Source organism: Dasypus novemcinctus, chromosome 17 (assembly GCF_030445035.2).
Source record: "Dasypus novemcinctus isolate mDasNov1 chromosome 17, mDasNov1.1.hap2, whole genome shotgun sequence".
In the NCBI taxonomy this organism is placed as follows: domain Eukaryota; kingdom Metazoa; phylum Chordata; class Mammalia; order Cingulata; family Dasypodidae; genus Dasypus; species Dasypus novemcinctus.
This window is the reverse complement of record NC_080689.1, coordinates 81406735-81550913: the sequence shown is the minus strand read 5'-3', so window position 1 is coordinate 81550913 and position 144179 is coordinate 81406735. Positions and strand designations below refer to the sequence as shown.

Sequence of the window (144179 nt, the reverse complement as noted above, 5' to 3'; positions counted from 1 at the left end):
CTTTGCTATCTGTTTCTCTTTTTGTCTTCTCTCCTTGTCTTTCTCCTCTAGGATTCACCATGATTCGATCCTGGGGACCTCTGATGTGGAGGGACGTTCTCTGTCAATTGTGCCACCTCAGTTCCTGGTCTCTGCTGCGCTTCACCTCGACTCTCCCGGGACTTCATCTCTTTTTGCGTCGTCATCTTGCGGCATGACTCTTTTGTGTGGGACTGGCTCACCACGCGGGCACTCGGCTTGCTGTGGGGGCACTCGGCTCACCACGGGGGCACAGGCTCACCATGGGGGCACTGGCTCACCACACAGGCACTTGGCTTGCTGCGGGGGCACTCGGTTCACCACAGGGGAACTGGCTCACCACGCGGGCACTCGCGCGGGCACTGGCTCACCACGCGGGCACTTGGCTTGCTGTGGGGGCACTCGGCTCAACACAGGGGCACTGGCTCACCACACAGGCACTCGGCTTGCTGCGGGGGCACTCGGCTCAACACGGGGGCACTGGCTCACCACACAGGCACTTGGCTTGCTGCGGGGGCACTCGGCTCAACACGGGGGCACTGGCTCACCACGCGGGCACTCCTGCGAGCACTTGGCTTGCCACAGGGGCACTTGGCTTGCCATGTGGGCACTCGGCTCACTGCACAGGCACTCGGCTTGCCATGCTGGCACTCACACGGGTCCTCGGCTCACCGCGCGGGCACTCAGCTCGCCATGCAGTCACTCGGCTTGCCATGCGGACACTTGGCTCACACACAGGTACTCGGCTCGCCATGCAGGCACACTTTCTCTTCTTCTTCACCAGGAGGCCCCAGGGATCGAACCCGGGTCCTCCCATATGGTCGGCAGAGACCTTATGGCTTGAGCCATGTCCATTTCCCAGCTTACCAAATATTCATCAAGCTCATGCTATGTACACAGGGCTGGAAGCCAGAGCCATTTTAAACGTTCAGGCCGTGGGGCATATTTACTTTTAGGATGTGTGTGTTTGTTGCAAGATGTTTGTCCATAAAATCCTCCTGCACTAAAGTTATGCACAGTTTTGCAAAAGGTATTTGTTTTCCTTTGATGCCTAACTCCCATGACCTGGGCAAAGCTAAAGAGGAATAAGATTGGGCCCACAAAGGTGATTCCGCTGGATTTCAAACTAGCTGTTGCACTTCTCCAAGACTCTTGGGGTCACAGGCTGACCAATGTGTCCTGGCTTCCGGAGACTTCCGCAGTTTCAGCACTGGAAATCCCACATTGTGTGAAACCCCTCCGTCCTCGGCAAATTGGAATGGTTGGTCAACCTACCTGGGGTAGTCTTCCCTTCCTCCCAAAGGGGATTTCATAAAGGGAAATGGGAGTGTACTTTAGCATGACCTTCTCCAGGCCACCAAACCTGTTTTGTCATGGAGCCTGCCAACCAGAATGCCACATCTAGCGATCACAGGGAACAAAACTGCCCCTTGAATCCTTGGACAGTTTTCAATAAGCCACTCTGAGTCGGCAAAGCCTGGAAAAGTACAGTAACGGGATCGAGAGTCCCTCGGGGGGACTTTAGGTCGAGTCATGAGGGGAAGGCCACTCGCAGGAAAAGGCCGTTGAGCTGAGCCCTGAGTGAGAAGATGGAGTCGGCTACGCAACATTCTGGGAGAGCTTTAAAGACCGAGGGGATGTAAGGGCCAAAGCTCAGAGAGTGTTGGTGGAACCCAAAGATGCTCAGTGTGGTTGGAGCAAGTATTGAAGGGGAAGAAGTGTAGGGGATGAGTTGGCAGAGTAAGTCAGAACCGGCCCACGTGAGGCCTTGTGGATGCTGGTAAAGCGCTCAGATGTTGTTACCAGTGAAGACACGCCATTAAGCGACCCTTAAGAGGGAGAGTGACATGATCAGATCGTGTTATTAAAAGACCCCTCTGACCCCCGCAGGGGACTGGACTGACAGGGAGCTGGGGTGGAAGCAGAGAGGCCACGCGGCAGTCTTCCACAGCCTGAGGAGCATGTCCCCTCAGGCTCACCTGAGGGCCGGGCGTGTGGACCACCAGGCACAGGGCCTCCGCCAGAGTCTCACTTGGGTTCCCCAGCTCTCCCTTATTTACAGCTGAGAGGCACCCAGCCTCTCCATTCGAGGCCCCACAAAGAGCCTGTGGTGGGGACCGAGGGACAATTCTCCCCAAGACAGACACCTGCAGCTTAGAACGCTACTGTCCGTGTTACCCTGAGAGAGGGCAGGGTAAGAGGAGAGGAGAGAGGGAGAAGATGTTCTAGTCGGCTAGGCTCCCGGAATCAATACACCAGAAACGGGCTGGCTTTTACCACGGGGATTGATTCGTTTATAAGCTTACGGTTCTGAGGCTAAGACAAATGTTCAAAGTAAGCCACCAGGAAGGCAACACTTTCTCCCCAGAACCTGGCTGCCAGCAATCCTGGACTCCTCTATCATTTGGTGTAGCAATTTGATATTATTGACGAATTCCAAAAATATTGTTTGTAAACTGGTCTTTTCCCCTGGGCATATTAGAGTGTATTGGATTCAGAGGTTTTACTTTTACTTGACTAAATAATGATTAAGGCTTTGATTGGGCCACATCAGTAGGACGCCCCCTTGGTGGGTGGGGACTCACAGAGGAAACACACGGAGGAGGGGGTTGGAGTTTTGAGCTGGAGCTCAAGAAGTGAACACACAGGAGAAGAACACAAAGGAGTAGAGATGGCTCCATAGACAAGGCGGAAGCCCTGGGGAGAGAGGAGGGCCATTCACCTGATAATCTACCTGACAGTCTACAGCTGGCCTTGTGGAGAGAGCACAGCAGCTGAGCCTGGAGAGAAATGGAGCCCCGGAAAGAGAGGAACCCAGGAAGCCTGAGCTCTTGGCAGCTGTCGGCAGCCATCTTGCCCCAACATGTGGCAACAGACTTTGGTGAGGGAAGTAACTCAGGCTTTATGGCCTGATAACTGTAAGCTTCTACCCCAAATAAATACCCTTTGTAAAAACCACCAGGTTGCTGGTATTTTGCATCAGTGCCCCTTTGGCTGACTAATGCATATGGCGGCATCCGCTGGTCTTTCCCTGCTCTTCCAGGCTTTGTTGCTATCAGCTTCTTGCTTCCATGGCTTCCTCTATTGCTTCTGTGGCTTTCCCCCTCTCTCTCTCTGTGTATTCATCCTATTTATAAAGGACTCCAGTAAGAGGGTTAAGACCCATCCTGGGCCATGCCATAACTGAAGTAGCAATTAAAAGGTCCTACTTACAGTAAATTCACACCCAAAGAAATGGATTAGCTTTGAGAACGTGATTTTCTGGGGTCCATACAGCTTCAAATCATCACAGGAGATGTGGTGGGAAAAGGAGAGAAATGGGAAAGGAATGAATACTTTTTAATGTTCTTAATCCTGAAATGCCCACTGAACACTCACTGTCCAATCCTACCAGCTTTTCCACTTCTGTCCAGTCTGATGCTGGAGCTGAACATCAAACCATTGGACATTCCTTATAGAATCTCAGGATGCAACTGCTGAAGTCCTTGAAATAAATGGAAGAGTGAATACAGGACCTGACAGTGTCCGCCAGCCACACGGACACATCTCCAACGTGCCAGGCCATTGGGGAAGTTGGAGTCTAGAAAGGAGCAGAGCCTGTGCTCAGGCATTCCCAGATGCAGGGCAGTGGTGTGAATTCTGATGGCAAAGGCAAGAGAGTTTTAGCAGGTGCCCCAAACGATCATGCCACCTGCCTTCCAGGGTACCCCATTTTACTTACAGACTGGGGGTAGGATTGGACAGTGATTCAGGAATGCCGCTTGGAGAAACAGAGAAGAATTGGCCCAACTGGTCCACACTCATTTACACATTGTCAATCTTCAGCAGCGCCCGCCCTCCTCAAGCATAGAGGCGTGTGAATTTCACGGCTCTGCCTTCTGCTATGAAGAGCACTCAGTTAAGACGGCTGGAAGCAGCCACCCAGTAAATGCTTGATGTAATCTAGGGGGCTGAACAAAGGTGACCATCTGGCCTCAGAAGGCTGTCTCCTGGGTGATTTTCCTGGCAATGCTGGGAGAAAAGGAGTCAGTGGGGTAGACAAGGAGGAGCTGGGCCCCAGTGGGTCCATGCGTGCCTGTAAATCAATCATGGAAATGCCACAGGAGTGTGCCAGGTTTCCCAGGTAAACGAGGCCCGGGGGCCCACGGCCAGCAGCTCGGGGGCCAGTCTGTTTGATCTGGCGGAGACCAGGGTGGGAAAGACACAGGCAGCCCATGACAGGGACTCCCAGCTCCTGAGAACGACCGCAGCTGAGGAGGGAGGGTGGCCGCCGTCCAGCCACGCCGAGGAGAACCTAGTCAGGTCAGCACTGATCACGGAATGTCCAGCCCGCTCTGTTCTCTCCCAGCCTGGGTGGGGTGGTCATTCCGTGTGTAATGCTGAGGCTCAGAGGGAACCAGTTCCGATGGCTATCCAGAAAAAGGTTTTCTTGTCTACTTTTTGTCTACTCTGAGGTAAAATCTGTATAAGAAATGGAGGATAAATGCTTAAATCTTGCTTTTTAGAAGCCTCTGTCACTTTTGACATAGACTTCCTACATGATACATGTCAACGTGGCACTTTTCACATTGTATTTTCTGTTTGCTTAGAATTTTTTATTGTCTTATTTTTTTTTTAAGATACTTAGATCACAAAAACTGTTACATAAAAAAAATATAAGAGGTTCCCATATGTCCCACACACACCCACCCACTCCTCCCACATCAACAACCTTTTTCATCAGTGTGGCACATTCATTGCATTTGGTGAATACATTTTGGAGCACTGCTGCACCACATGGATTATAGTTTACACTGTAGTTTATACTCTCCACCAGTCCATTCAGTGGGTTATGGGAGGATATATAATCTGTCCCTGCAATATCATTTAGGACAACTCCAAGTCCCGAAAATGCCCCCACATCACATCTCTTCTTCCTTCTCCCCACCCTTGGCAACTACTGAAGCCACTGTCTCCACATCAGTGATACAGGCTACAGAGACACACAGATTCTACAGTCATGGCAGATGGCTCTGGGGTTCAGTGCCTTGTCAATGGGCCCTACTTTGGAATTTGTGCTACTGAGTATGATGGAGTTGGACTCAGATGTGACCTTTCTACACAAGCCTCTTCTGTCACTTTTACTGATCGTGTGGTTGGTGCTGGGGTTGGTGTATACTCAGAGCCTTGAATCTCTGGACTGGCCATGTGACAGCTGGTCCCTGAGCCTCAGCAGAGATGCGACTCCTATTCTCTGGTTCGTTGGGCTTACCCAGGTCGGTTAACAGGGAGACGAAGGTCAACCACCACCCCAGGGAACCGAGAGTGCCTACAACTGCAAGCAGGAGAACTGCATCCATCAGCCATCTGGGATCTAAGTCCCCTCTTGATTTAGACATGGAGTGGACATCACCAATCCAGGATCCTCAGGATTGGGGAATAAAATATGGATTACAGTGCACTTACTGATATTCTACTATAGAACTATTGTGACTCTGGCAATGGAAGAAATTGTATCATTGATGTGCAGACAGTGGTCACATAGTATTTTGATCATCTGAGATCAGGGATGGTGTCACTCAACCCCAGAACCTGCCACTTTACATGGAAAATAATATATAATTGATACTCAATGATTGACGAATGAAGGAATGAATGAATGACTATTTTGGGATTTCCTCTCAGGCCCGAGGCTTTCCTTTTTTTACCTTTATGCTGTTACACAGTGAATTCCAGGTCGGCTTTCCTCTGTGATTCCAACACAGAGCCAGGTTGGAGTCTTCTTAAGAAAAAACTCAGAACCTCCAAACTGGAGATTAGACCAAGAATGTGAGGCGGGGCAGGTGGCACTTTGTGAGATGCCCCTTTGTTCAGAGTCATCTTCCCTTTAAGTCTTTTTCCTCTTTAGTCTGCTTGCCCAGCTGTGAACAAACTCTTCATAGTATACTCTGTATCACAACTGAACAAGGTTGGAAAATGCAAACCAATTTTTTAAAATACATTTTTTATTTTTTTAAAAGATACTTAGATTGCATAAAATGTTACATAAAAATCAATAAGGGATTCCCATATGCCCCACTCCCCACACCTTCCACTTTCCCCTGCATTAACAAGTTCTTTTGGGAAACGGACTTTGGCCCAGTGGTTAGGGTGTCCGTCTACCACATGGGAGGTCCACGGTTCAAGCCCCGGGCCTCCTTGACCCGTGTGGAGCTGGCTCATGCGCAGTGCTGATGCGCGCAAGGAGTGCCCTGCCACGCAGGGGTGTCCCCCGCGTAGGGGAGACCCACGCGCAAGGAGTGCACCCATAAGGAGAGCCGCCCAGCGCGAAGGAGGGAGCAGCCTGCCGAGGAATGGTGCTGCCCACACTTCCCGTGCCGCTGACGACAACAGAAGCGGACAAAGAAACAAGACGCAGCAAATAGACACAGAGAACAGACAACCAGGGGAGGGGAGGGGAATTAAATAAATAAAAATAAATCTTAAAAAAAAAACAAACAAACAAGTTCTTTCATTAGTGTGTTACATTCATTACAATTGATGATCACATTTTGGAGCAATGCCACTAAACGTGGATTATAGATTATCGTTTATATTCATCCCGCACAATTTTATAAGTTATGATAAAATATATAATGACCTATATCCACCATTGCAATGTCATACAGGACAATTTCAGGTCCTGAAAATGCCCCCACGTTACACCTGTTCTTCCCTCTCCCTCCCCTTAGAACCTCTGGTGGCCACTGCCTTCATATCAATGATAAAACTTCTTCCATTGCTCGAATAATAATAAGTCTATAGTAGAATGATGAGTCTAATTCTGTCCATTGTTCATTCCCCAATCTTGAGGATTTGGGGATGGTGATGCCCACTCTGCCTCTATTGAGAGGGGGCTGAAATTCCGTGGGCAGAGAGATGGAGCTATCCTGCTTGCAGTCGCAGGCACTCTCTGTTCCCTGGGATGGGCATTGTCCAACCTGTTTTGGCCTCAGCCTTGCCTGTGCACCAGATGCCACCCACTCAGCTTTGCTGGTTTGCTGTCTCTCACTGTGACACCTGGCATTGTGAGTGGAATTGTGTCCTCCAAAAAGGTAGGTTGAAGTCCTCACGTCTGGTACCTGTGAATGTACCTTATTTGGAAATAGAACCTTTGCAGATGTGATCAAGTTGAGATGAGGCCATATGGATTAGGATGGGCCCTAAACCCAAAAGGGACTGGTGGCATTATAAGGAGAGAGAGATTTGGAGACACTCATGGAGGGGAGAGAGAGGCAGAGATTGGGGTGTTACAGCTCTAAGCCTGGGACACCAGGATTGCCAACAGTCACCAGAGGCTAGGAAGAGGCAAGGAAGGCTCTTTGCCTGAGCCCTCACAGAGAGTGTGGCCCTGCCGAGGTGTTTTCATACTTCCAGCCTCCAGAAGTGTGAGAAATCAATTCCTCTTGTTTCAAGGCACCCAGTTTGTGGTAACTGGTTACAGCAGACATAGGAAACTAATATGTCTGGTATATTGGTCAAAATTCAGTTGCAAAGAACAGAATCTACCCTAGCCAGTTGTGGTACTTTGGAACTGTGTGTATCCCAGAAAGTCATGTTCTTAAAGCTTTAAGAACATTTTATAGGTGGAACATTTTGATTAAGTTACTTCAGTAAGTTATGACCCAGGGTAGATCTTAATCCTCTTACTGGAGCCCTTTATAAGAGAGTGAGAGTCAGACAAAGAGAGAGAGAAAGGCAGAAGCAGGATGCTAAAGCAATGCCAGCCAGAGAGAAGGGGGAGCCCAGCAGACACCACCATGTGCCTTGCTGTAGCAGCTTGATATTATCGATGAATTCCAAAAAGAAATACTGGATTATGTCTGTAAACTGATCTCCTCCTCTGGGCATATTAGATTATATTGGATTCATAGGTTTACTTGATTAAGAAATTATGTAAACCTCTCGCGCCAGTAGGGCGTTGAGTCCCCATTCTTTGGTGGGTGGGGACTCACAGGTAAAAGGCATGGCAAAGGACAGAGTGGAGGGTTCTTAATGTTGGAGCTTTAATTTTGGAGTTTGATGCTGAAGCCTTAAGCTGGAGCCCCAGGAGGAGAGGAACACTGAGCCCAGGGAGAAGCAAGCCCTCAACCCAGAGAAGAAGCCTGAACCCTCACAGACGTCAGCAGCCATCTCGCTCCTATATATGAAAATAGACTTTGGTGAGGGAAGTAACTTATGCTTTATGGCCTGGTAACTTTAAGATCCTACCCCAAATAAATACCCATTCTAAAAACCAAGAAATTTCTGGTATTTTGCATCAGCACCCCTTTGGCTGACTAACACACTTGCCATGTGACAGAGGAGTCCAGGATCACCAGCAGCCAGTCTTGGGGGAGAAAGCATCAGCTGATGATGCCTTGATTTGGACATTTTTCTCACCTTCAGAACTGTCAGCATGCAAACCAATACATTTCCATTGTAAAAGCCAACCCATATCTGCTATATTGCATTTCAGCAGCGTAGAAGACTAAAACACCAGCTTGTGCAGAAATGATTTAACTCAGAGTGTATAAAAGCTCACATCATTGTTGGAAGTCTTAAAGACATAGAGTCTCGAAGATTGAGCATTCCAGAATCACTATTAAATCTGCACTAAGGAAATGGTCCATCAGTGGCTCTGCAACATGGGAGTTTGCCATCCCAATTGCATGCTCTAGAATTTTGCTACAATCCACAGAGCAAGATGTTTGTTTATCCTGCCACCTTCCCACTTGAAGTCAGTCCTGAATTCAGATGTTACTTGAATGCTTATGACTGGTGAAACAGTTATCAGATTCAGAACCCTAGAAGCAAAGGGAAGTGTAGTTTTTCAGTTTCTCATCTCTGCAGTACAGGAAGGCACACTGGAAAGAGGCTGGAACATATGTGGAAGGAGCCAAACTACATGTCTGCTGCATATGGGAATTTGTGCCACACTTCATTCAGATTTTACCTCCATTTAAAGTCTTTTTTTTTTTTTTTTTACATTTCTCAATTAAATGTACTGGGCACATAAATTTTCTTTTTGACTCATACAATACGTTACACAATATATTTGGTTCATAGCAAGTGCAATCATACTGTATTTGTCCTTTTGTGTCTGGCTTACTTTGCTCAACATAATATCTTCCAGGTTCATTCATGTTGTCATATGCTTCATGACTTCATTTCTTCTTACAGTTGTATAATATTCCATCATATGACTAGATCACAGTTTGTTATCCATTCATTGGCTGATGGACACCTGGGTTGTTTCCAGCTTTTGGCAATTGTGAGTAACACCACTATGAGCATCAGTTACAGGTGTCTGGTCACGTTATTGCTCTCAGTCCTTCTGGGTATATAACCAGCATGGATTGCCAGGTCACATGGCAAATACATATTCAGCTTCTGTAGGAACCGCCGAACAGTCTTCCACAGTTGCTGTACCATTCTACACTCCCATCTACAGTGAGTAAGTATTCCTATCTCTCCACATCCTCTCCAACACTTGGGGTTCTCTGTCTTTTTAATAGTGGCCATTCTGATGGTGTGAAATGATATCTCATGATAATTTTGATTTGCATTTCCCTAATCATTAGTGATGTTGAGCATTTCTTCATATGTTGTTTTTGTTTAGGTTTGGTTTTTGGTCATTTGTATTTCTTCTTTGGACAAATGTCTATTCAAGTCTATTTCCCATTTTTTAATTGGGTCGTTTGTCTTTTTGTTTTTGAGTTGTAACATCTCTTTATGTATCCTGGATATTAAACCCTTCCAAAGTCTTGGGAGGTGCAAAAGTGTTTAATTTTGAGGAGGGCCCATTTATCTATTTTTTTCTTTTGTTGTGCATGCTTTGGGTGTAAGGTCCAAGAAAGTACCACGTACCACAAGATCTTTAAGGTTTTCTTCTATTTTTTTTTTAAAGATTTATTTATTTATTTAATTTCCCCCCTCCCCCGGTTGTCTGTTCTCTGTGTCTATTTGCTGCGTCTTGTTTCTTTGTCCGCTTCTGCTGTCGTCAGCGGCACGGGAAGTGTGGGCAGCGCCATTCCTGGGCAGGCTGCACTTTCTTTCGCGCTGGGCGGCTCTCCTTATGGGGCGCACTCCTTGCGCGTGGGGCTCCCCTACGTGGGGACACCCCTGTGTGGCACAGCACTCCTTGTGTGCATCAGCACTGCGCATGGGCCAGCTCCACACGGTCAAGGAGGCCCGGGGTTTGAACCGCGGACCTCCCATGTGGTAGACGGATGCCCTAACCACTGGGCCAAGTCCGTTTCCCAAAGTTTTCTTCTAGTAGTTTTCTTCTAGTTATTTTCTTCTAGTAGTTTTATGGTCCTGACTTTTATATTCAGGTCTTTGATCCATTTTGAGTTGATTCTTGTATAGGAGTGAGATAGGGGTCCTCTCTCATTCTTTTGGTTATAGATATCCAGTTGTCCCAGCACCTTTTGTTGAAGAGACTGTTTTGTCCTATTAATGTGAACTTGATAGGTTGTCAAAAACAAGATGACCATATAGGTGAGGATTATTTCTGGATTCTCAGTTCCAATCCACTGAATGATGTGTCTATCTTTATGCCAGTACCATGCTGCTTTGAACACTGTAGCTTTGTAATATATATCAAGTTCAGGCAGTGAAATTCCTCCCACATCACTCTTTTTTTTAATAATAGTTTTGGCTATTCAGGTGCACCTTTCCTTCCAATAACTTTGGTAATTACCTTTTCTATTTCTATCAAGAAGGCTGTTGGAATTTTGATTGGTATTGCACTGAATCTATAAATTACTTTGGATAAGATCGACATCTTCATGATATTTATTCTTCCAATCCATGAACTCGGAATGTCTTTCCATTTGTTTAGGTCTTTTAAAAATTCTTTTTTGCATCATTTTTGTGGCTTTCTGCCTATAGGTCCTGTACTTCTTTGGTTAAATTAATTCCTAGGTATTTGAGTCTGTGTGTGGCTATTATAAATGGAATTTTCTCCCTTATTCCATTTGAGGTCTTTTATCCTACCCAGATTCTCTAGGACCTTGCTATTCAAGTGTGATCTGTGGACTAACAGCCTCAGAACTACCTGGGAGTTCATTAGAAATACAGACCTACTTAATTAGAAGCTGCCATTTAACAAAATCCCCAGGTGATTTATATGCACTGGTTCTCAAACTTGGCTTCATACTGGAATCATGGGCAGAGATTTAAGCACTACCGGTGCCTACTTCCAAACTCCAGAGATTCTGCTATAATTGGTCTGGGGTCTGGTCTGGCCACCAGGGCTTTTTATAGCTAATATGCAGCAAAATTAGAGAACTGCTTGCATAGGAAGCTAGTTCCCAGAAAGCCTTGCTTTGCTTGGTTTGTACTAAGCGTTCACACTGCTCTCAGCTCACTGGGATTGGATGTCAGCACTCTCTCCCTTAGCCTGCTAAGGTCTCAGGCACTCACAGGCTTATGTTAGCTAGTGCAAGGACTTGCTATTTAGCTGGACAGGCTGTGAACATCAGAAGGAAAAGTGCTGGAAATTAAAACTTCCCAATTATCATGAGAAATAAATTCCAGCACAAGTGAGTTACAGATTGGACTGTGTTCTTTTCTTAAAATCTCCTGCTTGGATATTTAACATAATACTTAGCACATTACATATGCCCATTAAATGTCCACAGAAGTGAATTTGATATTGAGAATATACTATGTCTCATATTCAGTACAAATGCTTTCAGACTGGTCATGCTCATGAGAATACATGCTGCACAATTAAGACCTTTTGGATCAGAAAAAATTTCTGTTATGATGACACTCCTGGGCTCCGTGTCATGGGCCCTTGTGAAGGTTGGGTCCATTGCATTCTAAGGCCTATTTCATAACAAATATTTAAAAACATAATGACTTTCAAGAAACGTTTTTTGAATTGAGTATGTGGAGTTATATATTATAGGACATGGGTTTTTTTGTTTTTTTTTTTTTTGAGGGGCCAGGGGCCAGGGATTGAATCCAGGACCTCATATGTGGGAAGCTCAACCACTGAGCTGTTTTGGCCTACTGGCTCTTTTCATTTGTTTTGCTTATTGATTGTTTTTATTTTTTCAGGAGGCCCTGGGAACCGAACCTGGGACCTCCCGTGTGGGAAGCAGGCGCTCAACTGTTTGAGCCACATCTGCTCCCAGGACTTGGATATTAATAAAGTATCTTACTTAGGTAGATGTTCAAAAATATTTGCTGCCTTGGAGTACAATTGGGTCCACATCCAAAACCAGCCAGGTGCCACCTACAAAGCCTGGGAGGAGCAACCATGCAGGAACAGTTGTTCATTTCCCAACGTGTATGTGCACGTGCCCTCCTCCTCTCTGCCACTTGATCACCATGGGTGATGGTGCCATTTTTTATCAAGTGATTTAAGATTTAAGTGACCCCCACTCCTCTAATCCCTTCCATATACATTGTTAGTGGCCAGAATTAGAATAGAAAAGTTATCATTTCACAGTGGCCTAAGATGCCTGAGCTAGTTTATGGTGTAAAATGAACAAATTGTTTCAACATCAGTTTGAGTGGCGTATTTGGTTACAAGAGCCTGGCTTCCAAAAGGGATCTAGTGTTGCAACTCTGAAGAGGAAAGACTAGGAAAAAAAGGAGAGAGTAGGATTTCAGAATTAGAAGAGGAGAAAGAAGTGAAGTTTGGAGAATATTTAGTAGGTGAAAAAAAACAAAAGTCTTAAGGAACCTGAGTTTGAGAGCCTAAGTAGGTCTAACCAAATCACACAGGGTTAGAAATACCCTCGGCATCCATCCAGACCCCTGGAGCGTGGCGCGGGTTCCCTGCTCTTGTACCAGCCACCCTTTCCTAAAGTCCATGGACATCTCCAAATCCACTGTGCTCAGCAGTCGGTCTCTCGAACCTCAAGCTATTGGACTGCGTGGTTGCCTCTCTGCAGCAACTCACCTTCCACTGCTGCAGTGACACTCTGTTCTGCTTTTAATAACTCAGCTTAAAGCTTCTAGTCCTTGGAGGATAAAGAAACGCTTTGGAGAAGGCATTAATATAAAATTTCATGCAAATGAGGCTATTTTGCTGTGTGTATGGGGAGAGTCACCCAGAAGCCTGGCCAAGTGGACCCAGCTCCCCAGCATGGAGCTGGTGACACCCCATCCCCAGGACCAGCTCCCCTTCATCTCCCACACCGGGAGATGCTCTGAGAGGGGAGAAGTGCAGCCTGGAAGGGAAAGCCATGACCCAGGGGCTCTGCAGCTCGCCTGGGAGCAGTTGCTCTGCGATGAGTTTCCCTGATGGCCAGAGAGGAGAAAAGCTGGGAGACTTGAACGAGGGCAGGCGGGGAGTGAGCAGTGAGGAGTGGGGGGCAGGGGCCGCCTGTGGAGTGGGACCACGAGGGCTGGGGTGTAGGTCTGAGCGTGGCAAAAAACTGTTCCTCTGCCCCTTTACTTCCCCAAGGGAGAGAAAAGGGAACTCCCGACATGCAAGCTGGCCGAGCTGGAGGGTTTCAGGTCCGTGCCTAGGAGCAGCCCAGGAATTTTCACAGGGACAGTGCATAAGAAGACTAAGCTTTCTGTTAGAAGTGCTGAGATTTGAGTGTTGCAATATTACTGTAAATGGAAGTATATATTGAGCTTGCGTGCTAGTGGGGCATGCACATGCTAGTTATATTTGCCTAATGTTAAATTGATTGGACAGTAGGCTGGTGCAGATAAAGAAGCTACTTATAAATTCATTTTCAAGGTGCCTACATTCTTGAAGAGGCGTGTGGCAGTTTGAGATTACGTAAGAATTCCAAAAAGGACAGATTATGTTTGTTAACTGGTCTCTTCCTCTGGGCGTGATACCCTTTGATTGTATTAGATTCAGCTGAGACATCTTTGATTAAATTATGTTAAGATTAGGGCTTTGATTTGACCATGTCAGTAGGGTGTAACTCAAAGTCTCCACCCCCTTGGTGGGCCACATAAACGACACTCACTCAAGAAGACGCAAGGAAGAAGATACACAGAGGAAGGGGGCTCCATAGACACAGAAGAGGAGAAAATTTTGACCCTGTGGCCTGCAAAAACAGATGATCCATTCACCTGATAGTCTGAGCTGAAGAGAACAGAATAGTTAAGCCCTCTGCCAGCCTACAGCTGAGATGGGAAGTTGCTGGGCCCACAGAACCTTAAGAGGAAGAAGGAGGAGAGACCAGGCAGAGCCCACCCGCCATCTTGCTTCAACACGTGGAAACTGACTTTGGTGAGAAACCAACTTTGAGTTGGACTCTTTGGGCTTTGTAACTGTAAGCTTTTACCCCAAATAAATACCCTTTATAAAAGCCAATAGATTTCTGGTACTTTGCATCAGCACCCCATTGGCTGACTAATATGAGTGGTAATTATTGTGTTGTGAGATTGGCTCAAAAAATTGAGTCAAGTTCTCAGCAATATAATCGCCATTTTTCTCTCTCTCCTGTAAGTTTCTCAGGACTTCTCAGAGAATTTGAAAACAAATGAGCTTTATGTTCTTTAAGAGATGGCAGGGCCAGAGTAGGCTGGGTTTCTTACATTTATTTGCCTAGGGACCCCTTTCCAAGAAGCATTTTTCAGAACTCATGTTTCATGAAACACATGAAATAGTTGTGACCTTCCTCTGAAGATGCTTTTCCTAGGGCTCCCCAGCTCCAAACCTTTCTGTTCTTTTCCCTTGCCAAACAAACACCTTTGTCTGACATGAGACGCTCTTTGCAACTGCCCCCCTCTTCTACAGGTGCATCTTTCCCCCAGTCCCTGCTCATGATGGGCTTCTGTAGACCAAATTCACCATCCCTGGAGCCCAGGGAGCCCATGTCCACACAAAGAAGGCTTGACTGGCTTTGTGATGACAGTTGAGGGTCCTGTCCAAGGGCCTGTTCTGGCACCTGTACTCAGAGAGTCTCTGGATTTAAAAAAGAATTGAGCTACCAGATTCTGCAGTACCCTTCCAGTTCTGAGAAACTTAATCTGACATAAGATCCCATCACAGGACCTGGTTTATAGCCAAAGGACTGTTTCTAAAGCTAAAGCTTCTGTCTTTATGGTTTTGGTTATTTGCATGGTTTGGCAAAGGCCCAGTGATGGATTCTTCCTTTAGCCATACACACACAAAAAAAGCCCCTGGTATCTCTGCAAGCTAAGAAACATACCCAAATGCCCGTGCCGAGAGGGCCAGTGTGGTCAGGCTGGCTCAGTTAAGTAGCTGCTGGTACTACCATGTGCTCTTTCATTCGCAACTCTTATGCTGTTACAACTCAGAAATTTCTCTCTCTCCCATCCTCCAAGAACTCTTAGTTGGGGCTTACCTCTGCCAGGGCCCTTTCTCTGTTACTGGAACGCTCTGGGTTCTAGGCTTCTAGGTTCTTGGCTATGTTGTATGAAAGAATGCAATGACATGCCATAGGGTAGGCAAGGGAGTAAAAGTTTAAGAAACAAAAAAGAGATAAGTACACAACATTGGACAGGGCTGTGGGTGTGCTCCATGGTTAGATGTGCACGTGGGGCCCCAGGTGAGGCCTTTTTAAAACCCTTCCCCCCTTTTCCTAATGTTGGGGGGGCAGCTCTTTGCTGTTGTTATTGGCTTTCCCACCTGTCAGCTCCCAGGGCCAGTGGGGAGGCCTGTTGTTTGGAGGTATCTGGGGCTTCCTCTGGACCCTGGAAAGAGTTTTGGTGGGACCTGCTGGCCAGGGTCTCGGCGGGGTCTTTGTGGCTTTGCTCTTTAGTAGCAGCCTCTGCTCAAGGGCTTTCTGTGGGGAGTCTCAGGGCCATGCTGTCTGCCAGGTCCCAGCCACCTTCCCCCTTTCACTGTACTAACCTACCTCAACTCCTCCCTTGAGAGCTTACAGGCTTATGGTGAAGGGCGATGTCACTCCTCTGTAGCTGCGTCCTGCTGGTAGGGGGCAGAAGTTCCCTGCCTGAGGACACGGGAAACTCTCTGGCAGTCCCATTGAGGTTGACAGAAGATGGTTCCAGCACCATCATTGGAACTAATTTCTTGTTCTGGAAGGCATTGATTCTGGAAGAAATCAACTTAATTAGAATTTTGAAGATCCGTGGTCCTACTAAAAGGATAAAGAAGGTGGGAAGGGGGCTCATGGCATACTGGACCTTGAGGTGAAAGGCCAGGAGCCTCGAGAGGCCGCGTCTTCCCAAAGTGGAGGGAAGCAGCATTCTGCCTTGAGCTCTTTTATGCTGTTGGTTAACTCCAGAGAGAGACTGTGGTAGACCTGCTGGATTTGGGTATAAACTGCCACCCCAGTTCCCACAGCAGTGGTTATGAAGAGGTATGAAGAGAGGCACTGCCCTGGGCATAAACTCACAAAGACAGGATAGGCAACAAGACCAGCATGTGGCAAACAAAGTAAAGGCAGTGCTTAAGAGAGCCATTCCTTTACCTCAGAGGAAACTTCAATAACCTTCTAGAAAATGTATTAAGTTTACCAGGTCTTTTAACATGTTCAAAATCCCTCTGCATATGATCTAGAAGAGATGTTATTATGTTCATCAGGTATATAGGTACAGCACCTAATACTAATCAATGCACAAGTTCCTCTTTGAGCTGCAGTTCTAGATCTAAGCTCCAGGCTTGCAATACCATGCATGTTATCTCTTCAGGAGAGCAGGCCATAATGCCACTTGTGTTAGTTCACATTCTACTCACATTACCCTGGCAATTACTGCTCTACACGGAATGCCACATGCCAGAACAACCAGCATGTGTGAAAGATCCTAGAGGCAGGCACCAGAGTTTCACCAGCCGGGTGCACAGCGTCCTTCGGCACTTGAAGCAGAGCCAGCCTGGAGGCGGTGTCAAGTCCGGCCATACTGAGTCACTGCCAGCTTCTACAGGAGTCCTTCCCCAGGGGCAGGAAGCACCAGGGGGTGTTTGTATTGCCTCTACCAGCTTTCTTTGAAATAAGGCTGAGGTTTTAGGTTCTGCCTGAGCAATTTCCCTGAGCTTATAATCGAGGGGCTTGGGAACGCACGTCCTTGCCCCTTTGAGGATCCAGGACCGGGGTCTCTGCCCCTCAGCTCTGTCTGACCCCGCCTTCCCTTTCACACAGGTAACCCTAGTTGAGGCAGGTTATATATAAGGAAAAGGGATGATGACCCAGCAGGCCACACAGCCCTGAGACGCCCCGCAGAAAGCCCCTGAGGGGAGGCAGCTTCTAAAGAGCAAAGCCACAAAGACCCCGCCGAGACCCTGGCCACCAGGTCCCACCAAAACTCTTTCCAGGGTCCAGGCGAAGCCCCAGATACCTCCAAACAACAGGCCTCCCCACTGGCCCTGGGTGCTGACAGGTGGGGCAGCCAGTAACAACAGCAAACAGCTGCCCCCCAACATTAGGAAAGGGGAGGGGAAAGGTTTTCAAAGGCCCAACCTGGGGCCCCACGCGTGCGACTCACCCTGTAGCCACCCGTGGTCCATGTTTCAGGCTGTGTACTGTTCTCCTTTCCTTGTTTTTTAATGAACTCTTTACTCCCTTGCCTACCCTATGGCGTGTCCTTACATTTTTTTTGTGGGACATAACCAAGAACCTAGAAGCCCAGACACCAGAGCGTTCTGTTAACACCTCTGTTCCTTCTTGCTGGGCTGCTTGAGACTGAAGAGGGGCACATTCAGTGTGATAACTTGTTTGGCTTTGAACTTGAAAAGCAACCGTGCCCTCGGCGGCCACCGTTGCAGACTAGACTTCCCCCACTCGCATGCCTTGCTTGGCTTCTCCACAGCCAGGTCTGACAAGCCCAAAATGGCCAAAATAAAAAAATTCCATAAATTTAAATTGAACAAGACAGAAACACAAGAAAAAATTCCACCATCTTCTGAAGAAACCATTGAACCGGAGAAGCAAGCAGGCTAATCAGAAAGAGGCCTGCGTGGCCGATATGCACTGTACGGTCTGCAAACTCCTTACTTCACTTCTTTTAGCTGTGAACTTTATAAGGTGCAAGGAGGGCGGATCAAGTTTAAATGACTGCGCCCACTTCGTACATCAGAGTCCAGAACTACCGACCAGGACGGCCGTGCCGTCCCTCCCATCTGCTTGTCTGGCCAGCAGGGAAGGGAAGAACCCACAAGGTGATGAAGAAAAGGAGGTTTTTTTTCGGTTGTTCAAATGATTTTAATTATTGGAATGCATAATTTTTAAATTATGCCAAAAAAGAAAGAAAAAAATTTTAAAAAGGGTAAGCAAAACAAAACCAAAAAAAAGTTATAAAACCTGAAGAAGAAAAAAGCAATCCTGACGAATGTGGGAAACCAAAGCTGTGTAGAGAAACTGCCTTTCTCTCTTCCCTCTTTTCAGAGCTGAGATCAGGATTTTCCCAGAAGCGTCAGTGTCTTTGCCCCGTTTAGCAGAGAGGAAGGTGGCCGCGGGGAGGGGGCCTGGGTGGGGTGGAGGCGGCGGGGGAGACCCTCCCCTCACAGCTTCTCCCTGACCTCACTTCTCCAGCTGCTGCCAGCTCTCCCAGGTAAGGTGGAAAGGCTCGTCCCGGAGCCCCACCCCCTGGAGTCAGGCCAGTGCCACACCTGCCCTGCGGGTTTCAGGAAAACAGCTACGGGTCGGGTGATTGTCACCCTACCGAGAACGCGCCATCAGAGCTCATGATAAGCACACGCTTCCTGCTTTGAAATTTAGGAGCTGCAAGGAAGCTGCGTTCAAAGTGAAAGGACGCTTTCAGAAACCAGGTTTTCGGAAGCCACAGCCTGCTTGGAAAAGGGCCGTGTGGAGACCCTTCAGCGCAGACCGCCCAGAGCCAGGAAGGAAGCCTGCGCGCGCGGCAGGCTCCTGGCCGTGCGGCCGCCGCGGCCCGGGAGAGGCAGGCTGGGGCTGGGGGAGGACAGCGCCCGAGGGGCCGTGCTGCTCTTTCCTCATCTCCTCCGCTTCTCCGACGCTCAGACTCAGCGCCAAGAGAAGGGGGAGGCCCCGCTGCCTCAGTCCCGGAACAGGCCGGGCAAACCCCGCAGTCCGTTCCTTCGCTCGTTCACCGGCCATTTAACCAGCATTCCCTGCGCCTGCCACCCCGGGCCGTGCGCGCGCCGCGCAGGCGCCGGGGGCTGTTGCTCTCGCAGCCCGTCATCTCCCTGCAAGGGAAAGGGCGCCGTCCCCGGCCGCGCGTGGCCCCTGACCCTCTGGGCTTTGGGAATATTGACGGTATTTACCAGGGACCACGGAGCCAACGAGGAACCAATGTGCAGGGCTCGGAAACGCCAATGGAGGGCAACGTAAAGCCGTGTGACCCTGGAGTCGAAGAGGCTGTCAAGATTTTCTCTCGACTTTTTTTTCTGACACCCAGTCCAGCATTATTTCTGTTATATACATGAAAATGACATGACAGACTCATAATCAACACTGTGTGTGCTTTGAATTATTTTTCTAGCTCTCCATCAGCACTGCCTTACAGTCTTCACCAGCTTTCTTTATGACCAACTGCATTAATTTTTGAGATAACCAAATGGGAAATGGTCTGTTACAATGAGCTAGTGGTAGAATGTTTATTTTTTCTACTGTGCACATACAAAGCTTACTGAGGATTACACTAATGTCCCTGATAGCATGAGTGCCATTGGTTCCACCCATTCTCCAAATCTCAGCAGCCTAAGTTTCAGAATAGGAAAGCCTGGAATTATGAAATTTACCCAAAATGGCATCAAAGTTATAATTGAAAGACACATTATATTTTTATTTTAACTGCTTGGCTCTCGAGAGAATAAAAAGGCATGTGGAAAAGCCATCTGGATATTTAGCTAGACGATATTTTGTCATGTATAGCCAAGGAAGGAAAGGAAACTCCATGTCTTCCTATAAATCACTCCAGTGTTTAATAACTGCCTTAATTCTCACCTAAATCTGCCCTCCCACATCTATCTAACATCCTTTTTTCATAATCAGGAATATCACCCTTCTTTATTTTGACAATTCAGCATCACCATCCAGCAGCTCACAACAAGCAACGTGAACCTCTCAAACAGAAGGACTTAGGTGCGGTGGGGGCACAGGTGAACTGAGAGGGACAGAAAACGCAATCTCTGCACCTGGGCCAACGCGTAGCGGTCTTTTGTCATGAGCAGGTAGCAGAGCTCTTGCCCGGAGCCACTGTAAGGCATGTGTATCTTCCTACCCAGAAACCGTCTGGGTTGTTGCCTCTCCTTTATTGGTTTGAACTACATTTTAACACCCAGGGAGTTTCAAAATCTCCATTTAATAGGAAAAGGGCAGGAGAGTGGTAGGTCCTCTAGCACTCTGTGCAGCCCTAGGGGGTAGAGGCCAAGAGATTTATCTCCTAAGGCCCACCCAGTCTTCTGGAACCCCAGCTCCACAGCTGGCCGTGCTAAGGCCTCACCCCAAACTCCTTCCTCTCCTCGGTGGTGGACATCTGTTGTTTCTGTCTGCCCAGCACCCATTCCCTCCTCACCTGATAACAGAACCCTCATTTCCCTGTAGGATGCACTTCCCTTCCCCACGCACACGTGCAGTCACAAAGGACTGTTGCTCAAGATGCCTGGCCCTCCCCTAGCTGAGGATGGACCCGTAATCCCAGGGAGGCTGGCCAACCCTCTCTCCAGGGACTGTGAACTGTGACAGTGTGACTCCCGGACAGAAAATGATGGGGGTGATTTGCTCCCCATGAGTTTTTTTCAGAAGAGATTGCCCATTGGGTCTGCTTCCTAGAATTCTCCAGAGCTACCCTGGTTCCTCTACTATCAAAGACTTTCTTTTTTAATTCTCTGTGTTAGCCAATATCATCTGACAACCAACGTACTTTGAAATGATTAGTGTTGCTTTCTGTGGTTTGCCACAATAAAATCTTGACTGACATGTTACCCAAAGTGTCAATTATCCCAAGATAGTGCAAGAACCACAAGCTGTGGAATTGGGTGACACTGGAAAGGCAGACCTGCTGTCCCGCGGCCATGCAGTCTGCTTCCTCTACTTTCTCAAAGACATGGAGACTCTGGCAGGATTCATTTTGCTTCAGCCTCTGATATTTCTGGACAACTCTAACTACCAGGTCCCCTGTGCCAAAAACAAACTCTCTCTGCTCCACTATTTGTCCCAGCTCATTTACCCTCAAATAGGATATCCCCTAGGAATAACTGCATTTTTCACCTGTTATGAGTCGGCCAACATGACAGCTCTTTTAGATTCATCGTTATTTCCTTTGGAAATTTGGAACAAGGCCCCAGGAGCTCAGCTGAAAGCAGCTCAGGTGGAGTTGCCTATGACTTTGAGGGCAAAAGGCAAAACCAAATAGGATTGAATCTGCCCCATTCACTGCAATATCCACAAGAGCAGGGAAGCTGCTAGGCAGAGGGTGCCTACATGACCCAATAAATGAGTTGAAATGAAAAGATCAACAAGATATATTCTTTAAAAAAAAAAATTTGTTTTGGAAATTTTCAAACCTACCTGTAGCAGTTTGGCATTGTTTATGAATTCCAAAAGTAAATGTTGGACTATGTTTGTAAACTGGTCTATTCCCTGGGTATATTAGATTGTATTAAATTCAGAAGTTTCATTTTTACTTGGTTAAATTATGATTAGGGCTTTGATCAGGTTACGTCCATAGGATGTAAAGAAAATGACAGGGCAAAAGAAAGAGTTGGAATTTTGATGCTGGAGCCCTGGGAATTAAACACACATGAGAAGAACACAGAGACGCAGAGAGAAGCACTGAGGAATTGAGACGGCTCCATAGACACGGCAGAGGCCCTAGGAAGAGAGAGAGCCTGATAGTCTACAGCTGACCTTGTGGAGAGCAGAGCTGCTGAGCCCAGAGAGGAATGAGTCCGGGGAGAGAGACAAGACTCATCCCAGCCTACAGCTGATATTGGAAGAAGCTGGGACCACCGAGCCTTAAGAGGAAGAGGAAGGCTGGACCCTTGCAGACACTGGCAGCCATCGTGCTCCAACACGTCGCAACAGACTTTGGTGCGGGAAGTAACTTATGCTTTATGACCTGGTAACTGTAAGTTTCTATCCTAAATCAAGACCATTTATAAAAGCCAACAGATTTCTGGTACTTTGCATCAGCACCGCTTTGTCTGACTAATCCAATACCAAAGGTAGAAGAGTACAGTGAAGCCGTATACCTCCCAGCAGCTATTAAACAGCTATTAAAGCATGGCCAATATTTTTCCATTTATACCTTTACACAAACCCTTTCCTCTAGGTTATTTTGATGCAAATCTCAATCATCATATCATTCCATATAATTACTTAAATGTACCTCTAATAGATAAAGACTTGATTTTAAACACAGCCACAATGCTATTATCACAACTAAAAATTGCTAATAATTCCTTAGTATCATTACTATTGAGTCAATGTTCAAATTTCCCTGATTGTCTCATAATTTTTTCCCCACAGCTTTTTATTTGTTTCTTTGAATCAAGATCCAAATAAGGTGCTGTGTCTGAGGTCCCCAGGCTACCCCCAGGTTTGGTGACTTGTTAGGAGGACCCACAGGACTCAGCATCTGGTCATACTCGCTGCTATGATTTATTACAAAGAAGGATACAAAGCAAAATCAGCAAAGGAAAAAGGCAGACGGTGCAGTGTAAGGAAACCCGATGCAAGCTTCCAAGGGTCCTCTCTTCACAGAGTCATACATTACATGCCTAATTCCCCCCTCACTGAATAGTGACAACACATGTAAAGTGTTGTCTTCCACTCCTTCAAGATTCAGTGCTCAGGGTTTTTTGTGGGGGCTGATCATGTAGGCACGCTCTGCCTAGCAGGTACACAAATTTCAGACTCTTAGAAGGAAAGTAAGTGGTCAGCATAAGCCATATTGTTTGCACAAACAGTTTAGCCACAGTGAGCCACTCTTCTCAGTTAGGGAAGGTCAGGAACCCTCCCCAAATCCAAGTTCTCAGGTGCCATCCAAGGGCCAACTTTGCAAGCAGGCCTTTTTGAGGATAGCAGCCTCAGACCTGCTATGTGAACTCTTTTATGCACAGGTACATACCTTGCAACTGGTTGCGATTTCTTAAATCTCTTCTAAGCTGTAGGATCTTCTCCATCTCTTTTTTCCCCTTGTAATTTATTTGTTAAGTTTCCCACAGTTTGGATTTTGCTTATTGTATCCATGTGGAGTCATGTAAAACATTCCTCTGTGCCTTTCTTTCCTGTGAACTGATAGTTATATCTACAGGCTTGATCCAATTTAGGTTCAGGGTTTGGTTTTTTTTTTTGCTTTTGCTTTTCTTTTCTTCTTCTTCTTTTTTTTTTTTTAAAGGAAATTCAGTTTCATAAGCAGTGTTGTGTATTTAGCAGGAAGCATGTTCCAGCTGCCTCAGCTCCAGGCTCTTGATCCATTAATTCATGAAGGATGCAGAATGGTGATATCTTAATTCCATTATTCCTTCTTCATTTATCAGCAAGAATACTTCTATAAAGAGAGATCTCCCTCATCATATTTGGTTATTTACTGGTACATTTCTATAGAAATGCACCCCTACTTTTTCCTAGTTTAAAAATCAATGAAGGGAAGCGGAATTGGCCCAGTGGTTAGGGCGTCCACCTACCACATGGGAGGTCCGCGGTTCAAACCCTGGGCCTCCTTGACCTGTGTGGAGTTGGCCCATGCTCAGTGCTGATGCATTCAAGGAGTGCCCTGCCACGCAGGGGTGTCCCTGTGTAGGGGAGCCCATGCACAAGGAGTGTGCCCCATAAGGGGAGCTGCCCAGTACGAAAGAAAGTACAGCCTGCCCAGGAATGGCACCACCCACACAGAGAGCTGACACAACAAGATGACGCAACAAAAAGAAACACAGATTCCCATGCCGCTGACAACAACAGAAGCGGACAAAGAAACAACACACAGCAAATAGACACATAGAACAGACAACTGGGGTGGGGGGAAGGGGAGAGAAATAAATAAATAAATCTTTTAAAAAAAAATCAATGAGGGCAGTAGCAGGTATAGCTCAGTGGTTGAGCACTTGCTTCGCATGTACGAAGTCCTGAATCTCTGTTATCTCTTAAGAAAGAAAAAAAAAAGCAGTGAGGGTCCCTGGAATCTTTCAAAGGTGACATATTTTTGGAGTGTCATGATGAATTTCTGGGTTTACACATATCTGATGGCTTTCAATCAATTTTTGCTCGCTTCTCCCCATCTTTGCCCAGGGGGTGCCTCTGTGGTTCAGAACCTGACTTTTTATATGTGACTCTACTAGTCTTTGATAGCTTTTTTGTAAGACAAGTTATTCCAGGATCATTCTATACATTTCCTATCCAAATCTGGAATGAGCTATTTCTCCAAGAATTCTTGGCTCCTTTGGGTGAAAACTGGTGTTTAGAGTTGATAATCTGGGTATTAGAATGCTATGGTATTCTTATATTAATAAAAAGAAAAAGAAAGCTGTAGAATAGAGCATAGTATGTTAACATTTGTGCAAGAAAGTGGGAAAAATAAATAATTGCATTAACCTATTTTTGCATAAAGAAGCTCTGAAAGAACTCAGAAAGAAATGAATAAAGTAATACTTATTTGGGGAGAGGAAGGAATAGGTGGATTTAAAAAATCACCATTGAAATCTCTTAAGTACCACAAAGAATAATATACAGACATACAAACTCTTAATCAGACAAAGTCAACACTAGAGCAGATTGCTGCTTCTTAAGATGAATATCAGATGAAGTTGTGGGCTTGACTCTGAGGGCCATTTGAGTGAGAAAGGTAGACTTTAAACACTAGAATGACATTGACATTCAGCTCAGCATGAAGCCACACTAGGAACAGTGGCAAGAAGCCAAGACCAACTGCAGGGTTTCCAACCCGACTGCCCAATTAATGATAGTGGACTCTCTGAGGGTGGGGTCCAAGCATCAGTGTTTTTCTAAAACTATCCAGGTAATCCAAATGCATCCAAGATTGAAGACCACTGCACTGAGGGATAGCTCAGCATCATTTCTTGTGTCTCAAGCATGCTGGGGGTGTTACTGAGTGGAATGTTGGGTAGATTCACCTGTGCATTAAAAAGTGTACAAACCTGTACTATTAAAATCCTTGTTTCCGACAACTAAGGAAGTGCTGAGTTCCCATTCCTGGGAACTCTGTTGCACTCCCCAATGAAGCAGCAACAATCCCCCAAGTGCAAGAGCAAAGACCAGTGAAGAAAGATGGGCCAGTGATGGACTCTTGATACTGATGACTATGCTTATGAACCTATGTGCTTGAAATTTCAACTAGGCCTAGAGCTGCAGGGTGCCTAAGAGTTACTTCCTGAGAGCCTCCATGTTGCTCAAATGTGGCCACTCTCTAAGCCAAGCTCAGCATGTAAATGCATTACCTTCCTCCCAGCATGGGACATGAATCCCAGCGATGAGCCTCCCTGGCACCAAGGGATTACTACCAAGCACCAGCTGGTGATGGAACTAGAAAAAGAGCTTGAATAAAAGGTGAAAATGGTAAAGAAAAATGAGATTATATGGCTAAGAGACTTCAAAATGATTCAAGAGGTCATCAAAGTGTCACGCTTATGTACATCTCAGCAGGATCTCAGAGAAAGCCAAAGTAGACACAACCCCAGGTACTGGTGCTCCTGAGGCTACAGAGACACCCAGGTCCTATGGTCATGGCAGATGGCTCTAGAGTTCAGTGCCTTGTCAGTGGGCCCTACTTTGGAATTTGTGCTCCTGAGTGTGATGGACTTGGCCTCAGATGTGACCTTTCTACATATGCCTCTTCTGTCACTTTTACTGAACCTGTGATTGGCGCTGGGGTTGGTGAATGCTCAGGAGACTTGAATCTCTGGACTGGCCATGTGCCAACTGGACCCTGAGCCTCAGCAGAGTTGTAACACCTACTCTTCAGTTTGTTGAACTTACCCAGGTCAGCTAACAGGGAAGTGAGTATAGTCATCCACAGTCTACAACAGCAAGCAGGAGAATCCCATCCATCAGCCAGGTGGGATCTAGACCCTTTCTCAATTTAGTGGTGGACTGGACATTGCCATCCCAGGGTCCTTAGGAATAAAATATGGATTTGAATGGACTTACTAGTATTCTACTGTAGAATTATTATAACTCTAGCACACTATCATTGACACAGAGAGAGTGACCACAGGAGTTGCTGAGGGCAGGGAGAGAAAAGAAGAGGTGTGGGCATTTTCAGGACTTGGAGTTGTTCTCCATGATATTGCAGGGACAGATGCAGGACATTATATATCCTGCCATAACCTACTGAATGGAATGGAAGAGAGTGTAAACTACAATGAAAATGATAATCCATGCTGTGTAGCAGTGCTCCAAATTGTATTCATCAAGAGCAATGAATGTGCCACCCTGATGAAAGATGTTGATGTGGGAAGAGTGGGGGATGGGTGGGATATGGCATATGGGAACTTTTAATTTTTTTTTATCTTATATTTTTTAACATAACATTTTGTGTGATCTATGTATCTTTTAAGAAAAGATTAAAAAAAGATTTCTTAAAAATCATTTTCTTTTATATCACTTTTCTCTACCCTACTGTCTCCTTGCTTCATTCCCTCTTCCTCCCTTCCTTTCTGCCAAGTATATCTAGTTGAATTGGTGTAAGTTCCATGCTTATATGATGCTCTATTCTCTCTTACATCAATTTGTCCTCCAAAGCAGGGATTCACAACTTCACTGTTTTCTCACCTTCTAGGTTATATTTTTTTCACATGAGTTAGTTCCATTTCTAACTGCCTTCCCTTCCACCACTTTAACTTTCATCCCAGAAAAATATCATTCTCACCTAGATAATAACTCCTGACAACTTGCCTTGACTTCCATCATTCCTGAGATGCGTGTGCAGATCTAGTTGCTCTGGAACCATCATTTTCTCATACTTCATTGTACTGTGCTGTGTGGCTGAGCGTGAGGGTTTCGACCTCGCTCAGGCCCAAGATTCAGTGGTGCTTGCTCCTGCCAAGACGCTGGCGGGAGGTACTCCCAGAGGGAGCACCGGTTCTCCAGGCGTGGGGGACGCGCGGTTGGGGAAAAACCACGGAGACCGCTTGAGCGCAAGAACAGGTCTGCTTTATTACGGAAGTACACTTAGCTATATAGGGTTGGGTACAGGGAGGGGCGTGATGAAGGGAGGGTTGGCTAAGGGGCGACTGTGGACAGGCTGAAGCTGATGGACAGCCCTGAGGTAAGCAGTTACTGGGGAAGAGGGCAGATTGTAGGTTGGCAATATGGGCGGGACTGGCGGGAAGGGCGGTGGGGGCTGAAAGGGGAGGAGGGGTGGAGAGAGGCTGTAACAATTGCTCCTTTTGTTTTAAAAGGAAATAGAAGCAACAAGTTTTGGCGCGCACGGTGGGTGTGAATGGCTCGGTGTGCGCAGCAACAAAGACAAGGATATGAGGAGGAGGAGGAGGAAAAGGAGGTCATAGGGACGGGCACTGGGATAAGACGAGGGGTGGGGGGAGACCACGAGGACCGGCCGGTCGTGAGCGGACAACATAGCATCTGGCCAGGATGCATGTGCCCGCCATTAGGGTCGGCGCATGCCGGCGCCTGGAGTGTGCCGAGCCTTGCCAGCGAAACGGGCTCGTGATGTCCCCGGACCCCCCGCCCGAGGGGGAGGAACAGTTGGGGAGAGGTGAGGGGAGGAAGACAAGAAGCTATAGGTGTGCAGTCTGGAGTAGGTGGCGCAGACGGAAGGGGCGTGGTGGACGGCTGGGGGGGGACTCAGCGGTGGTGAGGCGTTGGTAGTGGACTTGTACAAAGGAGCTGAACACTGCATTGGCTTGATCTTTGGCAAGGTGGACTATCCTTCTGATGGCCCAGGGGCCCACAGTGAGGGCTAAAAGGATAATGAATGATAAGGGGGCCTAGGAATGGGAGCAAGTACGGGAGGAGAGAGTGGAAGAATGCGGAGGAGTAGCTCGCGTTGTCGCGTTCTCTTTGGCATCGCTCCAGGCCTTCGCTGACCTTTTGTAGGCTATCTTCTGCGAGGCCGGTGGTATTGGCGTATACACAACATTCTTCCCCAAGGGCGGCGCAGAGGCCCCCCTCTTTGAGTAGGAGGAGGTCAAGGCCACGGCAGTTCTGGAGAACGACCTCAGAGAGAGAGTTAAGGGAGTTTTTTAGGTGCTCAACAGCTTCTTGGAGATAGGTAATATCTTGATCGACCGCCTGCCGGAGGGAGGAGAGAGAGGCTGATTGCGTAGCAAAGGCGGCGATCCCTGTGCCTGCTCCAGCGAGACCTAAAAGGGTGGTGACGGTAAGGACAGCAGTAACAGGCTCCCTTTTTTGAAAGTGGGAAGAGAGGTGGTGGGTGTGAAGAGAGAGAGAGAATTCATCATCTCCATGGAAAAGGACTCGTGGGGTGAGGAAAATAAGCAGACAGGTTTCCTTAGAGGCATTTAGGATGGAGACGTTGAGGCAGGGGGTTAATCCCGTGGAGGTACAAAGCCACTGGGAGGTGTTATGGGAGATTAAGAATTTGGCGGAAGTGCTAGGAGAGGAGTAGTTAGAGCAGGCGTGCATAAGGGGATGGGAACCTTGGCGGGCATGAACGCAGCGCCCTGTGGAGGAAACAGATTGGAAGGTTAGGGGAACAGAGGAAGTGTTCCAGTTGCATCCGGTAGGAGAATTTTCGGGGGATTCGCTGAAGGTGAGGTTTGTGGCGACGGGTTCATATATAGGAAGAGAGGGGAACAGGCAGAGCCAACAGCTTTTGGTGAGGTTGGGGTGAGAGGAGTTTAGAGAAGTGTACGAAGCTCTGATCAGGTTAATGAGGGGGCTGGAGTACTGACTAGGGGGTAAGCGAGGCTTGGGGCAGTGGGAGTTAAGGGAGGCAGTAGCGAGGGGGGTGCTAGACGAGGGAGAGGGTGCGGCGGAGCAGGACGGAGAGGGAGGCCGTGGCTGTGGAGGATTGAGAACCTGATTTGGACCGACGGCAGAGGGGGATGGAGCCAAGGGTGGGCTTTTCTTAATTATAAAAAAGGCACCATAGTCATAACCGGTCATGTATAGACGAATTCCCCAAGTGCAACCTGCGAACCATCGATCTGAGTTTGAGTCATGGGATTTGACCGTGAGGGTAATGATGTCCCATCGATCACTGGCGCTCTGGAAGGTGAGATATGGGTCTTTGTTTGGGGCTGCAGACCAGCCATAGGCTATGGTTTCGCAGCCCCAGGATGGGCAGTAATAATGTTCTGGGTTATGACAGCCTCTTGCCGAGGAGGGGCAGATATAAAACCCTGAAAGAGTGTGGCCGTGGGGGCCGGTTAGGCCAGTTTTAGGGGTGCCACGGCATTTGGGTGAGGGGGGCAGCCTAGAGCTAAGGTGCCCGGGGGTAAAGCCGCTCAGCGAGGCGCCTATTAGGGTGCTGTTGTCATGGCTAAATCCGGCGAGCTGGCAAACATGCAGTTTGAAGGAGGGAGCTCCCGCGGTTACATTGAAGGCTACAGTCTTTTCAAACTGCCAGAGACCGAGGGTCCAATTGAAGGGCTGGTGACTCGGGTTGGCAGCAGCTGGGAGAGTGAGGGAAGCCAGGATGAAGAGAACGGCTGCGAGGCTGTGTAGAGGCATCATCTGACGGTGCGGCATCTGTGGAGACAAAAGAAGAGAAAACTCCTCGCTCTCCACGCTTGGCGAGCGGGCAGCATGAGGGGGGAAAGAGAGCGGGGTAAGGGTTTGAAACGTTTTAAGAGGGGGCATTTCTTGATGATGGCTGGTGCTGGATCCGGGTGAACGGGGCGATATCTGGGCCATACCCACTGTCGATATTATCTCTCACCGAAGGCATAGGGTGTTGATCGTTCGGTGGAACTAGTGGGTCAGTGGCAGGCTGGATGCAGCGCCCAGGAATCCAGAGCGGCTGCGGCTCAGAATCTGGAAAGACGGCTCAGAATCTGGAAAGACGCAAGCAAAGCCCCTCCCCTGTGCTAGGAGGGGAGCTGGATCTTGCCAACGATTTGTGGCAGGGTCTTTCCAATGGACGAGGGGAACTTGCGAGGGCTGCCACATGGGTCCCCAGTGTTTATGGGTGGGGGAGAGTCCATGGTCATCGAAGGTTAGGAGATTGTGATGAATGAGGCAGGCAGTCACGACGTCGGCGGGGGCCTTGTGGGGAGAGGAGGCCCTTTCTTTTTGAATGAGTAGCTTGAGCTGTTGGTGAGTGCGCTCGACGATTCCTTGCCCCTGTGGATTGTATGGAATGCCAAAATGATGTGTGATGTGATACATCTGCACGAAGCTGGCCAAGGCGGCACTGTGATATGCTGGTCCGTTGTCTGTCTTGAGATCCCATGGAATTCCCATGAACAAAATAGCTTGGCGAAGCGCCTGGACGCAGTGTTTAGCACTTTCCCCCGTAAGAGGGACTGCATAGCACAGATGTGAAAAGGTGTCAATTGCCACATGAAGATATTTGAGGCAGCCAAATGCGCTGACATGAGTGACATCTAATTGCCACCTTGAGTTTGGGCGGAGGCCGCGGGGGTTAACACCCTGAGGCTGCAAAGGCCCAAGTGGCAACAATGGCGCGCAAGTCCAGCACGCGCGCACAAGGTGTTTGCAAGTTTCAATGGGTAGGTCGGGGAAGAGCTTCCGGATGGACCACGTGGAGAAGTGGAATTGGGAATGCAGGAGCTTGGCTTGATTAACAAAGTCTCCAAGCCGCGGCCCGTCGGCAGGGTTTTCATGTAGGAGGACCCGGTTTACCTGGCGGCTGGACACAGAAGCATCAGCGAGGTCATTCCCTTGAGCCAGCGGTCCTGGTAGGCCAGAGTGGCTTCTGATATGAGCAATGAACCAAGGCTGCTGCCTCGCCTCAAGCAGTCGCTGTACGAAGGCGAGCGCTCGGTCAATGTTTGAGTCACTCGGTAAGAAAGTGGCAAGCGGGAGGCTGCGGCACACTTGAAGGGTGTATAGGCTGTCAGTGAAGATGTTGAGAGACTGGTTTGGGTGGAGGTTAAGGACTGCAGCGACGGCTAGAAGCTCACCTACTTGAACAGAGAAGTCATTTGCGAACAGCAGTTGCTGTGGCTCAGGATTTCCAGGAGTGTATATAATGGCTGCAAATGCCGTTTTTGAGGCATCTGTGAAGGCAGTGATGGCTGAGGGGATTGGGTTCCGCGCGGGCAATGGATAGAACGGGTTGGAAAACGCCAATTGAGACATTCCCTGCAGCAATCGGTGATGAGGATAGTGGTTGTCAAAGGAGCCGCGAAAGAGCTCTACCAGGCTCTGCATTTGGGCATTGTTCATGATGAGAGAGGTAACTTCCTTGGCATCTAAAGGCCAGACAATGGTGTGTGGCGGGATGCCATACGTTTGTATGGAGAGAAGTACTAAGTCAGTGGCCAACGCGATCCAGGCCCTTGTAAAAGGGCAGATTTTCGGGAGTTTGCTCTTTGACGTATGCAGAAAAAGGAGAGGGCCATCTTGCCACAAGAGACCTGTGGGAGTGATTGGCGTTGGCAGAACTAAAGCCAAAATTGGAAGGTTAGGGGAGAACCGCTCCAGGCGGCACTGCTGCAGAGCGGCGCTAACTTGCTGGACGACTTCTCGAGCAGCAGGAGTGATGGTGATGCTGCAGGTGGCTGCAGTTGGTGGGCTGTCTTTGGTCTGCAAGAGCTCGAAGAGGGGTTGCATCTGCGCTGTTGTGATGGGCAGCGCCGAGCGAAACCAATTGATTTGTCCGCAAAGTTGTTGGAGTTCAGTCAGCGTCATCTTGTGAGAGATATGAATTTGTGGGCTTGTGGGCTGAATGAAGTGATGAAAATGAAAGCCCAAAAATTGAAAAGGAGGTTGGAGGTTTATTTTGTCTGATTGCATGGTAAGTCCGAGGCTTGAAAGGTTTGTCATTACTGCAGAGAGCAGGTCATTGAGGAGCGCGCTGGAGCTCGCTGCTAAGAGAAGGTCATCCATATAGTGGAGAATGTATGTTTGCTCTGGATGGAACTTTGAGCACAGCGGCTCAATGGCATGGTTGACATAGAGCTGACATATGGTTGGGCTGTTCCGCATACCTTGCGGTAGCACTCGCCATTGGAATCGAAGCGCTGCACCCTGGTTGTTGGTGCGTGGGACTGTAAACGCAAATCGCGGACAGTCTCACGGGTGAAGAGGAATAGAGAAAAAGCAGTCCTTGATGTCAATGGTTGCTGCATGAAAATGTTGGGGGACTGCAGTGGGGTGCAGGCATCCTGCTGAGGTGACCCCATTGGTTTGATATGCTTGTTGATCTCGCGGAGATCATGGAGAAGGCGGTATTTGCCAGTGCTCTTTTTGCTGATGACAAAGACTGGTGAATTGTAGGGACTAGTGGATGACTCTATGTGCCCTGCCTGTAGCTGCTCTTGGACGAGGGCGGAGAGAGCTTGTAACTTGTGAGCTGGTAAGGGCCACTGCTCGACCCAGATGGGCTCCTCTGTGTCCCACTCCAGAGGAATAGGGTCAGGTCTTGAGATGTGAGCAGTGGCCCCTAGTGGGGGGGGGGGCAGCGCAGCTGAGAAGGCCTCTGTGGTAATTTGGGCCTTTAACTGGCTGAGGACATCTCTCCCCCATAAGATGGTTTGGACAGACGAAAGGACGAGTGGGCGAATTTGGCCTTCATGGCCTTCTCGGTCGTTCCAGTGCAGAGGCTGGGACGTTTTCCAGGAGGTAGCGGCTCCCGTGGTGCTGATGACTTGAGGGCCAGTCTCTAGGGGCCAGTGATTGAACACAGCGACTTCGAAGGGAACACAGGAGACTTCAGCGCCGGAATCCAGGAGCCCATCGAGCCATTGCCCATCGATTTTAAGCTCCAATGAGGGTCTCTGGTGGTGCGTGATGGGCATCGTCCACATTATGGCTTGGAAACTCTTCTGGAGGTCTCTTGGGGGAGGGGCTGAGGCCTGCCCCGCTGGGAGTTTAAAGGCTGCTGAGGACTTTGGACAGAACGGCAGTCACGGGCCCAGTGATATCCTTTCCCACAACGCGGACATGGCGTAGAAGGGCCCCTTGGTCGCCGAGACGGCGGGTCGGAGCGAGGCGCTGGGCCTGGCTGAGAGCACTCGTGGACAAAATGGCCGGGCTGGCCGCATCGAAAGCAGATGGAAGTGGAGGTGGATGAAACAGCCATGGCAGACACAAAGGCAGTGGTGAGAGTTTTGACTTGCGGGTCGACGTCGCGGCAAGCAAGGACCCACTCGTGCAGAGCTTTATCACGTATGGGAAGGACTACGGCTCAGAATGGTGCAAGGCATCCGTCTATGATAAGTTCTTTGGCCAGCGCAAACTGGGCATCCTCGCTGGAAATCTTCCACTGACAGGCTTCCAGGACACGGGCGACAAATGCTGGGAAGGTTTCATTGGAGTCCTGAAGCAGCTGCGCGAGCTTGGTGGGCTGCTTGGTGGAAACTAGAGAGAATGACCGCTGGACGAGGACTTTTACCCGGTGCCAAAACCCTGGGTCAATTTCGAGATAAGAACAAGGGTTTGCATAATTGTTGGTCCCCGTGTATGCATCGGAGGGATCGAGGACACCAGCTTGGGCATTCTCCACGATTTGCCGGTCAACAGCTGCTTGGTAATGGGCGCGCCATTCAATAAATTGACCCGGCGTCAGGATGGCACGGGCTAATGCAATCCAGTCATATGGGAGAACGAGCTGGGTCCCCAACTCCTCAAGTAGTTGCTGCGCATAAGGGCTGCCAATTCTGTCTTCCTTTACAGCTTTGCGGAGGGTCCTGACCTCTTCTGCTGTAAAGGGTAGCCAAGTTTGGGGTCGCTGTGGCGTGGGCTGCGGATTCATCAGATACAGCTGGGGGGTTTGAGAAGACGTGGCACCAGGGACTGATGGAGCAGCCAAGGCAGGTGAAGGGCTATTGCCATATGGCGGCGGCAAGGGATAAGCGGAACACGGGTGAGAAAATGGCGGCTTAGCGGTTTCTGGGTGACAACAAAATGGCGGCGGGACCCTTCCGGGCGCCGGACAAGATGGCAGAGCAGCCACATCCGGCAGTGGACAAAATGGCGCGAGGGGCGCTTCCGGTTTAGTGGAAGATGGCGACCATGCTGTTTCCGGGCCCAAACTGGATGCTGACTGGGCAGGAAGAGGCGGGTAGAGGCGGGAGGAGGAGGACACCGGCGGAGAAGAAGCCGGATGTGCGCCATCTTGGGCAGAAGTGGGGGAAGAAGGCAGAAGTCCGCCATCTTGGGGAGCGGCAGGAATGGTTTCTGTCTGCTGCGGGGAGCTCGGGTGGGGAGGTTCGCGCTTGAGAGCGGCAGCAAGTTGGTTAGACAAAGAGTCAGTGTCGGCGGACTCATCGGGATCACAGTCTAGAGGCCGTTTGGGAGAAGCTTCATAAATGGCTTCGGTCGGAGCACCAAGGAGACAGGCGCGAATGGCAACGAGAATGGTTAAGAGGCCTGTTGGGAAGGTGCGTTTCTCATGCTCCATGGCGGAGGTGACTCGATCTATGAGTCGCGAGTATGTGTCCGGGCTCCAGAGTTGGCAGGTGGTGAGCCACGGATTAAAAGGGAGTAAAAGATCCCAGTACTTTTGGAGTTGCCGCACGGAGACGCGGACTCCATTGGCATCTAGCAGGGCAGCGAGGGCCCTGACTTGCGGCGCCTGACGCAATGACAAAGAGGCGCCCATGATGGGATAGGGACGGGACGATGGCAAGGGGTCCCTACCTGGAGAGGAGGACGATCACAGCAGCAGCAGCAGCAGAGAGGGGCTGGGGGAGGAGCCGCCACGTTGGGCGCCAGTTGTAGCTGAGCGTGAGGGTTTCGACCTCGCTCAGGCCCAAGATTCAGTGGCACTTGCTCCTGCCAAGACGCCGGCGGGGGGTACTCCCAGAGGAAGCACCGGTTCTCCAGGCGTGGGGGACGCGCGGTTGGGGAAAAACCACGGAGACCGCTTGAGCGCAAGAACAGGTCTGCTTTATTACGGAAGTACACTTAGCTATATAGGGTTGGGTAGAGGGAGGGGCGTGATGAAGGGAGGGTTGGCTAAGGGGCGGTTGTGGACAGGCTGAAGCTGATGGACAGCCCTGAGGTAAGCAGTTACTGGGGAAGAGGGCAGATTGTAGGTTGGCAATATGGGCGGGACTGGCGGGAAGGGCGGCGGGGGCTGAAAGGGGAGGAGGGGTGGAGAGAGGCGGTAACAGTGCTGGGTACACTGGGCTTAGCAAGTACATATTGGTTGAATGAAGGAAGAAGCCTTCTTTGGGTTCTCTGAGAAAAGGAACTGTGGGGCTGGTTGCCTGCTGAGTTGGGTGTTAAAAGGCAGAAAACTTAAGGGAGAGGGAAAGAGAAAAGCTCCTGCTGTGCGCTCGGCCTTCTGTGTGGCACTCAGGAACCAGGTATGAAAGGCACAGTAACTGCCCTAAGGGAATCACAGTCTAAGGGCAAGCCAGATAATTAGAGAGTGATTAAAATACCTTATGGGTACAGAGTTTCTGTTTGGGGTGATGAAAAAGTTTTGGTAATGGGTGGTGATGATGGTAGCACAACACTGGAAATACAATTAACAGCACTGAAATACACATTTGAATGTGGTGAGAAGAGAAGTTGCAAGGTGTTAATAGTGGGAGGTGTGTTGGGTATATGGGAACTGTATTTTCTCTATGATTTTTCTATAAACCTACACCTTCTCTAATAAAAACCAAAAGGTGATGGTTGTACAACATTATGAATGTAATTAATGTAATTGAATTTTACACTTGAAAAAAGTTAAAATGGCTAATTTTATGTTCTACATATATTACCACAATAAATTTTTTTTTTAATAATAAAAGTTAAAAAGAAATACCTCAGGGAGTGGGTGTAGCTCAGTTGGTTGGCTGCCTGCTTCCCATGTACAAGACACTAAAAAAAAAAAAAGTGGTAAGTGCTCTGCTAGAGATGAGCACAGGTTTTAAGGTAATGAAATGAAGAGGACCAAATTATCAAGGGGAGATGGGGACAGGGGTCAGGGACAGCTTCTTGTAGGAGGCAACATGAGAACTGTGTTTTAGTTTTAACTGAAAAAATACGTAGGTAATATAGGTTCAATGTGGAAAAGTAGAGTGAATTCAGAAGGGACACAGAAGATAAACACAAATGTCTTAAAAAAAAAACAAATACCTTGACTTGTGACAGGTTGCAGGGAGTAATGAGACTAAACATACACGGTCCCACCCTGGGAAGCCATGTTGGTGACAAGTGGTTGGCACACTTGAAAATGTCGACAGAGCACGCTGTGCTCAAACCAGCCCTCTGCAGGGGCAGGTCCCTTGGGAGGTATGGCAGGGACCTGGATCTCAGGCTGTCATCTTTAGATGAGCTTACCTCCATCTCGTGATGGTTGGCGACAAAAGTTATCCAACCAGGGAAAATCTTGAGGGACCTTTTGTTTGGCATTTGCCTCGGGCCCTTTTTTATTTTTCATTGCGTCTTCATCCCATGAGCATCATATATGTGTTCCCAACTACCTGAAGCACACAGAATGCAAAAGGAAATATATATCAGGTTTTCCTCCAAGAAGCTAACAATTCTCTTGGAACATATAAGATGTTGAACCCTATAAGCTCCTTTGAGTACAGAGTTCTCAGTATCTGGCAGGACCTGGTACATTATGCCCTTATGTTTGTGAAGAGTGGGACAAATGTATGGAACAAGTACACAACACTGAGTCGGTTTGCAAGTTATTACTCAGTTGTATGACAGACCATAAGGTCAATAGAAACCTATTTTGTTGTTAATTTTATTTATTCATTTTTTAAAACTATACTGTTTGATACATTATCATGGTTTATAATTTAAAAGATACGAAAGGATATACATTTAAGAGTTTCTCAGAAAAAAAAGTTTCTCTCCTGTTGTGTAACTCTATGAATATATTCAAAACCATAAAACCATAAAACTGTAAATTTTAAATGGGTGAATTGTGTGGTATGTGAGTCATATCTCAATAAAGTTGCTAAACAAAGAAAAATCTCCCTCCTACGTCCTACATTTGTATCTCAGCCACGTTTCCCAGAGGCAACCCTGTTACTTGCTTTCTTCTTCTGGATGTATATATATTATATATATATTTGTTTCCTTCTTAAAAGAAAATCCCAGGACCATCCCTTAGATAGAGAGCTCACCAGGACAGTAGATGTAATAGCCCCTGTGGTCACAGAATGGAGGTCCAGGCAGGCACCAGAGCTGGAAATGGGTTCTTGGGCAGTGAGTGGAAGGGGGTGGTGGAGTGGAGTAAGGGTGGAAAATGCTGCAAGTCAGAGGCAACAAGGAGGCCTGTGGCTTATTTTTGGCACACAGGACCCTGGTCCTAATTAAGATATATTTAGGGGATTTGAATCTCTGGACTGATAATATGACACCCAGGCCCAGAGCCTCAACAGACTTCAGCTCCTACACTCTGATTTATTGGACTTACCCCACTCAGCTAACATGGAGTTGAAGAAGGTCAACCACCACACCATGGAGCCTAGAGTGTCTACAACTGAAAGCAGGAGGAGTGCATCCAGTATCCATGTGGAATCTAAGCCCCCACTTGACATAGATGTGCAATGGACACAACCAATCCAATGTCCACAGAGAAAATGTGGAATGGGTGTGGGAAGGGTAGCCATGGTGGCTGCTGGGTTTGGGGAAGGGGAGGAAGAGATGAGATGTAGAGGCGTTTTCAGGACGTGGAGTTGTCCTGGGTAGTGTCACGGACAATTACGGGACATTGTAGATCCCCCCAGGGCCCACTGGATGGAACGTGGGAGAGTGTGGGCTATGATGTGGACCATTGACTATGGGGTGCAGTGATACTCAGAGATGTACTTACCAGGTGCAATGGATGTGTCACGATGATGGGAGAGAGTGTTGCTGTGGGGGGAGAAGGGGGTGGGGGCGGTGGGGTTGAATGGGACCTCATATTTTTTTAATGTAATTTTTAAAAATAAATAAATAATTTTTTTAAAAAAAGCTTCTTTGCCAGGTGTTATTATAGTTACAAAAGCTTTCTTTTTGGCTCTTGTTTGCATGTATACATCTTTTTGCATATACACTTTACACTTAAGGTGTGTCTTCTAACTACCTATAGTAAAGTTTTCTTCTTTTACCCTGACAATCTTTGTCTTTAAGAGGAATATTTTCCCCATATATAATTAATATAATTACTGATTTTGGCAGTTTGAATAAGAGAAAGATTATGTTTGTAAACTAATCTATTCCTCTGGGTATGATAACTTTGATTGTATTAAATTCAGTTGAGGGATGTATTAGCCAAAAGGGCGCTGATGCAAAAATACCAGAAATCAGTTGGTTTTGATAAAGGGTATTTATTTGGGGTAGGAACTTACAGTTACGAGGCCATAAAGCATCAATTACTTCTCTCACGAAAGTCTATTTCCACGTGTTGGAGCAAGTTGGCTGCTGACATCTGTGAAAGTTCAGGCTTCCTGGGTTCCTCTCTTCCTGTATCTTGCTTCTTTCTGGATTCAGGGTTCCCCTCTTTATAGGGCTTGCTTCTCTTTCCTCTGTTTTACTTAATTCCCAGGACTCCAGCTTAGGACTTCAGCATCAAACTCCAACATCAAAACTCCAACGTGAAGAAACCCTCAACTCTGTCCTCTCCCATGCCTTTTATCTAATGATGTGGCCCAGTCAAAGCCCTAATCATAACTTAATCACGCCGAGATACAGACCAGATTACAAACATAATCCAATATCTATTTTTGGAATTCGTAACCATATCCAACTGCTAAAAGGGGCCTTTAAGATTACTTGGTAAGGTCAACTTAGGGCTATTGATTGCACTACATTAGAGAGGGCATGACTCAAGCTGAGTCCCTGCCCCCTTGCTGGGTCTGCCATAAATGGACATTCACTCAAAAACACACACAGTGGAGAGAACTTTGTCATTTTTATCCTGCCATGTGACAGAAAGGAGAAGGCTCAAACAGCTAAAGTCCCAGGGAAAGAGGGACCATTTGCCTGAGTTCTTGGGAAGACAGCCGAGACTGATGCAGGAAGCCCTGAGAGACAAGCCCTGCGCCAGCCCACAGCTGAGCCTGGAAGGTGCTGGGTCCACGTAGCCTCAAGAGGAAGAGGGAGCCCAGCGGGGAAGCTGAAACCCGACAGAGAGTGCCTGCCATCTTGCTTCAGCACATGGGAGCTGACTTTGGTGAGGAAGTACCTCTTGTGATACCTTGAGTTGGACTTGCCACGGCCTTGGGACTGTGAGCTTTTACCCCAAATAAATATCCTTTATAAAAGCCAACAGATTTTTGGTACTTTGTATCAGCACTCTTTGGTGGACTAATACACTGATATATGAGAATTTAAATCTACCACTTTTTGTTACTTGACCCAACTATTCTTTGTATTTTTTCCTCCTTTTTTCTTTTTTTTTTTTCAACTTTGAATAAATCACAATTTTTAAAAATTTTTTATTTTTAAAAAAATTTATTATTTTCCCTCCTTCCCCTCCTCCAGTCCTGCTTTTTCTGTCTGTGTTGTCTTCTCTTCTCATTTTCTCTCCTCTAGGATTCACTGGCATCAGAGACCTCTGATGTGGAGAGAGGTTCCTGTCAACTGCACCACCTCAGTTCCTGGTTTCTGCTGTGCTTCACCTTGATTCTCCCCTTCATCTCTCTTTCATGCATCATCATCGTGCTGCATGACTTGCTTGTGCAGACACTGGCTCGCCACGCAGGCACTCACATGGGCACTGGCTTGCCACACAGGCACGCTTTCCTCCCATATGGTAGGTGGAAGCTCTATCATTTGAGCTACATCCGCTTCCCCACATTTCCATTACACCATTTTCCCCTTCTATTAGCTTGATGGTTACACATTCTTTATTATCCTTAAAGTGATTGCCTCAGGCTTATGAGGTGCATTCCTGACTCTACTGAAGTGCAATATAAATTAGCATTATCTATCCCACCTAATAAAAGGATCTTTGAATACTTAACTGCATTTAACCAATCCCACATTTATTTTTATGTATTTTGAAATTATATATTTAATACTACACATTTTTAAACTGCAAAGTATGTTAGTATTATTGTACAAAACAATCAATTTTCACTTAGATATACCCCAAAATTTACCCTTTTGATAATCTTTGGTTGCCCTTTATTTCCAAATTTCCATCTTGGATCATTTTCCCTCTGTTTGAAGAACTCTATTTAGTATTTTTTTAAATATCTTTTTAAAAAATTTATCTATTTAGTATTTATTTGTTAAGTCTGCTGAGAAAAATTTCCTCAGTATTTTTTTTTTAATTTCTTTTTTTCCTTTCATTTTTGAAAGACATTTTCATTGAGTGTTGTATGAGAGTTTGGCAATTCATTTCTCTCTACACTTTTTTTTTAAAAAAAGATTTATTTATTTATTTCTCTTCCCTTCCCCCCTGCCCCCCAACCCCAGTTGTCTGTTCTCTGTGTCTATTTGCTGCATGTTCTTCTTTTGTCCGCTTCTGTTGTTGTCAGCAGCATGGGAATTTGTATTTCTTTTTGTTGTGTCAGCTCTCTGTGTGTGTGGTGCCATTCCTGGGCAGGCTGCACTTTCTTTCACGCTGGCAGCCCTCCTTACAGGGCGCACTCCTTGCACGTGGGGCTCCCCTACACAGGGACACCCCTGCGTGGCACAGCATTCCTTGCGCACATCAGCACTGTGCGTGGGCCAGCTCCACACAGGTCAAGGAGGCCCGGGGTTTGAACCGCAGACCTCCCACGTGGTAGATGGACGCCCTAACCACTGGGCCAAGTCCGCTTCCCATCCCTACACTTTAAAAATGTCATTTTTTATCTATTGGAAAGTTACCTGTCAATTTTACTGTTCCTCCTTTGAAGGCAATGTGTATTTTTTATAATGGTTTCTTTTAAGATAGTCTCTCTTATCTTTTCAGCAGTTTTATGGTGATGTAGTTTTTACTAGAAGTGGTTGTTTTTTGTATTTAAATTGTTTGAATCTGTTGTTTGACGTTTTTCCAACAATTTTGTAAATTTTCACTCAGTATTTCTTCAATTATTGTTTCTACCACTTCTCTCCTTCTAAAAGACTCTGATTACATGTTATGTAGACCTTTTCATGATGTCCTCTATATCTCTTAGGTTCTTTTCTGTAATTCCCTCTTTTTATCCTTGTGAATTCAATTTGGAAATTTTCTTCTGACAAGTCTTCCAGATCACTAATGCTCTCTGCTGTTAAATTCATTTACTAAATTATCAAATTCAGTTAATGATCAATTTTATTATACGTATTTATAAAGCATACAGTCCATTTAAACTGGACAGTCAATGGAGTAGCAGTTTGATATTATTTATGAATTCCAAAAATAGATATTGGTCTGTTCCTCCAGGAATATTAGATTGTATTAGATTCAGAGGTTTCACTTTTACTTGATTAAATTAAGATTGGGGTTTTGACTCAGCCATGTCAATAGAATGGCAAGTCCCCACCCCCTTGGCGGCCAGAACTCACAGAGAAAATTATGTGGAAGACAGAGTTTGAGTTTTGATGCTGGAGCCCTGGGAAGCAAATACCTGCCCTGAGAAGCAGATATATGAGGAAAGAGGGAAGGAACCATTAGACATGGCAGATGCCTGGGAAGAGAATGAGCCTGATAGTCTACAGCTGACCTTGTGAAGAGACCAGAGCAGATGAGCCTGGAGAGAAATGAGCCCTGGGGAGAGATGAGCCTTATACCACTCTATACCGAGACGAGAATGAAAGGAGCTGGGACCATGGAGACTTAGGGGGAAGAGGAAGCCTGATCCTTTGCAGATGTTGGCAATCATTGACTGTCAGAAAAGACTTTGGTGAGGGAAGTAACTTATGCTTTATGGCCTGGTGACTATAAGCTTCTACCCCAAATAAATACCCTTTATAAATGCCAACAGATTTTGGGTACTTTGCATCAGCACCTGACTAATACAGAATTTGGTACCAAGAGTGGGGTCATGCTTTTGCAATGACCAAAATCCTGGAACAGTTTTATAAATGGGTAAGGGGTATTTTTTGGATGAATTGGATGAAGGAAAATGCCTAGATTGCTTTGAAGAAACTGTTGGTAGTAATATGGAGCCTAAAGTTACTTTTTAAAAAAAGATTTAATTATTTATTTCTCACACCCTCATTTGCTTTTTTGCACTCCCTGCCTGCTTTCTGTGTCCATTCACTGTGTGTTCTGTGTCTCCTTGTCTTCTCTTTAGGTGGCACCAGGAACCAATCCTGGGACCTTCTGGAGTAGGAGAGAGGTGCTCAGTCTCTCGTATCACCTCAGCAACCTGGTCTGCTGTGTCTTTTATTGTCTCTCCTCTGTGTCTCTTTTTGTTGAGGCATTTTGCTGCACCAGCTCTCCATGTGGGTCAGCACTCCTGCATGGGCCAGCACTCCACATGGGCCAGCTCTCTGCTGAGGCCAACTCACCATGCGGACCACCCCACATCACTTCCCTAAAGTTATTTTTCATAAAGCCTTAGAAGGAAATAATTGTGAGACATTTGACATAAAAGGTCTAAAGTGCTTTGAAGAGACTATTGGTAAAAATATGTATGCTAAAGTGACTTTTTTTATGAGGCCTTAGAAGTAAATGATGAAACTATTATTGGAAACTGGAGGAAAGGCGATCTGTATTTCAAAGTTGCAGAGAACTTAGGAAGATTAACTCCTGATGCTTTATGGAAGACAGAATTTGAAAATGGCAAGCCTGGGCATTTAGCTGAAGAGCTTTCCAAAGTAAACTCAGAGAATGTGGCTTGGCTTCTTGTAGCTTATTGTCAAATGCTAGGTGAAAGAGCTAAGCTGAGAACTGAATTGTTGGGCATGAAATAAACAGAAACTGATTCCAGAAATTCCAAGCCTCTGGAAATCAAGCCCCCAGATGATAGTACCCTGTTTGAGGAACAGACTAAACATGGAACTTGTAAATCAGGATTGGAAATGCCGTTATCCAGGAAAGACTTGTGAAAAGCCTTATTGGCTGGTGACTTGGACCCCTGCTTCTTGCTTGCTAAACCAACAGACTTTTTGTGAGAGCTGTATGAACAAAACCACTATCATCCTGGACTAACAGGGACATCTAAGGGGGATATGGAAGGGAAAATGGCTTTAAGAGGAAAACCGTGGAAGCTGATAGCTGGAATTAAGAGATCTCTTTGGGCCAAGAGAGGAACCCCACCTATGTGTACAGAGAGGGTGGGTTTGCCCCAGCAGTTGAAGAGGGTGGATGTTCCTGCCTGCTGTTCAGGGAGTTTTACCACCCCAGGGTACAGAGTGGGTAGAGCCATTCCCCAAGGATTAGGGAGAGTAAGGTTGACACCCCATATGTCTGAGAGGGGTGGGCCTGCCCCTCATGGACTAGGGAAGGCCAGGTCACCAACTTGTTACTCTGAGAGGGTTGCCTGTATGCCAAAGATTATGGGGGATGTTGTCTTCACTTCACTGTACTAGGAGGGTTTAAGACTTTACCCTGGAGGTCAGAGAAGGTGTGGCCATCACCCCAAGGTACTTGGAGAGTGAGGTCTGGAGCTCAGACTCTACCCAGATGCTTGATGAGGGTGGAACCAAGAAAACAGTCCTTGGGCAAGCCTGTGGAAAGGGTGGGAATCCTTAAGGCCCCAGGGAGAGGAAACCATCATCTTAAGAATGACTTGGCCCAATGGATAGGGCATCCACCTACCACATGGGAGGTCCAAGGTTCAAACCTTGGGTCTCCTTGACCCATTAGATGAGCTGGTCCCTGCGCAGTGCTGATGCGCGCAAGGAGAGCCCTGCCATGCAGGGGTGTCCCCCACATAGGGGAGCCCCATGTGCAAGGAGTGCACCCCATAAAAGAAACACAGATACCCAGTGCTGCTGATAAGGATAGAAGCGGTCACAGAAGAATACACAACGAATGGACACAGAGAGCAGACAACGGAAGGGTTGGGAGGCTGGGGGGGAAGGGGAGAGAAATAAATAAAAAATAAATCTTAAAAAAAAAAAGAATGACTCTCAGATTTTAAAATCTAATGAAGAATGTCCTGCAGGTTTTCAGAACTCTTCTAGACCTGTGACTCATGTTTCCCTCCCAATTTCTCCTTATTGTAATGCAAATGTTTATCCTTTGTCTTTCCCTTTGTATTTTGGAAGCAGATAAATGGTTTTGTAAGTTTCAGAGGTCTACAGCCAGATGGGACTTTGCCCCAAGACCAACTGTTTGTGTATACACTGTGATGTGATTTTGTACTTAGCATTATTAATGAAATTGTGGAGAAGTAGGAGCCTGTGACCACCCCCACCCGAGAGGAAAGTTCCGCAGCCCCCTAACCGCCTATATCTCGCTTCTGTAACAAGATTGCTCGACTGTAAAACCTTATCTCAAGGCCTCCTGTAGAAAGTGTCGTCAGCCCCTAGACCAATCTGACTCAGACCCTTATAAATAACAAAAACTCCCCAACCATTTATCTCCCCTGATAGAATTCCCAGCGCTTGATTAACCACAAACACCTGCTTCTGTACGTGCTTGCTTGCTGAGCTATTGCCCCCCACCCTGAACCTAAAAGCCTATATAAGCAGACTGCCCCCTTGACTCGGGGCTGCTCTCCCCTCTGCGTAGGACGAGGCAGTCACCACGCAGCTATTAGCTCTCAATTGGAACTTTATTCAGAGTCTGAGTCTGGTCGATATCGCTAGTCCATAACAAAATAAGGTGTGTTTTTTTAATATATTGTAATGTCTTTTTAGAATTCAGAGGGTGGAGTGCAGCAATTTGATATTATTTATGAATTCCGAAAATAGATATAGGGTTATATTTGTGAAGTGGTCTGTTTCTCTGGGCATATTAGAATGTATTAGATTGAGAGGTTTCACTTTTATTTGATTAAATTAAGACTGGGGGGGGGAAAGATGTGGCTCAACCAATTGGGCTTCTATCTACCATATAGGGGGTCTAGGATTCAGTGCCCAGAGCCTCCTGGTGAAGTCACGCTGGCCCACGCAGTGAGCTGGCCCATGCGGAGTGCTGGCCCATGTGGGAATGTGGCCCCGCGCAGGAGAGCTGCCCTGTGTGGGAATGCCACCTCATGCAGGAAAGTCGCCCCGTGAAGGAGTGTCAGCCAATGCAGAGAGTTGGTGCAGCAAGATGACACAGCAAGAGACACAGAGGAGGGACAATAGGAAGATGTAGCAGAACAGGGGAGCAGAGGTGGCGCAAGAGAGTAATTGCCTCTCTCCCACTCCAGAAGCTCCCAGGATCAATTCCTGTAGCTTCTAATGAGAATATAAGCAGACACAGAAGAACACACAGTGGATAGACACAGAGAGCAGACAATGGGGGGAATGGTGGTGGGGGGGAGAAATAAATAAACTTAAAAAAAAATTAAGATTGGGTTTTGATTTGGCCATGTTAGTAGGAGAAAACAACAAGGCAGAGGAGAGAGTTTGAGTTTTGATGCTGGAGCCCTGGGAAGTAGATGCACAAGAGAAGAATACAGAGGAATACAGACAGCTCATTATGCATGACAGAGGCCGGGGAAGAGGGACAGACCTAATAGTCTACAGCTGTTCCAACATGTGGCAGCATACTTTGGTGAGGGAAGTAACTTATGCGTTATGGCCTTGTGACTGTGAGCTTCTATCCCAAATCAATACCCTTTATAAATACCAACAGATTTCTGGTACTTTGCATCAGCCCCTTTGGCTGACTAATAAAAATGGTATTTGGCATATCACACAGCTGTGCATTCATCACTTCAATCATTATTTAGAGCATTTTCCTTATTCCAATAATAATAATAAACAAGTAACAGACAAACAAAAAAGCTCTACCCCTTAGAATCACTTCTCAATCTCTCCGTGCTTCCCCTGCTGTACCTAGGTATGTTATTGTTTTGTTTTGTTTTATAGCAGTTTTATTGAGATATATTCACATATGATACAATCAATCTAAAGTGTATAATCAATGGCTTTTAGTATAATCACAGTGTCGTGTATTCATCACCACAAAAAGCTTTAGAACAACTTCATTTCCCCCAAAATAAAAACTCCACACCCCTTAGCAGTCACCTCTCAATCCCTGTATCCTTCCCCAGCCCTATATAATGACTAATCTAATTTCATCTTTGTAAATCGATTTATAGTTACTTTTTTAAAAAAAGACCGATTGATTGATTGATGCATCCCCCCATTGTTTTATGCTCACTGTCTGCTCTCTGTGTCCATTTGCTGTGTGTTCTTCTGTGTCTGCTTGTCTTCTCTTTAGGCAGCACCAGGAAGATCCTGGGACCTTCTGGAGTAGGAGAGAGGTGCTCACTCTCTTGTACCACCTCCGCTCCCTGGTCGGCTGTGTGTCTTATTGTCTCTCCTCTGTGTCTCTTTTGTTGCGTCATCTTGCTGTGCCAGCTCTCCCTGCAGGCCAGCACTCCTGCATGGGCCAGCACTTCAGCACAGGCCAGCTATCCACTTGCACCAGCTAACCTTTCACCAGGAGGCCCCAGGAATTGAACCCTGGACCTTGTATGTGGTCAATGGGAGTCCAATCGTTTAAGTCACATCTTCTTCCTAATATTTACATTTTATAGAAATGGGATCGTACAACATGAAGTACTTTGTGACTGCTTTCTTTCATTTGGTGTAACTTTGTGTGTGTGTCTAATATTAACATCTTATAATATTAACATACATTTGTTCAGTTTCAAAGAAAAACAATTTTATATATGCAATATTATTCATATTCATATTTTACATGCTGTTTTACTGTGCTATACAGTCCCATGTTACATTTTTTACTTTCCTTTTAGTAATATACATGACCTTAGACTTTCCCTTTCAACCAGTGTCATACCCATATAATAGCAATGCTAATTACACCATTATGTTGTGTGTTCACCTCTTCTATTCATTTCAAAAGATTAACGCACATCCTCTTTACCAATTCTGCACAAGTTAACCCTCAGCTGGACACCCTCTAACCTCATTCTATTTTCTGGTGACCTATATTCAAGTTATTAACTCCATGAAATTTCACAATATATTTAGTTCATAATAGCACAATCATACCATATTTATCCTTTTGTGTCTAGCTTGCTTCACTCAACATAATGTCTTCTAGGTTCATCCATGTTGTCATAGGCTTATGACATCATTTCTTCTTACTGTTGTGTAATATTCCATCATTTGTATACACCATGCTGTGTGGACAATGTCATCTGCTTTCATTGCATCTTCTTTGTTTCCGGTTCCTAGCCCCTCAAGTCCTGGATTTCTTGATTGCCTGCTGATATCTTCAAATAGTTTTTTTCCCTCCTAATCTAGCTCTTACAATCATTGTCAGTGGGATATTTGGTCTGGAAGCAGTTATTTTGTCAAAGCTGGATACAGATGTCCCAACAGATAATTCAATGAAACTAATGCGCAGCCCTGATTGGAAACATGATACTGGGAGCCAAGGTGGAGGTTGGTTTCAGCCTGGCACATTTATAAAACTGTATATGCTATGTGAGGATTTTATTTTCTCACCGTTTTGGGGTAATTACACTAATTTTTTCTTTTAACTGTTTTATCCACACACCACACAATCCATCTGAAGTGTATAATCAATGGCTCTCAGGACTTCATTCCTTCTTACAATGACTAGTGTTCCACAGTATGTGTACTCCACATTTTGTTTACCCACTCATTGGTTTATGGACACTGGGTTATTTCAATCTTTTGTCTATGGTGAATAATGCCTCTAAGCACAGATGTCTGTTCGCATCCCCGCTTTCAGTTCTTCTGAATGTATACCTAGTATCATATGGCAGCTCATATGGCAGTTCTATATTTAGCTTCCTGAGGAACTGCCAAGCTGTTTTTCACAGTGGCTGTACCATTCTTCATCCCTACTCATTAGCGAATGAGTGTTCCTATTTTTCCATATCCTCTCCAACACTTGTAGTTTTCTGTTTTTTCAATAGAGGCCATTCTGTAAGGTGTGAAGTATTTTGTAGTTCTGATTTGCATTTCCCTAACCGCTAGCAATGTTGAGCATCTTTCATGTACTTTTAGGCCATTTATATTTCCTCTTTGGAAAAATGTCTATTGAAGTCTTCTGCCCACTTTTTAATTGGGTTGTCTTTTTTCTTTGTTTGTTTTTTTTCTTTTCTTTTTTTGTCTTGGGTTGTTTGTCTTTTTATTGTTGTGTTGTACAATTGCTTTATATATCCTGGAAATTAAACTTATCAGATATCTGGTTTCAAAATATTTTGTCCCATTAAGTAGGCTGCCTTTTCACCATCTTGACAAAGACATTTGAAGCACAAAATTATTCTACTTTGAGGAAGGTCCCATTTATCTATTTTGTCTTTTGTTGCTCATGCTTTGGGTTTAAGGTTTAAGAAACCTTCTCCTACCTTTCTTTGAGGAGTTTTTGTACTTCTGGCTTTAATATTTAGGTCTTTGATCCATTTTGAGTTAATTTTTGTATAAGGTGTGAGAAAGGGGTCTTCTTTCTGTTGGATATGGGCACCCAGTTCTCCCAGCACCATTTGTTGAAGAGACTGTTCTTTCCCAACAGGTTGGACTTAGCCTTGTCAAAAACCAATTGACCATGGCTGTGGGGGTCAATTTCTGAACTCTCAATTCAATACCATTGGTCAATATGTCTATCTTTATGCTAACACCACACTTTTTTTTTTAACTGCTATAGCTTTGTAATATGCTTTAAAGTTAGAAAGTGAGAGTCCCCCACTTTGTTCTTATTTTTCAGGATGTCTTTGGCTATTCGGAGCCCCTTACAATTCCAAATAAATTTGATAATTGGCTTTTCCTTTTCTGTATTTCTGTGTACATCCCTGAAAATCTCCCTTTTGGAGAGATCTCCAAAAGGGCCAGAATGGATCATCCATATCTATCCAGAATAGAACTGTATAAATTCAGGAGTCATAATTGTTACTTACCATCCAATAAAGTATCTATGGAATTTCTCTAGGTTTAACCACTTAGACTAGGGAGCAAATGCGCTTCATGGTGTGACAGACTAAATGATTAGTCACAATTTTTCTTTCCCTCTGGTTTCATGGGGGTACAGTGTACTTCACTGCTGTTTAGATTTGGCCATGTGACTTACTTCATAAGCTACAGAGATGTCAGGCATATGAAAGTGGAAACTTGAAATGTGTTTGTGACGGGGCTTGCCCTCTTGCATTGCTGTTACTGCCTTAAGGAGAAATTGGCTCAGGTAGTCCTTTCTTCCACACAGGATGAAGTATGAGTGGAGTACATCTGAATCCACTCAGTTTGAAGCTAAGCTCCAGTTTAGAATAGAATAGAACTGATAACTTGCACAGTGGGTGGAGCTCAGTGGTTGAGAGCCTCCTTCACATGTATGAGGTCCTGGGTTAAATCCCCAGTACTTCCTTAAAAAAAAAAAAGAATTAACTATTAAGTCACTAAGTTTCAGGGTAGTTTGTTAAGTAGCATTATTGTAACAATAGCTCATGAGTGCTCACTCACTGCCAAGGTACATGAGGCAGAGATCCAAGGCTGAGGCCAATTCCTAGGGGTAGGAAGATGAAAAGAAGTGAAAGTGGGGAAAATGGAGGTATGTAAGATAGAGGAACACGAGGGCAGGAGAGCCAGGTTATGAACCATGCAAACACATGAGGGGGCCCCGAATGACAGGTTTAACTTCTCGGGTTCTTTATTCTTTGATTGCCCCAACCTCTTGGTAAAGTGGGATCAGCATGTGCAATCTTGCGTGGTGGTTGTTGAGAATAAAGGGATGAAGTGGCAGAGGCGAGGCTGTGCTGGAAACCTGCGGGTGGTGTGCTACATCCCATTGAGGAGCTATGTCCCGGAGTTCTAGGCAGTGACTAAAGTACAGTAGCCGTGACCCAGAACCAAGCTGCGAGCAGCTGAGATGAGCTTGCAATGACCAGGAAGAATCTAGAATGCCATAAAGGAGAAATTTAAGGTCTTGAATTATGGGTTTGGTGGGAGTGGTTGTGAATGCTTTAGTAATACTTCAGTCGGAAGATTCTCTGATATAAACTATGGACATGTAAATAAATTATGGGTATAGAGAACTATGACTTTTACAAAATCTACAATTTAACAAACATATTAACTCCCAACCGACACATTCCTAATGTGCATATAGGAATAGCCTAGGGAGTTTGTTAAAATGGGGGTTCCTGGACCCCAGCCCCTGAACTCCTCATGTAGTCAGTCCAGGGCCATACCTCAGAAAACCGTGACACACTGCATCCAGCCGCGGATGAACAGCCCCTTGTCTTTAGATTCAGTCTCTTGGGACCCTAGACCCTTTTCCATGGGCTCCAACTGTAACCGTACTCTCAATGTTTGAAACAGCCACGAGAACACCAGGTTTGTTGTAATGTGCATTGTTTTCCCTAACCAGAATTTTATGAATTTCTCTTTCCAGCATTATCGTCTAACCTCTACCAGGTGACTTCTAATGCTTATTGAAGATCTACCCCCAAACTTATTTGCACATCATATGTCACATCCAACCAAGCCACTTTTAGATGCACTTGTTTGGCCTGCTGCTTGCCTGGCTAAGAATCTTTGAAATTTCAGTTTTCAAAAAACAACAACAAAATTTTAGTTTTTATGTCCTACTGCCTCTTTCAAAAGGGAGGAGAAAAGGCCTGTGTTGCTTTTTTGTTTGTATGTTATTTGTTTTAAGGTCAAGTTTACTGAGGTATAATTTACATACCCTGTTTAGGTATAAAATTCTGAGTTTTGACAAACTTATACACTTGTGCAACCACCACCACAAATAAGATGAGTCACATGAATATTTTGGTTTCTCAGAGCATGTGAAAATTATGTTTACACTATACTGTAGTCTATTAAGTATGCAATAGTATTATGTCTGAAAAAACAATGAACATACTATATTAGTCAGGGTTCTCTAGGGAAACAGAATCAACAAGAGATATCTGTCAATAGTATGCAATTCTATAAGAGTCTCTCATGCAGCCGTGAGGATGCACAAGTCCAGGTTCCGCAGGCTCACTGCAACCAGGGGCTGCAATGAAAGTCCAATGAAGGTTCTTGATGAGTTCTGGGAGATGTTGGTGTCCAAAGACGAGCTGGGAAATTCTCTCTCAATGCTGGAATCACTTCCTCTTTAAAGGCATTCAACTGATTGCGTTAAGCGTCACTCATTGCTGATGGCATTCTCCCTGATTAATATAATTATAACCAGCTATCAGCTAACCAGCTGACTTTACTACTGCAGTAAAGTCAATGGTGACTAAAGCCCATAAATGCCCTTGTATTACAGCTAGCCCAGTGCTTGCTTGACCAAACAACTGGGCACAATTACCTGGCCGAGTTGACACAATTGCCTAACCATCGCACATACCTTAAATTAAAAGTATTTTATTGCTAAAAAATGTTAACCATCATCTGAGACTTCAGCAATTAGCCATTTATTTTTGCTAGTGGAGGGTTTTTGCCTCATGTAGATGGCTGCTGACTGCTCAGGTGGTGGTTGCTGAGGTTGGGGTGTTTGTAGCAATTTCTTAAAATAAGAAAACTATGAAGTTTGCTACAATGATTGACTTCCTTTCATGAAAGATTTTTCTGTAGCATGCAATGCTGTTTGATAGTGTTTTACCCACAGTAGAACTTTCGAAACTGGAATCAATCCTCTCAAACCCTGCCACTGCTTTATCAACCTAATTGATGTACTATTCTAAATCCATTGTTGTAATTTCAGCAATGTTCACAGCATCTTCACCAGGAATAGATTCCATCTAAAGAAACCACTTTCTTTGCTTATCCATAATGGATGAAGCAATGACTCATCCATTAAAGTTTTATCATGAGATTGTAGCAATTCAGTCACATCTTCAGGCACCACTTCTAATTCTAATTCTCTTGCTATTTCCACACATCTGCGGTTACTTTCTCCACTGAAGTCTTGAACCCCCTATGAGGGTTGGAATCAACTTCTTCCAAACTCCTGCTAATGTTGATATTTTGATCTTCTCCCATGTATCATGAATGTCCAGAATGGCTTCTAGAATGGTGAATCCTTTCCAGAAGGTTTTCAATTTATTTTGCCAAGATCCATCAGAGGAATCACTATCTATTGTGGCTGTAATCTCAGGAAATGTATTTCTTAAATAGACTTGAAAGTTGAAATGACTTGATCCATGGGCTTCAGAATGGATGTTGGATTATCAAGCATGAAAACAGCATTCATCTTGTTGTACATCTCCATCAGAGCTCTTGGGTGACCAGGTGTGTTGTCAATAAGCTGTAATATTTTGACAGGAATCTTGTTATGAGCAGTAAATCTCAATAATGAACTTAAAATATTCAGTAAACAATGCTGTAAACAGATGTGCTGTCATCCAAGCTTTGTTGTTCTATTTCTAGAGCACAGGCAGTGTAGACTTAGCATAATTCTTAAGGGTGCTAAGAATTTCAGAATGGTAAGTGACATTGACTTCAACTTAAAGTCACGAGCTGCATTAGCCCCTGACAAGAGAGTCAGACTGTCCTTTGAAGCTTTGAAGCCAGGCACGGCTTCTCTCTGGCAATTGTCTTCCAATAGATTTTCTACATTAAAATTCTGTTGTGTTTTTTTTAAAGTGTCACCACCTTCATCAATGATCTTACCTAGATCCTCTGGATAATTGACTGCAGCTTCTACATCAGCATTTGCTACTTCACCTTGAACTTTCATATTATGGAGATGGCTTTTTTCCTTAAACCTCATGAGCCAACATCTGCTAGCTTCAAACTTTTCTTCTGCAGGTTCCTCACCTCTCTCAGCTTTCATAAAATTGAAGAGTTAGGGCCTTGGTCTTAATCAGACTTTTCCCTAAGGGAATGTTGTGACTGGTTTGTTCTCTTATCCAGACCACTAATTTTTCCATTTCAGCAATAAATCTCTTCTGCTTTCTTGTTCATGTGTTCACTGGAGTAGCACTTAATTTCTTTCAGGAACTTTTTCCTTTTCATTCATAGTTTGGCTAACTATTTTATGTAAGAGGCATAGCTTTGGGCCTCTTTGGCTTTCCATATGCCTTACTCACTAAGTTTAATCATTTCTAGCTGTTGATTTAAAATGAGAGACGTGTGACTCTTCCTTTCACTGGAACAGTTAAAGGACACTGTAGGATTATTAATTGATGCAATCACAATATTATTGCATCTCGGGGACTAGGGAGGCCCAGGCAAAGGAAAAGAGATGGGAGAAAGGCCCAGTCAGTGGGACAGTCAGAATACACACATTATCCACTAGGTTTGCAGTCTTAAATGCACATGGATTGTGGTGCACCAAAACAATTCCAACACTAACATAAAAAAATCACAGAGCACCAATCACCTTGGCAGATATAATAATGAAAAAGTTTGAAATATTTTGAGAATTACCAAAATGTAACACAGAAACGTGAAGAGAGCTCAAACTTTTGGGAAAAATGGCACCGAAAGACTTACTCCATGCGTTTCCATAAACCTTCAGCTTGCAAAAAAAAAAACCAAAAAACAAAAGCTGTATTTGTGAGCACAATAAAATTTTGAAGCAACTGTTCATGCCAGATTCAGGCACAGATACAATTGATCACTCCCATAGCACTTGTGGCAGATTACATTTTCATTCTCTAAAAATTCCTGTATCCATGTCCCTTGCCACGTGAGTTTGCAGTTTCCCTCACTAAAAGCAGGGTATAGTCTCTTGTCCCACTGATGTTGGGTCTGATCACATACCTGCCCACAACTGACTATGGGCAGAAATAACAGGCTCCAGTTCTGATTCTAGCCTCAAGTGATCCTGTACATTTCTACTTACCTTTCTTATGTTAATGCCATTGCCATAAGAAAAGTGTGTTCTGGTTAGATTAGTCAGAACCACTGACATGTGTACGAGTATAAATTTTTGCTGTTTTAAACTGCTGCATTTTGGGATGGTTTCTTACACAGCATTATTATACCAATAGCCAACTGATACAATACTCAGATTTCAGTGTGTGGCAAATTCTGCTGGATCCCAACCCACATAAATTTTTCCCTTTAGGAACAGTTTACAAAAGAAGATATACATATGACTAAAAAACACATTTAAAGATGCACAAAACCATTAGTTATCAAGGACATATGACTAAAAACACAATGAGATACTGTTACATGCCCTCCAGAATAGTGAGAATTAAAAAGACTGACAAAACCAAATGTTGGTGAGGATACAGGACAACTGGAATGCTCATACATCACTGGTGGGGTATAAAATGATATAACCCCTTTGGAAAATTGTTTGGCAGTTTCTTATAAACAAATATCTACCAAATGAGCCAATAATTCTACTCCTGGATAATTATCCAAGAGAAATAAACACTCTGTCTACACAAAGACTTGCATATGAATATTCATAGCAGGCTTTTTTGTAATAGCCAAAAATTGGAAATATCCATAATGTTCACCAAAAGGTAAATGGATAAACAAATGTGGTGTATCCATACTACTCAGGAATAAAAAGGAACAAAGTACTAATGCATGCAACATGTATGAATTTGAAAACTTTATATTGTGTGAAATAAGCCAGACACAAAAGAGCATAGACTGTATGATTATATTTATTAATAATTCTAGAAAATGTAAACTTATCTATTTTGTCAGGAAACAATTACCTGGGGGCTAGGGGTAAAAGGAGGGATTGACTATAAAGGAAAATGATGAAACTCTGGAGATGATGGGAACATTCTGTATCTTGATTAGTGTATACATCTGTAAAAACTTATCCAAGTGCACACTTTTTATAGGTATAGTCTATTGTAAATGTGTTATTCTTCAATAAAGTGGATGAAAAATTCTATCCTTCATTCTTACCAACAGAACCTGTTTTATTTGGAGTGGCAGTATGTTTCCATTGCAGCTCCTGGTGGTTATTTGACATGGTCTGCCCCATGAAACTTAAGTGAAGTCCTTTGGTGGGTTTTCCAGGAAACCTCTTTGATAGGCAACAAATTAAAGTGGTACCTGCTTTTTGTCCTTTTCCTTTTTCCTGTCTGTAACAAAGAAAGGATGTTGTAGTTGTCATCCTGAGATCATGAGATCAGAAGCACAAGGTACAGAATTCATTTATTAATGATGGAAAAATAGAAGGAGCCTAAGCCTAAATAAAATATCATTGTGGAGCTGTTGTTTCGGTCTTGGCTTTTTGTTATGTAAGAAAAATGAAACCCTTACTTGTTTCAGTCACTATATGGTGGGGTTTTTGTTATTTACAATGAAATTAGAATTCAGATACTGACTTTCTCTGTTAATGAACTGAGCCTACTGTTTCTAAATCTAGGACCTGATTTTTTGGAGCAAGCTCAGTTTTAGAATCTTATTGCTGTGTGTGGCCCAAGCTCAGGAAACCTATGTGCTCAGCTCAGACTCAACGACTAGATATCATGCTGGGGCTCAGCTTTCTTAGTTTCTTGAGGCACTTACACTCAGATTACAGAGCTCTGGTGTTGCCACCATGACTTCCCCCCTCCCCACTCTTCTAAAATTGGTAGTCTCTTTCCCCTCCAAGTTATTTTCCCAATCAGTTGACCTTGACTCAGATCTTTTCTTATCTCAGAATGGAAATATTTACAATTTTTCCCTCCCAGTATAAAGCTTGACTATTCTTACTGACAATTCCACTGTGCTCTTCTGCCTGTCCCTTCCTCACAGCACTTATCATAGTTTTAATAAGTACATGTGGAGAAGTGAATGTGGCTCAAGTGTTTGGGCTTCCGCCTACCATATGGAAAGACCCAGGTTTGCCAGGTTTGATCCCTGGGGCCTCCTGGTAAAAAAAAAAAAAAAAAAAAAAAAAGGCATGCCCACGTGGAGAGCCAAGTGCCCCTGCAGCAAGCCAGTGTCTGTGTAGCGAGCCACTGCCTGTGGGTAGAGCCAAGTGCCCATGCAGTGACCTGCATGGCAAGCCAGTGGCCGTGCAGCGAGCCATGCTACAAGGGGTTGACGGAACAAAAAGAGAGATGAAGGAAGAGTCAAGGTGAGATACAACAGAAACTAGGAACTGAGGTGGTGCAAGTGACAAGGAACCTCTCTCCACATCAGAGGTCCTCGGGATTGAATCCAGGTGAATCCTAGAGGAGAAGACAAGAAGAGAAGACAAAAAAAGAAAATAGATACAGAAGATCACACAGCAAATGGACACAGACAGCAAAATCAGCAGGGGGAGGGGGAGAAAAAAATTACATTATTAAAAAAAAAAGTATAAGTGTGACTATTAATGTCCAGCTCTCAAACTAGATTTTAGGCTTCAGAATGGCATAGACTATATTTGTTTTGTACAGATACTTATTTCCAATATATGCAAGTGGCACATGGTGCTTTCTAAATGTTCAATGAATAAGAGTGGGCAAAACTTCCAGGCCATTTACAGGTGGCAAACAAACTGCTAATTCATTAGGTCAGTTTAAGAGCCTTGTTCATGCCACAATAATTTCTTGAAAAAGTTACAAAACCATGAAGACTTGATCCACTAAAATGTACATACTAGCTAATTTCAAATAGGCTGTTACAAATAGTCAACAATCATTTTTCATCTGTTACTTTTCTGACCCTTCATATCCTGTTATAATCCCTCACCTAGGCAGATTTTATGCAGTTTTGTTGAGAAGACAATGGTAAACTGGTTTGAGCTTTCTCATCTATTTTCTCTTTACTTCAAAAGAACTTATTCTCTAGGGGTACTTCCTGCTTTCTACCTTCACTATGGGAGGCATAACTAGTTCCTCCAGATAATTCTGGAGCTTATTTCCTAATCACCCACTCTGTCCACAGCAACTACAGTCTTCTTTGTCACTCTGTTTCCCCTGTGCTCGGGTATTTATTCAATAAATATTTATCAAATGCTTACTAAACCCCATGCACTGTTTCAGTCTCTTGGAATTTATCAGTGAACATATCCTCATATTCTAGTAGAGGGAGACAGACAATAAACAAAACAAATATGTAAATTAAAATATTTAAGGGCTAAGGTAAGAAATAAAACAGGGAGGGTATAGGATATGAAGTGGAGAGAGAATTCAATTTTAAATAGGTTGGTCTGCAAAGGCTTCACTAGGAAGACAACATTTGAACAGGGGCTCCAAGGAAGTGAGAACAAGCCTTACCGGTAACTGAGAAGCAGTTCCTAGTCAGAGAAAACTGCTAATGAAACCCTCAAGGTGGGACCTGCTTGGCCAGCTTTCTAACAGCAAGGCGGCCCGTGTGGCTAAGACAAAGTGAACGTGCAGCAAATAGATGAGGTCAGAAATGTAATGGAAGCCAGACTATGTGGCACCCTACAGGCTATTGTTAGGGTGTTGGCTTTTATCCTAAGTAAACTGGGGCACCATTTGAAGGTTATGCGATGAATGCCATAACCTGCCCTATGTGGAAGGAGAAAAATCAATAGAAAACATTTCATATATTAAAGACTGAGTTACTGGGTCAAATGTAGCCAAGTAAGATGAACCCATAATTATCCTTTCAGTCTAGCAATGGTGGTCTCGGCACGGATTGTTTTGGTGGAGCTGAAAGCCTGACTGTACTGTTTGAGACAGAAGCGGGATTAAGGACAGGAATGTGGAACCCTGCTGAGGAGTTCAGCTGTACAGCGGAACAAAGGTATGTGTGGAAGCTTGGGGGAAGTGGGGTTTTTTGTTTGTTTTGGTTTTGGGTGGGAGAAATCAGAGCATGTCTGTATGCAGATGGGGATAACCTAGGTATGGACAAACGGCCAACATCTTAAATAATCTTCACGGGGTTTTGAGGGGCCTTGAGCCTGCCAGCTGCTCTCCCCATCTTTGAAGGTTCTCCCTTTGTAGTCTTCTGAATAGGCTGTCGAAGGACGCATCTTCCTGAATCCTCTCATGCTTTCACTCATATGCTCAGAAATCTTCCAGGGGTCCGCAAATGGTGTATGAAAAATTCAAATTCCTCGGCTGAACGTCCAGATCCTCCTCCGTTTGCACTTTCGTCTTCCGCTTCGGCGGGAGCCGAACCACAGCCAGACGCCCTGCGGCCTCTGGATAAGTCCCGGCGCTTCTCGCAGTGGCAGGCGGCGGGGAGGGCGCGGGGAGGGCGCGGGAGGCCGCGGGGAGGGCGCGGCAGGCGGCGGGGAGGGCGCGGGAGGCCGCGCTCGCCGCAGCGGACGAGCCGCGGCCCTCGGCGCCCGCAGCCGCCTGCACGGCGGCCTCCTGCACCCGCCGCACCCCTTCCACTGCCAGGGACCACGCCACCTGTCCAGCCACTTATGTTCCGCGTCGCCTCCGTCTTCCCGGGCAGAGGAGCCTTCCGCAGCTTGCCCACCCAGGCCTCCTCCCCACCACCAGGGAGCCGCAGCCGCTCGCTCTCCCTGGGGACACGCCACTCCGCACTCAGAATCGGCCACGTAGTAAGCGCCGCTTCCAACCAATCAAAACAAAGGCACCTCAGCGGTCTGACGGGCACCCGCTCCCACCAATGGTCTTCCAAGCCTCCTCCAGCGCCGGGCTGTAAGGGGCGAGGCCGAGCGCCTCGATGGCCAATCCGTTCCGGGAAAAAGTCTTCCGGCCCCTGTCCAGCTCGCCAATCAAGCAAGAAGGCTGCTGGGAGGGGCATTTCTCATTGGGCAGGCTGTCCGGAAGAGGGCGAAGAGCGTTCCAGTGGATTGGCTAGCGTGATGTTGACAAGCCTGGCAAGCCCGCCTCCGCGAGCATGGCCCGCCTTAGCGCCCGGAGTGGCGGTGACCGCAGCCAATGGGAGGACGGAGGTGCGGAGCGTCGGTTCGACGGGCGATGTCTGAGCAGGGCTGTCACTCGGGCAGCGGCGGCGGCGGCGGCCCAGCTGAGACGTGGCCTGGGGAGCGCGGCTGACGGCCCGGGCCGTGCACGCCGGGTGGCGGTTCCGAGCTTGGCAGACGCGGGCGCCGGCGGCCGGGCCTCGATGCGCGCGCGCGGGGCGGGCCGCTGATGGAGCGCGCGGCGCGCCCGGGGCCGTTCGCCTGGGCTGTGCTGCTGCTGCTGCGCCTGGCGCTGGGGCCCGTGGCCGCGGCCGCTCGCGACCTCGCGGGATCCGCGCCGCACGCCGTGTGGGGCCTGGGGGCGGCGGCCGCGCCCACCTCGGCCACCCGGACGCCGGCGGCGACGGCCGAGGTGACGGTGGAGGACGCCGAGGCGCTGCCGGCGGCGGCGGGCGACCAGGAGCCGCGGGAGCCGGGGCCCGACGAAGAGGCGGAGCTGCGGCCGCGTGGCAGGTGAGGGGCCGGGCGGGGGTCGGGGGTCGGGGCCAGGGCCCGGGGGTCGGAGTCGGGGGTCGGAGGCAGGGGCTTGGGGTCAGGGGTCGGGGGTCGGAGCCCGGGCTGGGGTTGTGGGCTGGGGGTCGGGGATCCGGGCCGGGGGCGCCCGGAAACCCGCGCTGGGCTAACGGGGGCCGTCACTTTCCCCTGATGCCTTGGGCCCTCCTCGTCCACCGAGGAAGCGGGTCGCCCGGGTGGGTGCTGGTTTGACAGCTGTTTAGGGAAAGGACTTTTTCATTTCCCTTTTTAACACACCCCTGTAGGGCGCCCAGACGGGGGTTGAGGTCAGTATTTCTTTAATTGCGATGTGCGGAACACCTGCATCAGAGTCACCTGGGGATCCTTGGGTAAAGCCACAGTTTTCTGGGCCCCACCTCAGTTTTTCTGGATCGCGTTGTCTGGGTAGAAACTCGGAATCTGGACAATTCTTGAGAACACTGAAGTTCGAAAGCTAAGTTTGGGTTCTTGAATATTGGCAGTTGTTTGGCATTTAGAGGATTGACCATATAAACATTAAAGAGTTTTCCCGGCTGACTTAACTGTCCTTAAACTATTATTTTAAGATTCATGTTTGAGGGCATTTTTCAGAGTAACAAATGTAAGGCATTTTAATCGTTAAGCATTTTTCCAGACAGCTAATTTAGCACACCCAGGGAGAAAAAGATTGAATGATGAAAGGAGCATTAGGTGAATTAAACCAGAGAGGGCTAGAATCTGAATTAGAAAGTATTGGAAATTTATAATGTAATTACAAATTAGATTTCAGTTTTAATAAAATATCAAAACCTCGATCTATTTACCTGGAAACCACTATAAAGAAGACAAGTGCTAAAAGTCTAGGCACTATTTGAATATTTACGTGTAGGTTTTTCTTATAAGAAGCAAATTTTTCACATTTTCTTTGGTTTTGCTGACATATCAACTTCTGAAAGTGTTTTTGTTCATCTTAGGTAAACTAATGAAGCAACTATTCAAAGTAAATTACAGGAAGTAGAGTAAGATGCTTTGTTTTTCTTCAACTCTAAGTCCTCTTTAGCATATACTTATTGTCACACACTGGGAGCAAGATGCCCTAGGGATAAGAGGTTAGGCAGATAGTCCCTGCCATTCAGAAGTTTATAGTTTACAGAGGGATAAAATGAGGTGACCTGTCATTGCATTACAGAGCAGAAGTGGTACAAATTCAGGTTTCTGTGGTCTTCAGAGGGTGGGGTGTGAGGGTAAGATGGTAAAAAAAGGCTTTGTGTCAGAATGAGTTGGGTTTTGAAAAGTGGGTAGGATTGTGATGGGCAGGCAAGACAGGAAAAACATCAGGAGGCTGGAAGGTATGTCCAGGGAACCTCTCTCTCTGTGTACATCTCTCTGTGTATATGTGGTGTGTGTGTATGAGAGAGAGAGACACAGATGAGGTGTGCTAGGCAGGGTAGAAGAGACTAGAAAAAATAGGTTGGCACCATCTTGTTTATATAGCTTAACTCATGGCGTCAACATCACCCGGCTGCATGTTAGAACTCCAAAATGAGACATCACCCCAGACCGACTGAATGAGAATCTGCATTTCTAGCAAGTTCCCCAGGTGCCTTTGTGTGTGTGGTGTAGAATATCTGGAATGCCAGGCATGATCAAAGTTGTGCTTTAAGGGTATTTCTCTAGCAGCAGTGTGTACTGAAAACTTGAGGTAAGGGTACTAAAAGGAGAGTGTTATAGCCATTCTGATGAGGGGTTTAGAACACAGAGGGGACAGACTAGGGAGAGTTGCAGCAGAATCTCAGTTGCTGGCAAATGAACTGATTCTTCCTCCCTTGGGGCCCTGTCCAAAGATTGGTACTGGGTGACCAGAGGATGAGAGCTCACACAGGAACGTGACCAGATGGAAGGCAACAGAGAAAGTAAGGGATTTAGTGTGGGACTTAGTGTGGGACTTAATGTGGGACCTGGTAACTTGGAGGTACAGGTGGGGCCTTCATTTCCATGGAGACTTAGGGTAGGGTGGGCAGGTAGAAACGAGTGACTGCCCTTGGAGAGCCAGAGGCCTGGGTACATAGTTGAAGCTGTGAGAAAAAGAAGGCTCGTGACAAAACCTCAAGAAATGCCTTATATTTTGGGGAGGAAGATGAGTCATTGAAGGAGACAGAAATACAGATGGCCAGACTGGAGGTGGCAGATGAGGACTGAGAAGAATGAAGGTTGTGATGCAGAGTTCATTTGAAGAATCCACGTGAAATGTACTCTTCTGCTCCATTCCCCTTTCTCTCACTGCCAAACCTGATGAGAGACAATTTTTAGGACAAGGGACTTGGGATCATATTTATAGGCTGAGAGGAGGGAACCTGTATGGACAGGTTGAAAATGAAAGCAGTGGATGAGGTGGTGAAGGTGGTTGGAGAGACTGCACTCAGAAGCAGGAGGATCGCTTCTCCGAAAGAAGAGAGATTTTTTTCCTGGCAAGAGTAAGTGATCTGCAAACAGAATTGGTAAGGAAGAGAGGCCGGGGTTTAGGTTTAGGGCTCTGCCTTGTAGTGGATCTGCCTGGGAGTGTGGCCTTAAGGTAGTATGGAAAGTTTAAGAAACCTTGGGTAAGTTGATAGTCCACAGGAGAGAAATATGCAAAGTGTCTAAAACTTCTCTAAGTGCTCTTCTAAAAGCAAAAGTAAAAATCTAGAGACTCTTGTCAGTTCCATAATAATAGACCCATATCCTGTTTGTTTCAGGAAGGAGGATTAGGGAAACAGATTTGAATTAACCATGCGTTTTGTGGCAAACAGCTGTGAATATGGTACTTGTACACTGTTTACAAAGAGGGAGGTGGGGAATTAAGATCTTCGTTTTTGCATGTTGTCTTTTAATGCTCCAGAAGCACTGTGAGACTTGCTGGTACATTTTTTTTCCTCTTGATGGAATTAATTGCTTTCATTCTAATTGTACATCTCAGATATGTGAATGAGTAAATTAAGTGGTTTTCATTTAAAAATAGCTAAAATAAACTTGCTTTCCTAATAGCGGACTTGTGTTAGTGCTTCTGTTACACATTGCATTTAGCTGAAATTTAAATAGGATGGTCTCTGAAGAAAGTTGGAAAGACAGGCTCCCCTTGTCAGGTTTCAGGCCTGTCCGTAGAATCTCTGACATAAACACAAATAGCAATTTGGAAAGTATCACTTGGGATCCTCGGCAATGTGGTGGGTACCTTCAGATTAAGAACGTAATGACAATCTTAGATGTTGTAGAGAAAGCAAATGTAGCTGGAGTAGTTGAGCGCCTGCTTTTCATGTATGATGTCCCAGGTTCAATCCCTGGTACCTCCTGAAAAAAACAATAAAAGAAGTTGTAGAGAATCAGGTTTATCCTATCACACTAATTTGCAAAGTATATGCCCCTTTTTCCTGTCTTTAATTCCCCTCTAACAGAAGTGATACTACATTTGACATTAATCTGTGGTACTTCTTCATTTTGTGCACCTGTAAACTGAATTTTTTATATTATGTGAGATGACATATGAAAATACCTTGGAAATGTATGATAATTTAGGTCCTCTTTATTCATTTCTTTTTGTCCTTTCACAAACTGATCTGATGTGAAACAGGTACAGAAATCTGGCCTTCATATGTGATTTATAATAATGCTTTATTTTTAAAAGTAATAGGACCATTGAATAATTGAATCTCAGAATACACTCTTGAAAGGGAACTCAATCATCTTGTCCTATCACTGACCACTCTTCCAATTTCAGACTCTTAAAGTTTACTGAAAACCATACTTACAGAAGACTTTATGCATAACATTCAAAGCAAGTTTTAAATCAAAATAAATAGACTTTGGGTGAGTAATGACTATCTATCCTTCCTCTCTCCAGTTTTCTTTTTTAGGTGGATTGGTGCTTGGATTCTGGATATAATTATGAAAGGATGGAGGAAACTGCTCTTTATTCGAGCCCCGCTCTGTGTGCCCTCCTAGGCATTTTGCAGGGGCCTCTTTTTTCATCGGTTGCTGAGAGCTATAGCTTCAGCCTGGCTCTTCAGTTCCTAATTACTGCTTTTCTCCTGCTTGTAAGATAGCTTTTATACACTTTAATGATAAAATGCTTTAAAATACAAAGAGGAGAAGTTATAGGTTACAGAGCTAAATGTGAGGGGGTTATTTGTATTGTAACCATTTTGCTTAAACATATTTCATAAATAAGCCAGACACAAAAGGACAAATACTGCATGATCAGGCTGATCTGAAATACTAGAATAAGCAAACTCATAGAGTCAGAAACTAGAATACCTGTTACCAGGGGCTGGGGTGGGGTAGGGAATGGGAGTTTATGCTTAATGGGTACAGCGATTCTGTGTGAGTGATGCAAAAGTTTTCGTAATGGATGATGATGACCTTAACACAACGCTGTGAATGTAGTTAACATCACTGAGTTATATTCCTGAATGTGGAATTTCAGGTTGTATGTATGTTACTACAGTAAAAATGAACAACAGCAACAACAACATGGGACTGTACAACACAAACACTGAACCCTAATGTAAACTAGGGGCTATAGTTAATACTGTAATAATATTATTTGTAACAAAGGTGGTACACTAATACAAAGTGTTACTAATAGGAGAACTGAATGTGTGTGTATGGGCAGGGATTGGTTAGTATATGAGAACTCTGTATTTTCTGTACAATTTTTCTGTTAACCTGCAACTTCTCTAAAAAATAACAAAAAAAATCATAGAATACAATAAGAAAAAATGCTTCCAGAAATGTTTTAATCCAACAGAAAAATGTTATCTCTATAACATTGAAAATTTAGGTTGTATTTCTTTAAGATCTAGCTGATATCTCAAACGTATAAAGTATCATTGGTAATTTTTTCCATTATATTTGCTTTGGTTTGGGGCATGGCTAGTCTTGTGATATGTTTAAATAAAGGAGGTTTGACTTGAAAATTTACTTAGTAGGTGAGCACTAGGAAATAAAGTCCAGTTGATACTGGTTTCTTTTTAAACAAGATCATATGCTTCCTTTTGTGACAGCCTATGTTTGGATTGAGGAGGATTCATGAATACATTTAAAAGACATATTTAACTAAATCATATTTTAAACTCTGGAAGTTTTTTCTTTCTTTTAAGAAAGGAAATGAAAAATTTAAAATAAGCAGTTGTTAATTTAAGAGCTATTCAATTTATGTAAGGATCTCCTTTCATATGTGATTAGTCAGCCAAAGGGGTGCTGACGCAAAATACCAGAACTTGGTTTGTTTTGATACAGGGTATTTATTTGGGGTAGGAGCTTACAGACACCAGGCCATAAAGCTTAAGTTACTTTCCTCACCAAAGTCTCTTTTCACGTGTTGGATCAAGATGGCTGCCGATGTCTGTGAGGGTTCAGGCTTCCTGGGTTCTGTCTTCCCAGGGTCTTGCTGCTTTCCTCTGTGGAATTACTTCCCAGGGCTCCAGTTTAAGGCTTCAGCATCAAACTCCAACATCAAAACTCCACCAAGGGGCGGGGATTCAACGCCCTAACGACATGGCCCTATCAAAGCCCTAATCATAACTTAATCATGTCCAGGTACAGATCAGATTACAAACATAATCCAATATCTATTTTTGGAATTCATAACCTTATCAAAGTGATATACTCCACCCTCTGAATTCTAAAAAGATATTACAATATTTGGAAAAAAACATTAATCAGTAACAATGCAAGTACTAAATTATATCACAATCATTTAAAAAAATACAATCTGTCTTGGGGCATAATCCTGTCTGCTATAGACCTCTGAAACTTACAAAGCAATTTATCTGTTTCCAATACACAAATGGACAGAAGGATAAACATTTTCATTACAATAAGGAGACATTGAGAGGGAAACATGAGTCGGGTCCTCTACAGTTCAGTAAACCTGCAGGGCATCCTCCATTCAATTTCAGTCTAAGAGTCATTCTTAACATGATGGTTTCTTCTCCTTGGTGCCTTATGGGAGCCCACCCTTTCCACAGGCTTGTCCAATGGCCATTTTCTTTTTTTTAAAGATTTATTTATTTATTTCTCTCCCCTCTCCCCCCACCCTGGTTGTCTGTTCTCTGTGTCTATTTGCTGTGTCTTCTTTGTCCGCTTCTGTTGTTGTCAGCGTATGGGAATCTGTGTCTCTTTTTGTTGCTTCATCTTGTTGTATCAGCTTTCTGTGTGTGCGGCACCATTCCTGGGCAGGCTGCACCTTCTTTCATGCTGGGCGGCTCTCCTTAAGGGGCGCACTTCTTGCGCGTGGTGCTCCTCTACGCGGGGGACACCCCTGCGTGGCACGGCACTCCTCGTGCGCATCAGCACTGCGCGTGGGCCAGCTGCACACGGGTCAAGGAGGCCCAGGGTTTGAACCGCGGACCTCCTGTGTGGTAGGCGGATGCCCTAACCACTGGGCCAAGTCCGCCGTCCCCCCAGTGGGCATTTTCTTGGTTCCGCCCTCATCAAGCATCTGGCTGTCCACCAAGCTCCATACCTCTCCCTCCAAGAGTGTTGGGGTGATTGCCACATCTTACCAAATCTTTGGGTTAGAGTCTTAATATTACCCTAGCACAGTGATGTGAAGACAACATTACCTCTATCCTTTGGCATACAGGCTCAACCCTCTCAGAGCAAGGAGTTGACCACCTGGCCTTCCCTAACCTTTGAGGGAAAGGTCCACCCCTCTCAGACCTGTGGGGTGCTGACCTTAACCACCCTAATCTTTGGGGAATGTGCCCCACCCTATCTGTACCCTGGAGTGGCAAAACTCTCCTAGAGCATCATGTGGGAACATCCTACCTCTTGAACTGCTGGAGCAAACTCACCCTGTCTGTACACATGGGTGGGGTTCCTCTCTTGGCCCAAGGTGATGTCCTAATTCCAGATCTCAGCTTCCATGGTTTTCCTCTTGAAGTCGTTTCCCCTTCAATCCCTCTTTTCCATGTCCCTTTTATTCCAGGCTGACAGTGGTTTTGTTCATACAGCTCTCTCAAAAACCTTGTTGGTTTAGCATGTAAGAAACAGGAGTCGAAGCCATCAGACAATAAGACTTTTCACAAGTCTTTCCAAACTAACTGCATTTTCAGTCCTGATTTACAAGTTCCAAGTTTAGTTAAGTCCTCCAATGGGGCACTTTTCATCTGGGAGCTTGATTTCCAGAGGCTTGGAATTTCCAGAATCAGTTTCTGTTTACTTTGAGCTCAACAGTTCAGTCCTCAGCATATCTCCCTGTCTGGCATTTTGCTATAAGCTGCAAGCAGAAGCCAGGCTGCATTCTCTGGGTTTACTCTGGAAATTTCTTCAGCTAAATGCCCAGGCTCACCGTTTTCAAATTCTGCCTTCCATACAACACCAGGAGTTAATCTTGCTAAGTTCTCTGTAACTTTAAAACATGGGTCGCCTTTCCTCCAATTTCCAATAATAGTTTAATCATTTATTTCTAAGGCATCATAAAAAGTCTCTTTAGCATCCATATTGCTATCAACAGTCTCTTCAAAGCACAGTAGGTTTTTTCTTCCAAGCATCTCACAATTTCTCCAAAAAGTATCCCTTACCATTTATAAAACCATTCCAGCATTTCGGTAATTGCAAAAGTACTTCCCTACTCTCAGTACCAAATTCTGTAATTAGTCAGCCAAATGGGTACTGATACAAAATACCAGAAATTGGATGGTTTTGATAAAGGGTATTTATTTTGGGGTAGGAGCTTACAGATATCCGGCCATAAAATATGTTACTTCCCTCACCAAAGTGTGTTTTCGTGTGTTGGAGCAGGATGGCTGCTGACGTCTGTGAGGGTTCAGGCTTCCTGGGTTCCTCCCTTCCTGGGACTTACTTCTGTTTCCTCTGTGTGCTTACTTCCTGGGGCTCTAGCTCAAAGACCCTCAAACTCTGTCCTTTGCCATGCCTTTTATCTGTGAGTTCCCACCCTCCAAGAGGTGGGAACTCAATGCCCTAATGACGTTGCCCAATCAAAACCCAAATCATAACTTAATCATGCCCAGGTACAGACCAGGTTACAAACATAATCCAGTATCTTTTTTTGAAACCCATAACCATATCCAACTGCTACAATGTGCTTCTCTGCTTTCCCATGGGGAATTTCTATAGGAGGTAAGACTCCTTTAAAACTGTTTTATGAAGGATTTCAGCATATACATATCAAAACTTGATATACTTTATTGTAAATATCACATATTATGGGTAACAAAGAGCAACCATTTTTAAAAATTGGATCTTCATTATGACATTAGGTCATTTCTGCTAAATTGAGGTGATAATCAGCAATAATAGGATAAATGACATCTTGATTAGTTTTCTGGAAAGGAATTAAAAACTGTATTAGGGGAGTGGGAATGGCTCAAGCAGTTGAGTGCCCACCTCCTGCATGGGAGGTCTTGGTGCCTCCTAAAGAAAAAAAACAATGGGGATACAACAAGCGCAAATAACAAACAAAAACAACAAGCAAACAGACAAGGGAACCTTGGTGGAGGGTGGGGAGAGGACAAACAAAAAAACTTCATGTTATAATAATATACCATTTACCACTTATGCAAACTTAGAGTTAACAGAATGCTGAAACAAGAGTTAGAAAACTCAAATTCAAGCTCCTTTTCAGAGCCTTACTTGGTGCATAACCTTAGGCAAGTCACTTCTTTTCATGTTTCTCAGCCTCTGTGTGTGCGTGTGTAATAGTGTCTGTCCTACCAGGGTGTATTCTTTCAACAAACACTTATTGCCCTTTATTAGGGGTTAGGCACTGTTAGGTGCTAAGAGTAGATAAAGGGGACATTCATCTGGTTCTTGAGAAGCTTGAAGTCTGGCAAGGAGACTGTGTTAAAGAATTTATTATAATGGATACTAAGTGATCTAAAAGTATGAGAGAGAATGGAAGTGTCCCATGAGCAGTCCTTGAATGTGCAGAGTGTCCAGAACTTGTCGGCAGCAGGGATGAAGTGAGAAGAGCACAGAGGGCGAGTAAGCCCAAAGCAGTGGTTCCCAAGTCAGGGCTCCCGGACCCCTGCGGATGTGCAGAGATAAAAGTGGAGATCCACGAGATTGTTGGTGTTCTAAAAGAACCTAATGGAAATTGGACATTAAATGAGGAAAAGGCTAATTAAAAAGTCAAGTTTCTTTGCTTTGAGCTAGAATCATATCAAACCTAATATAGTAATTCTAGTTATTTCTCTAAAGAAATCTTGCATATTTTGATTGGTACTTAAATGTTTCTTCCAAAGGTGGGGGAATTAATTATAAGTGACGTTCATTTGGCAAATAAAATCATTTAAGACATGGGGCAAAAAAAATCAATTGACAAAGGAACCTTGTTGAGAAAGCTCAAAACCTTGGTGTGTTGTGTGTGTTTATGTGTATTTGTGAGGGTGGTGCAAGATAGGTGGAGGGAGAAAAGATGGGGTTGGGGGAAGAGGCAGCTGATGAGATGAGGAAAGAACACGGAGACCAGGTTATGACAGGCTTCATGTACCATCCCAAGCTGTGTGGCCTTCATCCGGTGGGCCCAGGGACGCTGTGGAAGTTTATCATGTCTCTGCTGTAGAACCATAACTTGCAAGGAATGAGGGGAAAGTGCCTGAGGCAGGGAAGTATGTCAGAAAGCCCGCTGGCGGTGTTCTGATGAGAAATGAAAATTTGTTCTAGGTCAGGGACCGTGTTAATGAAGAAGAGGATTTAAGAGAAGCTTCAGAAATAGAATCACCAGTACCCCACTATTGTCTAAATGCGGAGGGTGAGGGAGAAGTGAGAGTTATGGTCTGTATCAAATGTGTTGTCAGGGGAGAAAGAAGTAGGTTGTGGGAGGGAAGTTGAGTTCAGACATGTTGTGGTAATAAAAGTAGTGTCAGGGGCGAGGTGGTGAACTGCAAACACTGTAGGTTTGGAGCTGTCTGTCCTATTGCAGGTGGAGTTGAAGCTGGGGCGTTGGCCATCTAGGAGGAGCGTGGAGAACGAGCTGGCATTCCGCCACATGCTGGTCCCAGAGCCTTAGTGGGTGGGGCTCCGGGGGGGGCTGGGCTGTGGAAGCAGCAAAGAGGACTGTCCAGGGTGAGGGGCTGGCAGTGCTGAGGGCCCGAGAACCGCGCTTGAAGTGCCTGCAAGGCACTGGAGTATGGGGCCAGAGAACAGCGCTTGACGCCAAGTGGGCCAAAGAAAGCCTCGTAAACTGAAGCAAGTTAGTGAGAACTAGAAATTTCAAGAGTTTACGACAGTTGGGCAATATGTCCTGTTCATCCAGGTAATGAGTTATGATTTTCACTCTAGGGAAATCACCCTGTGAGGTCGTTCATGTTTACTAATGGGCCTGTCATGTGGGCAGGATGTGGAACTCAAGCAGGGTACTGGTGAAGACACAGACTGTGACGTCCCTCTTGGGATGGTGAACCTTCACTGGTTTTTAACTGGTTTAATAATCATAGGGTGATGCTTATGATCAGGCAGGTTTGGAATATGCTGAGATCAGTGAAGTAGCTGATCTTTGACTCTTGAATAAGGGTCTTTCATCAACGTTCTAGAAACCTTAACGTAGGATGAGTGGATCATGGGGAAGTGGCTTTGTGGCCCTGCTTTTGTAGGATGAGTGGGTCCGTTTTATCTCTAACTGATGTTAGTTCTAAGCGTGTTTGTTAATGATGCCCTCCGATTATCCCTGCATTCAACCTGAGGGCCTTGTTTTCCAGCAGCAGCTCTCTACCTGACGCACTCCTGGATCTGTTTTATGTCAGTGAGCACCTCTCTCTGTCTATGACGAGGTATAGTAGTCTAAATAGGAGCACATCTTTTTTTTGTCCTGGTAGTGATGCTCAATTAAAGCTGCAGCAGAAGGGGCACCTCGCTTTCAGAGGCTGCTGGTGGAAGAAAGCCCACAGTGAATATTAAGATTAGCTTAGAACAGTGCAAGTGTGTTAGGGGGCTGGCATTATTCCCACTGACAGTGCTTAAAATAATTAAGGGGGCCCCATTCACAGCTAATTAAGAACCAGATTACATTAAGTACCAATAGCAGTTACAACAGTGAGGTACTTAATTGTTCCTGTTCATATGTTTGCATTTCTTTTAAATATTGCTCAAATTTGTGCTTACTTTCTAAATATAGTAATCCAAAAATATCTTGTTTATTTTAAAAAGCAGAATAGTTGAACTAAAAAGTTAAATCTTACCTGATTGGTTTTCAGTGAAAAAATTAATATTAACCCCCAAATTACTCATTCAAATGTGTGCTTACAAACACATAAGATATGGATGTAAATATTCTTAGCTTTTTCCTTGATTTGAGGGTGAGAGCTAGAATTTTATTTTCATCTGAATATGCCTCTTCCACACAACTAGGCACGTAGAAAAGATATGACTTTTTGTTATTGTTATGAATGGAATGCCTAGGTTGATAAATAAACAATGTTGGCTCTAAATCTTCAAAAATAGTATCTGAAGAGTCCCCATGGTTTTGGCTTTTATGGGTTAACACTGTTTGCATATGCTGTTTTGTTTCAATTGGAGTTTTTTTCACTGTCATTTATTTGTCGTTAATGATTGTCAAACAGGAAAATTAGACATTTCTATAATGAGACCAGGAAAGAATTAACTTGGCTCTTAACCCTTGCTGTCTAACTCAATTAGATTTTATTCCCTTTATTTGTGAAGTGACACATCTAAGGTATGAATTTTTTATGCCCTTCATTATAAAATAATTTTCTTATTCAGTTATCCCCTTCCCCAACTCTCAATAGATGCATTTAACTGAATCCGGCGAGGAAATTTGGGTTGTTCCCTTTTTGTCTACCTAAAATTATGGGAGAAAAATAAACAAAACAACAAAAACAAGCAAGTAAAATTATTGGACTTTGTAATTTGACAAAAGTCTGTTTTCACAAATTAGACTGTTATTATTTGAAAAATTCAAAATGAGAATTAATGTACAGTTTGGAAACTAAGTTGATTTTATCCACTTGATCAATATCTCTCAAATGTTTCTAATGGGTTTACTTGAGCTGGTTTGTTTTGGTCAAATTGTAGCTTTGCTTTGAATTTACATACATTGTATATCTTAATGAAAAAGAAAAGATAATCTTATAATCCTAACCAGAAATATAAATATACATGCTAGGAATTTACGTGGTCTTTGAAGCCAACAAATGTAACTAACAAATTCCTAGAATAACTGTACAACTCATTCTTTCACTTGCCAGGTATGTATTGAGAACCTTCTGTGCATTTGGGGGAGTATGCTTCAGAAGGAATAGCACCTGCAAAGACCCTGAGGGCAAGGTGAACATGATATGTTTGAGGAATCGGGGAAGTCTATAGCGGGACACTGGTTTTTGTTAACTGTGAGATGCCTGTTGGATGATTTAAATATGGTAAGCAGTTGGATATGTAAGTCCAGAGTTCAGGGGAGATATAAAATTGGGGGGCGTTAGCATATAAAGGGTATTTACAGCAACAAGACTTGATGAGATCCCCAAAACAATTACATTTAGGTAAAGATTTATTTTAAGAAATAGGAGACGAGAAAGAAAATGAGACTCAGAAGGAGTAGTATATAACTAAGAGAAAAAAAATCAGGACAGTACGGTGTCCTGGAAACCACATGAGGAATGTTTTTCATGGAGGGAAAGAGAAGTAACAGATGCCACTGGATGGCCATGTGATCTGAGACCTGACCACCAGACTGATTAGTGTGGAAGCCTTTGCTAACTTAGCCAGAAACAGTTTTGATGGGGTAGTAGGGGCAAAAGCTTGATCAGAAACAGTTCAAGCAGAAGGAGAGGAGAGGATTTGCAAACAGTATTTATTAGTTTATTTATTTTTATTTATTTTCTTTTTAATGTTACATTCAAAAAATATGAGGTCCCCATATACCCCCCACTACCCCCCCTCACCCCATTCTTCCCATATCAACAACCTCTTCCATCATCGTGGCACATTCACTGCACCCGCTGAATACATTTTGGAGCACTGCTGCAGCACATGGACAGTAGTCTTCATTGTAGTCTACACTCTCCCCCAGTCCACCCAGTGGGCCATGGCAGGACACACAACGTTCAGCATCTGTCCCTGCAGCACCACCCAGGACAACTCCAATCCTGAAAATGCCCCTACATCATTTCTCTTCCACCCTCTCCCTACCATCAGCAGCTACCGTGGCCACTTTCTCCACATCAATATTACAATTTCTTCCCTTACTAATCACAATAGTTCCCCAGCAGAACATCAGTAAGTCCACTCTAATCTATTTTTAACAAGGAGTTTTGCTGCAAAGGTAAGCAAGAATGAATTGGAGGGAGAGGGCTTCATTTTGTTTAATCTGATTTGTTGTTTTTTAAGTAAGCTTTATTTCAAATGTATAAAATATCAGACAAAAGGCAGTGTAACAAGTTACGGAAACATTGCTCAAAAAAATTCTGTCCAGGTATTTTTGTTTTGTTTTGTTTCTCTACCCTTCTCGGCCCCCCACCCTCCCAGTTGTCTGCTCTCTGTGTCCATTCGCTGTGTGTTCTTCTGTGTCCGCGTATATTCTTGTCAACGGCACCCGGAATCTGTGTCTCTTTTTGTTGCATCATCTTCCTGCATCAGCTCTCCATATGTGTGGTGCTATTCTTGGGCAGGCTGCACTTTTTTTTTTCCTCACTGGGCGGCTCTCCTTACGGGGCGCACTCCTTGCACGTGGGGCTCCCCTATGCGGGGGACACCCTGTGTGGCACGGCACTCCATACATACATCAGCACTGCATGTGGGCCAGCTCCACACGGGTCAGGAGGCCCTGGGTTTGAACCTTGGACCTCCCATGCGGTAGGCGGATGCCCTATCTGTTAGAGCAAATCCGCTTCCCTTGTCCAGATAATTTTATCTCATCAAATCCTAAAAACAAACTTCAGTTGTTCCTCCAGTGTTCGAAAAGATACACAGAAGAGCACATACTGGTTAAATGATGTGAAGGAGGTCTACCTGTTAATTAAGAAAATGAAGAAACGAGAAAAAATGTTTAATTGTATTGATAGCTCTTAATACTAAACCCCGTATTCTCTTTTTTGACCTTTAGCAATTTGCATTTGCTACAAAACTATTATAATAAGTTATGTTATGTATCACCATATTCTTAACACCTTGTAGTAGAAGAGCATTCCTGCATTTATATTATTCACCATGATCCTTATCTACCACCACAATCACTGTTTTACAGTTCCCATATTATCCTTCAGGTGTCCTCCAGCTAACAGTAATTAAAAACCATGATTTGATTTTTTAAGTTGGGGAAGTAATAGCAGGTTGGGTAAGGAATGCTAAGGGGAATGCCTCAGAAGAGAGGGAATACTTGATGAAGCAAGTGGAAAGAGTTACTGGAGCTGCTGCCAGAAAGGTGTTAGTGGTGGATGGGAGCATGACATTTCACTGTCAGCAACAGGAAGCAGGGAAGGAGGATTCGTGGGTGCAGGTGCCAAGGAATGGATAGGTGCAGTGGTGGGAAGCATTCTTTTCTGATTGTTTCTGTTTAGAAACAGGAAGCATGGTTACAGAGGCATGAGCTTGGAAAGGTGGTGTTGGAAGTATGAAGGGAGAGAAGAAATGAAATTATTACGTAGGATGGTGGCAAAGCACAGAGACCAGCAAAACGTGCTGTGCTTGTTGAGCATCAGGCGTAGCCTCTTTAAGGTTAGTGTCGTGAATTTAAAGTGAGACTGGTCAGCCACATTCAGCCGCACAGATGCAGGAATGGGAAAAGGTAGAAAGTTGCATTAAACCAGGGTTAGCTTTCTGCCTGGCGAGTGTGACAGTTTGAGAGTGGGAATAGGGAGTTGAGGGTATAAGCAAGGAAGTGCTTAAAATGAAGGACTGTGGCAGATAAGAAAGAAGTGAGGGCATGATGGTGGTGAAGATCAGGGTAGCAGTGATAGGACCAGTGTAGGTTCTGGTGGGACAGAAGTTTGTTGAGTCGGAGAAGTAGAGAAAGTAATTGGGAAAGGGAACTTTTTGGCTGAGATGTGATGCTTGAAATTTCAATGGGGCAAGTGGGTTGTGGTGACAGTTACAAGATCTGGAGTTTGACCACAGGAGCAGCTGAGGCAAGGGAGACAGATAATTAAAGAGAAAGAATTGAGGTAGAAGTATGTTAGGTAGTGATAGTACACCAGGAGCTAGGCACCCCAAGGAATAGAGGCCAGTGACCCAGTGGTCAGCTGATGACTGCTAGATGGAGTGATGGATGGAACGGTCTGGTCACATGCAAATCAAAGCTCAGTATTTTTAAGAAGGAGAGGAAGAAATGGTCTGGAAATGGCAACAAGGAGTATCTCTACCCCGTCACTGGGCCTAGTGGTCAGGGGTTATGGGAAATTTTTTTTTCCTTTGCTTCTATAGGGAAACAGTATACTCAGGGAGAGTCAGTTTTCTATTAGAGGAAGAAAAGAAATGAGGTTGCAGAGAAAGTTGAATAGATAATTACTGTATGATCTGAAATTGCCACTTCTTGGTATATACCCCAAAGAATTAAGAAGGAATTTGAACAGATATTTGCACACTAGTGTTCATAACACCATTTTCACAATTGTTCAAAGATGGAAGCAACCAAAGTGTCCATCAATAGATGAATGGATAAACAAAATGTGGTATATGCATATAATGGAATATCATTCAGTAGTAAAAAGGAATGAAATTCTGATACATGAGACAACATAGATGAACTTTGAACACATCGTGTTGAATGAAATAAGGCAGATAAAAAAAGACAAATGTATTATCTCACTTATATGAAATACGTAGAATAAACAAATATTAATACCTAGAACAAAGGGAGTGGGGGTTGGGGAGTTACTGCTTAACAGGTGCAGAGTTTCTGTTTGCAGTGATGAGAAAGTTTGGGCAATGGATGTTGGTGATGGTAGCACAATATTAAGAATGCAGTTAATACCACTGAATTGTACATTTGGTTAAAATTGGAAAATTTTAGTTGTATACATGTTACCACAATAAAAAGTTAAAAAAAAAAAACAATAAGTGAACATTCAGAAAAGAAAAGCGTTAGGAAAGAGGATAGGAGGAACAGATAAGAGGACATTGAGTTCCATATGGGTGTTGGAGTGTGGGAATGAGGGATGACCCAGGCTTTGAATAAGTGACATAAGTAGATAAAGGACATATTGAGGTTGTCTTGGTTTCCTGAAGACGTAAAGTCTTGGCAAGACTGAGAGTGTTGAGGGGAAGGTGGTCTGTCTTCCCTCCCACCGATCGAGGCCTGCAGAGCGCCTTTCTTTTAATGTGTGGAGCAAATGTCCAGGATGTTAGCTGTCTGTTAAATAAGTCAATCTTTGACCTATTGATTAAAATGGCTTTTGTTTATTTTATCCTATTGATTTTTAAATCTACAGATCATTGGTAATTATCAGCACTTTAGATGGGCGAATCGCTGCTCTGGACCCTGAGAATCATGGTAAAAAGCAGTGGGATTTGGATGTGGGATCTGGTTCCTTGGTTTCGTCCAGCCTTAGCAAGCCAGAGGTAAGAATTTCCTGTTCTGTGTGGGCTGAGAATGTAGTCATCGTGGGGAGTTGCTGCTCTCAGTCACTTACAGGGCTAGCACTCGGCGTCCACCTGGGTGTCAGGCTGTTCTGCTGCCTCCTAGCTGTGTCCCCTCAGCAATTACTTCACTTCTCTGTCCCTCAGGCCCCCTCCTGTGGAATGGGCAGGTAGCAGCACCTACTTCAAAGGGCTGTTTTGGATATTAAGTGAGTTAGTCTTATAAATGAGGACTGAGGATACTATCTGCTATATCATCATAGCATATTCAGTAGAACATTATCATCATTTCTTACTTTCTTATTATCAGAAGCTTCCTAGGAATAATAAAATATATATAACTGAGTTTTACTAGTTTGAAATCCATGCTGCAAAATCCTAAAATGATTTCCAGCATTTTTCCTCAAGTGTACCTCCTACCTGGAAGTATAGCGTTTTTCTTGGAATGTGGTTTTAGACAAATTTGATTAAGTGCAGAAAATTTGTGCCTAATAATGCTGAACTCTGGAGGGTAGTGAGGAAAGTGCATAGATTCAAAGAGCCCTTGCTCCCCAGACCCCTGGCACCTGACCCCGAGGCGCTGGCAGGCGGCTCTGCCCCAGGGCCTGGTGCCCTCCCGTGAAGTGAGAACTTGGCCCACCTGGCTGACCTGTGGAGGGGGTAAAAGAAGCACATTTCTTTTCCTTACCCTAGTCTTGACTTTCTAAGAATATGCCTCTTTTTTCCTGGAGCTTCCTCTTTGTTTAAATCTTTAAAGTAAAGTTATGACTGCTGACGTGATGCAGTCACCTCTGTCTTCTGGAATGCCCTCAGCCTTCTGCCATGTCACGCTGATCCTACAGGTACTCTGAGGGGTAGTCTTTCTCCTTTCATCATCAGTCTTTTCCTTTCAAACAGCTCCCTAGCTAGCATCAAATTTGGAAAAGACGAAATTAGCATGAGGGGCTTTGGAATGAACTGCATATTGGTAATAGGGCCTGATGAGACAACTGCTTCTGCTGACCCATCCATAACAACAGATTTTCCTCTGCTCCCCAGTAAACTCAGCCTGAATTTCTTCTTTGGTGCACCTGGGTGGGTACTTAGCAGAATGGTGCTGCCAAATCTCTGCACTTGCTGTGAGCTTGTCAGACAATATTCTGAAAATATCTTCTGAGAATAGTGAACTTTGGTTACACTGTGAGTTATTAACACAAATAGCAATTTGACTGTAAATTGCATTAAAATTTTAAAATTAGTTGTGATACTCAAATTAATTGCTACCCAAACTAAGTTTTCATTTATTTGTGTTCCGCTGGGATTAGGTTTGGTTTTACACGGTTTGCTTTAGTTTAAACTAGCTAGCAGGGCTTTCCTGAGCTTCTTGGAAGTGAGTCCTCAGAACGCTGGGCTGTATGTGAGGGTCTGACTGAACAACCCTGTACTACGAGCGTATGGCCGAGCATGGATGCAGCCGGGCCTTCCAGAGGAAGTCAGGACTGGGAATGCACTCATCCAGAAAGCACTGTGCAAAGTCCTTTGTCTGATGGTGTGAACCCCCATGAACTGCATGCAGAGGTGACAGGGTTTTTGCAAAATTTGAGTGAACAGAAGCACTGCCAGCCTGGACTGAAAGGGACAGAGCAGGGATGAGTTTAAGAAATCTGGGACCAAGAGCATCATGTGTGTGGGAAGAGTGGGTCTGCTTGCAGTGGGCAGGCCTTCTGCCCGCAGTGTCCCTGGAGCGTTCTCCACCGCCCCAGAGCTCAGAGAGTAGGTCTACGCCCAGGTGTTGGGGAAGTGTGTGGCCGCCACCTCAGCGCTTGGAGAGGAGGGGGCCTGCACTGCAGTGGTCAGGCAGAGCGAGGCCACCGCTCAGGGCTTGGAGAGCCCGGCCCAGGCCCCGGCACGGGTGAGAGCATGGCTGCTGCACAAGTGCTGGGGGGGCTGCCGCGCCAGCAGACCTGGGGCGCAAGGCACTGGTCCATGGGCACCGCTCAGACCTTGGGATCTAAGGGAGTTCCCCTGCTAGGTTTCCGACTTACTTGGGACCCATGACCCCTGCTTTCCTTCCAGTTTCTCCCTTCTGGAACGGGAATGTCTATCCTCTGCTTGTCCCACTATTGCTATTTTGGAAGCAGATAACTTGTTTTTTAGGTTTTACAGGTCCAAAGATGGAGAGGAATCTAACCCAGGGTGGACCACACCCAGAATGGATTTTGATGAGACTTTGTACTTTCAATTGTTACTGAAGTGACTTAAGGCTTTTGAGATGTTGTGATGGAATGACTATATTTTGCATATAGGAATAACGTGGGAGATTGAATTATACTCTAATTTAGACATGCTCTTAACCCACATTCCTGTGGGTATAAACCCATTCATCGTAGGTAGGATCTCTTGAAGGTGTTATTTTAGTTAAGAGGTAACGCACCTGAATGAGAATAGACCTTAACCCAGGTTACTGGAGTCCTTTATAAGCAGAAGAACTTCAGGCATAGAAAGAAAAAGCCTTGAGGAGAAGTCAACAGGACACAGACAAGAAGGGAGAGGACATTGCCATGTGACAGAGGGACAGGCCAAGAAACTCCCAGGATGCTGGCAGGCCATCACCAGAGTGCTGCTGACCCAGGAGGAAGCAGCCTCTCGCTTCAGAAACCATGAGCTGGTAAACCCCTGTTGTAAAGCTAACCCAGTGTGCTGTGGATTTGAATGGCAGCCTGGCCAGCTAAGACACGACACAAAAGGTGGTCAGCAAAATCAGAAGATTGTAAGCCGCTTACTACTGAGGTGCAAAGCGTGCGTGTGTCTGCAAACTAAAATATATGCACACACAAAAAGATACACCGTGTGGCATGGCACAGTAGAATGCTAGTAGTAGTAACAACCCAAGTACAATTGAGTGTGTACACTATAAGCAGCTTGTCTTCCTAAGGTTTTCTTACAAGTAGCAATTGCATTACTTCGACTTTCTCATTATTTCTAGTCCTTACCACTATTTGTGGTTGATTAGGGATCTCTTGTTTTAAGTGTCTTCCCTCCCACCTACCCCCAACCCTAAATCCTTTGGAAATCCTTTGGATAGAGAATTCAAAATGTGTCATTGTGTCATCTTTCACAGCAATAAATGAAAAGCTCACTGACTAGCTTTACTTCCCTGCAGGAGAAGAATCCGGAGACCTCTTTGCATTATCTAGGCTTTAATTTTCTATCCTACCAAAAAAAAAAAAAATAGAATATCCAAAGAAATTGGACCATCTGTGATAGGTTTACTAGCTTTTCTGCTGTCTCAAGTTCTTGGGGCCATTTTTGGGGACAGCATGTTCACCGTGTAGATGTGTTGATGATGGCAGTATTGGTCCTGGCTTTGTCATATACACTTGATTTACGCTGCACATAGTGAAATCCACCATGCTCTTCATGAGGCTACATTGTTCCCATTTTGCATGAAAGGAAACTGAACATCAGAGAAATTATTTGCTTGCAGTCACAGATCCACTATATGGTAAAATCAGGATAAACCCAGCCTTGCCTGACTTGTATTCCACTCTGCCCACACTGGGCCCTTTCCCATTTTTTTTGCACCTTTCTTTTACAAACTCAGGCTGTTCATCTAGTATGACGGGCCCCTTTGCACACTTAAAACTTATTGAGGGGAAGTGGATGTGGCTCAAGCGATTGGGCTGCTGTCTACGATATGGGAGGTCCAGGGTTCGATTACCGGGGCCTCCTGGTGAAGGCAAGCTGGCCAGCACAGTGAGCCAGCTCGAGCTGAGAGCAGGCCCACGCAGGAGTGCTGGCCCCGTGGCGAGCTGGCCCAAGAGGAGAGCTGGCGCAGCAAGATGACACAACAAAAAGAGACACAGAGGAGAGACAATAAGAGACGCAGCAGACTAGGGAGCTGAGGTGGCGCAGGAGATTGAGCACCTCTCTTCCACTCGGGAAGGTTCCAGGATTGGTTCCCAGTGCCACCTAAAGAGAAGACAAGCAGACACAGAAGAACACACAGTGAATGGACACAGAGAACAGACAATTGGGGGGGGGGGGGCAAAAAATAAATAAATCTTAAAAAAAATAAAAACAAAACTTACTGAGGCTCTGAAGAGCTTTTATTTTCATGGATGCTATCTATCAGTGTTTACCAAATTAAAAGTTAAAACAGGAGTAGATGTAGCTCAAGTGGTTGAGTGCCTGCTTCCCATACATGAGGTCCTGGGTTCGATCCCCATACCCCCTAAAAACAAACATGAAAAAGACAGTGCTCATAGGGGAGCATAGACAGCTCAACAGTTGAGCACCTGCTTCCCATGTATGAGGTCCTGAGTTCAATCCCTGGTATTTCCTGAAAAAAAAACCCACCAGATTTTAAGAAGATTTATATAGTCATTAAAAATAACAGTAATAAACCCCTTGCATTAAAACAGCATTTTAATGAAGAATAGCTATATTTAAAAATAATAATAATAAGGAAAGTAACATGTTTCACATTTTTTCAAACGTTTAATTTCTGGCTTAATAGAAGACAACTGGATTCTTGTCTGTTTCTGCATTCAAACTGTTGCTTTACTGTCTTGGCTGATACATATGAAGAAGAAAATTTAGTTGCATGCATATGAAAGGAAGGCGTATATTGGAGTAAATTATTAGTCATTTCAGATCATTGTGGATGTTCTTTTTTGGCTCTGCACCAAAACAATGGAAATATCTTAAATGTTTTGCACTGTGATATCTCAAGCTATGTCACTGAATGTTTTGAACTCTGCTGTATTACCATCATTGGTCTGTCTTGCCTTGCAGTGGATCTTTTACCCATGCATGATTTTGTAACATCATCTGGAAGACGCTGATTCACCGAGTTACACAACTCTTTCAGATGTTGACATAGTTCTGTATAGAACATTAAAAAAAAAAATCAAATCTGTTACTCTCACTGTTGATTTCATCACTAAAGCATTGGGAGGCTGTGAGCTCACATTACTAGATCCACATTTTCCAAAATTATAATTTTCCACTGAAACTTGAATTTTATCACAGATATTGCCTATTAATTCCCTTGAATTGAGGGGTTCACTTTGTTTGATTTTTGAGAAAATGTCTGCCAAATACCCAGGACTCATAACTTTAATTTTTCTCTCAGTTTTTCAAATAAAAAGTGGAGCTCCATGAACAAAGCGGCTAGTTCAGCTCACAGCTCCATCACATAATTGCTTGTCCTCCATACTTAAATACTTGGCAGAGTGTTAATTAGTCACACAGAATAGTAAAAAAAATATGGATTCATGGGTCAAGATTTAGTAAAATTAATTTTTACTGTTTCATCAAGGACTTTTTTCCTTTTTTTTTTTTTTTTTTTGCTGAGTGTGTGACAGTGAGGACTTGTGTGTGTGGTGCTTGGGTCAGCAGATACCCCAGCAGTTTTATTCACCGTCAGTGTGGGCGTCAACACTGTGAAAAGGCACCTCATGACCTTGTGGGCCCCTGAAGGAGCCCACAGACCACATGTTGAGAATCGCTGGTTGAGTGTATAGTAGAAATATCGTAAGGAGGTTTTGTGCGGTTATAAACCTTAGCAAGGAGAGAATGAGTTGTGAGCACGAGGCGTGTGTTGTACAGCTGCATGTGTGTTGCTGAGCACCTAGAGGCTAGGTTCAGAAGATGGGCATAAAACCACCAAGTGGGATGCACAGAACATTCCTTTCTAAAATGCGTTTGGTACAGCGTTTTACTCAGGTCCCTAACTTTTTATGAGAAATAACTAATGCTGTTTCTCTGCCTGAAGCCCGGCATTTGGCAGGACTGGGTAGTGCTGGAGAAGGACTCAGTGCAGCAGGCGGCAGGAACTGGTGTGGAGAGGGAACGGGTGCCAGCTGGCGACCATCAGGCATCCTGGCTCCCTGTGGGAATCCTCCAGGCTCATCCAGAGTGGGATGAAGGTGAAGCAGGGTAAAGCCCAGGAGGCTAGAGTGCCTAGAAGATGTCATCTCTGCATAGCAGGATTTAAAGTTGCTTGTTCATCTCATGAGCAGAAGCCACTGGATAAAGGATTTGACAGATTATATAATGTTCTAAGTTATTTAGGACTGAGGAATTGGTTAGGGATCACAGGTATTTTTGCTGGGATAATAAAGTAAAATCAGCCCAGGAACTTTTTAGGCAGTGTGTCATTGTGGAAGAGGGACTAGGATTCAGGAGCCTTCAGTTCTAGCTGTGATCCTTCTATTAATTTGCTGTTTGACCTTGGTCAAGTCCCAGTAGAACTTTCATTTCTCTGTAAAATTATGGGATTGGACTGACTGTAAAAATTGTTCTAACTTCATAAATCAGATACAGTCATATATATACAATACCCAAATTATCTAGAGGAATTTTTCAACTTCCCTGTTTTAATACACTTAAGGAATCTTTTAAAAATAGAGCACAAATCCATTAGAAATTACCATTAGGTGCTTATCTCATTGCCTCTGTCCTGCTCTCATGTTGTCCTTAACGTTTTTGGATTCAAAAGCCTTATAAAATAGTGTATTATTTTGCTGCTTTACATAGTGTCTTGATCACGTTAATGAAAAATTAAGTTCCCAGAGGATAAGGGAGACTGACAACTCCATTAAAAACTAGTGTTTTAGGGAAGCAGATATGACTCAAGTGATAAGACCTCTGCCTACCAAATGGGGGGGACCTGGGTTTGATCCCTAGGGCCTCCTGGTGAAAAAGAAGGAGAGAAAGCATGCCCATGCAGTGAGTCAGTGCCTGCATGGTGAGCCGAGTGCCTATGCAGTGAGCCGAGTGTCCAGCTATTAAGCTGAGTGCCCACATGGCGAGCTGAGTGCCCACATGGCGAGCCGAGTGCCTACGTGGGTGCCTGCACAGCAAGCCGAGTGCCCACATGGCGAGCCGAGTATCCATGTGAGTGCCCGTGCAGCAAGCCGAGCGCCTGTTCAAGTGCCCGCCTGGTGAGCCCGTGCTCGCGCAATGAGCCAGGTGTCCGTGTGGTGAGCTGAATGCCTGCGTGGTGTGCTGAGTGCCCACGTGAGTCCCCGCGTGGTAAGCCAGTGCCCATGTGGTGAGTCGAGTGCCCGCGCAGTGAGCCAGAGCCCGTGCAATGAGTCACGCAGCAAGATGATGACGTAACAAAAGAGAGATGAAGGCAAGAGTCAAGGTGAAGCGCAACAGAGACCAGGAACTGAGGTGGCGCAATTGACAGGGAACCTCTCTCCACATCAGAGGTCCCAGTATCAAATCCCAGTGAATCCTAGAGGAGAAAGATGAGAAGACAAGAAGAGAAATAGATACAGAAGATCACACAGTGAATGGACACAGAGAGCAAAAACAGCAGGGCAGGGGAGGGGAAGGAAAAAATAAAAATAAACATTAAAATAAAAAACTATTGTTTTACATTCTACTTAGAATGGAGTATATATTGCAGGAAAGTTGAGGTGCCTTGGGGCACAGATATGATTTGCCTCTCTTTCCTGCTGACTAGATATTTGCAAACTTCCTCAAGAGAAAGACACAAAACCAAGCTAGAACTGTGTGTGCACTCACGTATTAGAGTAAACGATGAAGCCAAGGATCAATGTCAGCTTTCCCAGTTGTGCCCTAGGTTCTAAGCCCAATAATTTGACAGTTAATAGTAGCAGAGAATTTTTTTTTAAGGTTTATTTATTTATTCCCCCCCCTTCCTCTCCTTCCACCCTGCTATTTTTGCTGTCTGTGTTGTCTTGTCCCTTTTCATTTAGGATTCACTGGGATTTGATCCTGGAGACCCCTGATGGGGAGAGAGGTTCCCTGTCAACTGTACCACCTCAGTTCTCGTTTCTGCTGCACTTCACCTTGACTTTCCCCTTATCTCTTTTAATGTATCATCATCATGCTGCGTGACTCACTTGCGCAGCGCTCTGGCTCACCACGCAGGCACTTGTGCGGGCACTGGCTTACCACGTGGGCACTGGCTTGCCACATGGGCACGCTTTCTCTTCTTTCTCGCCAGGAGACCCCAGGGATTGAACCCAGGTCCTCCCATATGGTAGGCGGGAGCTCTATCACTTGAGCCACATCTGCTTCCCTATAGAAGCAGAGAATTTTGCTTTTAATTTTTAAGAAGGACCACCAGAGTGGAATCTAATTTTCTTCCTTTGGTAATTTATATGCAGATTCAACCTTGAAAAAGCAGTGAGAAGATTTGCCTGTGGTTCCTCACTGTCTTAAATTTTTGTTTTGTAATGTATTAGCATAAGTTTTCTTTGAGGCTCTGGGTGGCATTTGGATCATAAGTCCACCAACTCCAAGTAGCTATTATATCCTTGAACTATTATCTACTTCTTCATATCTTTGAATATGTTCATAAATGCAAAGACCATATTATAATTGTGTTTATGTAACTAGTTTGTCCTTAGATGAATATCTTTAGCTTTTCTTTATTGAAAGATAACATTTGTTTCCTGTTAAAATGCAGACCTGTTCATTCTTTTCTCTCTTGAGAAGAACAAACAGCTCTAATATAAATAGTCTGTAGTTAGAATTTGCGGTTTTGTTTTATTTTAGGTGTCTTTCTTCCCAAGGGGCACTGCCTTTGTTTCAGACAGGTGCAGAGGCAGGCAACTGGTGGTGGCCTCCGTAGCTGCCTCCCTGGGCCCTGTACCCACCTCCAGGCATAGGACTGGTGGCGAGAGCCTTTGACCAGCACACCTTTCAGAGTGACGAAATTGCTTACAAAGGGACCCTTAGCAGACTCTGGAATACTGCTTTAAAAAGAGGTTCTGTATTCTCTTTTAAAGATTCTCCAGTTTATTTTGCAGTTTTCTCATTTGTGCATAAAATGGCACAATTGGAGCCTGGCTATGTCTTCTAAAATGGCCGTTTATTTTGAGTAGTGACTGTCAATCATGTAACAAGCCAATATTTAAATAATTGCTTAATTGCCTTTCTTTTAATTATACAAATGAAACCATGCTTTGATTTAATTTTGTTTTATTAATCTCTTAGCATGGCTGAAAGCAATGCTGTGAACTAAACCAATCTATTCCAGCATGCATGTTGCCAAATGAGAAATTGATTGGATCCTATTTTTTAGGAAATTGACTTCTTATGCATATTATTTACTACTTCATGGATGTATATTACCTAAGTGAAGGCAGAGATAGTTATTAAAATAAGGGTTCTTTCATTATGAATGTGAAAAGTGTGCATAAAAAAAGCTACCCTGGTATTTTTCTTGAAGTGTTTTGTTTTGTAGGTTGACTGTAGGTTAAGGAAAGAAAGAATTAAGCAATTATTATCTTCTTGGTATTGCTCTGCTCTTGGGCATTAATTCATAATCTGAAGATAAAGGCCAAACCACTTCAGGTTTGCTTTTTAATATAGATACATTTCTTTTAGGCATATTACTTGGGATTCATTTTCCATCTACGTCTGGATCTGTGAAAGACTCAAAACGCCTCTAGATAGATCATATAATTAGTTGTCAGTTATGATGCCCCCTTCTCTGTTGAGCCTAAGCTTTAAAGTTTGTATGATTCTCAGGGAGCCTTTATTTCAGCAAATAATACCCTTTCATCATGGTAATTTCATTGTTTTCCGGGAAATTTTAAAAAGTCATTTCTTCAAGTCACAAATAGCCAATTCTGGCATCTACTATTCTAGTCAGCTGCTCATTTTGTTTAATTAAGAGTTACCATTTTATGTTCCATAAGAACTGCATCATTTTTGAAGAACTTAATTATATAAAAATATACCTAGTTTTAAAAAATTCATCACCCCAAACAGAAACTCTACTGATTTAAGAATTAACGCCCCCACTCCCTACTTCTCTGGTCCCTGGTAATCTGTATTCTAGTTTCTGGCTACAAATTTGCATAGTCTAATTATTTCATATCAGTAAGGTCATATAACATTTATCCTTTTGTGTCTGCCTTGTTTCACTCAATGTGATGTCTTCAGGGTTCATCGATGTTGTAACATGTATCAGAATTTCATTCCTTTCTACAGTCCAATATTCAATTTTGTGCATATACCAATTTCGTTTCTCCATTCATCTTTTGATGGACACTTCAGTTGCTTCATCTTTTGGCAATTGTGAATAATTCCATTATGAACATTGGTGTGCAAATATCTGTCCAGGTCCCTGCCTTCAGTTCTTTTGGTATGTGTGTACCTGGAAGTGGGATTGCCAGGTCATATGATGATTGTATACTTTCTGAGAAACCACCAAACTGTTTTGCCCAGCGGCTTCACCATTTTACATTCCCACCAGCAAAGAACAAGGGTCCCTATTTTTCCATGTCCTCTCCAACACTTGCACTTTTCTGTTTTTTTAAATAGAAGGCATTCTAGTGGGTCTCGCGTAGTGTCTCATTGTGGTTTTGATTTGCATTTCCCTAATGGCTAATGATATTAGCATCTTTTTATGTGCTTATTGGCAATTTGTATAACTTCTTTGGAGAAATTTCTCATCAAGTTTTTTGCCCTTTTCTTTGTATAATAAATTTTATTTTTAGAGAAGTTTTAGATTTTACAGAAAAATTACATCAAAAGTATAGGGAATTCCCATATAATCCTTCCCCCGCCATACACATAGCTTCCCGTATGATTAACATCATATGTTAATGTGGTACATTTGTTACAACTGATGAACCAATATCGAAGCATTGCTACTGACTGAAGTCTGTAGTTTACATTATGGTTTACGCTTTGTACTGTATAGTGTTATAGGATTTGACAAATGTATAATGTCATGTGTCTGTTACTGCAGTATCATGCAGAACAATTTCACTGCCCTCAAAATGTACCATGTTCCACATATTCATTTCTCCCCCTCTCTTCTGACTCCCTGGCCACCACTATCTTTTTATCAATGCTACAAGTTCTTCCGTTAACACAAGATAATAATTACAGTATCAATAAATCTACTTTGGTCTGTGGTTACACTCCCCCTTATATTTGTTCATTCCTCAGTTTTGAGGAATGTGGGATTATGTCTACTCCGACTGCTTCCACCTGAGAGGGACTTAGATATTATGGTGCAGATGGAAGGAATTGTTTTGCTTGCCTTGTTTTTTGAGATGGGACTTGTTCATCATCACCATTTTGTCCATTGTCCAGGGCACACCCAAAGAACTGGAGAGTAGGGATTGGATGCAACTCTGCTGGGATTCTGGACTCAACCGGCATATGAACAATCCAAAACTTAAGTCTCAGAGATATGTTCAATGAGTATATTGAGAATTATAAGTTCAAATAAAAGGAGAAGAAGAATCATGAGTAGGAGAATTATAAATGAGTGTAATTACATCATATTGGGGGCATAGATCATGCCATATTCCCAAATAGGACCCACCGAGGGGGTGCTGATCTCATGAGGCTGTGCGCCTTGCCTCTGGTTTCTGGACATCCCCAGTGCCCTTGGGAGTGTTTTGTTTATTGTCTTTTTTTTCTTCAAGGTTTATTTCATTTATTTCCCTCTCCCCCCCCCCACCCCGCTCCATTGTTTTGTGCTCTGACATGGGAGAGAGGTGCTCAATCTCTTGCGCCACCTCAGCTCCCTGGTCTGCTGTGTCTCTTACTGTCTTTCCTCTGTGTCTCTTTTTGTTGTATCATCTTGCTGTGCCAGCTCCCTGGGCCAGCACTCTGCATGGGCCAGCACTCCGTGTGGCCAGCACTCTGCATGGGCCAGCTACCTTTCACCTGGAGGCCCCGGGAATCGAACCCTGAACCTCCCATGTGGTAGATGGGAGGAGCCCAATCGCTTGAGCCACATCCATTTCCCTACTATGTCTTTTGCCCATTTTTTAATTCACCTGTTTGTCTTAATGTTATTGAGTTGTGGGGTTTCTTTTAAATATTCTAGATTTTAAACCTTTATTATCTATATGCTTTCCAAATATTTTTTCCCATCCTGGAGGTTGTCTTTTTTGTTTGTGATTAAATCCTTCACCTCACAAAAGTTTTTTATTTTGGTGAGGTCCCATTTATCTGTTTTTTGTTGTTGGTGCTCATGATTTTGGTGTAAAGTCTAAGAAATTGTTGCCTAACACAAAATCCTGAAGATGCTTCCCCAGGTTTTCTTATAGAAATTTTACAGTTTTGGTTCTTTTATTTAGGACTTTGATCCATTTGGGGTTCATTTTGTATATGGTGTGAGGTAGGGTTCACCTTCGTTCTTTTGCATGTGGACATCCAGTTTCCCCAGTATCATTTGTTGAAGACTGTTCTTTCTCCACAAGTGGACTTATCACCCTTGTGAAAAACCAGTTGGGGTTGGGAAGTGAATGTGGCTCAATTGAGAAGGCCTCTGCCTACCATATGGGAGAACCCGGGTTTGATCCCTGGGGTCTACTGGTGAAAAAGAAGAAAAAGCATGTCTGGTTGGCAAGCCAGTTCCTGCGTGGTGAGCCGAGTGCCTGCATAGTGAGCCAAGTGTCTGCATGGTGAGCCAAGTGCCCACACTGCAAGCCAAGTGCCCATGTGAGTGCCCCCACGGCGAGCCAAGTGCCCACATGGTGAGCCAAGTGCCCAAGCAGTGAACCGAGTGCCCACATGTGAGCCAGTGCCTGCACAGTGAGCCGAGTGCCCGCATGAGTACCAGCATGGCAAGCTGAGTGCCTGCATGGTGAGTCGAGTGCCCACTGAGTGCCTACTTGGTGAGTGAGTCCCTGCGTGGCGAGTCAGGTGCCTGCATGATGAGCCGAGTGCCCGCATTATGAGCCAGTGCCCACTGGTGAGCTGAGTGCCCAAGGCGCAGGTTGAGTGCTTGTGCAGTAAGCCAGTGCCCACGCAAGTGAGCCATGCAAGGTGATGGTGTAACAATAGAGAGACAAAGGGGACAGTCAAGGTGAAGTGCAGCAGAGACCAGGAACTGAGGTGGCACAAGTGACAGGGAACCTCTCTCCACATCAGAGGTCCCCAAGATAGAATCCCAGTGAATCCTAGAAGAGAAAGACAAGAAGGGAAGATAAGAAGAGAAGTAGATACAGAAGATCACACAGCTAATGGACACAGAGAGCAAAAACAGTGGGGCAGGAGAGGGGGAAGGGAAGAAGAAGGAAATAAAAACCAGTTGGGGGAAGTAGATGTAGCTCAAGTGATTGAACTCCGGACTGCCACACAGGAGGTCCCTGGTCAGTTCCCATGCCTCCTAAAGAAGACAGCGAGCTGGTGCAATGAGCAGGTGCAACAAGATAATGCAAAAAAAGACACAAAGAAGATAAACATGGTGACACGGCAAAGCAGGGAGTGGAGGTGGCTCAAGCATTTAGGTGCCTCCCTCCTACATTGGAGGTCCTGGGTTCAGTTCCTAGTGCCTTCTACAGAAACAAGAGAAACAGACACAGCAAGTTCACACAGTGAGGGGGTGGGGAGAAAGAAATCTTTGAAAAACAACAACAGTTGGTTGAAGGTTTATTTCTGCACTCTCAATTCAATTCTATTGGTCTATATCTCTCCTTGTGCCAGTTACCTATTAGCTTTTGTTTAATATCATTTATCTTTACTGATGGATAAAGTTGATTTGGTAGGAGCCTTCAGAGTTTTTTTTTAAATAATCAAAGGAGAATTTGAAGGCTGATAGAGATTTCTGCTAAATCAGAGGCTGCTAACAATTTGATGTTTTGATATATTTAATTCTTACATTGAATTAATCTTGATTTGGTTTTGAGGCTTTGTCATTATTTTTGAAATTTGGTGTTAATAACAGTTCTTTTCTGGAGTTTCCTTATAAAGAATAAAAGAAGGCTCATGATGACTTATGGGTAGTTAGATGTTTCTGAACTTAGTTTATGTTTTTGTTTTTAACATTTTTCTTTAATAAGTGTATGTACTTAAATACATGTGTATACCCTTCACACATGAAATATATTGTAAGTTCAAAATAGCAGTTCTGGATCATTAGAGCTACATAATAACTGTTGTTTGCTTAGCACTGTATAGTTTGCAAAGTGATATCAAATCCATTCTTATTTAATTCTTAAAGTAGCTTTCTGAAGTAAATATGCTTATTATCCCCATTTGTCAAATAAGATCAGGGCTCAAAAAGGTTCTTTGGTTTGTTGATGTAGTAAAGCTGAAACTCAATTCTAGATCTTTGAACTTATTTTTTGTCCTCTTTCCAGTATGTGTGCTTTTGAAATGCCTCAGTGCTTACTAGTGTATTTGCGTTTTCTGTACTGATTATTCCTGTGCTTTATCAAGTATAACTACTCAAAGACATTATGTATATTGCATACCTAGCATGCTGCTTGGTACACACTAAGTGCTTAACTGCGTCCTAAACAATCCCAGTGGGTTAGTGAAAGGTGCTGAACCTAGCGTGTCCGCAGCGGTACTCGTCACTGTGGGTTGAAGGAGGCGTGAGGGCTGTGCACTGGAGGACAGCAGTGCCCGGCACCGATGAAGTCCCTGCCTTCCTGGAACCCAAATGGCACTGTGTGGAGCCGCTGGGGAGACAGATACCAAAGAGTGTTCACAGTGTAACTGAGCTGTGGTAACTGCCGCAAGAACTACAGCACACTAAGAGAGATTGCAGCTAGGATACCTGCCCTGCCTGCTGTGGAGGGTCGGAGAAGACTCCTCAGAAGAAATGTTTACCACTGAGAGTATATGATAAGGAGCTTCGGAAACAAGGGATGGGTAGAGGTGGGGCAGGACTGCTCTGAGAGAGACAGGAGCCTGTGTCAAGGAATTAGCTTTGGGATATTATGATGTGCTCAGGGATTTGAAAGGTGAGGATGGCAGCAAGGGTGAGGGCTGCGGAAAGGTAGCAGAGATGAACCCGTTGGTGAAGGCCGGTCCAGCTAAATGGGGTCTAGTGAGCCTTGCTAAGCATTTTGGGTTTTGCCCCAAGCCATAGGGAGTTGTTGGATTTAGGTGGGGAGAGGTCATGCTGACTGTAGAGACTGGACTGGAAGAGGCTGAGAGCAGAAGGGGTCAGACTAGTTAAAAGACCATGCAGTAGTCCAGGCAGGGGTGACCATTTGGGCTGGGAGGTCAGTGGAATGGAGCAAAGTGACGTGATGGATTCAAGAGAGACAGACTTAAGGAGGGAAGGCCTTATGAAGTTAAAAGTCAAAAGGAGGATTTAGTAGTAAACTAAGAACAGGTGTAGAGAGGAAGGCCATGAGTTGTTTCGATTTGATCAGTTCAGAGTGACTGAAAGATCTTCAGAGATAAGTTGGCATTTGAGTATATGGATCTTGAGCTCACAGAGGAAAACTCTGTACTGAAGTTAAAATTAGAATCATGAGTGTCATGGGAACTGAGAAGGCCAATTACCATGAAAGAGGGTAGGGTGAGAAGAGGACCTGTGACCAAACTTTCAGAATATCTAACATTTTAAAGTTCAGGTAGAGGGGTATGAATCAATACAAGTGACCGAGTGGACTCCAGAAAAAACAGGAAAAAAGTGTTTCAAGCTACATTAGTTTTAGTAGGATTTTATGGATTTTCCTGCTATCCTCCAGATTTCCCCAACTGGTAATTGGTATAAATACTTTATAAATATTTATAAGTTTACTTCCATGATTAGGGTTAAATGAGACAACCTTTTGATTCATTAGAGTCTCACTGAAAGTAGATGTCTGAAATAAAAATAAAAACTCTGGATTATGGAGGAATTGGGGGCAACAGACAAAGGAGCAAGCAAAAAAACAGGAGGCTTATGGGTACTTAAACATTAATCAATAGTTTGGAGAACAGTTATATGAGGACCAAGTGAAATAAATTATGTGAGAATTTTTTTAAACTGGTAAAGTGTTAGTTTTTGTCCAAGGTCACATAGTGAATGAATGGCAGTGTCAGGGGCCCAGGGAATGGAGCCAGGGAACAGGGACTGGTGAGGTGCAGTCAGCTCCTTGTGGGCAAGTGGATTTGTAGATTTCATATGGTGGACATGTGTCTTGGTTTGCAAAACAACTAGCAAAGAGAGGAAGGTAAATGTTCTGGGCAAAGGGGGTTTCCAGACAACAATATAAAACTTTAATAGAATTTTAAAAAATGCACTTTACATCTTCCCAATCTTAGTGGGTTTTATTTTTTTTATTAATCCCTTTGCATCACCACTGTACTATACTAGAGCGGTTCCCTGGAGTTCTTGCGGTGGGAAAGGGAGGTATGCCCTTTTAGGAAATCTGCTAGAATACTTGGCGTTTTTCCTCATGGTCTATAGCTACCCTTTCTCTCTCTTCTCAGTGAGTCTGTATCTTTTTGCCACAAATTCTCCCTTATGTACTTAACCTTATTCTCCCATTTACTCCAATGCTTCTTGGCTTGTACATGGGACTTCGCTTCTGTAACTATCACAACCAGGGTATTCTTTTTCCCTTCTCTGGTTAGAGAACACACTGGATACTGGTCACGCTAATTCCCCCGAGCAAGTTTTGATTTTCAGTCGTACTGTACATGAGTTACTTTTTTTTTTAGAGAGAGAGAAAGCAGCTGTTTTATTCAACTATTTACAGTCATCAAAAACAGTTACTTCATAAGCCATTCCTAGAATATGGCAACAGCTTTTACATAAAATGTTTCTTGGTAATTATACTCATAAGAATAGGTATTTTACTTGTATCAAAGAAAGGAAGAAAGAAAGAAAAGAAACAGAAGTCGCTCTCTGGGGCTGGGTATCTGTCCTCACTAAATAAAGTGGTGAACGGCAGGTCACAGACTTTGAGTTTCTGCCCTGGAGTAATTCTTCCCCATCCTCCTCCAGAGCACATAGGAGACTAGATCACACCCAAAGTTTATTTGAAAGTAGCCATAATGAACACTGGCTCTAAAAAAAAATGGGCGGCCAAACTAAGTAACTTTATGGGCTGTTTCATCCAACAAGCAGTAATGAACTTGTCCAGTTTCAAGCCATTTTCTCTTTTCTCCGAAATCTTCATAAAAATATATTCACTCATTTAAAATGCTTCTCCTTTCCATCTGTGATGTTGCAATAAAAATAAAAGATTTTTTTGCTTATAATGAGTAGCTTAATGGTAAAAAGCATTTTTATCTCAGTCTTGATTTTTCTGGGCTCCATGCCCTAATTTTAACTCAACAACTGCATTTCAACAAAGTTTACCCATGGGTGCGACTTTGAGATTTGAGAGTGTTTTAAGGTCTGAGTCACTAATTCAGAAAACACTAGTATATGCAAACCCAGTTTCCAAAATTCAATGAGGGAAAGTTCTTTTTAGAAAAATGCTAGCTAATAAATGCAGAAAGAATGGTAGAATTAGATGATCAATCAATATTTTTTAAAGGTTTATTTATTTATCCCCTCCCCCCATTGTTTTATCTGCTGTCTGTGTCCATCCGCTGTGTGTTCTTCTGTGACAATTGATATTAAAATGGTGAAGAGTTGATGGAATGGGACACTTTAAAATGGAGGGGTCAGGCTGACAGCCCCTGAACTCACTGATTTGGTTTTTTTTTTTACTTTTTTAAAACTTTGTTTTTAAAGAACCTTTAGACTACAGAAAATTTACTTCAAAAATATAGGGGAGGGAGCAGATGTGGCTCGAGCAATTGAGTGCCTGCCTCCCACATGGGAGGTCCCAGGTTTGCTTCCAAGTACCTCCTAAAATCACCTCCAGATGCTTCCTAAGGAACACAAACAACTAGAAGACAATGAACAGACATCAAGTGAAAACACCAAGCAGACAACAAGAAAAAACAACAAGCAAGACAATGAGCTAACAATGAGCAGACAATGAGCAAAAGCAAACAAGCAGGGAGAAGATGTGGCTCAAGCAGTTGAGCGCCCACCTCCTACATGGGAAGACCTGGGTTCAGTTCCTGGTGCCTCCTAAAGAAAGAACAGACAATGAGCAGACAATAAACAAAACAGATGAGGGAGCCATTTCAGGGGGAAATGTAGGGATGTGTCATAACTTCTGTGATAAAAATATATTTTTTAAAAGTGTAGGAGACTCCAGTATACCCTACCCCCTCCACCATCACATTTTCTCCCATTAATAACATATTAGTGTGGTACGTTTGTTACAGTTGATGAACAAATATTGAGGCATTGTTACTAACCATGGACTATAGTTTACATTATGGTTTACACTTTGCACCGCACAATTTTATAGGTTTTGACAAAATGTGTAGTGGTCTGTATCCATCATTGCAAAATTGTACAGAACAATTTCAATGTCCCCAAAAAACCTCATGATCCGCCTGTTCTTCTCTCACCCTCTCACCAAAACTTTTGATGACAATTATTTCATTAGTATTACAGGTTCTTCTATTACTATAATAATAATAAGTCTACTTTCATCTAGTTTGGGAATAGTTGCATTCCCCCCTTACATTTACTCATTCTTCAAGCTTGAGGAATGATGGTGATGCCCACTGTGCTTCTGATAGAGAGGGGGATTAAATCCCATGGGGCAAATGGATGGAACTGTCTTGCTTGCAGTTGTAGATACTCTGTTTTTTGGGAAGGGCATTGTCCATCATCATCATTTTGTTAGATATCCTGGGTGAGTCTGATGAACTGAAGAGGGAGAGTAGGTATTAACTGCAACTTTGCTGAGATACAGGGCTCAACTGGCATATAAACAGACCAAAGATTTAAGTCTCTGGGACATATTTAATGGGTATAGAACTAATTATAGGTTCAAATAAAAGGAGCAAAGAATCATGTGTAGGGAAATTATAAATGGGTCTAACTCTGATACATTGGGATAAGTAGGTTAAAATATATTCCACGGTAAGGCCCACCAATGGGGTGCTGATTTCATGGGGTTGTTTGCCTTTCCTATAGTGTCCATATATGTCTCTGGAGCCCTGGGAAGCACCCCTGTTTGAGGCTTTGTTTACTGTAGCAGTTAGTGAGATCCTCCCAAGATGTATGTAAGCTTAACTTCTGGAATGACTTCCTAACTCATTCTGAAATCTCTTAGCTGTTAAAACTCTTTTGTTTTTAATATCTCCTCTTTTTGGTCAAGATCTTTTTCCAAATGCATTGCTACTTGGTGCTTGGTAATACTCCTGTGCCAGGGAGGCTCATCCCCAGGAGTCATGTCCCACAACAGGGGGAACATCATTTATATGCTGAGTTTCTCTTAGAGAGAGTCCACATTTGGGTAACAAGGAGGTTTTCAGGAGTTAACTCTTAGGCAATAGCTATTATTAGGCTAAGTTTCAATTTCATAAGAATAAGGTCATAAGTACAAGCATTAATATCAAGGGCTTGGCCCTTGTTCTGTCTTCATTAGGTACTGCCTCTGTACTCTAGAGATTCTTGCCACTCTGTTAGAGAACATAGTAGGACTCCTCAGGATGGAAATTAATATTTTCTTGGTTGTTGTGTGGGTCTCCACCGACTGAGATAACACCCCATGACCCCATGAACACATTCATATTCCATAGAGGCATGGCCCACCTGCATCTTTCCCCACAAATCCCATCATTGCCAACACCCTGCAGCAGTGACCCTCCCCTGCCATAGTTATAATGTTTCTGTAATCTAAAATTTCCTTAAAAAACAAAGCCAGGAACAAATTTCTTGTATTGTGCCTTTCATCACCAGAAGACCTGTTATCTTTTTATGTGTGTTTACAATTTCTTCTATATTAAACTTACTGATTAATAATCACATCATTAAAAGGGGGACAACCACATACTTTGTGCCTCTGAATATGATAGGCTACAGGGATCAGTAAACTATTTTTTGAAAATGGCCAGGTAGTAAATATTTTAGGCTTGTGGGCCACATAGTCTCTGTTGGATCTAATCTTCTCTGCCATCCTAGAAAAAAAGGAGTTATAGCCAGTATGTAAATGAATGAGGATGGCTGTGTTCTAATAGTATTTTACTTAAAAAAACATTCAGTGGGCCAGATTTGGCCCATGAGCTATAGTTTGCTGGTCCCAATATAATAGGAAGTACAGAGCACCATCTGTGAAGTGTTCTTATCAAAGCACACTTTTCAGGAAATACAGGGGATAAAGGAACAAGTTAAATTACATGCAAAATCCAGACTGGGACATTTTTAAGGACAATATGCTAGTTTCTCAGTAAAGTAATGCATGAAAAGGGGATGAGAGAGGTTCTCACGTGGGGGAAAAAAAGACTCAATCGTGTAACATTATTCCAATTCTTCATTGGGTCAAAACTAATTGTAAAATATGTCTTTCAGGAAGCCAGGGAAATTTGAGTTATTGGATTATTTTAAGGAATTACTGTTAATTCTGTTAGATATAATAATGGCATGGTAGGTGCTTTTTAAAAGTCCTTAGCAATGAATACTAAAGTATTTATAGGTGAAATGACATGATGTCTGGCATTTGCTTTAAAATACTTTAGTAAACGAGTATTTGGTGGGTGGGTGGAAAACAGATAAAACAATTGGCAAAATATTGGCAGTTGTTGAAACTCGATATTAGGTATTCAGGAATTATGCTAGTCTCCTCGTGTGTTTTGTTTTGTTTTGTTGCGGTACCAAGGCTGGGGATTGAACCCAGGGCCTCCCATCTATTTGAGAAGCAGGTGCTTAACTGCTTGAGCCACATGTACTCCCACTCTTTATGTTTTTGTATTTGAAAAGTTTCCTCATAAATTAAAGTTGTGTGTATCCTCCAAAAGTAAATGGGTAGGTGGATGGTGGTAACTGAGTAGAAAATATAGGGAAGGACCACATGAAAAAATATTTTTTCATATAATTAAAAGGATTTTTGTTTTCATTGTTGGTAGTATTCATTTTAGAAGTAATACTTCCTTTATTTTCTGTCACTTGAAAATTAGAGTTATTTTCATATTCTAATTTCAGATAGTTGTCTCTGGTTGGTATTCACTGTGTCACCTAGATTTTGTTTATAAATAAAAATTGAATATTTTAACTGCTTTGTGATTGCTTCATTAAAGATTCTGATTGGATCCTTGGTATTGAGTTTGCTAGTCAATGAGACAAGCCTTATATTTTATAGTTATGAAATAGAAAAAGCAAATGGAGGAAATAAATATCTCTTATTTAGACAAAATACCTAAATGTGTATTTGGTAAAAATGACTGAAGGTCATTTTATACCCAAATCATGCAATTAGTTTGAGATATGCAGAGCAGCGAATCAGAACAAATAGCTGCTTACATGGCCAAGTCAGTGGAATGTGAAAATGCATCACCATAACCTACATTTTTTTCCTGCCAAGAGGTTTGCAGCTGACTCTCGGGGTGACTCATTCCTATGCTTAGGGGGTGAGGTAATGCTATTGTGAGGGGTGATGTCATCCCTCCACCTGAACCGCAGACATATATCACTTCTAGTGGCTCTCAAGGAGAAGCACCATCTGCTTTCACATATGTAACTTGGAAGACTTTTGCAGAGAGTGATGCAAAGGTTAGCAGCCATTTGTGTGACTCATAAGCAGCCAATTAGTGAAGAGCAGCAATTTAAAAGTGAACTTCAAAATTCATAACCCAGAAATATCATATGATAATTCAGTATTGAATCATAATGCTTTAAAAAATTTTTTTTACTTTTTGTGTTTCTCTCATTGAGTTGGTACTACTGCTGAGGTATCTTATAAAATAAGGCAGTTTTCTCTTATTACTCAATTTGTTCAATCATATCAAACATTCTTGGTTATGTAACCTATATCTTTAATTGAAGATAATAAGTTTGCTTTATTTTACTTAGAAGGTACTTAGATCATTCTTGAAGAAAAGATGGTAAATTTTCCTCTGCATGAGTTTGTTAGTTGTTTTCTGCACTTAGTTGTCACTGGGTTCCCTAAGGACCTGCTACTGCTTTAGAGGAAAAGAGGTTGTTAATGGAAGAGGAAACAGTCAAAAATAAATGCTTTCTGTTTACAGACCCACCATCTCTTCTTCCTCTTTCTTTTAGTGATTCACACCTGCTCTTCTTGTTTGTACCTTAACCTGGTGTGACAATTGAGATGACTAGATAATTGAAATGCCTGTTTTTTACTTTATCATAGTTTGAATTTACTGTTGTAGTATATACATTGTAGAATAGCTCACAAACTACGAAAGGTACAGAGCAGTAAATATTTGATTTTCAAACTGAAATGCAACTCAAAATGAGAGATCCTATTGGCTAAATGCTGCGTTATTGTTATTGTAAAGTATGCATACTAAATTTATTCTTAATGACAACCTCAAGTTGGACATTCTGCAAAATATAAATATTTTCTATTTCTATTTCTAGGTATGTGATACAAAAGAAAATGCCTATATACCCAGATTCACTTGCCCCAAACCTTGTTTGCCAAAGTTCATTTGCTCTGTCATTTAGGCATGAATGCCTTCGCCCTCGGTTTTCCTCCCTCTTCCTTCCCTTCTTTTTCCTCCCCACACACATGCAGACTCTTTTTTTTTCTGAACCATTTGAAGCTAAATACATGTTGTGGTCCTCCTTACTCCTAAATACTTCTTTGAGTATTTCCTGATAAACACAGTCCCTTAAATAATCACGGTACAGATTAGTGATTTCACAGATTTACACTGATACAATACTTTACTGTCTCTATTCCAGTTTTACCAGCTGACCTATGATGTACTTTCTAGTGTCCTTCATCTCCCATATAGTGTCTAGTTTAGGGTCAGGTATTGCAGCTTTTAATTTGGGTTTGTCCATAGCCTTTTTCTGTCTTTTGTGACATTGACCTGTTTAAAGAATAGTCTCTTTGCCCTTTTTTTTTTTTAAGATTTATTTATATGTTTACTTTTCCCTCTTCCCCTCCTCCTGCCCTGCTGTTTTCGCTATCTGTGTTGTCTTCTCATTTTCTCTCCTCTAGGATTCACTGGGATTCTATCTTGGGGACCTCTGATGTGAAGAGAGGTTCCCTGTCAATTGTGCCACCTCAGTTCCTGGTCTCTGCTGCACTTCACCTCGACTCTCCCCTTGTCTCTCTTTTGTTGCGTCATCATCTTGCTGTGTGACTCACTTGCGTGGGCACTGGCTCACCATGTGGGCGCTTGCGCTTACCACGTGGGCACTCATGCTCCCCACGCAGGCACTCGCACAGGCACTGGCTCACTGCATGGGCATGCTTTCTCTTCTATTTCACCAGGAGGCCCCAGGGATCAGACCCAGGTCCTCCCATATGGTAGGTTGAAGCTCTGTCACTTGAGCCACATCCACTTCCCTCTTTGCCCTTTTTTTAAAAACAAAAATAGGAAGTTCCTCATGTTGTGCTTGTTTGATGTTTCTTTGTGATTAGATTCATGCTGCACATTCCTGGCTGGACTGCTGCATGGGCAGTGCTACATTATGTCTGCTCTAAGAATATCACAGCTCTCAGGCATTGAGGATGTTCATTTTGAATGCCAGGACAAAATATTGTCCAAGTTCTCCACGTTTATTTTCCCCCTTGGCAATGAATAAGCAGTCTGTGGGGAGACATTTTAAGCTTATATAAACATCCTTTTCCTCATCAAAATTTCCACCTAGATTTTATACCATTTCTGATTCTTGCCTGATCCATTCTTTACTATGATGATTGCAAAATGGTGATTTTTCCAATTTCCTCCCTCCCCCATTTATATTTGTCATTTTATTGAAATAAGAGTGTTCCCTTCTCCTCATAGATTATTTTTTATCCAGTTTTTATTGGTATAAGCTCATGAATTCCTTTTTTTCCTCCCCAGTGGTTTATAATTCATTACCATACGTAATTATTTTGGGGCTCAAAATTTCCCAGATTTGGCCAGTGGGACCCTTCTCAAGCTGCCTCTTGTGTTCTTGTGACATGCTCCATCTTTTTTTTTTTCTTTTCTTTTCTTTAGCCCATCCTTACTTTCTGGAATAATGAGATGTTAAAGGGTCATCTTAAACTTACCCTCCCCCAGCTGTTTCTGCTGGGAGCCCTGGTTCTTTCAGTAGGGAATGGAATTAGATACCAAGATCTGTGTGCTAGGTTTGAGTATATTTCTTTAACAGCCACTGAACAAACATTACTATACCTGGTAAATAGTTCTTTGAGGCACAGTAAATACTTTTTGAGAATTTAATGGTGTCCACTTCTAGTTACAACCAAAAGGGGTACACATTCTTAAGGAATGGGAAGGTGTTGTCAGCAAACGTACACTGCCAAAATATTCTTGGATTTCAAAGAAAAAATAAAATGTACTAGCTTAAAGGTCAGGTGGGATTTCAGTGGGTACGGGAGGGTGTTCCAGGGAGAAGAAATGACATTGACAATGACAAAGGAGCCTGCACAGTAACAGTCACATTGGGCTGTGCTTAAGCCTCAAGCCCAGATGCCCCCGTTCCCGCCATGGGAAGGGGGGCGGAGTTGAGAGACAAGGGCGGAAAGGTTGTTTGAGGCTGCCTTGGAGTGGCAGACCTAGGATTTGGGGTCTTTAGTAAGATAATAGAGAGCTGTTGAAGATTTTTGAGTAATGTGAAAACAAGCTTAACTCTGACTCATAGATTAATCTAGAAGATATATAGAAGTAGGATTGAGGAAGTTTCCAGCTAAGAAGAATTGTAAAGAGATTATTATAATAGTTCAGTAGGAGATAACATGACTTTGAACTAGAAAATGACAGGAAGAAGTAGATTAGAACAAGGTTTCAAAGTGCCCTCCAGGACCCTGGAGTGTGTGCCAAGAGGAGGCGTGTGGAGCACCAAGTTAGAACTCAGGAGGTGGCTGAGGGGAAATTTTCAAGCAAGTGTCCCTTTAAAGAAAGGATTGTGTGGGTTACAGAACCAAAAATTATCTAGAGACATGTCTGATAAAAAGTTAACAAGACTGGCATTTGTTTGGTGTCTTTTTCAACTCTTTCCTCTTTTATATTCCTTTTTTCTAAAGGTCTGAGCCTGGTAGTTGTCCAGGGAAATAATTGTGTCACGAACTGAAATAAGTCAAATTGTATTTTTAAAAAATGCCAGAAGTCAGTGCCACAATGCCATACACTAAAACGTGTGCTTATTAATGAGAGACAAGTTCTTGGCCAGAAACCTTGGAGTCATCCCAGACTCCTTTCTTTTGCTGGTTCCCTGCAAGGAACCCACGTGAAGTCCTGTTGACTTCGCCTTCCAGTTGCATTCCAGATGCCAGCACCTTCTCTGCCTTCGCTGCAGGCAGCCTGCTCAGGGCCACCGTGGCCCCTTGCCTTCTACCTCCTCTGTCTGTCCGTCTCCAGCCCTGCCCCCGTAGTCTGTCACCTTCCTTGGGGTTCCAACATGAACAGGACCCCCCCCAGATATCAGTGTAACTGATTGATTCATCCTGAGGTCCTTGGTCAAAAGTTACTCTCTCGATTGGGCCTACCCTGAGCTCCTTGTTGATAATTCCCTCCTCACCACCACCACCCATTTTCCAGGCCCCTTTTATCTTGTTCTATTTGTCTCTTATGGCATTTATCACCTAGCATGCCAGGTAATTTATTTATGTTATGTGTCTCCTATCACAGAGCTTGAGCTCCACAAGGGCAGTGATTTTTTACATTTCTTTTGTTCACTGATTTCTCCCAAGCACCGAAATAGTGCCTGGCACACAATATGTCCTCAGTAACCATCGTTAAAAGGAAAGACAAACTGAGAGCAGAAAACTAGCAGGCATAGTTACCAGGCTCATAGCAGACCGGAGAAAGCAAATAGAAGAAGGGAGGGGAAATTGCTTTAATCAGCCTTGTCAACCCTGTGTTCCGTGGATACCAGTGTCCAAGTCTATGATAGTAATTGGCTGATAAAATAGGCCTGGAGATCCTGCATATGCTTTCCCTTTACTAAAATGTCCTTTTGTACATTAGCGTAATAACAGCTATCCGACCTACCTCTTCTGGAACTCAACCACAAAATTCTTTTCTGGTAACCACCTGTCATTATGGGACACTGTTGCTGTTCCATGGAACGGAGATAGAAAAAACCACCTAGAGGATTATGTGTGGGTCCTGGGAGCGATCGACAGTACAAATTTTGCTTGATGGACTGTGCTGCTTGACATGCTAATTGGCAGGAAGCTGGAGACCAGCAGCTTTTTGTTATTACTCTTCTTGTAAACTTGCAACCCTTTTAAAAGCTAGCTTCTGTTTTAGGTATTTGGGAATAAAATGATCATTCCTTCCCTGGATGGAGACCTCTTCCAGTGGGACCGAGACCGGGAGAGCATGGAAACAGTTCCTTTCACGGTTGAATCGCTCCTTGAATCTTCTTATAAATTTGGAGATGATGTTGTTTTAGTTGGAGGAAAGTCTCTCACTACATATGGACTCAGTGCATATAGTGGAAAGGTGAGAGAAAATGCTGGGTTTATTTTGGGGGAAATCAGAATCATAATCATTACTCTGGGGTTTATTATCACTTTTCCTCTGAGGATCTCATTTATTTTAACAAGGTATCTGTGAAGTAGAAAGGGAAAATACTACTAAGAGAAACTAAATTTATTTAAGATCACAGAATAACAACAAAGCTGAGAATAGGAGGAGGAAGAGAATGAATAAATACAGTCTTCTGTGTGTCAGGTGCTTTTTCGTATATTATTTTAAAATCTTCACAATATTCCTAAGTGTTCCATACTTTTATCCCCATTTTGATTGGTAAGGAAGCCTCTGAAGATTAATAGTAATCATGATGTTAAAATAATTGCTGCTATTCATTTCTCTATCTGATCGTATAATAACCCAAGAGGAAAGTTTGTGCTCATTTTATAGATGAGGCTTTACAAAGGTGAAGAAACTTGTTAGATTTGACTTAGATCTATTTGATAACAAAGCTATACTGTTAAATGGCCTAGACTTTCTTCACTAGTAGCTCTTGGAATATAATCATTATGTGATCTTCTAAGATTGAGTTTTATAATATAAATCTATGATTAGGAGTAATTAATTAAAAATATCATCTTTTTTAAAGGGCAAAAATGTTTTTTTTAACCTCTGAATTGTTTAGTATGTGAACATTTTCTATGTAGATTTAGAATAAATCAGGGAAGAATAAGAAAATGATATTTTTGCCCTTGAGTTTTTCAAATTTTAAAGATTCCTTATCCTATACATTAGGCCCAAAGCACCTCCGTGCTCTTGCGGATGCTTTTCTGCCTCCTCTACCCAGCGTCATCTGCCTTGTATTGAGGCCACCCTTCCTATCTCGCCTTTTTTTTTAAACAATCTTTGTTTACTTCAGCATTCTCAACCTGTTAGACAACGGGATTGCACCTCATAATTGGTTCTCTGATTTGATGTGCTGCTACAGAATTGTGGTATTCTCTGCTTTTTTGTGTGAGGACTTCAAACTGGACCACATTAAGTTGTCTTTTTCCTTTAATGATGATTTAAAGGAATTACTTTTAAACACTAAAACTGTTAGAAAAAGCTCATATTTTAAAAAACCAAATACTCCTACCATACAGGAACTGTAAGGTCAATGTTTTAATTAAATTTTCCTGAAATTTTATTAATGATATTCTTGTTAAAATTTCAAAATTGGTTACCCATTTCTTCTCATACATTCCATGGACTAAAATGGAAGACTGAAAGTACCTAATTCCTTAAAATCATTTCCTGAAATAAATGTTCGTTTGGTACTTTTATGGCTCTAAATAACTAATTTTAAGAGTTTTCAAACTGTTGCTTCTTATTGCTTAGGTGCTTCTTGCATATTTCCTGTTTCCTTCCACTTTTTACAGACTGCAGGGATCATTTTAATGTCTCTGGTGTGCTGTAACTTGTATCCTTACCTGTCTTTTCAGGTGCGGTATATCTGTTCAGCCTTGGGCTGCCGGCAGTGGGATAGCGATGAGATGGAACAAGAAGACATCCTGCTCCTGCAGCGCACCCAGAAAACCGTTAGAGCCGTGGGGCCTCGTAGTGGCAACGAGAAGTGTGTATCCCTCATGTTGCTGGTGATGTTATTTCCCAGTGCATTTACTGCCAGAGTCGTTGGGCTTTTTTGTGTGGACATTTTCTGAACATTTTGTTGCCCTAAAAGCATACTAGTCTTAAGAGAAATGTGGGTCCTAAGTTATTAATAAATCCTGAACTGAACTGCATCAGGATGTGGTGACTAGTACAGTGACTGTATGTTAGTTTAGTTGTAGGTCAGTGATATTTTCCATGGCAGCCTCACTGATCAAAGTTCTTTGAATGCGCAAGGTTCCTAAGGCAAAGTCAGTGTGTTTTCTTTCAGCTTGGATCTGTTTGGCTCTGTACTTCCATTTACAGGTAGTTCACAGTTTGTGTGACTACCTAAATTTTAAAATGATTGTTTTAGTTTGTTTTCTTTAATAAAGCATCATTTATTTGGTCAAATACCTTTTTGTTCCCTTTTTCAAATAATGAATTCCTTATGTAATTTTATATTTAAATATGTGATTAAAAAATAAGACAACTGGACTAGATACGCTGGTTCTAAACCACATGCTTATATTTTTAAAAACTAAATATTTAAATTTTAAACTGCCTGTGTAATGAAAATATTTTAGGTCCCATCTTTATCTTTTGAAATGAACCAGACTTTCACATTTTGTCCTATCTGATGCAGTATAATTCATTTTCCTTTCCCCAAAACTGTTGTTGTTTTTTTCCAAACTCAGTTAAGAATGTATTCTACTTTCCCTGGACTGTGACAATCTGACCTTCTTTACCCTGATGAGATTTTGCTTCCCTAAGTATTTTAAGTGCTTTCTGGGTGTGTAGCCACAAAGGAACAACCTCACAGATTTTTGAGGTACCAGGAGAGGCAAGGTCTGGGGTCTGAGATCCATCCCCAAATATATTTTTTTCGATAGAAGTTAGAATTCTTGGCTATGCCATTTTTATACCTAAGTGATAAAACATTATACTGTCCATAGTTAACTGATTTTTCTATTTACTAGTTGTAGGCAAACATTATGATTGCCACTTTTCTCGGGCTCAATAAAGGTTAAGTGGCTTGCCAGATCTCAATCAATAGCAAACTCAGTTGGAGCTGAGGTGGTATGCCCCTCAGGTTTGGTGTACTGGACCACACTGCCTCTTCAAGGCTATGTTTTCCTACATATCTAAAATCTATGCATTCATCTTGCCTTTCATATTGGCTGTTGGGATATCAATGTAAAATAAATGAATTTCCCTGCCCTTTAATGAAATATGTACAAACTTTCATTAAGAGGTAAGGCAAACTTATACTACCTCATTTTAAGGTAACTTTGATGTGTATTTAGTAAACACTGCTTTGGAAGTAGAAGCATTTTTATGTTTTATGCATTTTATGTTTATTTTTGAAAGAACATCTGTCCCACAGCAATTGTCTGTCCACAATCAGAACCAGTTTCTAAAGGACCAGGACAGAGCTCTCCTGGGCCCCCTTGTGGCAAAAATCAGTAAAGTATGCTTTTCCAGAAGGTTGTGTTGTTTTACAGAAGTGTTTAGTATATGCTTTTTTAATCTAGAAGAGCTCTGTATTATTCGGTCTCTCTATTTCAATGTAGTTCCTAAAATACAACTTTGTAAATTTAAGGTGGAATTTCAGTGTTGGCCACTTTGAACTTCGGTATATTCCAGACATGGAAACTAGAGCCGGATTTATTGAAAGCACGTTCAAACCCAGTGGGAACAAAAAGGAGTCTAAAATTATTTCAGATATGGAAGAACAGGAAGCTGCCACGAGGGACACAGTGATAAAAGTCTCTGTTGCTGATTGGAAGGTTATGGCGTTTAGCAAGAAGGGAGGGCATCTGGAATGGGAATACCAGGTAATTAAACCACTGAAAATTTAACTTACTGTGTTTCTTCCTCTCCCAGTTTGACTATACTCATTGGGTAGAGGAAACTAATTCCATTTTGCATTCTTGACTTGTTCTCTATGCTTTAAGAAATTTGTGGTTTTAAATGCATTTTATGAGTTGAAACTACATAAAACACTGCATGAATTATTTGAAATCTCATTTCCATTTTTGTTTAGTTTTGTACTCCAATTGCATCTGCGTGGTTGGTTAAGGATGGCAAAGTCATTCCAATCAGTCTTTTTGATGATACAAGTTATAGCTCTAACGATGGAGTTTTAGAAGACGAAGAAGACATTGTCGAAGCTGCGCGAGGAGCCACGGAGAGCAGCGTCTACTTGGGTGAGCAGATGTTTCTTATCGTGGAGAGTTCAGGTTGTCAACTAGATTATGTTCCCACCTTTCTCCTTCCCACTTCATGTGTGCCTGGTGGTGGTAGTAGTAGTTTCAATTTCTAAATACACTCTCTTAGGTTACCCTTAAGATTTATACTTTGATTTCCATTTGCCCAGTTCTGAAACTTTTAATTATTGTAGCACCTTGTTTTTCCCTGAGGCCTATGTTAGAAAGGCTTAAAAATGTTCTCATTTCCTAGCATGATTTAAAATTACTGTCTATATCCTCAAAGTCCAGAACTTTCTATTTTTGGGTTTGTATCTATATCAACTTGCTCCACTGCCCCTTAAAGATTAGGTTTATTTCTTTCTATGCATCTATACAAGGGATCTGAAAAAATGAGAACAAAATTCTGGTGTGCTTCTGGGCATTTGGAGATGTTCAGTGTGAAAATATGAAAACTCTTGAATCTAATCATTTGAACTAGTCCTGGTGACCAAATACTCATAAAATTCTTTAATCTTTGTCAATGTGCTCCCCACACCTCAGTCTTAATGAAATATAAGAATTTAAAAGATTAACATGTCATACAGATTTAACTGAATTGTTAGCAGTATCTCTGGAATTGTAGTGCTTTAAGGAGAAAGTTATTTCATCTAAGCTACTAATGCCATAAGAGGACAATGGCTTCCTACCTTTGAATTTCTATTGAGAGAGTTTTCCTGTAATTACCAAAAATGTGCTGCTATTCCATGAGTAACACTGTATAGGTCTGAGTGTGTCAGGCATGATTGTCTTTGAAAAGAGCTGTGTAGCCCATAGAAATAAATGAATCCAATTTTATTAAATTAAAATGAATGTTTTTTGATAAAAATCATTGGCACTTGATAAGGGATGCTAAACATATTTGACAATGTTCTGGTTGATTCAGGAATGTACAGAGGCCAGCTGTATCTGCAGTCATCTGTCAGAATTTCAGAAAAGTTTCCTACAAGTCCCAAGGCCTTGGAATCTGTCAGTAATGAAAATGCAATTATTCCTTTGCCAACAATTAAATGGAAGCCCTTAATTCGTAAGTGAATTATAAAATTTTATAAATATTACTAAAGTGTTCAGAAACTTAATCATGACTATCTTTGCCCTAGTTTTGAGTATTGCAAAGATGGGAATTATTATATACTTTATATTTAATGATAAATGAGAAAGGTATTTCAGATGTTATAATGAATTTTAATTATCATTTAGAGAGTTATTTCTTTGAAGCAACAGTTTCTTCTATAGAAATCAACATTACTGAAATATTTTTCTAACTGAGAAAAACTCTTAAACATTCATTAACCACTTGTATTATTCAGCCAAAGGGATGCTGATGCAAAATATCAGAAATATGTTGGCTTTATAAAGGGTGTTTATTTGGGGTAGAAGCTTACAGTTACCAGGCCATAAAGCATAAGTTATCCCTCACCAAAGTCTGTTGCCACTTGTTGGAGCAAGATAGCTGCCCACATCTGCCAGGGCTCAGGCTTCCTGGGTTCCTCCCTTCCCAGGGCTCATTTCTCTCTGGGCTCAGCTGCTGTGCTCTCTCCACAAGGCCAGCTGCAAACTTTCAGGCAAATATTCCTGTCTCTCTCCCCAGGGCTTCTGCCATATCTAAGGATCTATCTCTTCCTGTGTTCTTCTCCTATGTGTTCACTTCCCAGGCTCCAGCTCTAAACTCCCGACTCTGTCCTTTGCCATGTCTTTTCTCTGTGAGTCCCTACCTACCAAAGGGCGGGGACTCAACGCCCTACTGACTGGCCCAATCAAAGTCTTAATCATAACTTAATCAAATTAAAAGTGACACCTCCAACAGACCAGTTTACAAACATAGTCTAATAACTATTTTTGGAATTCATAAACAAAGCCAAATTGCTACACCACTCCTAAATAACATTTAGCTCTTAACTTATTTATATTCAGAATATTTAGGGAGCCGATGTGGCTTAGTGGTTGAGCACCAACTTCCCACATTTGAAGTCCCAGGTTCAATCTCCAGCCCTAGTACCTCAAAAAAAAATTTTTTTAACATGAAAATTATCTGGCTGTCCCATCATTTTTGAGACATTTAACTTGATTGAATTCAAATAAGTCACCTACTCAGTTATCCTACTGTCCCTTGTATATATTTTTTTTTATTGCACACGTCACATCATATTTTAATTACTTGTTTTAATGACTCATCTTCTCTTCAAGACTGTGGGCATTTCAAAGGCATTAACCTTGGGCCATTTGTTTGGCTTACATGTTTGAACTGAACTGTGGTTGAATATCTATTTATGGAATAAATGAGGCACGTGATTTTTCATTGAAGTCATAACAGTTAGGATTTTACCATTTTTCTTTTAGACTCTCCTTCCAGAACTCCTGTCTTGGTTGGATCTGATGAATTTGACAAATGTCTTAGTAATGATAAGTTTTCTCACGAAGAATACAGTAATGGCGCTCTTTCAATCTTGCAGTATCCATATGGTAAGTGTGATTACTCCTAGGTTGAAGATACTGGGTCTTAAATTTTAATTTATTTAATTTGTTAATTTAAAATTAATTAATAGAATTCATTTGAAGGATAGTTGATTGGAGTGTAGAAAATAAAACACCTTGACCGGCAATGTCATGCCTGGTGGCTAAGAGTGCAAGTTCTAAAGCAAGATTGCCAACATTCGCATCCCACTTTCACCACATGCTAGGTTGGCTACACCTAATTTCTCTGTGTCTTTTTTCCTTCATTGGTAAAAGGAGGATATTAATCATAATATCTACTTACTGGGTTGTGATGAGGTTTAAATGAGATAATAACACATAAAGCCTTAATTAGCAATATGTTTGCTACATAGTAAATGTTCAATAAACATAACTTATTATTCTCATTTAATTATCTTTCTAGATAATAGTCTATATAATACCCACCTATATAATAAAGAAAATAAGTGTTTCCTTAGAACAATGTGAAAATGCTCTAAAATGAGGTTTTAAAACTTTTGTCCTCTGACAGTAGAAATTAGTGCAAAAGTCAAGAGTAGGTGAAATTTGATATGAAAATATATTCCTGTGTAATAAGCAGCAAATTTTTAAAGTTAGAATAAATTCAGATGTTAAGGTCTTCAAATCTTCAAATCTGTATTAGAAAAACCCATCCACTTCTTATCAGTTACTATAGATGCTAGCCCTGGGAAATTATTGTATGATTCCCATGCTTAGAAAACTGAAGGCAACCTTTATCTGATGGTGATCAAAAGACAAGGTAAGAGAGAATTGTGTGATCTGCCCAAGTAATGCAAAATAGAAGGCAAAAAGGATTGCTACTTTCTAAGACAAATTTATTATTTTGACAGCCTGCAATAAGCCAGAGAGTCTGAAGGAGACATCCTCCTTTTGGCCTGTTATGACTGATTAATTGTAAAATTTGGTATTTTTACCACGTGAAAGGAAGACTTAAAATAACTTGAGGGATAATTGAGTATTGTCTAATTCTTTTTTGTATTTAAAGAACTGAATTATTAATGAGGTAATGAATGGGGTGATTCATAAGTATTTTCCTAGTCCCATTATTCAATATAAAGAAAACTTAAAATGTCTGTGGAATAAAGGAAAATGTTTTTGTCTAGTACAGAAGAAAAAGTGAGGCAAATGAGGCAGGCTATTTGAAATATATTAGGGAAGAGAGATGAGAGATGAAACTTAATTTAAAAAGGAATTAACATAAATCATAGGGAAAAAGACAATTTTTAACAATTAAAGATGGGTCTGTTTTGATTTATCTTTAAAAAAAAAAACTTTCTAATGTTTGTTTTTTAAGATAATGGTTATTATCTACCATACTACAAGAGGGAAAGGAGCAAACGGAACACACAAATTACAGTCAGGTTCCTCGACAACCCAAATTACAACAAGAATATCCGCAAAAAGGATCCTGTTCTCCTCTTACACTGGTGGAAAGAAATAGTTGGAACTATTCTGTTTTGTATCATAGCAACAACTTTTATTGTGCGCAGACTTTTCCATCCTCTTCCTCACAGAGTAAGACATATTTTAGATTCTAATTTATTTCAATATGCAAAGAAAACATATTTTGTGGGGATGTACTTATAAATGTATTCAAGTTTTATTGCAAAATGCTTGTTGCCTGTACTCTTGTCTCTACTTTCTCACCTCCCCTTCATTCCTTAACCCCTTGCAATCTGGGTTCTATCCCTACTGTGCCATGAAGCCTCCTGTCAAAATTTTCCATTATCTTCTTTTTGTTAAATTTAGGGGATGTCTCTCAGCCCTTATCTAACTGGACCTTCTAGCTCTTTGACCTTTTTCACCTGACTTCCTTGACCTTGCAGTCTGCCGACTTCCTTCTTTGGCTTGCTTTGGTTGCCTTTCTCCTAGCTCCAGATCCATTAGTTCCCAAACCCACCTTCCTTTTAGGTTTTATCAGGGTACCTCAGATGAGACTTCTCTCTCAGACTCTACTCGTTTTCACCCCTATTCACATCCCAACCGGTTAATCTGGTATTTTTCTCTATCAAAGAAATGTACTGCCGCCCTCAGTTGCCGAAGCCAAAAATCATTCTTCTCTTCCTCTCTTACCAGTCACCAAATTCCGTCAAATTCTTCCTCCTAAATATCTTCAAATGTGTCTACTCCTCTATGTCCCAACTTCCCTTTCCCTGTTACAAATACCAGCCAACATCTCCTGAATACCTGAGGCGTGGTTTCCATGCTTCCGGTCCTCGCCCCGTCTCCAGTCCATTCTCTACACCCTCCGTCTCTACATATCTTCCGTGGCTTTAAAACCTCTAACGGGTGACTCCACATTGCTCTTAGGACAGTCCAGCCTTCTTCTTACAACACACAAGGTTCTGAATGCTCTGTACCCTGCCTGCTCATTACGCATCTCTCACCGCTGCCCTAAACTTTTTCTCTCCTTCCCCTGGGCTCCCTGTGCTGAACTCTTTCAGTGCCCCCAGTGTTTCGTGCCCTCTCTGAGCCTGTGTTATGTCCTAGAACACCCTGTGCTCTTCTTACAGTGTCCTCACTAGGTAATTCCTGAGTCCTCCTCTCTTCCTGCCGTTGGCTGGATGTCCTTGAGGACAAGGACCGGCTCTTCCTGCTTCACCCCGTCCACCCAGCCCCTCACGTGGTGCCTGGCACGCAGGGCTTAGTGAGGACGTGCTGGAAGAGTCAGTGGCTGAGCAGATGAACCACAGTGCTCCCCGGGGCCGTGCCTGTGGTTAATGCCCTCTGTAAAACCTTCTAGGAGATACTGGTACATAGACGTTGTGGGTGAGAAGCCATGTGCAGTGTCCTCTTCTCACCACTTTTTAAGCATCCACTTAGATTGTTGGGAAAGAAAGAACTCGGGTCTTGCCTGAAAGTTTGCACTCATACTCACATACGTGTGGTCTTTCACTTTACACCTAGTTAGATACTATACTGTATATATAATATATGTACATTATAAAGAAACAAAATCCCCTCAGACTAGAGGGAGGGCAATGGGAAGATAAACCTTTTTCATTAATATAATAAAAGGAAATGCTGTATTGTGTGTTTTTATAAATGTTAATTATTATTCATTGTTATTTTATAACTGAAGATTGTTAGGTAATTCGTTCAGCTTTGGACTGGTGGTGACATTTTTTTTCCCCTCACTTTATCAGCAAAGGAAGGAATCTGAAACTCAGTGTCAAACTGAAAATAAATATGACTCTGTAAGTGGTGAAACCAATGATAGTAGCTGGAATGACATAAAAAATTCTGGATATATATCACGGTAAGGGTCTTATAAAATATATGTGTGTGTTATAGCTTCTGGTAGCAACCATTTGATAAATCAAAGAAATGATCTCTAAACTAAGATCTTGTTTAACTCTCTAAAAATATTTATAAAGATATAGATAAATGAATATCTAGGTAAATAAAGCATAGGCTTAGCCTCCAGTAACTTAAACTTATTCTAAGTCTTATCATAAGAGGGATAGAAATAGAGTTTTATGGGAATTTAGAATTTCAACCACCAAATTAAGTTCTTATTCAGTTAATTTAATTATTGAGGGCCTCCCATGTAAGGATTTGTCTTTAATAATACCAAATAATTATTGTGTTTATTACAGTGTGATAATAAGCCTTCATTTGTTACTTCTCAGTTATTTTTTTAAAAGATTTATTTTTTTTTTATTTCTCCCTGTGCCCCATTCCCCCCATTGTCTGCTCTCTGCATCCATTCGCCGTGTGTTCTTCTGTGTCTGCTTGTATTCTCATTAGGCGGCTCCGGGAACGCATCCTGGGACCTTCCGGAGTGGGAGAGAGGCGATTACTCTCTTGCGCCACCGCATCTCCCTTTTCTGCTACATGTTATTTTCTCTCTGTGCCTCTTGGTACGTCATCTTGCTGCGCCAGCTCTCCGCATCAGCCGGCACTTCTGCGCAGGGCAGCTTCCCACGCTAGGCAACATTCCCACGCAGGGCTGCACTGCCGCGTGGGGCCGCACTTCTGTGCTAGGCTGGCACTCTGCGTGGGCCACTCGCCCTCACCAGGAGCTCCTGGGCATCGAACCCTGGACCTCCTATATGGTAGATGGGAGCCCACTTGGTTGACCCACATCCATTTCCCACTCCTCAGTTATTGATTTCATCTTTTATTCTGCCTGAAAAAAAAGTAAAAAAATAGATAACTTTTAAAAGCAGAAGCGGGAGATGGGTCACCCCAAAAGCAGGCAGTTCAAATAATTTGCAAGTGAGATAAAAGTAGAGAAGTTGTTGCAGCCTGTCAGTGCACAGTAGCTCCTTCGATGCTTTGTGGCACGGGAAATGGTGCGTGGCTCATTTTTCATATTTCCTCCTTTGTTTTGATGTCGTACTTAACACTTTCATGATGTGACAGGGGAAGATATGTAAACTTATTTTTTAATATCTAGAGTAATGGTTTATGGTAGAAATGATTAAAGATAACTGAAATATATTTTAGTTTCCATGTATTTAATTATCTAAACTGCATTCATACTGTATTCTCAGAAATTGAGTGTTTGCTGTATTCAGTTTGTTTCAGCTACCAGATTCCCGAGGCAGAATTTACTAGGTGACCAACAAATAGTAAGGGCAACTTTAGTACACTTGTGAATAGCGGTGCTGACTGATAAGTCAGTGGCAACACTGCAGGCAAAGAAGATAAGGGGGAGCGAGGGACCCAGATGGTGCCGCAGGGTCGACTGCAAGGGAAGCCATTCCTTGGTCATTCAGCATTTATTCTGAACAGCTGAGTGCTTTGGGGAAAATTGAAAGACTGAGCCTGTCCCAGAAGAGCTCCCACCTATGGGGTAGATAATATTGGGTAAAACATAAACCTAAGAAAAAAAATGATGAACCAAATGACTAAGTCAGGTTGTGATCTAGGAGAGCATCATAGATAAGGTTACATTTGCATTGAGCCTTAAATCATGAGTTAGTAAGAATTAGACTACACATAGGGACAAAGGGAGAAGTGGGGTATAGTGATTAAGATGAAGAGAATTAGTACAGTGTACTCCAAAATTGAATTAGACTTAAATCAATTTTCCTTTAACTTTATTCAACATGAAGAGGTTGCCTGATTTTTTTTTTTAAGTAAAGGAGCTCTATAAGAATAATACTATCTATTACTTATTGAGTACTTACTGTGTCCTAGGTATTAAGAGCTCTGGATTCTATCATGAGTGTAAATGCCAGCTTTGTCATTTATCAGCCAGGACCTTAGACTTAGATATGATACTTACATTTAAAGGGACTGTAATTATTATTCAAGCTGTTACTCTTTTCAGAAGATGCATCTGTTTTCATTTGGGTGTTTTCTTTAATTTAGGAAGATAATTCAGTGGACCCTCCAGGATTGGGACATTAACTTCATGGGTTTTTGCAGTTGGGAGATGGATTTGTACTGAAGTGCCTTGACAAGCGATTTTTAGGGACAGAGATGATTACTCTTCATTCTTTGTGAAGGTGATTAGCCTGTGGAGAGTTGGGATCTATTGCATCTCCTCTTCAGTCTTTAACTCCATGTTCTAACCAGCTGAGCCAACTACTTCTAAATTAATATGAGTGTGCAAATCATAAAGTAATAAATACAGTCTTATAAAGAACACCTAAGATAATCTAGTTCATTTCCACCTATTCATTCACTTATTCACTTATGCATTTACTCAGCAGACATTTGTTAGACCTTCTATTTGCTAGATAGTGCCTGCCTGGGCTCTAGACATACAAAAAGAAACGAATGCTTTCTTGCATTCCAGGCCCCCATGTGGGGGAGAGTGAGCTGTGTACAGATAGCTGCGGAATACTGAGAGTAAGTATAAACAGAGTACTGTGTGCAGAGTGCTATGGGGACTGTATGACGGGGTCTAGGATGGCTTCACACGGGTGGTGACATGAGCAGAAGGAAGGAGGAAGGGGGTTTCATCACACACATTTACATTCCAGTCAAGTGAAGAGCAGAAGCAGAAGCCCCACAGCTGTGAGAGCATGGTGGAGATTGGCTGAAATCTACCTGGGGAAGCTGAACTAAGGGGAGAGCTAGGCCACAACAAGGAGGTCCATCTGCCAGTGACAGGTGCAGTTTAGTTTCCGTCTGAACACCTTTGGTGACGAGCGAACTGCCTCATGAGGCAGCCCAGCTCTGGTTCCTAGAAAGACTTCTGACTAAAAAGTACTTAAATACAACAGAATCTGCTCAAATTGTTTCAGAACGTTTGTAGGCAATGACATAAAACAATTTTCTAATTTAGAGTATAAACTGGGAGAGAAGATAAAAGGTTAGAGAATTAAAAATATATTTTGGGAGATGTTGGAAAGTATTGGATAGGACAGATCAGTAGTACTATTGCCAAAAAAGTAATTCCCAAGTAAACAGAAGCCTTTAAAAAAAATTTTGTACATTTTTGAATGGCAAAAAATTAGAATATCTTTCTTTCATTTAACAAGCAGAAGATCAAGAATGCTATTAGTGGAATTTAAATGATATTCTTTATTAAAATAAGTTCTGTGAGACTAATTGAGTTTATATATTTTATTATCATAAAATTTTATTATTACCTTACAGCTATTTAAACTATTGCAAACTCTTTAAATTTACCTTTTTTTTTTTTTAAAGATACCTAACAGATTTTGAACCAATTCAATGCATGGGTCGTGGTGGATTTGGAGTTGTCTTTGAAGCTAGAAACAAAGTAGATGACTGCAATTACGCTATCAAAAGGATCCGTCTCCCCAATAGGTAATGAATGTTACTCTTAGTAAATTGGGAATTAGGATTATGTGATCTTATAAGCAAAATGTCCTTTTTGCTTGAAGCTAATCCATTTTTAATCATCTCCATTTATTGAAAACCTATCCTGTGTAGAGTCTACAGAAATCATAATTTCTGACCTTTAGAATCTTATGGTTCTTTTTTTTTTAAGATTTATTTATTTCTCTCCCCTCCCCCCTGGTTGTCTGCTCTCTGTGTCCATTTGCTATGTGTTCTTCTGTGACCGCTTCTATCCTTATGAGCAGCACCAGGAATCTGTGTCTCTTTTTGTTGCGTCATCTTGCTGTGTCTGCTCTCCGTGTGGGCGGCACCATTCCTGGGCAGGTTGCACTTTCTTTCGCGCTGGGCGGCTCTCCTTACGGGGCGCACCCTTGCTCGTGGGGCTCCCCTACGCAGGGGACACCCCTGCGTGGCACGGCACTCCTTGTTTGCGTGGGCCAGCTCTACACTGCAGACCTCCCATGGGGTAGGCAGATGCCCTATCTGTTGGGCCAAGTCCATTTCCCAGAATCTTAAGGTTCTAAGTGCTGGCAATTATCTAAACGTTGTGATCTATTTAGATTACTTAGCATCTACTTTAAAAATATGTGCTTATTTTTTATTCTTCATAAGTTCTGAGTAGTGTAACATGTATAGTAACTATAGCCTTTAATAAATAGCACCATCTAAAAATAATCTATATTTATTGTGGATAATAAGGAAAAGTATTGACAGGACCCATTTGTGGTTCCTCTCCAGTAATAAGCACTATTAACATTTTAATGTATTACCTTTTGTTTTTTTTTCCTGGCATAAATTTGCCTAATTGTAGCACAGTTATGAATTCTGTATAGTTTTGTATGTTGCTGCCTTTATTGCATCCTCAGCATTTTTCATTTAAAATATATTTAAAAGTATTTTATGTTTGGATTATAGCCCAAAATATATATGTACCGTATTTTGTCTGCTCTCTATTGTTAAACATTTCACTAATTCATTGCAACTAAAAGTAATTTTGACCACTCTGCTTCCTTAGTATAGATTCCTAGAGTGAAATGACAGTCTGAGAACAGTGACAATTACGATGATGGACTTTTGGTAGTACCTTCCTTTCCATTAGGTAGAAGCTCTTACTGGTTCTTGATTAAGTGTGTACTAATTGCTGTGCTCTTCTTCTAACTGGTAGTTAAATGTTTTATCCAACAGGTAAGGACAAAGGCATGTGATGGCTTGGGCCTATGGGACTAATTCTTTTCTTTTGGTTTATAACTTTTGAGTAGTTTAAACATTCATGTGTGGAAGGCACCACATAGGATATGAAAATTAAACAAGGCTCCTGCCCTGCAGAAGCCTATACTACCGGGGGTTTTGCACATACTCTCAAGCAATTATAATGCAAGGAAGATTGTGAACCATGTCTTATTTTAATAAATAGCTGTTCAGGAAGAAGAGCCGATGCAGCCGAAAGGCAGCCAAGGAAGTAAAGCTGTATTTATGGAGCAGATGACATTTGTGCTGGACATTCAAGAGTAGCCAAACCCTCGGTAGACTGACAATTAGGGAGGGTTGGCCAGGAACGTGCAGTGGTCTGAGTAGGTGCACTCAGCAGATACTCTGATGGGTGTGGAGTGAGCGGAGCAAAGTGTGAGAGTGGGGGAATATGGAGGAGAGAACAGAAGGCAGGGGAGGGTGGAGGACAGGGGAGGAGGAAGGACGGGGGAGGGGAGAGGATGGGGAAGGGCAGGGGAGGGCAGACGACGGGGGAGGGCAGAGAGCTGGGGAGGGCGAGGGCAGGGGAGGGGAGAGGACGGGGGAGGGCGGAGGACAGAAGACAGGTAGCTGAAGATGGGCAGCACCTGAAATGTAAAGCAGAGGAGGTTAGATTTTATTCTGCAGGCCTTTCCGTGTCTGAGCAGAACGGCATGGTCACGTCAGCAGGGGGTCAGATGGGAAAGGAATGGTGTAAGGACATGAGAAGGGGGAGCTGATAGGATTTGTGGAGACCAGAGAAGTTAGAGAATTCAAAAGTGTACCAGGATTCTTAGCCTGGGAGAGTGGGTGACATTAACAACAGCAAAGCGCAGAGGCAAAGATTGGAGGAGGAAGCTTATGGTGGGATCCTAGAAATGTGTGGTTTGATCTGCCAGGAAAGCTGTCTAAGCAGGCGAAGCCAGGAGTTTCTCTAGTTGAACTTCATTGCCTGTGTTGTTCAGTAGCTGGGACTTGCTATCATTAACCAAGCAAGCTGCCAGCAAACGAGCACGATCCTACAAGGTTTTTGAATTGTAATACGTACCCTCTTGCGGTAGTTGTTCTCACCCTCCTGAGCTTGGGATGCTGAGCTCTCTTTTCTGAATATCTCACTTATCCTCTTCCTCCCCCTACTGAGTCTGTAGCAATTCATTTTTAGTCAGCCAGGGAAGCTTTATTTGAATGAGCCATTAGATGTGCTTGTAAAATTGATTTCCAGAAGGAAAAAATAAAAATGTTAAAATACACACGTTTTTAAAAATACTGGACTTCCCAAAATTATGCCACTAAACCATATTCATCTATTTCTAATTTTGGGTTCAAGAGGGAGAATTTTAATGTTTTCTGTTTTCACTATGGTTACTTCTGCAAATATGAAGAAACTTCAGTGTCTTCTTTTTTTCTCAATTTCAGGGAACTGGCTCGGGAGAAGGTAATGCGAGAAGTTAAAGCTTTAGCCAAGCTTGAACACCCAGGAATTGTCAGGTATTTCAATGCCTGGCTGGAAGCACCGCCAGAGAAGTGGCAGGAGAAGATGGATGAAATTTGGTTGAAAGATGAAAGGTAACTTTGTTAGACAAAGATATAAATACTAATATTTTTCTTTTAAGCTAGTGTTTTCCTTATGCAAAAAAATATTTCTATAACTTTAGGGATCTTTTTTTTAAGAAAATGAACAAACAGGTGTTCTCTTTTTTTTATTTTTGGTGTGTCTCTTGGCCACACGGGGCCTGTGCCTCTCCGTGCCATGTGGGGGCCTGTGCAGTGACGCAGGTCTGGGGTGCCTTTTTCTTTTTTTATACCAGGATCAAACTAGGTCCTCCTTAAGGTAAACAGGAGCTCAAGTGCTGAGCCACAGCCTCTTCCCCTCTGTCGTGTTTTGAAAAGTTCTCCAGCCACTTGTAGAATGAAAAGTTGACTTAGATTTTGAGAATGTGAATTTTTAAAATTATTATATATTCGTAGATAGGGCTTTATGAATTATAATTCACTGAGTAATTTATAGTGGTTTTTCTCAATAATGAGGTATTGTCTCATATTGAGACATAAGGTCTGCTTTTATTTGTCTCCATTCTTTTGGGGAAATTTTAGTTTCTCTCTTAGCAGTTAACAATTTATAACTCCTTTAAGTAGTTTTAGACTGTTTGCGATTAAAAATATGCGAACTTAGTTAAGTTGAAAGCATTTCCCCTATTAAATATGATTGCTGCAATAAGGAAGGCCCTTTTTAAAAATACCAAATGAGAACCACGAGGAAGCCAGCTGAAACAGACTATTTACCAAACAGTTGGAGAAAACCCGCCTAGCAGCCCCTCTCGCAGGGCAGGGTCCTGTGAGGTGCCTTGTTACAGTGACGCGTGCTAAGTCACAGCCAGTGGCCGGGCCAGGGATGCTCCAAGGGGAGCGCCCCTTGTCTCTGGGCCCATCAGTTTCTCCCTAATTTTGGCAGGGGCTCCAGGACCACAGCTGCTGAGGAGTCCTTTCCCTGGTGTTTTTGCAGTGCTTTGTGTTTTGCAAACAAGACCATGGCTTTTAGCATGACAGTCCTAGATAACTCTCTCAAGTATAAAATTAACTCTGCAAATTTAATGTTTTTAAATATGAATGGCTGGAATGTACTTTATTTGTCCATGTAGCATGTTTTTATTTAACCTATACATTGTTTGTCATTTGGTAACTGGTTTATTATAGTTGAAGCTTTTTAAACAAAGGGTACAATTAAAATAATCAGCATGTATTCACTGTCATCCCTTTGTGTTTCTACCGCTTTTAGCACAGACTGGCCACTCAGCTCTCCTAGCCCAATGGATGCACCATCAGTTAAAATACGCAGAATGGATCCTTTCTCTACAAAAGAACATATCGAAATCATATCTCCTTCACCAGAAAGAAGTGGGTCTTTTTCAGTAGGCATTTCCTGTGGCCAGACAAGTTCATCTGAGAGCCAGTTCTCTCCGCTGGAGTTCTCGGGAATCAGCCCTGGAGACACGAGTGAGTCAGTGGACCCAGCCTGCACCCTGCGGGACGGTCACCTCACGGAGGGTGAGGCGCAGGACGGCACTCTGGATGGCAAGGAGGAGGGGCACTCCTTTGAACTCTGTCCTTCCGAAACTTCTCCTCATGTGAGGTCAAGGGAGAGAACCTCCTCATCTATAGTATTTGAAGATTCTGGCTGTGATAACGCATCCAGCCGAGAAGAGCGCAAAACCAACAGTCTGCATGCTGGCAACCATTGTGCTCATAGACTGAATGGTTTCAGGCATTCCAGTAGCAAATCTTCCTCTGAACCGACGCTGTCCGTCTCTCCCTCAAGACCAACCACTTTAAGCTTAGATCTGACTAAGAACACTGCTGAAAGACTCCAGCCCAGTTCACCCAAGGTGTATCTCTACATTCAGATGCAGCTCTGCAGAAAGGAAAACCTGAAAGACTGGATGAGCCGGCGATGCACCATGGAGGAAAGAGAGAGGACCATGTGTCTGCACATCTTCCTGCAGATAGCGGAGGCAGTTGAGTTTCTGCACAGTAAGGGACTCATGCACAGGGACCTCAAGGTTGGTAGTTGTAGACCATCACACGGGGCTTTTAATGGGATGTTTTGTAATTCGCGGTGGTATGTGCAGTTCTTCTTCAGGGTTTAAATGGAGAACCCCTAAGAGTGGAGGAGAGTCACGGCATCAGGGAGCAGAGGTCTGGAAAGGTAGGCCAAAGGGCCTGCTGCAAAAACAAGAAGTCTCATGTTTTGAAAGCTTGAGGCAACACGTTCATTCTCCTCCACGATGTGCTGGTGTTCATTGTACTTTAAGAAGTATTCCCAACACCCTTTGTGAAAAGAGAGAGAGAAAGAGGAAGGAAATCCACCCTGACGGGATATTCCCCATTTTTCTTTCGCCTTTAAATAACCATGGCCCAAGCACCCCCTGAAATCGCATGGAGAGGTTTGTATTCCTTCATTAGCCAGCTCTGGATTGGGGCAAATCATTTAGCATCTCCATGCTTTTTCCCTTCTATTTCTGAACTGTTGAGGCTTTGAGGAGGGGGTAGGAAGCTAGATGGAAAAAGGTAGAAAATGTTGCAGGTGATGGCTTACAGTCTAAAATCTTTGATTCTGTGTTTCAGTATATATGGTATTGAATATTGTAGCAATACAGAATGCTAAACTGCATCAGATTCTTACATGTAGCATTTCCTTAATATGTATTTTTTAACGTAAGCATGTGGAACTTTTAACTACTTTCTGATATATTCCATATACCCATAGCAGTCATCAGTGGATGGGTAGTGAATTTTTTTTTTCTGATGGAAATAACTCAAAGATTCATTCTTGATAGATTTGGACCCATTTTAAGTATTTTCAGTTTCATTTTATGTAACCACATGCTTTATTTCAGGCTCTACATTTGCTTGTTATTTTTGCAATAGTTATTTTCTAAAAGCAGGTTTTTTTGTTGTGGTGGTTGTTTTGTTTTTATTCTTGAATCTATTTTAAGGGTTTGGAAAAACAAGAGTAAGAATTAGAAATAATTACTATTTTCTAAAGTGATTGCCTTTCTAGTATAGCTTTAAAAATCAAAATGCAAAAGGAATTGACTGAGTACTCTATCTACTGAGTTGCACAAAACACAGAGGCTAAATGGGTGGAAGGCATTACAGAAGACAGATCCCACCCTCACCCTCAAGGAGGTGTCCTGATGGAGGGATGGAAAAACAAACAAGTAACTCTACTGAGCAACGGAGTGTTAAAATTGTAATTAGAGAAAATGAAAGTGCTTTGGGGATGAGACAGTGTAGATAACTTGGTTCTGCTAAGTTAGATGACTGACTTGTTTTGGTAGATCTTGTCCTATTATGAATTAGTCAGAACATTTTGCCCAGCACTGGCCTCACCACTATGGAAAAAAAAATTTGCTGAAATACATCAGCTTTCTTTCCTGGGGCATCAAGTGCTCTTCTGACATGTTAGTGATTTTGATATGGGCCCAAATGATTGCCAGAAGTTATTCTGCACTGAATGAAAAGTTTGGAGATGAATTATTTTGGTTGGAAGAAAGAAGACAACTTCCAGGAGGGCGGTCACCCCAACCTTGAAAGAGTAACGGCTGTTTAGGTTGAATATGATAAGTGCTCATCATGTGGTGGGAAGCAGCTAGCCGATGTACACGTTCTGTACACACAGAATGCCAAGTTGAAAGGCAATATAATTATCTTTTCACTAATTATGGATATTCTTCTGTTGATTTTATAATGTGAATGAAATATTGGTGACTGTTCAATGCTATAATATTGTCTAAAGATTTTTCATCTTTGTATGTGAAAATTTCTCTTTAGCTTTTCTAAAAGTTTTTCTTTCTTTCTAACAAATTAATTTTTTTAAAATATTTATTATTATTATTTTTTAATTACATTAAAAAATATATATATGAGGTCCCATTCAACCCCACCGCCCCCGCCCCCCACTCCCCCCACAGCAACACTCTCTCCCATCATCGTGATACATCCATTGCACCTGTTAAGTTCATCTCTGAGCATCACTGCACCCCATAGTCAATGGTCCACATCATAGCCCAGACTCTCTCACGTTCCATCCAGTGGGCCCTTAACAAATTAATTTTAAAGCTTTCTAGTGTCCTAGAAAAAATACCCCCAAGATGTTTATTCCCACTGGAAAAAGCAATGCATTGCTGCATTCTGACCTAAGTGTTTGAATTCAAGGCTAAAGCTTCTAGGCCCTCCCCAACTTTTGTATTTTGGTCGTGTTTTTGTCCTCAGCACCTCAGACTCCGCCTCTCCAGATTTCTGTTAACGGTTTTTATTCTCCCCACTCTAGCCACGCTGTTCTTTTTTTTGGTTACTAAAATATAGTGTCCTCATAGAACTTGGTACTCTTCTTCGTAATTCTCATCACATCTGTATTATTTATCTTTTGGTTTCCATGGGGGCAGGAACTATGTTTTGTTTTCCCATCGGATCCTAAGCACATGCCTGACACATTCTAGATGCGCATATCATTTTATTTTCAATTTTCTTTTGTTTGCAACCAAAAACATTTATACTGATTTAAGCAGAGCAGGAAATCTGTTTGGTGTGTTTAACTGAACTGCCTAGGATTCAGCTATAAAACTTTATCTGGGGTAAGTGATATGGCCAGAACCTAATTTCTCTCCCTGCCAACCCCATTTCTTTTCATTTGCAGGCAGGCTTTTCTGTCACAATCTCAGGATGGCTGCCAGCAATTCTTTGTGCTGCATATTTTTTTCTTTTAAGTCTTTTGGATTTTGTGAGGCAGGGAGAAAAGTATTGTCACTAGATTTTTCTAGGTTCATGGCTAAGCTACAAAAAATGAATTTTAAGTGCAAGTCAGTTAGCTGGGCCAGTAATTTATTAAGGAAGGGAGGGAAGAGAAATGGGAGAAAATAACAGATTATGGGTCCCAGATAGAGAGGAAAGGGGCTGAAAAGGAATAAAGAGGGCTAATTTACAGACTACAGTTCCCATCACAGATGACAAAGTGCCCAGGCTTACTTGCATGCTGATCCAGACAGTGGTAAAAGGCAAGGACAGAGGTTGTTTGGCTTTGGCGTGTGTCTTTTAAGCAATTAATCATTCCACCCCTTTGCTAATGACAGGGGAGGAGTCCCAGCTGTTTGCTGTTTTGGTTAATTACCCCACCCCTTAGTATCCTTTGAGGGCCCAATCATAAGGCCCCATGGGGAATATTCAGGGCTTCCCCTTGATTCTGGAGGAAATCTCCTTCCAAACAGGAGTTCTTGCAGGGTCTTCCACCAGCCATCTCGTGGGGTATTCATGGCCACGGCCACGTGGATTTCCTGCCAGGTTCCAGATGCCTATTGATTCCTAATCTGCTAGGCTGCCTCATTATCTCTTTGCCCCACTATCGATCAAAACTTGTGGGTTTTATTCTAATAAACTAAGGACACGTACTCGTCTCTAAACCAGTCTCCTGGCCAGGGGATGGAATTATGCTGATTGATTTAGGCAATCTCTGGAGCCAGGATGACTTCCACACAGTCCGGAAGAAGGGATTTCACCAAGTAGCATGAGGACACTTCCAGTGGAAGCAGAGGGGGATGGCTGCTGGAGAGCCAAGAAGCTGTCTGTTATGGTATATCATAAGTAACAGCTGACATCAGATGGGCAAGGGGAGGAAAGAGAAAATTTCAGGCAGCTTAATCCGTTATTATCTCTGGTAAACAGATTGCTTGGGGGAGAGCTACAGGTTATCATAGATTTGGTTTATCCACAATGATTTCATTGCTTCAAAGTCAAAATTGCATAATGGTATTTTGGGGTTGGGAAATAAAATACTATTTGTCTAGCAGTATTTAAACTTTGATGAAACTCAACTTTATGAGCTCACTGGCTTCCTTTTTCCTTATCTTGAGGCTTATGAAGGGTTGTCATGCTAGCTGGGGAGTGGAGTGACCTCTGAAGGAAGGGTGGTTTATTTCACATGGGCCCCTTTGAGTTGAACCCATGATATATTTGTTTAGACAGATCCTTTAAACAGTTGCATATGAGCATTTGGAACTCGGGACAGAAGTCTGGGAGTAGAGACTTGGGAACATGAACATTGGAAGAGGCCGCATGGGATCTTAGTCAAGGGCTCTTGTTTCCTTTGATTGTCTACTCTCCCCTGTCAGGCGTAAACCAGAAGAGGAGTCTGTTTCATTCGTTCATCAAAATTAGTGAATAGCTTCAAATAGAAGCGGTCTTATATGTGAATTCTACCCATACTCATATTTCACATAATATATTTCTATTTCATGTGATATTTAGTTCATTATAGGGCAGACATATAGTATTTGTCCTTTTGTGTCTGGCTTGCTTCACTCAGCATAATGTCCTCCAGGTTCATCCATGTTGTCAAATGTTTCACAACTTCATTTTTTCTTACTATTGTATAATATTCCATCATGTGTATACACCACAATTTATTTATCCATTCATCAGGTGATAGACACTTGAGTTGTTTCTAACCTTTGGCTATCATAAATAACACCTCTGTAAACATTGGTATGCAGATGTCTATTCGTGTCACTGCTCTCAGTTCTTCTGAGTAGGTACCTAGCTGTGGAGGAGTATATCCTCCACAGTGCCTGTACTAGTCTACATTCCCACCAACTGTGAATAAGGATTCCTATCGCTCTACATCCTCTCCAACATTTACAGTTTTTTTGACTTTTTAATAGCAGCCAGTCTAATAGGTATGAAATGTTATATCATTGTATTTTTTTAATTTGCATTTCTCCAATCCCCAGTGATGTCGAACACTTTTTCATGTATTTCTTTGCCATTTGTATTTCTTCTTTGGATAGTTATCTTTTCTAGTCTTTTGCCCATTTTTTAAATTGGATAGTTTGTCTTTTTATTGTTGAGTTATGTGATCTCCTTATATATCATGGATATTAAACCCTTGCCAGATATGCGATTGCCGTATAGTTTCTATCATTGATTCGGCTGGCTTTTCACCCATTTGACAAAGTCCTGTGAGATGCAAAAGTGTTGAATTTTGAGGAGGTCCCATTTATTTTTTCTTTTGTTGCTCATGCTTTGGGTGTAAGGTTTAAGAAGCTTCCACCTACCACAAGCTCTTGAAGATGTTTGAAACGAACAACTGTAATTTAATACTACACAATGTTAATATCAGTAAAAAAAAACCCAGATATACTAAGTGAGGGAGACTTAGAGTACTACATGTTGTATGAGTCCATTTATATATAAATATAAATCAATTTATAAAGGTGAAATTAGATTATTGGTTGTAGGACTAAGGAAGGAATGCTAGGGAGTGTGGAGTCTTTCTTTTTGGAGTAATGAAATTGTTCTAAAATTTTTGAGATGATGACTAAAAGCCATTGAGTATACACTTTGGATAGATCATATAGTATGTGACTGTAGCTCAATAAAACTATTTATTGAACAAATAAATAATTGTGCAAGAATAGCCAGAAACAGCAGATATGTACAGCAGGGAAAACAGAGAGAAAATGAGAGGTGAGGAAATTTCTTGTTTGTTTTTCTGTGTGTTTATTATTATTGTTATTGAGATAATGAAAATGCTCTAATGATGATTGAGGTGTTGAACACACAACTAGGTGATTATATGAAATACCATTGATTATACACTTTGGATGAACTGTATGCTTTATTAATATGTATCAATGAAATTGATTTGCTTATTTAACTTTGTGGGCCTTGGTTTCTATGTCTGTAAAATGGAGCACTAATCGTACTCATCTCATGGAATATTAAATGAGTTAGTATTAGTAACTGCTCAGAACAGTGCTTGGCATATTGTGAGGGTTATATGCATTTACTTTTACTTTTTCTATTATCATTATAATTATTATGGCTTGCCCAAGCAGAGTCTATAGAATAAGAAGATTAAGAAGATTAAGAAGATTAAGTACCTTGGACCCCAGGGAGTATGGATCTCTAGAGGTTTCAGTAGATGCTCAGTAAATGCTAGCTCTCTTTGCTACCCTTTCCTTTCTTTACTTACAGTACATAGCTGTCATTGAAGAATTATTTTTATTTTCACATTAGCTCACTTAAAAGAGAAGCGTACTTGAGAATATCTAGTCTCTTGTAATTATTTTCTGTAGTCATTTAAATAATTATTTTCCATCTCTCTCATCCACACACACCTCCCGTAACTTGTTCTGTTTATTTTTCCAGCCTTCAAACATATTCTTTACAATGGATGACGTGGTCAAGGTTGGAGACTTTGGATTAGTGACTGCAATGGACCAGGATGAGGAGGAGCAGGTGGCTCTGACCCCAATGCCAGCTTATGCTCGACACACTGGGCAAGTCGGGACCAGACTGTATATGAGCCCAGAGCAGGTGAGGTTTGCTTTCTTCTAAAGGGAAATAGGCTTTTGGTTAGCCTGGCCAAGCTAGCTGTTGCTGATGACTCTCTTCCCACATTCTCATTAACATACCCAAAATATAAGCGAATGATGAAAACTGGCAGTAGTGTTCCTCAGGCACCATAGCTAGGGTACAATTTCTACTACCTGAACTGGGGGCGGGTTAACAAACACACTGCCATGACATACAATGCAGTATGTACCGAGCTGCCCTCTACAGGACTTCACAGGCAACTTCCAGCAGGAACCGTGGCAGGAAATAAGGTAGGCAGCCTGGGGTAGGTGGCTTCTAGGATGCTTAGTGTCCAAAGCAAAAGCGTCACAAACGGGGAGAAATATGGGAGCAGTGCATCCTGGTCGTGGTCAGTTTTTTCCATTACACTATTCAGCGTCGTGAACCCAGCTACAAGGCTAATCATATTCACAAAACTCTGTATACCAGGGTCAGTGGTTCTCAAATTTCTTGGGCTCAGTACTTATTTACACTTGCAAAAATTATTGAGAACCCCAAAGAATTTTTCTAATGGGCTTTTTATCTGTCAATAGTTGCCATTTTAGAAATTAAAACTGAGAAATTTATAAAATTTTATTAATTTGGTTAAAAATAACAGTATTAAACCCACTACATCTTAAGATATTTTTATGAAAAATATTTTCCAAAACAAAATTGAGTGATGAGTGGCATTTATTTACATTTTTGTAAATCTTTAATCTGGATTCTCGTATCTGCTTCTGTGTTGAATCTCTTGTGATATATTGTTTTGGTTTAAGTATATGAAAAAAATCTGGCTTCATACAGATATGTAGCTGGAATACTTTTATAGACGTTTTAAGTCACTGTGAGTATTCTTTGATACTATATTAAAACTGAACAGTAATAATTTTTAAAAACTGATTTGCATGGTGGAATCTAAAACCACATCAGTGAATGTTTTTTACTCTGCTGCACTAACATCCTTTGGTCCATCTTGTACTTTGAATGGTTCTTTTACCCATTTATGGTTTTGTAGCATTGTACATTGGTTATTTGTGAACTGTTGGTTCCCTGAGTAATGCAGCTTTTCCAAAAGTTGTCACATCTCATTATACAGTATAAAAAGTCACACTGATTAATATCGTCACGAATCTTGTCAGAAACGGCTCTACCTATTAGAATGCTGTCAGGTTTATGGAGGTGGATAAAAATTTTCCAAAATTCTAATTTGCCATTGAAAGCTCAACTTTATCTTTGGCAACAAATACTGTCAGTTTTCCTTGAAGTGTCATCCTCACTCTGTTCATCTTTTAGAAATGTGAGTCATAGTTAATCTACTAGTCATTCTGTCAACTCAAAATGGCGTTCATGTAAAGAGTAGCTAGTTCATCTTGTAAGTCAAACAATTGCACTGCACTTTGGAATGGAACAGAGATGCGCTATGAATGCTTCCCCTTCTGTCACACGGAATTTTTAAAAGACATGTACTTAAAAGTTGACATTTAATATGACTAATCCTTTTTACTTCCTAAGCAAGGGCATTTTAAGTGAAGCTGACTTAATTCATACAAAAGACCAGAGTGCACATATCAGTATATTGAAAAGGCAACTAACAACTTAGTATTATGATGGAATTATGAAAATATTTTGCCCTCCTGGAGCCCCTGAAGGGCCCTTATGGTCCCCAGGGGTCCATGGGCCACACTGTGAGAACCACTGGCTTAGGTTACTCTTCGGAAGGGCTTATCAGAGACCAGTAAGATTGCCTTTGAGGAGATGGACTTTGTTTTACTGTTGTATAGTACCCTTCTATACTGTTCGAATTGTTTACATTATTCAAGTGTTTCTTTTTCATATTTAAAATTTTTACTTTTCATTTGATTTTTAAAGAATTTTAAAGGAACCCTATACTTAGACATCTTGAATTTCAAAAATAAAGAAAAACACTAAGTATTTAGATAAGGAAAACAGTTATAGCTAAAAGACTGTTTTCTATAGTGCTAAACTTCAGAAGACAGTGAAGCAACATGTACAATCTTGTATCTGGCTATGGAGTTATTCACGTCCCAAAAAAATTCAGACAATTTTAGATAGGTAAGAGTTAAAAAAAAACCCTCAAGAACGCAAAGTGCAGAAATGTGTGCGTACTGGGCTACTTTTTGTGTAAATAAGAGATAGGTAAGTATGTATTCTATTATAAAAAAACTCCAGAGAGAAGATGTGTAAGAAATGCTCCGGGGGCAGTGGCAGAGGGGAGGTAGCCTGTGGGGACCGGGTGGATGAGGTGTAGAATGCTGGGGGGTGGGGGGTGGAACCTAACCGTGTGCTTCTTTTTGAATGAGGTAAATGTTATCTATTACACTTGAGTTGAAGAAGAAAGGGAAATTACAGTATAAATATATTGGCAATGGACATTAGACCAATTAACAGCATGTATCAGTGGCTTTTGTAAATATGGATACTGCAGCAGTTTGATATAATTGATGAATTCCGAAAAGAACTATTGGATTATGTTTGTAATCTGATCTGTACTTGGGCATGATTGAGTTATCATTGGGGTGTGGAGTCCCCGCCCAGTTCCCACCCCTTGGTGGGTGGAGACCCACAGATAAAAGGCAAAGGACAGAGTTAGAGCTTTTGATGCGAGGGTTACTGATGTTAAAGTTTGGTGTTGGAGTTTAATGCTGAAGACTTAAGCTGGAGCTCTGGGAAGTAAGCTCGCAGAGAAAAGAGAAGCCAGCTCCAGCAGGAAGGAAGGAGCCTTGAACCTAGAGTAAAGCAAGCCCCAGGAACGTGGGAACCCAGGAAGCCTGAGCCCTCGCAGTCGTCAGCAGCCGTCTTGCTCCAAATAGACTTTGGTGAGGGAAGTAACTTATGCTTCAAGGTCTGGTATCTGTAAGCAATTGCCCCAAATAAGTACCCTTTATGAAAACCAACCAATTTCTGGTATTTTGCATCAGCACCCTTTTGGCTGACAAATACAGATAACAAAATGAAATTTAATCAAACTCTAAACTGTGTTCTTAGTAAAAAGTTTTTAATTTTAAATATGGCCAATATAATAAGCTTTAATTTCCATATTAAATTAGCAAAGATTAGGACATGAAAGAGGGTAAGAATGAGGAAAGTAAAGGTAAGAATAGAGATTTATATTTGATGTAATTAAATTCAGCTAGTAGAATTAAAAGCACTTCTACCTTCTATATCACTCCAGAAGTTAAAAGCAAAGCACAGCAAAAGGAACAGGATGGAAATAAAAAGCACAAAACAAAACTTATTGGAAAGTTTTTATTAGTTATGACAATAAATAAGTAAACGGTGTTTAAATTTCACCATGAAAGGGAAAACTTCAAATTGGGTTAATTTTTTTTCCCCTAAAATGAAAGATAATTGAAGAATAGTCTAGGTCTTATAGTATGTATAGTTGGCATTTGAAAATTTATTGATGAACAAATTAAAATAAGATAATACTTTAGGTCAAACTTCTAGGCCACAAAGGAACATCAGCATATTTGCAAATACATAAATTGCTCTCTTTTTTTTGATTTTGCTTTTGTTTTGGTTAGCTAGATCATGAAAACCCTCCTAAGTGGCTGCTGGTTTATGAAAATATGAAATAAAAGTACTAATATAAAGTATCATGCAGAAAATGAAAGAAATGAAGAGAGTTAAATTTCTCGGAGGCTATTAAAGTTAGTTATTTATTTTAAGGCCTTCATTCTAAGGTACTTCACTGCCTAAGTGATGTAGCCTTCCCTTGGCACCTCCAGGGAGGGAAGGGGCCAAGGCCAGCAAGGTGGGAAAGCAAGGATAAGAGCTGATGTTGGTGAAACAGAAGAAGCAACTTTTGGCTGATTTTTAAAGTTTTACGAAAAGAATCCTTTCTAGCAGATTACTTAAGAGGGGAAAACAGTTTAGAATTAAAAAGGATACGTCAGAGATTTTAATTTACAAGAGACCATTATTATTCCTAGTCTAGCAGGGAGTCACGTAAAATGACAGCTTCCCACCAAACTGAGAGGGAGATGTCAGACCAGGAAAGACGCGGACGAGCGCAGCCTGGCGAGTAGAGGAGCGTTGGGCAGGGGCTTCGGGGGAAGCTCCTCACGGGGCTGGGTCTGAGCCCGGTGGGGCCTGAGGCCTCCCCGTGGTGGCGGGCGGGAGCTTGGCGCTTCCGAGGTCCGAGCCACACTTGCCGCGAAGCAAGAGGATTCCTTTATACCACGAGTCTATGTGCAGGTGGGGGGGGGGCATGTGCGGGGAGCGTGACCAAGGACTGCTCAGGGCAGGTGACCAAGGCCTGGGCATCCATAGTGCTTCCCCGCAGGGCAGAGGTTACACTCTCACAGTACCTGCGTAGAACAAGCCTTTACAATGCTTGTCAGTAAGGCTGAAGTGGCAGCTTCCTATTGATACGAAGGGGTTAAACAGCTCACAGGAAAGATTATTGTTGGAGTTCCCTGGGAGAGGAGTCTAAGCATACTTTATTAGTCACGAGCTCTCAGTTATTTTGCAGGGCTTGCTGTGTAACTATTAAGAAATGAAATGCTAACTAAAACGGGAAAGAGGGAAGCGGATGTGGCTCAACTGATAGAGCATCCACCTATTATACAGGAGGTCCAGGGTTCAAACCTAGGGCCTCCTGGCCTGTGTGGTGAACTGGCCCATGCGCGGTGCTGCCGCACACAAGGAGTGCTGTGCCATGCAGGGGTGTCCCCGCATACGGGAGCCCCATGTGCAAGGAGTGCGCTCCACAAGGAGAGCCACCCTGTGTGAAAAAAGCACAGCCTGCGCTGGAGTGGCAACACACACATGGAGAGCTGACGCAGCAAGATGACACAACAAAAAGACACAGATTCCCGGTGCCACCGAGAATGCAAGTGGACACAGAAGAACACACAGTGAATGGACACAAGAGCAGACAACTGGGGTGTGGGGGCTGGGGAGGGGATGAGAAATAAAATAAATCTTTAAAAAAAAATGGGAAAGAACTGGAAGGGTTGTGGGAAAAATTGCAAAGCCATACAATATGCTACAGTTATACAGAAGTGATTATTTGCAACCCATAGTATTCGAACTGGCTTAAGAAATCTATTGGCCCACGTAATTGAGTTGTCCCAGTAACATGATGTGGCCAGGGCTGGGTAAAGGAGAAATTAAAACATTATGCAGGAAGCAGATGTGACTCAAGGGACAGGGCTTCTGCCTACCATATGGGAGGACCCGGGTTCGATCCCTGGAGCCTCCTGGTGAAGAAGAAGAGAAAGCATGCCTGTGCAGTGAGTGAGTGCCCGCATGGCGAGCTGAGTGCCCACACGGAGAGAGTGCCCGCGCAAGGGAGTCACAGCGCAGGTGATGATGCAACAAAAGAGAAACAGGGGAGAGTCAAGGTGAAGCACAGCAGAAATGAGGAACCGAGGTGGCGCAGTTGACAGGGAACCTCTCTCTCCTTCAGAAGTCTCCAGGGTCCAGTCCCAGTGAATCCTAAAGGAGAAAAAATAAGACCAAAAAGAGAAATAGATACAGAAGATTACACGACAAATGGACACAGACAGTGAAAACAGCAGAGCCGGGGTAGGGAGAGGGGGGAAATTAAATAAATAAATAAATCTTTTTTAAAAAGTATGCAACATCATCAAAATACTATAAATACATATTTATATCCATAGGAAAAAAGAAGGAAAGGCTATAAAATGTTTGCAGTCATTGCCTCTGGTAGTGGGACTTGGAATGATTTTTAATGCATTTTGGACTTTTTTGTATTTTCTAATTTTTCTCCATAAGCATGTATTAAACAATAGTAAAAAAAAGTTTTTATAAGCATTACTTTAAAATTTTGTCACTCCTCAAGAGGTGGAAATATACCTTCACCCTTTAAGTGTTGTGAAGACAAAATAGGAACAACTAAGTAAAGGAATTCCATTGGGCTGCTTCTTGATGGAGAGGTGCCCTGACAGCCTTCCCTCCATTCCCTGCCAGGGCCTGTCCTATTACACTGTTTATTCTTTTCATAGCATTATCATTTCTGAAATTATTTATTTTCCTTCCCTCCAAAGTATACGCTATGAAAATAGGGGCCTAGTTTGTCTCTCTTCTTACTCCGTCTCCAACACCTAAAGCAGCACTGGTTTCTAGCGGTGTTCCCAGTAGTGCTGGACGAGTGCCTCTGGATGTGGGTGGAAAGGCAAACTCCGCTCGCCTGGTCACCCGCGCCCTGCGGAGCGGGCTGTGCTTGGGCTGATGACCCAGGCTGCCTGGGCCCAAGGCGCCACACACCCCAGGCGCCCCTGTGACCCCAAGGAGAGCATTTCCAAAGGAAGGGCCTTTTGTCAGATGTCAAGTATATGCCTAAAGTAGTGTTCACAAAGAAGAGTCCTGAGTCCCAGCGGGTCACTTTAAATTTGAACGAGTCTTTGTTTAATAGAGCCGCTCGCTTGTAATTCGTGTGTCCATTTTAACAAGTAAGCATTTATTGAGGGCCCTCTCTGTGCCTCGCTGAGGTCGGATGCTAGGAATACCAAAGGAGCAGTTCCCTCCCCTCCAGGACTTTGCAATCTAGTTGTGAAGAATAAGAAATATGCACAAGAAAAATACAACTGAGGATGCGAAGTAGTCCCTAATTAAGTACCATAATGAGGGCTAAGCACAGTTGATTAGTGGTTTGGAGTAATGAAGATTTTCTCATAAAAATGGGTGAGGACAAAGATGACTGGAAATGAGAGATGTGCTTGAGATAGTGCTTGCTTTGAAAAACTTCACCTCAGGGGTAGTTGAGCTGCTTTTACCGGCTCCCACAAACTTTTTTTTGCTTTGCAAGGCTCCAGGTTTCTGTCAGGGCCCATTTTACTGATGCATATCTCAGAGCTACACCTGAGCTTTCCTTCTGTAATGCTGAGTAGTTTAATTACTCCTGGTTTAGCAGGTTGAAGAAAAGAGGCTTGAGAGTTTACTAATTCTTTGCTAACATTTTTACAGGTACAATTTCATTTAAACCAAGAAGTGACTAAGTAAACTTTGGAATTTCACTAATGCTATCTTATCAGTTATACTCTCTCTGTGTTAATTTGTTTTTTATATTTGTTTTTTGTATGGAATTTCAGATTCATGGAAACAACTACTCTCATAAAGTGGACATCTTTTCTTTGGGTCTGATTCTGTTTGAATTGCTGTACCCGTTTGGTACACAGATGGAAAGGGTCAAGGTAAGCACCCCTCTCCTCCAAAGAGGTACAAAAAGAAAATTGTCCAAAGCTTACAAAAGGAAGAGTTGTGAAACAAAAGAAGAGATTCTTGATGCCAGCAGACTGACTAGAAGTGACAGAGGTCGTGTGAGCAATATAGAGAGGACTTATGGACTCTGCTTTCATTTAAAGCTCCAGTCTTCAAACATTGTTTAGTTGAATCGTTCCTTGTTGTTGCATAAATTCGCCATAATTTAACAGTGTGTTATATAGGGTAATTATGGGCCAGGGGAGTGATGGTTGTGGTTGTTCAGAGAAGAAATTTCCAGAGTACAAGTGGCCTCATACTTTTAAAAGCTAAAAGATGAAGCATAACTAGTTTTTTCCCCCTCAAAACACACCATGATCAAAGTTTTAAAGGCATTTGGTACTGAAAGATTTTTAAGTCACATGCTTCTCTCCATAAGTAGTTACCCCTCACCTCTTCTAGCTATTGTGTCTGGTAGTTAACTCTATAGTTGGGGAGTTTATGCCCTTATCACCATTTCTTAATTTATGGATTTTAGATTTATCCATTGACTTCCGGCCGTGGTAGATGAGGATATAGTTCTCACATAGAACCAACAGATTCACATCTTCAAACTAAAAGGACCTATCAAGTGTTCTGTACAATAAATGAAAAACAAGAAAAATCAAAACAACTAAATTTCAAAATATTGGAGATAAAGGCCCTGAAAAGGCTTCCAGAAAGGAAAATAAAACAGTAGCAACATATGTAAAGGAGCAAGAATCAGATGGCATCAAAATTTACATAGTTATAAGTACATCAAAGGACACTATCAAGAATGTGAGAATGGGAGAAAATATTCATAAATCATATCTGAGAAGGATCTAGTATCTAGAATATATAAAGAATGATTACAACTCAAAACAGAGACAAACAGTCCAATTAAAACATGGGCAATGGTCTTGAGTAGACATTTCTCCGAAAAAAAATACACGAAAATGGATGTAGCGTATGCCTCCTACGTATGAGGTACCAGGTTTGAGCCGAGGTACCAGGTTTGAGCACCGGTACCCCTTAGAAAAACGCACAGACAAACAAATGAAGAAGGAAGAAAAAAAAAGGCCAGCTTTCATTGGGGAGTGGATGTGGCACCTGCTTTCCATGTGCAGTGTCCTGGGTTCAATACCCAGTACCTCCTAAAAAAAAAAAAGAAAAGCTATAGAAATGGCCAATAAACACACGAAAAGTTGCTCAACATCATAGTCATTAAGGAGATGCAAGTCAAAACCACAACGAGACCACTTCACGCCCAGGAAGCTGATGATTAAAAAGGAAAATAAGTTTTAAGAGGATGTGCAGAAATTGGAACTGTCATACATTGTTGGTGGCAATGTGGGGATGTAAATTGTTGCTGCTGCCATGAAAATAATTGATGGTTGCTCAAAACGTTAAACATAGAATTACTATACAACCCAGCAATTCTACTCTTTGGTATATACCCAAGAGAAATGAAAACATATGTCCATGCAAAAACTTGTACACCAATATTCATAATAGCCAAAAAGTGTAAACCACCCAAATGCCCATGACTGATAGATGAATGGATAAACGAAAGGTTGCTTAACTGTACAGTAGAGTATTGTTTAGCCATAGAAGGAATCGGTTCTGACACATGCTCCAACATGATGTACCTGAGAAACATCCTAAGTGAAGGAGCCAGGCACAGGCGGCCAGATAGGAGTCCATTTGCGTAAACCGTCCAGAATAGGCAAATCCATACAGACAGCCGTTGCCTGCAGCTGGGAGGAGAGGTCCTGGGAAGTGACTGCTTAGGGGAGGCAGGTTTCTTTTTGGGTGGTGATAGTAGATGGTAGTGATGGTTTACACAGCATTATGGACATAATGAAAATGACTGAATTGTACACTTTAAAATGGTAAAAAAAAAAAAAAAGGTGAATTTCATGTTATGCTAATTTTATTTTAATGAAAAATATTTTTTAAAATCAGGTAGTTATATAAAAATTTTGGCTAAATTAATAGTTTTAATCTTGACCATGCAAATATTTGTCCGATGTTAGGCCAGGTAATGTACTGTGACTTTCTTTTCTTTCTTACATAAGTTTTTTTTTCCCCCCAGAATTGCCTCTTTTTGTTATTTTTAACAAATGTTCAACATCTGCCGCATGTCAAAAAATATTGTCTCTGTGCACAAATATAGCCTCTAGCTAGTCTTTGTTTTCCCCTTGAGAGTTCTCAAAGTCTCTGTCCTAGTCCTTAGGTATCTGAAAATGTATTTCAGTCTATCCTTACACTTCATCGATAGCTTAGCTGAGTATATAACCCTAGATTGGAAGTAAGTTCCCTTCAAAATTTTGAAAGCATTGCCCCCTTTCCTTATTGCTTCCAGTTGCTTTTGAAAAGCTGATGCCATTCTGATACCGATATTTTATGCAGGACCTGTTGGACCTGCTTTGTTCCTTTCTGGAAGCTTTTTAGAGCTCTGCCTTTTTCAGTGGTTTTCTCAAATGCAGTCCTTTCATTGATAGGTCTTTCGTTTCTCTAACTTATTGCACTTAGCATTTGATAGTTCCTTTCAGTGAGAAGATGTGAATCTTTCAGTTCTGGCACGTTTCTTATGTTATTTCATTGACAAATTCTTATTAATTTTTCTGTTTTCTTTTCCTGGGACTCCTGACTTAATCCTGTTAATGTCTTATGTTTTTTTTCCCTCCTGTTTTCCACCTATCTTTTTGTACTATTAATTCTAAAAGTTCCTCGCCTTGTTATTTCAACTTTCCTAATTACTATTTTTACATTGACCATCCAATTTGTAATGTCCAAGATTTTCTTCCATTTCCTTCACCCTATAGACTTACACAATTTTTATTCTTTTAAAGTGAAAACATTTACTGGAATGTGCAAACTCTGCCTCGTTTAGCCACAGCTTCACCCAAGTTTCCATTAGTGAATGTAGCACAATTAGTGATCTGGCCATGTTTTTGGTTTTTTTTTCATCAGTTCTATTGAGATATAATTTACATACATTAAAATTCGCCCATTTTAAGTGTACATTTTGATGGGTTTTGATAAATTTATGCAGCCATGTAATCACCAGTAGCATAATATAGAGTCCCCGTCTGCCACCCCCGGAGGTTCCCCTGTGCCTTCCCGGTCAGCACCCTTTCCTTCCAGCCTCTGCCCTGGTCCCAGGCAACTGCTCACCTGCTTTCTATCTTTTCTAGAGTTTCATATAAATGGAGTCACGCAATATTCCCTTTTATGGCTGGCTTCTTTGACTCACCATAAAGCTTTTGCTATTCATTAATGTTTTTTAATGTATCAGTACTTCATTCCTTTTTATTACAAGTAGTATTCCACTGTATGATTATAGTGCAATTCTTATATCTGTTTACTGTTGAGGAACAGGTATAGTTGAGGAGGACATTTATGACTAAAGTTGCTATGAACATTCGTGAATAAGTCTTTGTGTGGACATATACTTTCATTTGTCTTGAGCAAATACTTAGGTGGGATTGCTGAGTCATATGGAAGTGGTTTAACTTGCTGTTTTACATTCCCACCAATAACATAGCGATGTTTTAATTCCTCCATATCCTTACCAACATTTTTTTTTCAGTCTTCACAATTTTAGCAGTTCTAATAGGGGGATAATAGAATCTCATTCTGGCTGTAGTTTGCATTTTTCTGCAGATTAATGTCCTTGAGCATCCTTCAAGTGCTAATTTGTGATTTATGTATCTTATTTTGTGAAGTGTCTGCTCAAATCTTTTGCCCATTCTCTTATTGTTTTCTTTCTTTTTTTATTTATTTATGTTTTTAAAGATTTCTTTTTCTTTCTTTCTCTCCCCTTCCTCCCTCCTCCAGTTGTCTGCTCTCTGTATCCATTCACTGTGTGTTCTTCTGTGTCCACTTCTATTTTGTCAGTGGCACCAGGAATCTGTGTCTCTTTTTGTTGTATCATCTTGCTGCGTCAGCTCTCCATGTGTGCAGTGCCATTCCTGGGCAGGCTGCACTTTCTTTCGTGCTGGGCGGCTCTCCTTATGGAGCACACTCCTTGCGCGTGGGGCTCCCCTATGCGGGGGACACCCCTGCGTGGCACGGCACTCCTTGCGCGCATCAGCACTGTGTGTGGGCCAGCTCCACACGGGTCAAGGACGCCCTGGGTTTGAACCATGGACCTTCCACGTGGTAGGCAGACGCTCTAACTGTTGAGCCAAGTCCGATTCCCTCTTTCTTTTTATTAATTGTTAGAGTTCTTTATATATTCTGGATACAAGTCCTTTGTCAGATGTATGTATTGTGGATATTTTCTCCCAACCTTTTCATTTTTAATGGTGTCTTTTCATTTTCTTAATGGTGTCTTTCAGAGGGCAGAGGTTTAAATTTTATAATTTAATTTATCAAGTTTTTCTTTTATGCTTAATGCTTTCTTTGTAGAGACTCCATCCATTCCCTGCCCCCCCGCCACTGAATTATGGATGAGATGTTTGGTTTTTTTAAATTCTAAATTTAGAAATAAAGACCTGTGTTTTAAATGTTATTGTATGTTTAAAAATTAAGAGCTAGCTTTTACCTGCTCTTGCTAGCATATTAGCAAATGAAACCCTCTCCTCTAGGGCCTACAGCTAGATTTTTCTAATGAGGTTTCTATTTTCCTTTAATGGGGGATAATGGATGCCAACCCATTTCTTATTTTTGGTTTTTATTTATTTTTTCTTTCTTTTAGCTTTTTAATTTTTATTTTTGTTTAAATACATCCCAGCTTATTTCTTAAAAAATGCGAAGACTTGGTTTATTTCATTTCTAAAAACTATGAAAGGAGTATCAGGCATCATGCTAAATGATTTACTTGAATTATCTCATTTAATTCTCAAAACAGTCTCATGAGGTAGGTCCCGTTTTCCCTGTTTTATAAATAAGGAAAATGGAACACAAAGAGAGTAATGATTTATATGAAAATTCCCCCAGTGAATTGTCAAAAGCTTAGTTTTATACTGAATATGTAGCACAGTTGGTTTGGTTTTCTTCACACACGTAAAGAACGTGTTCTTTCCTGTCAAATACAAAGAAGTTAGAGACTATTATAAAAGGTAACCTACTATAGGACACAAGGATATATTCATGAATGATCAGATTATATTTGGACCAAATCCATTTTTAGTTAAAATCCAGGTGTCAGTATCATGTATGACTCAAGAATAATTATATCTGAATTTTCTAGAATTTGATGATTTCATAGAAGGTACATAGAAAGCATTGTATATAAATGATCCTATCAGGAAAAGCCCTTGGTAACTTTTCCATCTGTTTAGTATCCAACCTTTCTTCTTAGTCATTCTGTTAGTATCATAAAATATTGTTACATTTAAATAGATCTATATATCAAAATAAAGTTAAAGGTACATAACACTATTTATTCTTTTTAGACCTTAACTGATGTAAGAAATCTCAAATTTCCATCACTATTTACTCAGAAATATCCACGTGAGGTATGTATGATTCTCTTCTTTTATTTTCTTTAGAATTACATTTAAAATGTAAAGCGTCCTTAGCAGTTGACTGGCCAGCGTGCCCTTTTTACAGATGAGAAAGTTAAAGGATTAAAGAGGAAGGGAAACTGTGCCCAAGACACCCAACTTGTTAAAGTCAAAGCCTGGCTTGGTGATCCTGGCTTCTGCACTCCGTGCTGCATGATCTCCTACGTGTGAAGTTCTGCAGCCTTTTGCTTAAAAACTAGGAGCAGCACCACCCTCGTGGGAGTCGTCTTTTCTCTCTTTCGCTCTAGCTGCTGTTATGATCATGCCATTTATCTCTTTATCTTAGTGAATTTGGGAGAAGTCTTAAATACTGGCTTATTTCTTTAAAAAAAAAAAAGGCTTTAATTTCCACTGATTATGTACATTGGCGTTATACCACTCATTGTGACACAGCAAACGATTCAGGAGTATGGGAAGGGAAAATTAAGCTGATCTTGAAGGTGAAAAGTATATATAGGTGACTCTGTAAGTTATTTTGGGGGGCAGTTTTTTAATTTATTTATTTGTTTTTATTTCGTAATATGTTTAGTCCACAAACACAATATATCCTTTCAAAATTCATAAATTGATAAATCACAAATTTTCTTGAATAAGGTTGAAGTAAATTAACATGAGTCAATATCAAATTGGAAAAAGTAAAAATGTATCTTTCAGCATTATACGATCAAGGATTGTATTAAAAATGGACTTTATGGTAATATATTTAGGAATGTGCTAGCCTAAAATGAAATGTTTCACTAAATATCATTTTCTTATCATATACTTTGCAAACTTGATGAATTGATTCCCATGGTGGCTCATAAGAATATGTGTTACATTAAAAGAGGTTCCAAAAAAAAAATCAAGAAAGGGTATTAAATGCTGATCTCTGGTATGATTATTTTTTATTAAAAATGTTATTGAAATAATTGTAGATTCACTTGGACTTGTAAGATGAAACTTTTTTAAAGTCAAATTATGTCATTGTTTCAAGGATGTGATTAAAGGTCCATTATTATATGTTAAAAAACAAATGATTGCCTCCAAATTGTCCATGTTTATTTAAAGCAGCTGTTGGCCAATAGTGGTATCCATAGGCAAATCCTGCCTGCTGCCTATTTTTGTAAGTAAAGTTTTATTGGAGCACTTTGTTGGCACATTGCCTGTGGCTGCTTTTATGCTTCAGTGGCAGAATTGAGTGGTTTTGTATTTCTCAAAGCTTAGAATACAGAAGAGAGTCCTGAGATGTAGAAGGCTGTTTTGGCGTCTGAACCTAGCCCCTTAATCACAAAACACTTTTCATGTTTCAGTATGTCATGGTTCAGCACATGCTCTCTCCATCTCCCATGGAACGGCCCGAAGCTATAAATATCATCGAAAATGCTGTATTTGAGGACTTGGAGCTTCCAGGAAAAACAGTGCTCAGGCAGCGGTCTCGCTCCTTGAGTTCATCAGGGGCAAAGCCCTCGAGACTGCCGAGCAGCTCCCAGAGCCCTTTGCCGGACAGTTAGCCTTCGTTGTGCTGGCAGCCCTAACTGGTGACAAAAGACAGCTCACTCTCAGGAACGCGGCTTCCCAAAACTGTGGACTTGAAGATGTGTTCTATGCTCGATTTTATTTTAGACTCCTTTTTCTAAGTCAAATTTAAACTGGATATTGGGGCATGACCTAATTTGAGCCAACTCTTTGTTTTTTGCTACATTCAAGCAGAAACTATTGCTAAACTTTTCATGTACAGTCCTTTTTCATCATTGGTCTCTTAGGACTGGCTGGCCAAACTCTATAGCCCTGACCTTTTGCCTAGAGAGGTAGAAGCAATTTCTATAATATACAGAGAGAATTAAATGGAGTATTTTTATAGTGTGGAAGACTGAAAGTCCTCACATGTGGAAGCTATAACATTCTAGAAATAGGTTTTCTAGAGATTTGATGGTGATTTTGAAACATTCCAAAAAAAGCTGATTCCATTTTTGTCCCTGGTGGATAAGTTAGGAATATGCACTATTTGGAGAATAAGTAGCACAAACTGTATAACAGTTTATGTCCATAGCTAGTTTTGTAATGATATTTGTAGCATTAAATACTTTATTCCTTAGATGGTTCTAGGAAGAATTTAAGAGCTTTTTGTACTTTTACCTCTGTAAAGGGAAAATGAAGCTTTTTATGTAAATTGGCCAAAAGTTCTGCTCTTGGGATTTTAAAAAAAAGCCGTAGTAAGAAATGAATCATATATTACAACTAACTTCTTCTATTATGGACTTTTTAAACCTAATGAAATCTTAAATGTCTTATGTGTAATCCTGTAGGTTGGTTCTTACCCCAAACTGATTGCATCATCTAATTTCCCTAAGTTGTTTTTTTTTTTAACTTTTCACTGTAAATACGTTTATTTTTTATTTATAAAAATTATGAACTCAATCCATTTGGGTTGGAGGTGTACAGAACGCACTTTAGTGTGTTAACTATTGTGACTTCTTTCAAGTCTAAATGATTTAATAAAACTTTTTTAAAAATGATTTATGATTATTGACTCTTATTCAGGGGAATTAGTCCCAAAATGGTAGATTTTCAAATTTATAAGGTGGGATCCTAGGTCTATGAAGATTCATAATCCTACCTCAAAAAATCTTACTCCTAACCTATTCCAGACAGGTGACTTCTGTGTGTTTTCCCAGAAACTTGGCAAAACCAAGTCCTTTTCAGGACTCACAGGACTTCAACCCTGAGGCGCTTCCCGAGAGCCTGTGCTGTGCGGGGGCGGGGCCGTGCCGGGGGGCGGGGCCTGTCGGGGGCGGGGCCGTGCCGGGGGGCGGGGCCGTGCTGGGGGCGGGGCTCCACGCTTGCTGCAGGCACACAGCGCAGGGCTGACTTGGCTCAGACCACAGGATTACCTCCCGTTTCTAGGTAATGGCCTTTTGACCTACCTCACACAAGCTGGAGAAACCACAGATACTGCGGACCTGATCAGACTCATGCAGCGCTGCGTGGCCCGTGCCTGTCTTTGCCCTGGCTCTGCTGCGCTGCTTCCGTATCGCCCCTCTTCATCTCCTGGTCTGCCCGTTTCGTTTGCTGCCCCTTACTCCTTCCTCTTCACCTGAACCAGGGATCCTGTTGATTCCATCCCAGGATCCGAGCTGAAGGTCCTTTCACCTCGCAGCAGCCCTGGGAGGTAGCCATGGCAGGTGTCCTTATCGCCATCCCACTTAGACTGAAACTGTGGGAGGGTTGCCTAAGATCACAAAACCAGGGGGTAGCAGAATCCAAGTCATTGTTTTGCTACTCCCTTGTCCCAAGCTGCCTAAGGGTTTGTAAATTCTTACATGATAGGGAGCGGATGTGGCTCAAGCAGTTGAGCACCTGCCTCCCACATGGGAGGTTCCGGGTTCGGTTCCCAGTGACTCCTAAAGAAAAAACAGGCAATGTGCAGAAATAATCAGACAACAAGCACAAACAATGAACAAAAGTACTGAGCAAACAGACAAAGGAGCCGTGGGGGGTGGGGGAAGGATTCTTAGATGATACAGTCAGACCTCCTTTCATTTTAACTCCAGGAATGCCATTGCTGGTCACTAGGAGGAGAACGTGGGCAGAAGTGCTTGCACCAGCAGCACCTTGCACTTGGGGTCTACATTCTCACCCAGATCCCTTTCCGACCGCACACTCCACTTCCCCTCTAAGCGCCATTGCCTTCCTGACATCCTTCCTAGACCTTCCTTTCACACTTGCCTCTGCTTTCGGTATTTTGTACTTAGTGCTTACTGTCAGGCCACAAATGAGCCAGGAGCTCTAATGCAAGTCAGCCTCCCTTGCTCATGTCTGAGCTCCTGGAGAGAAGGGGAAACTGCCTCCCAGGGACCCCAGCAACCTGGTACTAAATATTTGTGGAAAATTTGGGAAGTATAACATGTACCCCCAACATAGCTGCAGCCCTCAGGATATAAATAGCTAAATGGGTATGGAAAAAAGGCACCAGTCACTGCAATAAATGTTAGACAGAGTGAAGGGGGAAAGACGGTGTAACAATCCTGATGTTAAAAACAGATCAAAGTCTGGAAGTCGGGAAGCTATCTGTAGGCAATGGACACGTGCTGTGATTTAAATGGCCTCATCTCGTTCCGCCTTCCCCTCATGTGGTCTTTTACTGGGGGCAGCTGGGCCAGCTGGCAGACACGCAGGTGGGAGTCACACTTGCCCATTGATACCACCCAGGGAAAGCAGTCAGGCCTCCCCTTCCAGCTTCTGTGCCTTCTGGACTCCACCCTTTCGGGAAGGCAGTAGCTCTGAGCTCAGTCCTTGCAGCAGTGAGGAACCAGCGGGAAATTCTTTGATGAAGCCACCTACTCTGCTCTCCCCTGCTATGGAGCTGTCAGATGAACTGACATGGGTGATGACAGGAGGGTGTAATAGCCAAAGGGGTGCTGACGCAAATCGGTTGATTTTTATAAAGGGTATTTATTTGGGGTAGGAGCTTACAGATACCAGGCCATAAAGCATAAGTTACTTCCCTCACCAAAGTCTATTTCCACGTGTTGGAGCAACATGGCTGCTGACAGCTGCGAGGGCTCAGGCTTCCTGGGTTCTTCTCTTCCAGGGTCTTGCTTCTTCCTGGGCTCAGGGTTCCTTTCTTCCTGGGGCTCACTTCTCTTTCTTCTGCAAGCTGACTTCCCAGAGCTCCAGCTTAGGGCGTCAGCATCAAACTCCAACCTCAAAACTCCAGCATCAAAAACCCTTCCTCTCTGTCCTTTGCCATGCCTTTTATCTGTGAGTCCCCACCGGGACTCAGCGCCCTAATGATGTGGCCCAATCAAAGCCCTATCATAAATTAATCACGCCCAGGTACAGACCAGATTACAAACATAACCCAATATCTATTTTTGGAATTCATAACCATATCAAACTGCTACAAAAGCAGTTCCCACTGACACTTCCGTAGGTAGTTTACAACCAAACCTGATCTATTTCTGTGCAGGTTTTCTCTGCAGACAAGCTGCCAATCCAGTCACAGGCTGTCGCATCCTTCAGGCTTACTCCTGGAGAGATCAAGGACTCAGCAGGAACTCTGGGTGTTTTCTGGACCACCTACGGGGTCACTTTCTCTCCTCATAACTAGATTTGCAAGGCAATTCTTTCCCCCTGGAGATTCTATCCCTGCTATGTTATAAGTCACCAGGTGGCTCATTTCCACCTTTTCCCAAAAAGAGGCAGGTAACTCCTGGCTGAGATAAAGAATGTTCTTTGGCTTATACAGGCGTTCTCTTTCCCTAAGCCTCTGCTAGGATGCAACTCATCGTTAGCACAACATAACAAGCATGTCAACAAGTGCCTAACCTAAAACAGGGCAGATACTGCAAAACTGAACCACACCAAGGCCCAACCGAAGGCTTGAACTGCTTTTAAATTCATCATG

At 42.8% G+C, this 144179-nt stretch overlaps 1 protein-coding gene across 4 annotated transcripts; it reads left to right on the top strand.

Annotated features, from left to right (window-relative positions):
* The first annotated feature begins 57424 nt into the window (after positions 1-57424).
* Positions 57425-141288, top strand: EIF2AK3 (eukaryotic translation initiation factor 2 alpha kinase 3). 4 transcript variants are annotated; one of them, XM_071208954.1, is made up of 17 exons: positions 57425-57530; positions 75540-75669; positions 101647-101841; positions 103296-103426; positions 105044-105278; positions 105488-105650; positions 106576-106716; positions 108030-108152; positions 109480-109700; positions 111332-111444; positions 114795-114917; positions 117594-117743; positions 118954-119734; positions 125880-126047; positions 133148-133249; positions 138683-138745; positions 140083-141288. In XM_071208954.1, the coding sequence occupies exons 1-17, from the start codon at positions 57487-57489 to the stop codon at positions 140281-140283; spliced, it is 3084 nt and encodes a 1027-aa protein (XP_071065055.1). In that variant the 5' UTR covers positions 57425-57486; the 3' UTR covers positions 140284-141288. The 4 variants fall into 4 exon arrangements, with proteins under 4 accessions (XP_071065055.1, XP_058135038.1, XP_058135039.1 ...); XM_058279055.2 differs by lacking the exon at positions 57425-57530 and adding an exon at positions 58701-59139; XM_058279056.2 differs by lacking the exon at positions 57425-57530 and adding an exon at positions 58701-59139 and having other exon boundaries at positions 138840-141288.
* Positions 141289-144179: the final 2891 nt, after the last annotated feature.

Bases quoted from the DNA above. Each gene is read 5' to 3' on its own strand.
- EIF2AK3 (XM_058279055.2), top strand. From the start codon at position 58,856: ATGGAGCGCGCGGCGCGCCCGGGGCCGTTCGCCTGGGCTGTGCTGCTG. The intron at 119,735-125,879 runs GTTGGTAGTTGT...TTATTTTTCCAG, and splicing joins TCATGCACAGGGACCTCAAG to CCTTCAAACATATTCTTTAC. The intron at 126,048-133,147 runs GTGAGGTTTGCT...ATGGAATTTCAG, and splicing joins TGTATATGAGCCCAGAGCAG to ATTCATGGAAACAACTACTC.